The sequence below is a fragment of the Scyliorhinus torazame genome, chromosome 27 (assembly GCF_047496885.1).
Source record: "Scyliorhinus torazame isolate Kashiwa2021f chromosome 27, sScyTor2.1, whole genome shotgun sequence".
NCBI lineage: Eukaryota > Metazoa > Chordata > Chondrichthyes > Carcharhiniformes > Scyliorhinidae > Scyliorhinus > Scyliorhinus torazame.
This window is the reverse complement of record NC_092733.1, coordinates 38,151,084-38,282,589: the sequence shown is the minus strand read 5'-3', so window position 1 is coordinate 38,282,589 and position 131,506 is coordinate 38,151,084. Positions and strand designations below refer to the sequence as shown.

The following is a 131,506-nucleotide window of genomic DNA, read 5'->3' as shown; positions in this document are numbered from 1 at the left end:
TTGATAGGGGCCAGAGAAAGGGATTGGAAGTGAGCCAATCAGAATAGATCAAACAGGTCAGGAGGGATATAGGCTGACCTATGGGCGTCGAGTATGTGAAACTTGATACCATTTGAATTGATTTGCAGAGATCCCTTTGTTTCTTTGTTCATTCGCTTTCTGGGATATAGGAAACTGGATGTCTCTTATATTTCTATGAAATGAATCAAGCTTGCAAGCTAAATAAATAACTTCTTTTTACGTGCGAATCCATCTCAACTTTTATTGAGGCCAGACTGACAGAGAAAGAAATTTGGGAATCAACACAATCAGCCGGACTGGTGGAACGATACAATGGAGTTTTTAAAGAAATAATGAAATGAAATGAAATGAAAATCGCTTATTGTCACAAGTAGGCTTCAAATGAAGTTACTGTGAAAAGCCCCTAGTCGCCACATTCCGGCGCCTGTTCGGGGAGGCTGGTACGGGAATTGAACCGTGCTGCTGGCCTGCCTTGGTCTGCTTTCAAAGCCAGCGATTTAGCCCTGTGCTAAAGCGAGCAAAGCTGTGCGATGAAACTGGACTAAAATGGGTTGAACCTTTGGCACTAATGGTGATAAGATCAGCAACCAACAGGACAACAGGACTATCGGCCCGCGAGATTGTTATGGGGAGACCTCAGAGACTACCTTTCTCAGCATCATGCACGGCAAAGCAAATAGACATTCACAAGATGGATGAAAGTTTGCGGAACTACTGTATTGCCCTCACAAAAAGAATTTCCAGATCGGAATTGTACCTTTGTCTCTGTGTAAGCCAACAGAAAGGCTCAGCAATTATCAATGTATTACCTGTGGGGGGGGGTCCTTTGTGTATAAATGTCTTTACTTCCCTCACGTTTGGCAGAGTGGGCCTGGCTGCGACCTTTGTTCGTACAGTTCTCGCTCCCCTTGATCAAGTCTAAATCGTTAAAAGCATTAACTGTGTTGTCATCTGTTCCACTCTTTTAGTCTAAAAGTCTTACTCAGATGTTGATGTTTTCGACAGGTGGCACGGGGAGGGGGAGGTGTCTGGAGAGATGGGCAAAGGGGCCAGAGGTCAGCCTGCATTGTGGAAGAAAGTGACAGAGGCATCATAATGTTTGTGCAAAATGGAGTTTAATATGTTTTACAATAACCCACTCCCTCACCCCAATCCCCCCTCCCCACTCGCTACCTACCCCCACATCCCCTCCCCACCTGGTGCCCTCAGTGACCCCCAATGTGCTTTGCCCTCCTAGCTTTACCCCTACGTCTTGCTGTTTCCCCAGGATGCACATCTGAAGTGAAGGCAGCCACTGCTTACCTCATCCTGTGCCCATCGATGCCCCTGGCGGGCGTCCCCTGGGGGCTATGAGGCCGGAGGGCCCCGGCTCACTTGTCGACGGCACATGCACAGCCGTGGCGCCCTGTCCCGTGTGCTGACCCCGAGACGCGGCCTCATCAGAAGGGTGGAGCACGGAGGAGCTGGTGGCTGTCGTGTTCGGTACACTGGTACAACACTGGTTGCAACTGGATGCAGCTTATATCAAAAAGATACTCCAGTCTTTGAAGTTAGTTGAATCAGGTTTATTGAACAATAGCACAGTTAGCTCAGTTCTCTGTGAGTTCGACTCTCTGCTAATTTGAGTGTGGTTACTCTGTCTGACTGAGCCAGACTAGCTCTTAGCCACGAGGTGGAGGTGTGAGATTGTAACAACACCCTTGACTGACTCTCTAGATGTTCATCAGTGGAAAGAGGCGGAGTGTGAGAGCCTCGTGTCTTTTACAGTCGGATCCCACCCCTGAGTGTCCTGCCTGCTAATTGGTCATGTCCTGTTCTCTGTGTCCATTAGCTGCTTGTCTGTGCCTGCCTGTATATCATAGAACATAGAACATAGAACAATACAGCGCAGTACAGGCCCTTCGGCACACGATGTTGCACCGAAACAAAAGCCATCTAACCTACACTATGCCATTATCATCCACATGTTTATCCAATAAACTTTTAAATGCCCTCAATGTTGGCGAGTTCACTACTGTTGCAGGTAGGGCATTCCACGGCCTCACTACTCTTTGCGTAAAGAACCTACCCCTGACCTCTGTCCTATATCTATTACCCCTCCGTTTAAAGTTATGTCCCCTCGTGCCAGCCATATCCATCCGCGGGAGAAGGCTCTCACTGTCCACCCTATCCAACCCCCTGATCATTTTGTATGCCTCTATTAAGTCTCCTCTTAACCTTCTTCTCTCCAACGAAAACAACCTCAAGTCCATCAGCCTTTCCTCATAAGATTTTCCCTCCATACCAGGCAACATCCTGGTAAATCTCCTCTGCACCCGCTCCAAAGCCTCCACGTCCTTCCTATAATGCGGTGACCAGAACTGTACGCAATACTCCAAATGCGGCCGTACCAGAGTTCTGTACAACTGCAACATGACCTCCCGACTCCGGAACTCAATCCCTCTACCAATAAAGGCCAACACTCCATAGGCCTTCTTCACAACCCTATCAACCTGGGTGGCAACTTTCAGGGATCTATGTACATGGACACCTAGATCCCTCTGCTCATCCACACTTTCAAGAACTTTACCATTAGCCAAATATTCCGCATTCCTGTTATTCCTTCCAAAGTGAATCACCTCACACTTCTCTACATTAAACTCCATTTGCCACCTCTCAGCCCAGCTCTGCAGCTTATCTATATCCCTCTGTAACCTGCTACATCCTTCCACACTATCGACAACACCACCGACTTCAGTATCGTCTGCAAATTTACTCACCCACCCTTCTGCGCCTTCCTCTAGGTCATTGATAAAAATGACAAACAGCAATGGCCCCAGAACAGATCCTTGTGGTACTCCACTTGTGACTGTACTCCATTCTGAACATTTCCCATCAACCACCACCCTCTGTCTTCTTTCAGCTAGCCAATTTCTGATCCACATCTCTAAATCACCCTCAATCCCCAGCCTCCGTATTTTTTGCATAGCCTACCGTGGGGAACCTTATCAAACGCTTTGCTGAAATCCATATACACCACATCAACTGCTCTGCCCTCGTCTACCTGTTCAGTCACCTTCTCAAAGAACTCAAAAAGGTTTGTGAGGCATGACCTACCCTTCACAAAGCCATGCTGACTATCCCTGATCATATTATTCCTATCTAGATGATTATAAATCTTGTCTCTTATAATCCCCTCCAAGACTTTACCCAATACAGACGTGAGGCTCACCGGTCTATAGTTGCCGGGGTTGTCTCTGCTCCCCTTTTTGAACAAAGGGACCACATTTGCTGTCCTCCAGTCCTCTGGCACTATTCCTGTAGCCAATGATGACATAAAAATCAAAGCCAAAGGTCCAGCAATCTCTTCCCTGGCCTCCCAGAGAATCCTAGGATAAATCCCATCAGGTCCCGGGGACTTATCTATTTTCAGCCTGTCCAGAATTGCCAACACCTCTTCCCTACGTACCTCAATGCCATCTATTCTATTAGCCTGGGGCTCAGCATTCTCCTCCACAACATTATCTTTTTCCTGAGTGAATACTGAAGAAAAATATTCATTTAATATCTCGCCTATCTCTTCAGACTCCACACACAATTTCCCATCCCTGTCCTTGACTGGTCCTACTCTTTCCCTAGTCATTCGCTTATTCCTGACATACCTATAGAAAGCTTTTGGGTTTTCCTTGATCCTTCCTGCCAAATACTTCTCATGTCCCCTCCTTGTTCGTCTTAGCTCTCTCTTTAGATCCTTCCTCGCTACCTTGTAACTATCCATCGCCCCAACCGAAACTTCACACTTCATCTTCACATAGGCCTCCTTCTTCCTCGTAACAAGAGATTCCACTTCCTTGGTAAACCACGGTTCCCTCGCTCGACGCCTTCCTCCCTGTCTGACCGGTACATAATTATCAAGAACACGCAGTAGCTGATCCTTGAACAAGCCCCACTTATCCAGTGTGCCCAGCACTTGCAGCCTACTTCTCCACCTTATCCCCCCCAAGTCACGTCTAATGGCATCATAATTGCCCTTCCCCCAGCTATAACTCTTGCCCTGCGGTATATACTTATCCCTTTCCATCATTAACTTAAACGTCACCGAATTGTGGTCACTGTCCCCAAAGTGCTCTCCTACCTCCAACTCCAACACCTGGCCTGGTTCATTACCCAAAACCAAATCCAACGTGGCCTCGCCTCTTGTTGGCCTGTCAACATATTGTTTCAGGAAACCCTCCTGCACACACTGTACAAAAAACGACCCATCTATTGTACTCGAACTATATCTTTTCCAGTCAATATTTGGAAAGTTAAAGTCTCCCATAATAACTACCCTGTTACTTTCGCTCATATCCAGAATCATCTTCGCCATCCTTTCCTCTACATCCCGAGAACTATTAGGAGGCCTATAAAAAACTCCCAACAGGGTGACCTCTCCTTTGCTGTTTCTAACTTCAGCCCATACTACCTCGGAAGAAGAGTCCCCATCTAGCATCCTCTCCGCCACCGTAATACTGCTCTTGACTAGCAGCGCCACACCTCCCCCTCTTTTGCCTCCTTCTCTGAGCTTACTAAAACACCTAAACCCCGGAACCTGCAACATCCATTCCTGTCCCTGCTCTATCCATGTCTCCGAAATGGCCACAACATCGAAGTCCCAGGTACCAACCCATGCTGCCAGTTCCCCTACCTTGTTTCGTATACTCCTGGCATTGAAGTAGACACACTTCAAACCACCTACCTGAACACTGGCCCCCTCCTGCGACGTCAAATCTGTGCTCCTGACCTCTATACTCTCATTCTCCCTTACCCTAAAACTACAATCCAGGTTCCCATGCCCCTGCTGCATTAGTTTAAACCCCCCCCAAAGAGCACTAACAAATCTCCCCCCCAGGAGATTTGTGCCCCTCAGGTTCAGATGTAGACCATCCTGTCTGTAGAGGTCCCACCTTCCCCAGAAAGAGCCCCAGTTATCCAGAAATCTGAATCCCTCCCGCCTGCACCATCCCTGTAGCCACATGTTTAAATGCTCTCTCTCCCTATTCCTCATCTCACTATCACGTGGCACGGGCAACAACCCAGAGATAACAACTCTGTTTGTTCTAGTTCTGAGCTTCCATCCTAGCTCCCTGAAAGCCTGCCTGACATCCTTGTCCCCTTTCCTACCTATGTCGTTAGTGCCAATGTGGACCACGACTTGGGGCTGCTCCCCCTCCCCCCTAAGGACCCGGAAAACACGATCCGAGACATCACGTACCCTTGCACCTGGGAGGCAACATACCAAACGTGAGTCTCTCACGCTCCCACAAAATCTCCTATCTGTGCCCCTGACTATAGAGTCCCCAATTACTAATGCTCTGCTCCTCTCCCCCCTTCCCTTCTGAGCAACAGGGACAGACTCCGTGCCAGAGGCCCGTACCCCATGGCTTACCCCTGGTAAGTCCCCCCCCCCACAAGTATCCAAAGCGGTATACTTGTTTCTCAGGGGAACGACCGCAGGGGATCCCTGCACTGACTGCTTTTTCCCAGTCCCTCTTACAGTTACCCACCTATCTCCAATCTTTGGTGTAACTAATTCCCTGAAGCTGCTACCTACGACCCCTTCTGCCTCCCGAATGATCCGAAGTTCTTCCAACTCCAGCTCCAGTTCCCTAACTCGGTCTTGGAGGAGCTGGAGATGGCAGCACTTCCTGCAGGTAAAATCAGCAGGGACACTATCTGCATCCCTCACCTCAAACATCCTGCAGGAGGAACATTGCACTCCCTTCCCTGCCATTCCTCTAACTTTCTACCAAGATCTGGCTAACAACTAAATTAAATTTTTATAAAAAATAATAATAATATAATAAAATATGGTACTTACCTCAGACCAATGGGTTTTATTATTAGGTTAGAGGAGGAGGGCGGGTGGGAGACACTACACGTGTAGTGTCTCGGGTTTCCTCTCCACCAGAATTTATTGGTGAGGATCTTCCCAGACGTCCGCGGGTCGACTTCCTGTTCCCGCCTAAAACACTAATATAAAAAAAAAGAAAAATTCTCAGCTCCTGCTGAAATTGACTAACCAGCCAGCTCCACTCCCGCCGAAATCGACTGGCCTGCCCCTGCAAAGACAAGTGCTTTTAAAGGTTGACTTACCTCCCAGCAGCCACTTCCGCACTGCTCCCGCTGAAACTGACTCACCAGCTGTTCTCCCGCCGAAATCGACACATATCATTATGTGTGTGTCTGCACATCATGACAGTGGCCACCATCGCCGCCCCACGGGACGAGTGCGGGTTGGCACCCAGTGCCCGCTTCCCGGGTCGGTGCCCATAGGGCCCTGGGGTTCACCTTGGTGGAGGAGCAGCTGGTTCGAAACGCGGCTGCCCTTGCATCGTCTGGCTGTGCCAGCCCGGGCAGCTCCCTGATGGCTACACGCGCTCGGCGATGCTCCTCAGTGACTGGGACACACCTCGCAGTGACCGGGCCACGCTCTGCAGTGCCTCAGCCACATGAGACTGGGACATGTCCCGCAGAACCCCATCTAGGTCAGCCTGGTACTGGATCACATCCCCCAGCAAAGCGGACATTCTGCTGAGACAACAAACAAAGAACAAAGAAATGTACAGCACAGGAAAAGGCCCTTCGGCCCTCCAAGCCCGTGCCGACCATGCTGCCCGACTAAACTACAATCTTCTACACTTCCTGGGTCCGTATCCTTCTATTCCCATTTATTCATATATTTGTCAAGATGCCCCTTAAATGTCCCTATCGTCCCTGCTTCCACTACCTCCTCCGGTAGCGAGTTCCAGGCACCCACTACCCTCTGCGTAAAAAACTTGCCTCGTACATCTACTCTAAACCTTGCCCCTCTCACCTTAAACCTATGCCCCCTAGTAATTGACCCCTCTACCCTGGGGAAAAGCCTCTGCCTATCCACTCTGTCTATGCCCCTCATAATTTTGTATACCTCTGTCAGGTCTCCCCTCAACCTCCTTCGTTCCAGTGAGAACAAACCGAGTTTATTCAATCGCTCCTCATAGCTTATGCCCTCCATACCAGGCAACATTCTGGTAAATCTCTCCTGCACCCTCTCTGAAGCCTCCACATCCTTCTGGTAGTGTGGCGACCAGAATTGAACACTATACTCCAAGTGTGGCCTAACTAAGGTTCTATACAGCTGCAACATGACTTGCCAATTCTTATACTCAATGCCCCGGCCAATGAAGGCAAGCGTGCCGTATGCCTTCTTGACTACCTTCTCCACCTGTGTTGCCCCTTTCAATGACCTGTGGACCTGTACTCCTAGATCTCTTTGACTTTCAATACTCTTGAGGGTTCTACCATTCACTGTATATTCCCTACCTGCATTAGACCTTCCAAAATGCATTACCTCACATTTGTCCGGATTAAACTCCATCTGCCATCTCTCCGCCCAAGTCTCCAAACAATTTAAAACCTGCTGTATCCTCTGACAGTCCTCATCGCTATCCGCAATTCCACCAACCTTTGTGTCGTCTGCAAACTTACTAATCAGACCAGTTACATTTTCCTCCAAATCATTTATATATACTACAAAGAGCAAAGGTCCCAGCACTGATCCCTGTGGAACACCACTGGTCACAGCCCTCCAATTAGAAAAGCATCCCTCCATTGCTACCCTCTGCCTTCTATGGCCTAGCCAGTTCTGTATCCACCTTGCCAGTTCACCCCTGATCCCGTGTGACTTCACCTTCTGTACTAGTCTACCATGAGGGACCTTGTCAAAGGCCTTACTGAAGTCCATATAGACAACATCTACTGCCCTACCTCCATCAATCATCTTAGTGACCTCCTCAAAAAACTCTATCAAGTTAGTGAGACACGACCTCCCCTTCACAAAACCATGCTGCCTCTCACTAATACGTCCATTTGCTTCCAAATGGGAGTAGATCCTGTCTCGAAGAATTCTCTCCAGTAATTTCCCTACCACTGAAGTAAGGCTCACCGGCCTGTAGTTCCCGGGATTATCCTTGCTACCCTTCTTAAACAGAGGAACAACATTGGCTATTCTCCAGTCCTCCGGGACATCCCCTGAAGACAGCGAGGATCCAAAGATTTCTGTCAAGGCCTCAGCAATTTCCTCTCCAGCCTCCTTCAGTATTCTGGGGTAGATCCCATCAGGCCCTGGGGACTTATCTACCTTAATATTTTTTAAGACACCCAACACCTCGTCTTTTTGGATCACAATATGACCCAGGCTATCTACACCCCCTTCTCCAGACTCAACATCTACCAATTCCTTCTCTTTGGTGAATACTGATGCAAAGTATTCATTTAGTACCTCGCCCATTTCCTCTGGCTCCACACATAGATTCCCTTGCCTATCCTTCAGTGGGCCAACCCTTTCCCTGGCTACCCTCTTGCTTTTTATGTACGTGTAAAAAGCCTTGGGATTTTCCTTAACCCTATTTGCCAGTGACTTTTCGTGACCCCTTCTAGCCCTCCTGACTCCTTGCTTAAGTTCCTTCCTACTTTCCTTATATGCCACACAGGCTTCGTCTGTTCCCAGCCTTTTAGCCCTGACAAATGCCTCCTTTTTCTTTTTGACGAGGCCTACAATATCACTCGTCATCCAAGGTTCCCGAAAATTGCCGTATGTATCTTCCTTCCTCACAGGAACATGCCGGTCCTGTATTCCTTTCAACTGACACTTGAAAGCCTCCCACATGTCAGATGTTGATTTGCCCTCAAACATCCGCCCCCAATCTATGTTCTTCAGTTCCCGCCTAATATTGTTATAATTAGCCTTCCCCCAATTTAGCACATTCATCCTCGGACCACTCTTATCCTTGTCCACCAGTACTTTAAAACTTACTGAATTGTGGTCACTGTTACCGAAATGCTCCCCTACTGAAACATCTACCACCTGGCTGGGCTCATTCCCCAATACCAGGTCCAGTACCGCCCCTTCCCTAGTTGGACTGTTTACATATTATTTTAAGAAGCCCTCCTGGATGCTCCTTACAAACTCCGCCCCGTCTAAGCCCCTGGCACTAAGTGAGTCCCAGTCAATCTTGGGGAAGTTGAAGTCTCCCATCACCACAACCCTGTTGTTTTTACTCTTTTCCAAAATCTGTCTACCTATCTGCTCCTCTATCTCCCGCTGGCTGTTGGGAGGCCTGTAGTATACCCCCAACATTGTGACTGCACCTTCTTATTCCTGATCTCTACCCATATAGCCTCACTGCCCTCTGAGGTGTCCTCCCGCAGTACAGCTGTGATATTCAGACCCTCAGCCACGTCCATCACTGACCGGGAGACGCCTTGGACACCTTCACTCATGGTGCCAACGTCATGCACCAGGCCCCCCACTGCGGTCGCCACCCTGTCAGTGTTGGCCTCGATGCCACGTATTGCCGGCGACATCTCCTGTGCCCGTAGCCCCTGAGACTCCTCCAAGCGGCTATAGATCAGCTGGAGTGACGCTGAATCTGCCTCCACCAGATGTGCACCATCAGCAGTGTGGTGCTCACCAGATGGTGCTCCAGGGGCCTGACCACTAAGTCCCACTGAGATGTGTGTATCTGCGCTGGTGGAGGGTGGGGATGACAGCTATAATGGTTGCACCCTCAGAGCTCCCCTCCAAGGTGTTCTCCTCGGAGTCAGGAGAGGCTCGGCTGGAGGACCTGCAGGAGAATGGACATGTGGTCAGTGGGAGGGATGCGTCAGTCAGTAAGGGTCGGCACGGTAGCACAGTGGTTAACACTGGTGTTTCATAGTTCCCTGGTCCCAGGTTCGATTCCCCGCTGGGTCACTGTCTGCGCGGAGTCTGCACGCTCTCCTCGAGTCTGCGTGGGTTTCCTCCGGGTGCTCCGGTTTCCTCCCACAGTCCAAAGATGCGCAGGTTAGGTGGATTGGCCATGATAAATTATCTTAAGTGTCCAAAAAGGTTAGGTGGGGTTACTGGGTTACGGGGATAGGAGGTGTGGGCCAGTGCAGACTTGATGGGCCGAATGGCCTCCATCTGCACTGTAAATTCTATGCAAGGCAATCACTACTCCTGTTTGACAGGTCCCCCGGGTGAAGCCCGCTGGTTTCTCACCTCTCCGGCGTCTGCCAGCCTCCGCGTGGGTGACCGTCCTGTCCTCGGCCACACCGATCACCTCCAGGGCCCGCTCCTCAAAGGAGGTGAGGATTCATATGTACGGCATCCCACTGCCAGTCTGGGCCCTCTCCTGCCGATTGCGGGAGACCTTTTCCTGCACGGTCACAGAGAAGGCACACGCGTGGGACACAGTGGTGGCAGAGGGGGTGTGAAGGCAGGGTTTGAAGGGATTGAGGGGGTAGGCGGTAGGGCTGAGGGTGGCATGGAGAGATGGGGGTTGGATACTCACTTGGCGGAGTGAGGGGGAGCGTTGGTGTCTACTCGTTTGTGCTACTTGGTGCAGGTCGTTGTTGGGGACAGTGTAGAGGGAGCTTCATCCTGTATCTAACCCCGTGCTGTACCTGTCCTGGGAGTGTTTGATGGGGACAGTGTAGAGAGATCTTTATTCAGTGTCTAACCCTTGTTCAAGAAGGGGAGAAGAGACAACCCCGGAAACTATAGAGTGATTTAGCAGTTTGGATCAGAAATTGGCGAGCTGGAAGAAGACAAAGGGTGGTGGTTGATGGGAAATGTTCAGACTGGAGTCCAGTTACTAGTGGAGTACCACAAGGATCTGTTTTGGAGCCATTGCTGTTTGTCATTTTCATAAATGACCTGGAGGAGGGCATAGAAGGGTGGGTGAGTAAATTTCCAGATGACGCTAAAGTCGGTGGAGTTGTGGACAGTGCGGAAGGATGTTACAAGTTACAGAGGGACAAAGATAAGCTGCAGCGCTGGGCTGAGAGGCGGCAAATGGAGTTTAATGCAGAAAAGTGTGAGGTGATTCATTTTGGAAGGAATAACAGGAAGACAGAGTACTGGGCTAATGGTAAGATTCTTGGTTGTGTGGATGATCAGAGAGATCTTGGTGTCCATGTACATAGATCCATGAAAGTTGCCACCCAGATTGAGAGGGTCGTTAAGAAGGCGTACGGTGTGTTAGCTTTTATTGGTAGAGGGATTGAGTTTAGGAGCCATGAGGTCATGGTGCAGCTGTACAAAACTCTGGTGCGGTCGCATTTGGAGTATTGCGTGCAGTTCTGGTCGCTGCATTATAGGAAGGCAGTGGAAGCATTGGAAAGGGTGCAGAGGAGGTTTACCAGAATGTTGCCTGTTATGGAGGGAAGATCTTCTGAGGGAAGGCTGAGGGACTTGAGGCTGTTTTCGTTCGAGAGAAGAAGGTTGAGAGGTGACTTCATTGAGGCATACAAGATGATCAGAGGATTGGATAAGGTGGACAGTGAGAGTCTTCTTCCTCGGATGGTGATGTCTCGCACGAGGGGGCATAGCTTTAAATTGAGGGGAGATAGATATAGGACAGATGTCAGAGGTATGTTCTTTACTCAGAGAGTAGTAAGGGCATGGAATGCCCTGCCTGCATCAGGAGTGGACTCACCAACACTAAGGGCCTTCAAATGGTCATTGGATAGACATATGGACGATAAGGGAATAGTGTAGATGGGCTTTAGAGTGGTTTCACAGGTCGGCGTAACATCGAGCGCCGAAGGGCCTGTACTGCGCTGTAATGTTCTATGTTCTATATTCTAACCCTGTGCTGTACCTGTCCTAGGAGCGTTTGATGGGGACAGTGTGGAAGGAGTTTACTCTGTATCTAACCCTGCACTGTACCTCGTCTGGGAGTGTTTGATGGGGACAGTGTGGAAGGAGCTTTACTCTGTATCTAACCCCGTGCTATCCCTCTCCTGGGAGTGTTTGATGGGGACAGTGTGGAAGGAGCTTTACTCTGCATCTAACCCCGTGCTGTACCTGTCCTTGGGGTGTTTGATGGGGACAGTGTAGAGGGAGCTTTACTCTGCATTTAACCCCGTGCTGTACCTGTCCTGGGTGTGTTTGATGGGGACAGTGTAGAGGGAGCTTTACTCTGTATCTAACCCCGTGCTGCACCTGTCCTGGGAGTGTTTGATGGGGACAGTCTTTATTCTGTCTCTAACCCTGTGCTGTACCTTTCCTCGGAGCGTTTGATGGACAAAGGAGAGAATTTTTTAAAAAGGGAGCATATAGGAGGTGAACAAGCAGGGAAGATGTTGCTTCTGGTTAAAAGGCAAAGTGAGGTTAATAATCCAGGAATGTTGTTGATTAAATAACTTCCAACGTGTGCAGTTCCTGTTCATTAATTGATGGTAATTGTGCAGAATGTTGTCTAACCATCGCAGAGGAATGTAAAGAAGCAAGTTAGAACACGGATAACACACGGACCCTGTGACACAGAATCAGCCCTCCCCCACCCGTTGAGCGGGCACGCCTGCACAGTGCGGCCCCATTGTCAAAAATCTGCTTGGAGCCTTTTTGAGGCTGCAGCAGCCGCCATTGTTAAAAGCATAAGTTGGGGGAGAATGATGTGATTGGTTGTGTTCTGAACTTTGATGCTGATGAAGTGGAAGTCTCTTACAGCTTTAACTTCAACCAAGAGGTGGCAACTTTCCTCACCTTGGTTTTTAAACATTCCAAAACAAAGTGCCTGCAGGTCGTATTTGGAAGCTTTGTCAATTAATTGATTTTTATGTGTCTTTTATTTTTTAACATTTTTAATTGTAATGTTTGGGTGAAATGAGGTGAGCCTCCAATTTCTAGAGGATGAAAACATATTCATTTTCTGCATTTATTCCTGTTAAACTTTATCAAATAACCCCCCCGCCCCCACCCCCCCCCCGCCCCCACCCCACCCCAGAACTTGTAAAAAACAAGCTGGCTCCTGCGGCCGTTGCCGCCAATTTGCGCAATCGGAGACGTAGAAGATTTTTTCAAAAAAAAATTCTGTGTAATCTTCCTGCCTGAAGGGAAGCAGAGAGCAGGTCACGCCCCCTGAACATTGACACCACGTGCTTTGGGCGCGATTGCGATTCCTCCATTTTGTCAGCAGTAAGGTAAGAGAAAATGGTGCATCGCGAATGTTAGCCGGCGTGGGCCGCGAATGTCGGCCGGCGTGGGTCGCAAAGGTCAGCCGGGTTGGGTCCCGAATGTTGGACGTTTGGTAAAAATGGGACCCCGGAAAAAGAGTTTGGAAAACACTGATTTAGATAAACGGCAAAACCACTTTGCTTTACATTGTCTCACATTCAACAGTTAAACAATTCCCAAAAATCAGTCGGCCGCCCCAGCTGGACTTACTCCAGTCCTTGCAGCTGTAGATTTTACATTGACCAATGAATTTCACTTCAGGCAGCATGGTAACTGCATGATCAGCTTGTCGTTTAACCCCTTCCTGCTCCCTGGCCAACTTTACCAGGGGACGACTTACCAGGGGTAAGCCATGGGGTACAGGTCCCTGCACAGAGTCTGTCCTTGTTGCTCAGAAGGGAAGGGGGGAGAGGAGTAGAGCATTAGTCACTGGAGACTCCATAGTTAGGCGGATAGATAGGAGATTCTGTGGGAACGAGAGAGACTCGCGGTTGGTGTGTTGCCTCCCAGGTGCCAGGGTGCGTGATGTCTCGGATCGTGTTTTGGGGATCCTTAAGGGGGAGCTGCCCCAAGTCGTGGTCCACATAGGTACCAACGACATAGGTAGGAAAAGGGATCGGGATGTAAGGCAGGAATTCAGGGAGCTAGGGTGGAAACTTAGATCCAGGACAAACAGAGTTATTATCTCTGGGTTGTTACCCGTGCCACGTGATAGCAAGACGAGGAATAGGAGGGAGAGGAGTTGAACATGTGGCTACAGGGATGGTGCAGGAGGGAGGGTTTCAGATTTCTGGATAATTGGGCTCATTCTGGGGTCGGTGGGACCTCTACAAACGGGATGGTCTACACCTGGACCAGAGGGGTACCAATATCCTGGGGGGCAAATTTGCTAATGCTCTTCAGGAGGGTTTAAACTAGTTCAGCAGGGGCTTGGGAACCTGAATTGTAGCTCCAGTATACAGGGGGTTGAGAGTAGTGATGTCATGAGTAAGGTTTTAAAGTTGCAGGAGTGTACCGGCAGGCTTAAAGTGGTTTAAAGTGTGTCTTCTTCACTGCCAGGAGCATCCGGAATAAGGTGGGTGAACTTGCGGCATGGGTTGGTACCTGGGACTTCGATGTTGTGGCCATTTCGGAGACATGGATAGAGCAGGGACAGGAATGGTTGTTGCAGGTGCCTGGGTTTAGATATTTCAGTCAGCTCAGGAAGGTGGGAAAAGAGGGGGAGGGGTGGCATTGTTAGTCAAGGACAGTATTACGGTGGCAGAAAAGACGTTTGATGAGGACCCGTCTACTGAGGTAGTATGGGCTGAGGTTAGAAACAGGAAAGGAGAGGTCACCCTGTTAGGGGTTTTCTATAGGCCTCTGAAAAGTTCCAGAGATGTAGAGGAAAGGATTGCAAAGATGATTCTGGATAGGAGCGAAAGAAACAGGGTAGTTGTTATGGGGGACTTTAACTTTCCAAATATTGACTGGAAACGCTATAATTCGAGTACTTTACATGGGTCTGTTTTTGTCCAATGTGTGCAGGAGGGTTTCCTGACACAGTTTGTATATAGGCCAACGAGAGTCGAGGCCATATTGGATTTGGTACTGGGTAATGAACCAGGGCAATTGTTAGATTTGGTGGTAGGTGAGCACTTTGGTGATAGTGACCACAATTCGATTACGTTTACTTTAGTGATGGAAAGGGATAGGTATATACCGCAGGGCAAGAGTTATATCTGGGGGGAAAGTTGCCACCCAGGTTGATAGGGTTGTGAAGAAGGCCTATGGAGTGTTGGCCTTTATTGGTAGAGGGATTGAGTTCCGGAGTCGGGAGGTCATGTTGCAGCTGTACAGAACTCTGGTACGGCCACATTTGGAGTATTGCGTACAGTTCTGGTCACCGCATTATAGGAAGGACGTGGAGGCTTTGGAGCGGGTGCAGAGGAGATTTACCAGGATGTTGCCCGGTATGGAGGGAAAATCTTATGAGGAAAGGCTGATGGACGTGAGGTTGTTTTCGTTGGAGAGAAGAAGGTTAAGAGGAGACTTAATAGAGGCAGACAAAATGATCAGGGGGTTAGATAGGGTGGACAGTGAGAGCCTTCACCCGTGGATGGAAATGGCTGGCACGAGAGGACATAGCTTTAAACTGAGGGGTAATAGATATAGGACAGAGGTCAGAGGTAGGTTCTTTACGCAAAGAGTAGTGAGGCCGTGGAATGCCCTACCTGCTACAGTAGTGAACTCGCCAACATTGAGGGCATTTAAAAGTTTATTGGATAAACATATGGATGATAATGGCATAGTGTAGGTTAGATGGATTTTGTTTCGGTGCAACATCGTGGGCCGAAGGGCCTGTACTGCGCTGTATCATTCTATGTTCTATGTTCTATTAAAAGGCAATTATGATGCGATGAGGTGAGACTTAGGATGCATCGGATGGAGAGGAAACCTGCAGGAGATGGGCTCAATGGAAATGTGGAGCTTGTTCAAGGAACAGCTACTGCGTGTCCTTGATAAATATGTACCTGTCAGGCAGGGAGGAAGTGGTCGAGCAAGGGAACCGCCGTTTACTAAAGCAGTCGAAACACTTGTCAAGAGGAAGAAGGAGGCTTATGTAAAGATGAGACATGAAGGTTCAGTTAGGGCGCTCGAGAGTTACAAGTTAGCTAGGAAGGACCTAAAGAGAGAGCTAAGAAGAGCCAGGAGGGGACATGAGAAGTCTTTGGCAGGTAGGATCAAGGATAACCCTAAAGCTTTCTATAGATATGTCAGGAATAAATGAATGACGAGGGTAAGAGTAGGGCCAGTCAAGGACAGTAGTGAGAAGTTGTGCTTGGAGTCCGAGGAGATAGGAGAGGTGCTAAATGAATATTTTTTGTCAGTATTCACACAGGAAAAAGACAATGTTCTCGAGGAGAATACTGAGATTCAGGCTACTAGACTAGAAGGGCTTGTGGTTCATGAGGAGGTGTTAGCAATTCTGGAAAGTGTGAAAATTGATAAGTCCCCTGTGCCGGATGGGATCTATCCTTGGATTCTTTGGGAAGCTAGGGAGGAGATTGCTGAGCCTTTGGCTTTGATCTTTAAGTCATCTATGTCTACAGGAATAGTGCCAGAAGACTGGAGAATCACAAATGTTGTCCCCTTGTTCAAGAAGGGGAGTAGGGACAACCCCAGTAACTATAGACCAGTGAGCCTTACTTCTGTGGTGGGCAAAATCTTGGAAAGGTTTATAAGAGATAGGGTGTATAATCATCTGGAAAGGAATAATTTGATTAGAGATAGTCAACGCTGTTTTGTGAAGAGTAGGTCGTGCCTCACAAACCTTATTGAGTTCTTTGAGAAGGTGACTAAACAGGTAGATGAGGGTAAAGCAGTTGATGTGGTGTACATGGATTTCAGTAAGGCGTTTGATAAGGTCCCCCACGGTAGGCTACTGCAGAAAATACGGAGGCATGGGATTTAGGGTGATTTAGCAGTTTGGATCAGAAATTGGCTAGCTGGAAGAAGACAAAGGGTGGTGGTTGATGGGAAATGTTCAGACTGGAGTCCAGTTACTAGTGGTATACCACAAGGATCTGTTTTGGGAAAACTGCTGTTTTTCATTTTTATAAATGACCTGGAGGAGGGCGTAGAAGGATGGGTGAGTAAATTTGCAGATTACACTAAAGTCGGTGGGAGTTGTGGACAGTGCGGAAGGAGGTTACAAGTTACAGAGGGACATAGATAAGCTGCAGCGCTGGGCTGAGAGGTGGCAAATGGAGTTTAATGCAGAAAAGTGTGAGGTGATTCTTTTTGGAAGAATAACAGGAAGACTGAGTACTATGCTAATGGTAAGATTCTTGGCAGTGTGGATGAGCAGAGAGATCTCGGTGTCCATGTACATAGATCCCTGAAAGTTGCCACCAAGGTTGAAAGGGTTATTTTGAAGGCATACGGTGTGTTAGCTTTTATTGGTAGAGGGATTGAGTTTCGGAGCCATGAGGTCATGTTGCAGCTGTACAAAACTCTGGTGCGGCCGCATTTGGTGTATTGCGTGCAATTCTGGTCGCCGCATTATAGGAAGGAATGTGGAAGCATTGGAAAGGGTGCAGAGGAGATTTACCAGAATGTTGCCTGGTATGGAGGAAAGATCTTATAAGGAAAGACTGAGGGACTTGAGGCTGTTTTCGTTAGAGAGGAGAAGGGTAAGAGGTGACTTAATTGAGGCATACAAGTTGCTCAGAGGATTAGATAGGGTGGACAGTGAGAGCCTTTTTCCTCGGATGGTGATGTCGAGCACGAGGGGACATAGCTTTAAATTGAGGGGAGATAGATATAGGACAGATGTCAGAGGTAGGTTCTTTACTCAGAGAGTAGTAAGGGTGTAGAATGCCCTGCCTGCAAAAGTAGTGGATTCACCAACACTAAGGGCATTAAAATGGTCATTGGATAGACATATGGACAATAAGGGAATAGTGTAGATTCGCTTTAGAGTGCTTTCACAGGTCGGCGCAACATCGAGGGCCGAAGGGCCTGTACTGCGCTGTAATGTTCTATGCTCTATATTCTAATCCTCTGCTGTTCCTGTGCTGGGGGTGTTTGATGGGGACAGTGTCGAGGGAGCTTTACTCTGTATCTAACCCCGTGCTTTACCTGTCCTGGGAGTGTTTGATTGGGACAGTGTAGAGAGATCTTTATTCTGTGTCTAACCCTGTGCTGTACCTGTTCTGGGAGTGTTTGATTGGGACAGTGTAGAGGGAGCTTTATTCTGTATCTAACCCCGTGCTGTACCTGTCCTGGGAGTGTTTGATTGGGACAGTGTAGAGGGAGCTTTATTCTGTATCTAACCCCGTGCTGTACCTGTCCTGGGAGTGTTTGATGGGGACAGTGTAGAGGGAGCTTTACTCTGTATCTAACCCCGTGCTGTCCCTGTCCTGGGAGTGTTTGATTGGGACAGTGTAGAGGGAGCTTTATTCTGTATCTAACCCCGTGCTGTACCTGTCCTGGGAGTGTTTGATGGGGACAGTGTAGAGAGATCTTTATTCTGTGTCTAACCCTGTGCTGTACCTGTTCTGGGAGTGTTTGATGGGGACAGTGTAGAGGGAGCTTTACTCTATATCTAACCCCGTGCTGTCCATGTCCTGGGAGTGTTTGATGGGGGCAGTGTAGAGGGAGCTTTACTCTGTATCTAACCCCGTGCAGTCCCTGTCCTGGGAGTGTTTGATGCGACAGTGTAGAGGGAGCTTTATTCTGTATCTATCCCCCTGCTGTACCTGTCCTGGGAGTGTTTGATGGGGACAGTGTAGAGGGAGCTTTACTCTGGATCTAACCCCGTGCTGTCCCTGTCCTGGGAGTGTTTGATGGGGACAGTGTAGAGGGAGCTTTATTCTGTGTCTAACCCCGTGCTGTACCTGTCCTGGGAGTGTTTGATGGGGACAGTGTAGAGAGATCTTTATTCTGTGTCTAACCCTGTGCTGTACCTGTTCTGGGAGTGTTTGATGGGGACAGTGTAGAGGGAGCTTTACTCTATATCTAACCCTGCGCTGTACCTGTCCTGGGAGTGTTTGATGGGGACAGTGTAGAGGGAGCTTTACTCTGTATCTAACCCCGTGCTGTCCCTGCCCTGGGAGTGTTTGATTGGGACAGTGTAGAGGGAGCTTTATTCTGTATCTAACCCCGTGCTGTACCTGTCCTGGGAGTGTTTGATGGGGACAGTGTAGAGAGATCTTTATTCTGTGTCTAACCCTGTGCTGTACCTGTTCTGGGAGTGTTTGATGGGGACAGTGTTGAGGGAGATTTACTCTATATCTAACCCCGTGCTGTACCTGTCCTGGGAGTTTTTGATGGGGGCAGTGTAGAGGGAGCTTTACTCTGTATCTAACCCCGTGCAGTCCCTGTCCTGGGAGTGTTTGATGCGACAGTGTAGAGGGAGCTTTATTCTGTATCTATCCCCCTGCTGTACCTGTCCTGGGAGTGTTTGATGGGGACAGTGTAGAGGGAGCTTTACTCTGGATCTAACCCTGTGCTGTCCCTGTACTGGGAGTGTTTGATGGGGACAGTGTAGAGGGAGCTTTATTCTGTGTCTAACCCCGTGCTGTACCTGTCCTGGGAGTGTTTGATGGGGACAGTGTAGAGAGATCTTTATTCTGTGTCCAACCATGTGCTGTACCTGTTCTGGGAGTGTTTGATGGGGACAGTGTAGAGGGAGCTTTACTCTATATCTAACCCCGTGCTGTACCTGTCCTGGGAGTGTTTGATGGGGGCAGTGTAGAGGGAGCTTTACTCTGTATCTAACCCCGTGCAGTCCCTGTCCTGGGAGTGTTTGATGCAACAGTGTAGAGGGAGCTTTATTCTGTATCTATCCCCCTGCTGTACCTGTCCTGGGAGTGTTTGATGGGGACAGTGTAGAGGGAGCTTTACTCTGGATCTAACCCCGTTCTGTCCCTGTCCTGGGAGTGTTTGATGGGGACAGTGTAGAGGGAGCTTTACTCTGTATCTAACCCCATGCTGTACCTGTCCTGGGAGTGTTTGATGGGGACAGTGTAGAGGGAGCTTTACTCTGTATCTAACCCTGTGCTGTACCTTTCCTCGGAGCGTTTGATGGACAAAGGAGAGAATTTTTTAAAAAGGGAGCATATAGGAGGTGAACAAGCAGGGAAGATGTTGCTTCTGGTTAAAAGACAAAGTGAGGTTAATAATCCAGGAATGTTGTTGATTGAATAAATTCCAACGTGTCCAGTTCCTGTTCATAAATTTGGATTGGATTTGTTTGTTGTCACGTGTACCGAGGTACAGTGAAAAGTATTTTTCTGCGAGCAGCTCAACAGATCTAATTGATGGTAATTGTGCGGAATGTTGTATAACCATCGCAGAGGAATGTAAAGAAGCAAGTTAGAACACGGATAACACACGGACCCTGTGACACAGAATCAGCCCTCCCCCACCCGTTGAGCGGGCACGCCTGCACAATGCGGCCCCATTGTCAAAAATCTGCTTGGAGCCTTTTTGAGGCTGCAGCAGCCGCCATTGTTAAAAGCATAAGTTGGGGGAGAATGATGTGATTGGTTGTGTTCTGAACTTTGATGCTGATGAAGTGGAAGTCTCTTACAGCTTTAACTTCAACCAAGAGGTGGCAACTTTCCTCACCTTGGTTTTTAAACATTCCAAAACAAAGTGCCTGCAGGTCGTATTTGGAAGCTTTTTCAATTAATTGATTTTTAAGTGTCTTATATTTTTTAACATTTTTAATTTTAATGTTTGGGTGAAATGTGGTGAGCCTCCAATTTCTAGAGGATGAAAACATATTCATTTTCTGCATTTTTTTCCTGTTAAACTTTATCAAATAACCCTCCCCCCCCACCCCCCCACCGCCGATCAACCATCACCCTTCTTAGGCCAGCCTCCAGCCCGCCCTCGGGTGTCCACCATCATCGACCTCCTCTTTGTCCCCACGCGCCAGTCCCTCCCCTGTCAGCAGAACAGTTCTCAGAACAAAACAACAATCCCGACCCCCCGTAACAAACAAATTACTTGCTCGCCCCCACTGCGATTCCGTGAGCCAGCCAGCCCAGCTAGCCTGGTAGCCCCTGGCCATGGCGCCAAGCATTCTACCCCCCACTGATCTCCACCCCCCCCCCCCCCGCCCCCCGCCGTTCGAACATACATAAGCAAATTACAATCCCCAACAAACCCAAAGAAGAAAATTCCACTCACCATCCCCCAATTAAAACAAAGTTAACCCACAGACAACTCTGAGCAATGGCCCAAAACTTGGTACAAAACCAATCCATACAAAACCCAAAAGAAAAGGCAGCACGGTAGCATTGTGGATAGCACAATTGCTTCACAGCTCCAGGGTCCCAGGTTCGATTCCAGCTTGGGTCACTGTCTGTGCGGAGTCTGCACATCCTCCCCGTGTGTGCGTGGGTTTCCTCTGGGTGCTCCGGTTTCCTCCCACAGTCCAAAGATGTGCAGGTTAGGTGGATTGGCCATGATAAATTGCCCTTACTGTCCAAAATTGCCCTTAGTGTTGGGTGGGGTTACTGGGTTATGGGGATAGGGTGGAGGTGTTAACCTTGGGTAGGGTGCTCTTTCCAAGAGCTGGTGCAGACTCGATGGGCCGAATGGCCTCCTGCTGCACTGTAAATTCTATGATTCTATGATTCTATGTAACGGAATTAAGCAGAACAAGCACAGATTTACCCGTCCCCAAGTTCAATGTCCTCCATCACCAGCTAGTCCCCTGTCTTTCACAAAGTTCATCGCCTCCTCCGACGATGCAAAATATAGTTCTTGACCTTCATAGTTGACCCACAAACGAGCTGGGTACAGCATGCCGAACTTCACCCCCTTCTTGAAGAGGGACGATTTTACTTTGTTAAAGCTCGCCCTTCTCTTAGCCAGTTCAGTCCCCAAGTCCTGGTAAATGCACAGCTCGTTATTCTCCCATTTGCAGCTCCTCGTCTCCCTGGCCCACCTCAAGATCTGCTCCTTGTCCAGGAACCGGTGCAATTGCACCATCGCCCTCGGTGGCCCTTTCGTCTGCGGCTTCCTCGCAAGTGCTCTGTGCGCCCTGTCCACCTCCTGCAGCCTTTTCTGGTGGTCCTTCATCAAATCCATCTCCACCGCCATCGCGGTGAGCTGGTCCTCGTGCTCAGTCACCCTCTCTTCCATCTTCTGGTCGCCTGTCCCTGGGCTTCCAATCTTTGCTCCATCCGGTCAATCCCCGTCTTAATCGGGTCCAGATACTCTTGCCTTTGCTTGGCGAAGCTCTCCTGGAGGAAGTTCACCAGCTGCTCTGTTGACCACTGGGCCGGCAATCCCAGCTCCTGAGCCTCCGCCATGTTTCCCTGTGCTGCAGAAACCACTCTCTTCTATGCCCAACAATCACTTCTTTGCAGACCCCTTCTGGTCCGCGACTCCATAAACCGGTGGGAGATTCCTCCTCTCTACCTCACCAGTCTCCTGTTTTGCCGATCAAATCCCCCATAATCTGCATTCTTGCAACTCTGGCCTCTTGTGGACCCCGGTAGCATCGTCGTTGGCACAATTGCTTCACAGCTCCAGGGTCCCAGGTTCGATTCCTGGCTTGGGTCACTGTCTGTGCGGAGTCTGCATGTTCTCCCCGTGTGTGCGTGGGTTTCCTCCGGGTGCTCCGGTTTCCTCCCACAGTCCAAAGATGTGCAGGGTTAGGTGGATTAGCCACGCTAAATTGCCCTTAGGTTAGGTGGGGTTACTTGGGTTACGGGGAGAGGGTGGAGGTGTGGGGTTAAGTGGGGTGCTCTTTCTAAGAGCCGGTGCAGACTCGATGTGCTGAATGCCCTCCTTCTACACTGTCAATTCTATGACCTATGTACGTGGACTCCAAGATCTCTCTGTTCCTCCACACTTCCAAGATTCCTGCCTTTAACCCTGTATTCAGCATCCAAATTCGACCTTTCAAAATGAATCACTTCACATTTATCAAAGTTGAACTCCACCTGCCACTTCTTAGCCCAGCTCTGCATCCTGTCAATGTCCTGTTGTAACCTGCAACAACTCTCAACACTATCTACAACTCCCCCAACCTTCATGTCATCGGCAAACTTACTCAGCCCCCTTCCACTTCCTCATCCAAGTCATTTATAAAAACCACAAAGAGCAGAGGTCCCAGAACAGATCCTTGCGGGACACCACTGGTCACCGACCTCCAGGCGGAATACTTTCCATCCACTACCACTCGCTGTCTTCTTTCGGCCAGCCAATTCTGTATCCAGACAACCAAATTTCCCTGTATCCCATGCCCCTTAACTTTTTGAATGAGCCTACCATGGGGAACCTTAGCAAATGCCTTACTGAAATCCATATACACCACATCCACTGCCCAACCTTCATCAATGTGTCTCGTCACATCCTCAAAGAATTCAATGAGGCTTGTGAGGCATGACCTGCCCCTCACAAAGCCATGCTGACTATCTTTAATCAAACTATGTTTTTCTAAATAATCATAAATCCTATCTCTCAGAATCCTTTCCAAAATTTTGCTCACCACAGACGCAAGACTGACTGGTCTGTAATTCCCAGGGATTTCCGTTCCCTTTCTTGAATAGGGGAACAACAGTCGCCACCCTCCAATCATCCGGTACTACTCCAGTGAATGTGAGGATGCAAAGGTCATCGCTAACGGCGCAGCAATCTCCTCCCTCGCTTCCCGTAGTAACCTTGGGGATATCCCGTCAGGCCCAGGGGACCTATCTATCCTGATGCTTTTCAAATTTCCAGCACATCCTCCTTCTTAATATTAACCTGTTTGAGTCTATCAACCTGGTTCACACTGTTCTCATGGGCAACAAGGTCCCTCTCTCTATTGAATACTGATGCAAAGTATTCATTTATGGCCTCCCCCATCTCTTCAGACTCTCGGCACAAGTTCCCTCCACTATCCCTGATCGGCCCTACTCTCACTCTGATCATCCTCTTATTTCTCACATAAGTGTAGAATGCCTTGGGGTTTTCCCTAATCCTTCCCGCCAGGGCTTTTCATGCCCCCTTCTAGCTCTCCTAAGTCTATTTTTGAGTTCCTTCCTGGCTACCTTGTAACCCTCTAGAGCCGGGTCAGATCCTTGCTTCCTCAACCTTACGTAAGCTTCCCCCTTCCTCTTGACTAGAAGCTCCACTTCTCTTGTCATCCAAGGCTCCTTCACCTACCACTCCTTCCTCGTCTCAGTGGGACAAAACTATCCAGCACTCGCAGCAAGTGCTCCTGAAACAAACCCCACGTTACTGTTGTGCATTTGTGCAACTGTTCCCACTTTATGCTCCTCAGCTCCTGTCCAATAGCAGGAGAATTTCCCCTCCCCCAATGAAATACCTTCCCATACTGTCTGTTCTTATCCCTCTCCATGAGGGATAGGAGTCGTGGCCTCTGTCACCAAAATGACACAGAATCACTCCCCCCCCAGTATCAGTGACACAGAATCAATATTCCTATCGTGGACGGCACGTTAAACAGTGGTTAGCACTGTTGCTTCACAGCATCAGGGTCCCAGGTTCGATTCCGGTCTGGGACACTGTCTGTGCGCAGTCTGCACGTTCTCCCCGTGTCTGCGTGGGTTTCCTCCGGGTGCTCCGGTTTCCTCCCACAAGTCCCAAAAGAAGTGCTGTTAGATAATTTGGGCATTCTGAATTCTCCCTCTGTGTACTCGAACCGGCGCCGGAATGTGGCGACTGGGGGATTTTCACAGTAACTTCATTGTAGTCTTAATGTAAGCCTACTTGTGACACTAATAAATATTATTATTATTATTATTACCTCCTCTTCCATTTCTGTCGGTGTCGAACGAGTGATCACAAACAGACCGTCACCTCGGGTGTGCGAGAGTTCTTTCCGGGTGTGCAAGAGTACATCCCGGGTGTGCGAGAGTTCTTCCCGCATGTGCGAGTTCTTCCCGGGTTTGCGAGAGGTCTTCCCGGGTGTGCGAGAGTTCTTCCTGGGTGTGCGAGAGTTCTTCCCGGGTGTGCCAGAGGTGTTCCCGGGTGTGCGAGAGTTCTTCCCAGGAGTGCGAGAGTTCTTCCCGGGTGTGCGAGAGTTCTTCCCGGGAATGCGCGAGTTCTTTCCGGAAGAGCGAGAGTTCTTCCCAGGAGTGCGAGTGTTCTTCCCAGGAGTGCGAGAGTTCTTCCTGGGAGGGCGAGGGATCTTCCCGGGTGAGTGAGAGTTCTTCCCGGGAGTGCGAGAGTTCTTCCCGTGTGTGCGAGGGTTCTTCCCGGGAGTGCGAGAGTTCTTCCCGGGTGTGCGAGAGTTCTTCCCGGGAGTGAGAGAGTTCTTCCCGGGAGTGCGAGGGTTCTTCCCAGGAGTGCGAGAGTTCTTCCCGGGTGTGCGAGGGTTCTTCCCGGGAGTGCCAAAGTTCTTCCCGGGTGTGCGAGGGTTCTTCCCGGGTGTGCGAGGGTTCTTCCCGGGTATGCGAGAGTTCTTCCCGGGAGTGCGAGGGTTCTTCCCGGGTGTGCGAGGGTTCTTCCCGGGTGTGTGAGAGTTCTTCCCGGGAGTGCGAGGGTGCTTCCCGGGTGTGCGAGGGTTCTTCCCGGGTGTGCGAGGGTTCTTCCCGCGTGTGCAAGGGTTCTTCCCGGGTGTGCGAGGGTTCTTCCCGGGTGTGCGAGGGTTCTTCCCGGGTGTGCGTGGGTTCTTCCCGGGTGTGCGAGAGTTCTTCCCGGGTGTGCGAGAGTTCTTCCCGGGTGTGCAAGAGTTCTTCCCGGGTGTGCGAGAGTTCTTCCCGGGTGTGCAAGAGTTCTTCCCGGGTGTGCGAGAGTTCTTCCAAGGTGTGCAAGAGTTCTTCCCGGGTGTGCGAGAGTTCTTCCCGGGTGTGTGCGAGTTCTTCCCAGGTGTGCAAGAGGTCTTCCCGGGTGTGCAAGAGTTCTTCCTGGGTGTGCGAGAGTTCTTTCCGGGTTTGTGAGTGTTCTTCCCGGGTGTGCGAGAGTTCTTCCCAGGTGTGCAAGAGGTCTTCCCGGGTGTGCAAGAGTTCTTCCTGGGTGTGCGAGAGTTCTTTCCGGGTTTGTGAGTGTTCTTCCCGGGTGTGCGAGAGTTCTTCTCAGGTGTGCAAGAGGTCTTCCCGGGTGTGCGAGAGTTCTTCCCTGGTGTGCGAGAGGTCTTCCCGGGAGTGCGAGGGTTCTTCCCGGGTGTGTGAGAGTTCTTCCCAGGAGTGCGAGAGTTCGTCCCGGGTGTGCCAGAGTTCTTCCCAGGAGTGCGAGGGTTCTACCCGGGAGTGCGAGGGTTCTTCCCGGGAGTGCGAGGGTTCTTCCCGGAAATGCGAGGGTTCTTCCCGGGTGTGCGAGGTTCTTCCCGGGTGGGCGAGAGTTCTTCCCGGGTGTGCCAGAGTTCTTCCCAGGAGTGCGAGATATCTTCCCAGGTGTGCGAGAGTTCTTCCCGGGAGTGCGAGGGTTCTACCTGGGTGTGCGAGAGTTCTTCCCGGGTGTGCGAGGTTCTTCCTGGGTGGGCGAGAGTTCTTGCCGGGTGTGCGAGAGTTCTACCCTGGTGTGCGAGAGTTCTTCCCGGGTGTGTGAGAGTTCTTCCCCGGAGTGCGAGATTTCTTCCCGGGTGTGCGAGATTTCTTCCCGGGTGTGCGAGAGTTCTTCCCGGGTGTGCGAGAGTTCTTCCCTGGTTTGCGAGAGTTCTTCCCGGGTGTGCAAGAGTTCTTCCCCGCGTGTGCAAGGGTTCTTCCCGGGAGTGCGAGAGTTCTTCCTGGGAGTGCGAGAGTTCTTCCCGGGTGTGCGAGAGTTCTTCCCGGGAGTGCGAGAGTTCTTCCCGGGAGTGCGAGGGTTCTTCCCCGGAGTGCGAGAGTTCTTCCCCGGAGTGCGAGAGTTCTTCCCAGGAGTGCGAGGTTCTACCCGGATGTGCAAGAGTTCTTCCCGGTAGTGCGAGAGTTCTTCCCGGGAGTGCGAGAGTTCTTCCCGGGAGTGCGAGAGTTCTTCCAAGGTGTGCAAGAGTTCTTCCCGGGTGTGCGAGAGTTCTTCCCGGGTGTGTGCGAGTTCTTCCCAGGTGTGCAAGAGGTCTTCCCGGGTGTGCAAGAGTTCTTCCTGGGTGTGCGAGAGTTCTTTCCGGGTTTGTGAGTGTTCTTCCCGGGTGTGCGAGAGTTCTTCTCAGGTGTGCAAGAGGTCTTCCCGGGTGTGCGAGAGTTCTTCCCTGGTGTGCGAGAGGTCTTCCCGGGAGTGCGAGGGTTCTTCCCGGGTGTGTGAGAGTTCTTCCCAGGAGTGCGAGAGTTCGTCCCGGGTGTGCCAGAGTTCTTCCCAGGAGTGCGAGGGTTCTACCCGGGAGTGCGAGGGTTCTTCCCGGGAGTGCGAGGGTTCTTCCCGGAAATGCGAGGGTTCTTCCCGGGTGTGCGAGGTTCTTCCCGGGTGGGCGAGAGTTCTTCCCGGGTGTGCCAGAGTTCTTCCCAGGAGTGCGAGATATCTTCCCAGGTGTGCGAGAGTTCTTCCCGGGAGTGCGAGGGTTCTACCTGGGTGTGCGAGAGTTCTTCCCGGGTGTGCGAGGTTCTTCCTGGGTGGGCGAGAGTTCTTGCCGGGTGTGCGAGAGTTCTACCCTGGTGTGCGAGAGTTCTTCCCGGGTGTGTGAGAGTTCTTCCCCGGAGTGCGAGATTTCTTCCCGGGTGTGCGAGATTTCTTCCCGGGTGTGCGAGAGTTCTTCCCGGGTGTGCGAGAGTTCTTCCCTGGTTTGCGAGAGTTCTTCCCGGGTGTGCAAGAGTTCTTCCCCGCGTGTGCAAGGGTTCTTCCCGGGAGTGCGAGAGTTCTTCCTGGGAGTGCGAGAGTTCTTCCCGGGTGTGCGAGAGTTCTTCCCGGGAGTGCGAGAGTTCTTCCCGGGAGTGCGAGGGTTCTTCCCCGGAGTGCGAGAGTTCTTCCCCGGAGTGCGAGAGTTCTTCCCAGGAGTGCGAGGTTCTACCCGGATGTGCAAGAGTTCTTCCCGGTAGTGCGAGAGTTCTTCCCGGGAGTGCGAGAGTTCTTCCCGGGAGTGCGAGAGTTCTTCCCGGGAGTGTGAGAGTTCTTCCCCGGTGTGCGAGAGTTCTTCCCGGGTGTGCGAGAGTTCTTACCCGGAGTGCGAGATTTCTTCCCGGGTGTGCGAGAGTTCTTCCCGAGTGTGCGAGAGTTCTTCCCTGGTGTGCAAGAGGTCTTCCCGGGTGTGCAAGAGTTCTTCCCAGGTGTGGGAGAGTTCTTCCCGAGTGTGCGAGTGTTCTTCCCGGGTGTGCGAGAGTTCTTCCCTGGTGTGCGAGAGTTCTTCCCTGGTGTGCGAGAGTTCTTCCCGTGTTTGCGAGAGATCTTCCCGGGTGTGCGAGGGTTCTAACCGGGTGTGCGAGAGTTCTTCCCGGGTGTGCGAGGGTTCTACCCGGGTGTGCGAGGGTTCGACCTGGGTGTGCGAAGGTTTTACCCGGGTGTGCGAGAGCTCTTCTCGTGTGTGCGAGAGTTCTTCCCGGGTGTGCGAGAGTTCTTCCCGGGAGAGCGATAGTTCTTCCCGGGTGTGCGAGGGTTCTTCCCAGGAGTGCGAGAGTTCTTCCCGTGTGTGCGAGAGTTCTTCCCGTGTGTGCGAGAGTTCTTCCCGGGTGTGCGAGAGTTCTTCCCGGGAGTGCGAGAGTTCTTCCCGGGTGTGCGAGGGTTCTTCCCAGGAGTGCGAGAGTTCTTCCCGGGAGTGCGAGAGTTCTTCCCGGGAGTGCGAGAATTCTTCCCGGGTGTGCGAGAGTTCTTCCCGGGAGTGCGAGAGTTCTTCCCGGGTATGCGAGGGTTCTACCTGGGCGTGCGAGAGTTCTACCTGGGTGTGCGAGGGTTTTACCCGGGTGTGCGAGAGTTCTTCCCGGGAGTGCGAGGGTTCTTCCCGGGAGTGCGAGAGTTCTTCCCGGGAGTGCGAGAATTCTTCCCGGGTGTGCGAGAGTTCTTCCCGGGAGTGCGAGAGTTCTTCCCGGGTATGCGAGGGTTCTACCTGGGCGTGCGAGAGTTCTACCTGGGTGTGCGAGGGTTTTACCCGGGTGTGCGAGAGTTCTTCCCGGGAGTGCGAGGGTTCTTCCCGGGAGTGCGAGAGTTCTTCCCGGGAGTGCGAGGGTTCTTCCCGGGAGTGCAAGGGTTCTTCCTGTGAGTGCGAGGGTTCTACCTGGGAGTGCGAGAGTTCTACCTGGGTGTGCGAGGGTTTTACCCGGGTGTGCGAGAGTTCTTCCTGGGAGTGCGAGGGTTCTTCCCGGGAGTGCAAGGGTTCTTCCCGGGTGTGCGAGGGTTCTTCCCGGGTGTGCGAGGGTTCTTCCCGGGTGTGCGAGAGTTCTTCCCGGGTGTGCGAGAATTCTTCCCGGGTGTGCGAGGGTTCTTCCCCGGTGTGCGAGAGTTCTTCCCGGGAGTGCGAGAGTTCTTCCCGGGTGTGCGAGAGTTCTTCCCGGGTGTGCGAGGGTTCTTCCCGGGAGTGCGAGGGTTCTTCCCGGGAGTGCGAGAGTTCTTCCCAGGTGTGCGAGAGTTCTTCCCAGGTGTGCGGGGGTTCTTCCCGGGTGTGCGAGAGTTCTTCCCGGGTGTGCAAGAGTTCTTCCCAGGAGTGCGAGAGCTCTTCCCGGGTGTGCGAGAGTTCTTCCCAGGTGTGCGAGGGTTCTAACCGGGTGTGCGAGAGTTCTTCCCAGGTGTGTGTGAGTTCTTCCCGGGTGTGCAAGAGTTCTTCCCGGAAGAGCGAGGGTTCTACCTGGGTTGCGAGGGTTCTAACCGGGTGTGCGAGAGTTCTTCCCGGGTGTGTGTGACTTCTTCCCGGGTGTGCGAGAGTTCTTCCCGGGTGTGCGAGAGTTCTTCCCGGGTGTGCGAGAGTTCTTCCCAGGAGTGCGAGAGTTCTTCCCAGGAGTGCGAGAGTTCTTCCCGGGTGTGCCAGAGGTCTTCCCGGGAGTGCGAGAGTTCTTCCCAGGAGTGCGAGAGTTCTTCCCGGGAGTGCGAGAGTTCTTCCCGGGTGTGCGAGAGTTCTTCCCGGGTGTGCGAGAGTTCTTCCTGGGAGTGCGAGAGTTCTTCCCGGGTGTGCGAGGTTCTACCCTGGTGTGCGACAGTTCTTCCCGGGATTGCGAGGGTTCTTCCCGGGTGTGCGAGGTTTCTTCCTGGGTGTGCGAGAGTTCTTCCCGGGAGTGTGAGGGTGCTTCCCGGGTGTGTGAGAGGTCTTCCCGGGAGTGCGAGAGTTCTTCCCGGGAGTGCGAGGTTGCTTCCCGGGAGTGCGAGAGTTCTTCCCGGGAATGCGAGAGTTCTTCCCGGGTGTGAGAGAGGTCTTCCCGGGTGTGCGAGGGTTCTTCCCGGGAGTGCGAGAGTTCTTCCCGGGTGTGCGGGGGTTTTTCCCGGGAGTGCGAGGGTTCTTCCCGGGAGTGCGAGGGTTCTTCCCGGGTGTGCGAGGGTTCTTCACTGGTGTGCAAGAGTTCTTCCCGGGTGTGCGAGAGTTCTTCCCCGGAGTGTGAGAGTCCTTCCCGCGTGTGCGAGGGTTCTACCTGGGTGTGCGAGGGTTCTAACCGGGTGTGCGAGGGTTCTTCCCGGGACTGCGAGAGTTCTTCCCGGGTGTGCGAGGGTTCTTCCCGGGTGTGCGAGAGTTCTTCCCGGGTGTGCGAGGGTTCTACCCGGGTGTGCGAGAGTTCTTTCCCGGAGTGCGAAAGTTTTTCCCGGGTGTGCGAGAGTTCTTCCCCGGAGTGCGAGAGTTCTCCCGGGTGTGCGAGGGTTCTACCCGGGTGTGCGAGAGTTCTTCCCGGGAGTGCGAGAGTTCTTCCCGGGAGTGCGAGAGTTCTTCCCGGGTGTGCGAGGGTTCTTCCCGGGTGTGCGAGAGTTCTTCCCGTGTGTGCGAGGGTTCTACCCGTGTGTGCGAGAGTTCTTTCCCGGAGTGCGAAAGTTCTTCCCGGGTGTGCGAGAGTTCTTCCCGGGTGTGCGAGAGTTCTTCCCGGGTGTGCGAGGGTTCTTCCCGGGTGTGCGAGGGTTCTTCCCGGGTGTGCGAGGGTTCTTCCCGGGTGTGCGAGAGTTCTTCACGGGTGTGCGAGGGTTCTTCCCGGGTGTGCCAGAATTCTTCCCGGGAGTGCGAGAGTTCTTCCCAGGTGTGCGAGAGTTCTTCCCCGGAGTGCGATAGTTCTTCCCGGGTGTGCGAGAGTTCTTCCCGGGTGTGCGAGGGTTCTTCCCAGGTGTGCGAGAGTTCTTCCCTGGAGTGCGAGGGTCCTTCCCGGGTGTGCGAGAGTTCTTTCCCGGAGTGCGAAAGTTCTTCCCGGGTGTGCGAGAGTTCTTCCCGGGTGTGCGAGAGTTCTTCCCGGGTGTGCGAGGGTTCTTCCCGGGTGTGCGAGGGTTCTTCCCGGGTGTGCGAGAGTTCTTCCCGGGTGTGCGAGGGTTCTTCCCGGGTGTGCCAGAATTCTTCCCGGGAGTGCGAGAGTTCTTCCCAGGTGTGCGAGAGTTCTTCCCCGGAGTGCGATAGTTCTTCCCGGGTGTGCGAGAGTTCTTCCCGGGTGTGCGAGGGTTCTTCCCAGGTGTGCGAGAGTTCTTCCCTGGAGTGCGAGGGTCCTTCCCGGGTGTGCGAGATTTCTTCCCGAGAGTGCGAGAGTTCTTCCCGGAAGAGCGAGAGTTCTTCCCGGGAGTGCAAGAGTTCTTCCCGGGAGTGCGAGAGTTCTTTCCCGGAGTGCGAGAGTTCTTCCCGGTAGTGCGAGAGTTCTTCCCGGGAGTGCGAGAGTTCTTCCCTGGTGTGCGAGGGTTCTACCTGGGTGTGCGAGAGTTCTTTCCCGGAGTGCGAGAGTTCTTCCCGGGAGTGCAAGAGTTCTTCCCGGGAGTGCGAGAGTTCTTCCCGGGAGTGCGAGAGTTCTTCCCGGGTGTGCGAGGGTTCTACCCGGGTGTGCGAGGGTTCTTCCCGGGTGTGCGAGAGTTCTTTCCCGGGTGTGCGAGAGTTCTTTCCCGGAGTGCGAGAGTTCTTCCCCGGAGTGCGAGAGTTCTTCCCGGGTGTGCGAGGGTTCTACCCGGGTGTACGAGGGTTCTTCCCGGGTGCGCGAGAGTTCTTTCCTGGAGTGCGAAAGTTCTTCCCGGGAGTGCGAGAGTTCTTCCCGGGAGTGCGAAAGTTCTTCCCGGGAGTGCGAGAGTTCTTCCCGGAGTGCGAAAGTTCTTCCCGGGTGTGCGAAAGTTCTTCCCGGGTGTGCGAAAGTTCTTTCCCGGAGTGCGAAAGTTCTTCCCAGGTGTGCGAGAGTTCTTCCCGGAGTGCGAAAGTTCTTCCCGGGTGTGCAAAAGTTCTTCCCGGGTGTGCGAGGGTTCTTCCCGGGTGTGCGAGAGTTCTTTCCCGGAGTGCGAAACTTCTTCCCAGGTGTGGGAGAGTTCTTCCCGGAGTGCGAAAGTTCTTCCCGGTTGTGCGAAAGTTATTCCCCGGTGTGCGAGGGTTCTTCCCAGGAGTGTGAGAGTTCTTCCAAGGTGTGCCATAGTTCTTCCCGGGAGTGTGAGAGTTCTTCCCAGGAGTGCGAGAGTTCTTCCCGGGCGTGCGAGGGTTCTTCCCGGGAGTGCGAGAGTTCTTCCCGAGTGTGCGAGAGTTCTTCCCGGGTGTGCGAGAGTTCTTCCCCGGAGTGCGATAGTTCTTCCCGGGTGTGCGAGAGTTCTTCCCGGGTGTGCGAGGGTTCTTCCCGGGTGTGCGAGAGTTCTTCCCGGGAGTGCGAGGGTTCTTCCCGGGTGTGCAAGAGTTCTTCCCGGGTGTACGAGGGTTCTTCCCGGGAGTGCGAGGGTTCTTCCCCGGAGTGCGATAGTTCTTCCCGGGAGTGCGAGAGTTCTTCCCGGGTGTGCGAGGGTTCTCACCGGGTGTGCGAGAGTTCTTCCCGGGTGTGCGAGGGTTCTACCTGGGTGTGCGAGGGTTCTACCCGGGTGTGCGAGAGTTCTTTCCCGGAGTGCGAAAGTTCTTCCCGGGAGTGCGTGAGTTCTTCCCGGGTGTGCGAGAGTTCTTCCCAGGTGTGCGAGAGTTCTTCCCGGGTGTGCGGGAGTTCTTCCCCGGAGTGCGAGAGTTCTTCCCGGGATTGCGAGAGTTCTTCCCAGGAGTTTGAGAGTTCTTCCCGGGTGTGCCAGTGTTCTTCCCGGAAGTGTGAGAGTTCTTCCCGGGTGTGCGTGAGTTCTTCCCGGGTGTGCGAGAGTTCTTCCCGGGTGTGCGAGAGTTCTTCCCGGGTGAGCCAAATTTCTTCCCCGGAGTGCGATAGTTCTTCCCGGCTGTGCGTGAGTTCTTCCCGGGTGTGCGAGGGTTCTTCCCTGGTGTGTGAGAGTTCTTCCCGGGAGTGCGAGGGTCCTTCCCAGGTGTGCGAGAGTTCTTCCCAGGAGTGCGAGAGTTCTTCCCGGGAGTGCAAGAGTTCTTCCCAGCTGTGCAAGAGATTTTCCCGGGTGTGCGAGAGTTCTTCCCGGGTGTGCGAGAGGTCTTCCAGGGTGTGCGAGAGTTCCTCCCGGGAATGCGAGAGTTCTTCCCCAGTGTGCGAGGGTTCTTCCCGGGTGTGCGAGAGTTCTTACCCGGAGTGCGAGAGTTCTTTCCCGGAGTGCGAGAGTTCTTCCCCGGTGTGCGAGAGTTCTTCCCGGGTGTGCGAGGGTTCTACCCGGGTGTGCGAGGGTTCTCCCCGGGTGTGCGAGAGTTCTTTCCCGGAGTGCGAGAGTTCTTCCCCGGAGTGCGAGAGTTCTTCCCGGGTGTGCGAGGGTTCTATCCGGGTGTGCGAGGGTTCTTCCCGGGTGCGCGAGTGTTCTTTCCCGGAGTGCGAAATTTATTCCCAGGTGTGCGAGAGTTCTTCCAGGAGTGCGAAAGTTCTTCCCGGGTGTGCGAAAGTTCTTCCCGGGTGTGCGAGGGTTCTACCTGGTTGTGCGAGGGTTCTACTCGGGTGTGCGAGAGTTCTTTCCCGGAGTGCGAAAGTTCTTCCCGGGAGTGCGAGAGTTCTTCCCGGGTGTGCGAGAGTTCTTCCCAGGTGTGCGAGAGTTCTTCCCGGGTGTGCGAGAGTTCTTTCCCGCAGTGCGAGAATTCTTCCCGGGTGTGCGAGGGTTCTACCCGGGTGTGCGAGGGTTCTTCCCGGGTGTGCGAGAGTTCTTTCCCGGAGTGCGAGAGTTCTTTCCCGGAGTGCGAGAGTTCTTCCCCGGAGTGCGAGAGTTCTTCCCGGGTGTGCGAGGGTTCTACCCGGGTGTGCGAGGGTTCTTCCCGGGTGTGCGAGAGTTCTTTCCCGGAGTGCGAGAGTTCTTCCCCGGAGTGCGAGAGTTCTTCCCGGGTGTGCGAGGGTTCTATCCGGGTGTGCGAGGGTTCTTCCCGGGTGCGCGAGAGTTCTTTCCCGGAGTGCGAAATTTATTCCCAGGTGTGCGAGAGTTCTTCCAGGAGTGCGAAAGTTCTTCCCGGGTGTGCGAAAGTTCTTCCCGGGTGTGCGAGGGTTCTACCTGGTTGTGCGAGGGTTCTACTCGGGTGTGCGAGAGTTCTTTCCCGGAGTGCGAAAGTTCTTCCCGGGAGTGCGAGAGTTCTTCCCGGGTGTGCGAGAGTTCTTCCCAGGTGTGCGAGAGTTCTTCCCGGGTGTGCGAGGGTTCTTCCCAGGAGTGCGAGAGTTCTTCCCGGGTATGCGGGAGTTCTTCCCCGGAGTGCGAGAGCTCTTCCCGGGAGTGCGAGAGTTCTTCCCAGGAGTTCGAGAGTTCTTACCGGGTGTGCCAGAGTTCTTCCCGGAAGTGTGAGAGTTCTTCCCGGGTGTGCGACAGTTCTTCCCGGGTGTGCGTGAGTTCTTCCCGGGTGTGCCAGAGTTCTTCCCCGGAGTGCGATAGTTCTTCCCGGGTGTGCGTGAGTTCTTCCCGGGTGTGCGAGAGTTCTTCCCTGGTGTGCGAGAGTTCTTCTCGGGAGTGCGAGGGTCCTTCCCAGGTGTGCGAGAGATTTTCCCGGGTGTGCGAGAGTTCTTCCCGGGTGTGCGAGAGGTCTTCCAGGGTGTGCGAGAGTTCTTCCCGGGAGTGCAAGAGTTCTTCCCAGGTGTGCGAGAGATTTTCCCGGGTGTGCGAGAGTTCTTCCCGGGTGTGCGAGAGGTCTTCCAGGGTGTGCGAGAGTTCTTCCCGGGAGTGCGACAGTTCTTCCCCAGAGTGCAAGATTTCTTCCCCGGTGTGCAAGAGTTCTTCCCCAGAGTGCGAGAGTTCTTCCCCGGAGTGCGAGAGTTCTTCCCAGGTGTGCGAGAGTTCTTCCCAGAGTGCGAAAGTTCTTCCCGGGTGTGCGAAAGTTCTTCCCGGGTGTGCGAGGGTTCTTCCCGGGTGTGCGAGAGTTCTTTCCCGGAGTGCGAAAGTTCTTCCCAGGTGTGCGAGAGTTCTTCCCGGAGTGCGAAAGTTCTTCCCGGGTGTGCGAAGGTTCTTCCCGGGTGTGCGAGGGTTCTTCCCAGGAGTGTGAGAGTTCTTCCCGGGTGTGCCAGAGTTCTTCCCGGGAGTGTGAGAGTTGTTCCCAGGAGTGCGAGAGTTCTTCCCGGGAGTGCGAGGGTTCTTCCCGGGAGTGCGAGAGTTCTTCCCGAGTGTGCGAGAGTTCTTCCCGGGTGTGCGAGAGTTCTTCCTTGGAGTGCGATAGTTCTTCCCGGGTGTGCGAGAGTTCTTCCCGGGTGTGCGAGGGTTCTTCCCGGGTGTGCGAGAGTTCTTCCCGGGAGTGCGAGGGTTCTTCCCGGGAGTGCGAGAGTTCTTCCCGGGTGTGCAAGAGTTCTTCCCGGGTGTACGAGGGTTCTTCCCGGGAGTGCGAGGGTTCTTCCCCGGAGTGCGATAGTTCTTCCTGGGTGTGCAAGAGTTCTTCCCGGGTGTGCGAGGGTTCTACCTGGGTGTTCGAGGGTTCTAACCGGGTGTGCGAAAGTTCTTCCCGGGTGTGCGAGGGTTCTACCTGGTTGTGCGAGGGTTCTACTCGGGTGTGCGAGAGTTCTTTCCCGGAGTGCGAAAGTTCTTCCCGGGAGTGCGAGAGTTCTTCCCGGGTGTGCGAGAGTTCTTCCCAGGTGTGCGAGAGTTCTTCCCGGGTGTGCGAGGGTTCTTCCCAGGAGTGCGAGAGTTCTTCCCGGGTGTGCGGGAGTTCTTCCCCGGAGTGCGAGAGCTCTTCCCGGGAGTGCGAGAGTTCTTCCCAGGAGTTCGAGAGTTCTTACCGGGTGTGCCAGAGTTCTTCCCGGAAGTGTGAGAGTTCTTCCCGGGTGTGCGACAGTTCTTCCCGGGTGTGCGAGAGTTCTTCCCGGATGTGCCAGAGTTCTTCCCCGGAGTGCGATAGTTCTTCCCGGGTGTGCGTGAGTTCTTCCCGGGTGTGCGAGGGTTCTTCCCTGGTGTGCGAGAGTTCTTCCCGGGAGTGCGAGGGTCCTTCCCAGGTGTGCGAGAGTTCTTCCCAGGAGTGCGAGAGTTCTTCCCGGGAGTGCAAGAGTTCTTCCCAGGTGTGCGAGAGATTTTCCCGGGTGTGCGAGAGTTCTTCCCGGGTGTGCGAGAGTTCTTCCCAGGAGTGCGAGAGTTCTTCCCAGGAGTGCGAGAGTTCTTCCCGGGTGTGCCAGAGGTCTTCCCGGGAGTGCGAGAGTTCTTCCCAGGAGTGCGAGAGTTCTTCCCGGGAGTGCGAGAGTTCTTCCCCAGAGTGCGAGAGTTCTTCCCCGGTGTGTGACAGTTCTTCCCCAGAGTGCGAGAGTTCTTCCCCGGTGTGCGACAGTTCTTCCCCAGAGTGCGAGAGTTCTTCCCGGGAGTGCGAGAGTTCTTCCCGGGAGCGCGAGAGTTCTTCCCGGGTGTGCGAGGGTTCTACCCGGGTGTGCGAGAGTTCTTTCCCGCAGTGCGAGAATTCTTCCCGGGTGTGCGAGGGTTCTACCCGGGTGTGCGAGGGTTCTTCCCGAGTGTGCGAGAGTTCTTTCCCGGAGTGCGAGAGTTCTTTCCCTGAGTGCGAGAGTTCTTCCCCGGAGTGCGAGAGTTCTTCCCGGGTGTGCGAGGGTTCTATCCGGGTGTGCGAGGGTTCTTCCCGGGTGCGCGAGAGTTCTTTCCCGGAGTGCGAAATTTATTCCCAGGTGTGCGAGAGTTCTTCCAGGAGTGCGAAAGTTCTTCCCGGGTGTGCGAAAGTTCTTCCCGGGTGTGCGAGGGTTCTACCTGGTTGTGCGAGGGTTCTACTCGGGTGTGCGAGAGTTCTTTCCCGGAGTGCGAAAGTTCTTCCCGGGAGTGCGAGAGTTCTTCCCGGGTGTGCGAGAGTTCTTCCCAGGTGTGCGAGAGTTTTCCCGGGTGTGCGAGGGTTCTTCCCAGGAGTGCGAGAGTTCTTCCAGGGTATGCGGGAGTTCTTCCCCGGAGTGCAAGAGCTCTTCCCGGGAGTGCGAGAGTTCTTCCCAGGAGTTCGAGAGTTCTTACCGGGTGTGCCAGAGTTCTTCCCGGAAGTGTGAGAGTTCTTCCCGGGTGTGCGACAGTTCTTCCCGGGTGTGCGTGTGAGAGAGAGAGAGATACAGCAAGGTAGAGAGAATGTGTGTGAGAGAGAGATACAGCAAGGTGGAGAGAATGTGTGTGAGAGAGAGATACAGCAAGATGGAGAGAATGTGTGCGAGAGAGAGAGAGATGCAGCAAGATAGAGAGAATGTGAGTGTGAGAGAGAGAGAGATACAGCAAGATAGAGAGAATGTGTGAGAGAGATACAGCAAGATAGAGAGAATGTGTGAGAGAGAGGAGATACAGCAGGATAGAGAGAATGTGTGCGAGAGAGAGAGAGATGCAGCAAGATAGAGAGAATGTGTGTGAGAGAGAGATACAGCAGGACAGAGAGAATGTGTGTGTAAGAGAGAGAGAGATACAGCAAGATGGAGAGAACAAAGAACAAAGAACAAAGAAATGTACAGCACAGGAACAGGCCCTTCGGCCCTCCAAGCCCGCGCCGACCATACTGCCCGACTAAACTACAATCTTCTACACTTCCTGGGTCCGTATCCTTCTATTCCCATCCTATTCATATATTTGTCAAGATGCCCCTTAAATGTCCCTATCGTCCCTGCTTCCACTACCTCCTCCGGTAGCGAGTTCCAGGCACCCACTACCCTCTGCGTAAAAAACTTGCCTCGTACATCTACTCTAAACCTTGCCCCTCTCACCTTAAACCTATGCCCCCTAGTAATTGACCCCTCTACCCTGGGGAAAAGCCTCTGACTATCCACTCTGTCTATGCCCCTCATAATTTTGTAGACCTCTATCAGGTCGCCCCTCAACCTCCTTCGTTCCAGAGAGAACAAACCGAGTTTATTCAATCGCTCCTCATAGCTTATGCCCTCCATACCAGGCAACATTCTGGTAAATCTCTTCTGCACCCTCTCTAAAGCCTCCACATCCTTCTGGTAGTGTGGCGACCAGAATTGAACACTATACACCAAGTGTGGCCTAACTAAGGTTCTATACAGCTGCAACATGACTTGCCAATTCTTATACTCAATGCCCCGTCCAATGAAGGCAAGCATGCCGTATGCCTTCTTGACTACCTTCTCCACCTGTGTTGCCCCTTTCAATGACCTGTGGACCTGTACTCCTAGATCTCTTTGACTTTCAATACTCTTGAGGGTTCTACCATTCACTGTATATTCCCTACCTGCATTAGCCCTTCCAAAATGCATTACCTCACATTTGTCCGGATTAAACTCCATCTGCCATCTCTCCGCCCAAGTCTCCAGACAATCTAAATCCTGCTGTATCCTCAGACAGTCCTCATCGCTATCCGCAATTCCACCAACCTTTGTGTCGTCTGCAAACTTACTAATCAGACCAGTTACATTTTCCTCCAAATCATTTATATATACTACAAACAGCAAAGGTCCCAGCACTGATCCCTGTGGAACACCACTGGTCACAGCCCTCCAATTAGAAAAGCATCCCTCCATTGCTACCCTTTGCCTTCTATGGCCTAGCCAGTTCTGAATCCACCTTGCCAGCTCACCCCTGATCCCGTGTGACTTCACCTTTTGTACTAGTCTACCATGAGGGACCTTGTCAAAGGCCTTACTGAAGTCCATGTAGACAACATCCACTGCCCTACCTGCATCAATCATCTTAGTGACCTCCTCGAAAAACTCTATCAAGTTAGTGAGACACGACCTCCCCTTCACAAAACCGTGCTGCCTCTCACTAATACGTCCATTTGCTTCCAAATGGGAGTAGATCCTGTCTCGAAGAATTCTCTCCAGTAATTTCCCTACCACTGAAGTAAGGCTCACCGGCCTGTCGTTCCCGGGATTATCCTTGCTACCCTTCTTAAATGTGTGTGAGAGAGAGATACAGCAAGATAGAGAGAATGTGTGAGAGAGAGAGAGACACAGCAAGATAGAGAGAATGTGTGTGAGAGAGAGAGAGATACAGCAAGATGGAGAGAATGAGTGTGAGAGAGAGAGAGAGATACAGCAAGATGGAGAGAATGTGTATGAGAGAGAGAAATGCAGCAAGATAGAGAGAATGTGAGAGAGAGAGAGATAAAGCAAGATAGAGAGAATGTGTGAGAGAGAGAGAGATACAGCAAGATAGAGAGAATGTGTGTGAGGGAGAGAGAGATACAGCAAGATGGAGAGAATGAGTGTGAGAGAGATACAGCAAGATGGAGAGAATGTGTGTGAGAGAGATACAGCAAGATAGAGAGAATGTGTGAGAGAGAGAGATATACAGCAAGATAGAGAGAATGTGTGAGAGAGAGAGATATACAGCAAGATAGAGAGAATGTGTGAGAGAGAGAGATACAGCAAGATAGAGAGAATGTGTGTGAGAGAGAGATACAACAAGATAGAGAGAATGTGTGTGAGAGAGAGATACAGCAAGATAGAGAGAATGTGTGTGAGAGAGATACAGCAAGATAGAGAGAATGTGTGAGAGAGAGAGATACAGCAAGATAGAGAGAATGTGTGTGAGAGAGATACAGCAAGATAGAGAATGTGTGAGAGAGAAATACAGCAAGATAGAGAGAATGTGTGAGAGAGAGAAAGACAGCAAGATAGAGAGAATGTGTGAGAGAGAGAGATAAAGCAAGATGGAGAGAATGTGTGTGAAAGAGAGAAATACAGCAAGATAGAGAGAATGTGTGTGAGAGAGAGAAATACAGCAAGATAGAGAGAATGTGTGAGAGAGAGAGTTAAAGCAAGATGGAGAGAATGTGTGTGAAAGAGAGAAATACAGCAAGATAGAGAGAATGTGTGAGAGAGAGAAATACAGAAAGATAGAGAGAATGTGTGAGAGAGAGATACAGCAAGATAGAGAGAATGTGTGAGAGAGAGATACAGCAAGATAGAGAGAATGTGTGAGAGAGAGATACAGCAAGATAGAGAGAATGTGTGAGAGAGAGTGAGATACAGCAAGATAGAGAGAATGTGTGTGAGAGAGAGAGAGAGATACAGCAAGATGGAGAGAATGTCTGCGAGAGAGAGAGAGGTGCAGCAAGATAGAGAGAATGTGTGTGATAGAGATACAGCAGGATAGAGAGAATGTGTGTGAGAGAGATACAGCATGATAGAGAGAATGTGTGAGAGAGAGAGATTCAGCAAGATAGAGAGAATGTGCGTGAGAGAGAGAAATACAGCAAGATTGAGAGAATGTGTGAGAGAGAGAGAGATACAGCAAGATAGCGATAATGTGTGAGAGAGAGAGAGATTCAGCAAGATAGAGAGAATGTGTGTGCGAGAGATACAACAGGATAGAGAGAATGTGTGTGAGAGAGAGACATACAGCAAGATAGAGAATGTGTGAGAGAGAAATACAGCAGGATAGAGAGAATGTGTGCGAGAGAGCGAGAGATGCAGCAAGATAGAGAGAATGTGTGTGAGAGAGAGAGTTACTGCAGGATAGAGAGAATGTGTGTGTAAGAGAGAGAGAGATACAGCAAGATGGAGAGAATGTGTGTGAGAGAGAGATACAGCAAAATGGAGAGAATGTGTGTGAGAGAGAGAGAGAGATACAGTAAGATGGAGAGAATGAGTGTGAGAGAGAGAGATGCAGCAAGATAGAGTGAATGTGTGTGTGAGAGAGAGAGAGATACAGCAAGATAGAGAGAATGTGTGAGAGAGAGAGATACAGCAAGATGGAGAGAATGTGTGCGAGAGAGAGATACAGCAAGATAGAGAGAATGTGTGTGTGAGAGAGAGAGATACAGTAAGATGGAGAGAATGAGTGTGAGAGAGAGAGATACAGCCAGATAGAGAGAATGTGTGTGAGAGAGAGATACAGCAAGATGGAGAGAATGTGTGCGAGAGAGAGAGAGATGCAGCAAGATAGAGAGAATGTGAGTGTGAGAGAGAGAGAGATACAGCAAGATAGAGAGAATGTGTGAGAGAGATACAGCAAGATAGAGAGAATGTGTGAGAGAGAGAGAGATACAGCAGGATAGAGAGAATGTGTGCGAGAGAGAGATGCAGCAAGATAGAGAGAATGTGTGTGAGAGAGAGAGATACAGCAGGATAGAGAGAATGTGTGTGTAAGAGAGAGAGAGATACAGCAAGATGGAGAGAATGTGTGTGAGAGAGAGATACAGCAAGATGGAGAGAATGTGTGAGAGAGAGAGAGATACAGCAAGATAGAGAGAATGTGTGTGAGAGAGAGAGAGATACAGCAAGATGGAGAGAATGAGTGTGAGAGAGAGAGAGATACAGCAAGATGGAGACAATGTGTGTGAGAGAGATACAGCAAGATAGAGCGAATGTGTGAGAGAGAGAGATATACAGCAAGATAGAGAGAATGTGTGAGAGAGAGAGATATACAGCAAGATAGAGAGAATGTGTGAGAGAGAGAGATACAGCAAGATAGAGAGAATGTGTGAGAGAGAGAGATACAGCAAGATAGAGAGAATGTGTGTGAGAGAGAGATACAGCAAGATAGAGAGAATGTGTGTGAGAGAGATACAGCAAGATAGAGAGAATGTGTGAGAGAGAGAGATACAGCAAGATAGAGAGAATGTGTGTGAGAGAGATCCAGCAAGATAGAGAATGTGTGAGAGTGAGATTTACAGCAAGATAGAGAGAATGTGTGAGAGAGAGAAAGACAGCAAGATAGAGAGAATGTGTGAGAGAGAGAGATAAAGCAAGATGGAGAGAATGTGTGTGAGAGAGAGATACAGCAAGATGGAGAGAATGTGTGCGAGAGAGAGAGAGATGCAGCAAGATAGAGAGAATGTGTGTGTGAGAGAGAGAGATACAGCAAGATAGAGAGAATGTGTGAGAGAGATACAGCAAGATAGAGAGAATGTGTGAGAGAGAGAGATACAGCAGGATAGAGAGAATGTGTGTGTGAGAGAGAGAGATACAGTAAGATGGAGAGAATGAGTGTGAGAGAGAGAGATACAGCCAGATAGAGAGAATGTGTGTGAGAGAGAGATACAGCAAGATGGAGAGAATGTGTGCGAGAGAGAGAGAGATGCAGCAAGATAGAGAGAATGTGAGTGTGAGAGAGAGAGAGATACAGCAAGATAGAGAGAATGTGTGAGAGAGATACAGCAAGATAGAGAGAATGTGTGAGAGAGAGAGAGATACAGCAGGATAGAGAGAATGTGTGCGAGAGAGAGAGAGATGCAGCAAGATAGAGAGAATGTGTGTGAGAGAGAGAGATACAGCAGGACAGAGAGAATGTGTGTGTAAGAGAGAGAGAGATACAGCAAGATGGAGAGAATGTGTGTGAGAGAGAGATACAGCAAGATGGAGAGAATGTGTGAGAGAGAGAGAGACACAGCAAGATAGAGAGAATGTGTGTGAGAGAGAGAGAGATACAGCAAGATGGAGAGAATGAGTGTGAGACAGGGAGAGAGATACAGCAAGATTGAGAGAATGTTTATGAGATAGAGAAATACAGCAAGATAGAAAGAATGTGTGAGAGAGAGAGATAAAGCAAGATAGAGAGAATGTGTGAGAGAGAGAGAGATACAGCAAGATAGAGAGAATGTGTGTGAGAGAGAGAGATACAGCAAGATGGAGAGAATGAGTGTGAGAGAGAGAGAGATACAGCAAGATGGAGACAATGTGTGTGAGAGAGATACAGCAAGATAGAGAGAATGTGTGAGAGAGAGAGATATACAGCAAGATAGAGAGAATGTGTGAGAGAGAGAGATATACAGCAAGATAGAGAGAATGTGTGAGAGAGAGAGATTCAGCAAGATAGAGAGAATGTGTGAGAGAGAGAGATACAGCAAGATAGAGAGAATGTGTGTGAGAGAGATACAGCAAGATAGAGAGAATGTGTGAGAGAGAGAGATACAGCAAGATAGAGAGAATGTGTGTGAGAGAGATACAGCAAGATAGAGAATGTGTGAGAGTGAGATATACAGCAAGATAGAGAGAATGTGTGAGAGAGAGAAAGACAGCAAGATAGAGAGAATGTGTGAGAGAGATACAGCAAGATAGAGAGAATGTGTGTGAGAGAGAGATACAGCAAGATGGAGAGAATGTGTGCGAGAGAGAGAGAGATGCAGCAAGATAGAGAGAATGTGTGTGTGAGAGAGAGAGAGATACAGCAAGATAGAGAGAATGTGTGAGAGAGAGAGATACAGCAAGATGGAGAGAATGTGTGCGAGAGAGAGATACAGCAAGATAGAGAGAATGTGTGTGTGAGAGAGAGAGATACAGTAAGATGGAGAGAATGAGTGTGAGAGAGAGAGATACAGCCAGATAGAGAGAATGTGTGTGAGAGAGAGATACAGCAAGATGGAGAGAATGTGTGCGAGAGGAGAGAGATGCAGCAAGATAGAGAGAATGTGAGTGTGAGAGAGAGAGAGATACAGCAAGATAGAGAGAATGTGTGAGAGAGATACAGCAAGATAGAGAGAATGTGTGAGAGAGAGAGAGATACAGCAGGATAGAGAGAATGTGTGCGAGACAGAGAGAGATGCAGCAAGATAGAGAGAATGTGTGTGAGAGAGAGAGATACAGCAGGATAGAGAGAATGTGTGTGTAAGAGAGAGAGAGATACAGCAAGATGGAGAGAATGTGTGTGAGAGAGAGAGAGATACAGCAAGATGGAGAGAATGAGTGTGAGAGAGAGAGAGATACAGCAAGATGGAGACAATGTGTGTGAGAGAGATACAGCAAGATAGAGAGAATGTGTGAGAGAGCGAGATATACAGCAAGATAGAGAGAATGTGTGAGAGAGAGAGATATACAGCAAGATAGAGAGAATGTGTGAGAGAGAGAGATACAGCAAGATAGAGAGAATGTGTGAGAGAGAGATACAGCAAGATAGAGAGAATGTGTGTGAGAGAGAGATACAGCAAGATAGAGAGAATGTGTGTGAGAGAGATACAGCAAGATAGAGAGAATGTGTGAGAGAGAGAGATACAGCAAGATAGAGAGAATGTGTGTGAGAGAGATACAGCAAGATAGAGAGAATGTGTGAGAGAGAGAGATATACAGCAAGATAGAGAGAATGTGTGAGAGAGAGAGATACAGCAAGATAGAGAGAATGTGTGAGAGTGAGATTTACAGCAAGATAGAGAGAATGTGTGAGAGAGAGAAAGACAGCAAGATAGAGAGAATGTGTGAGAGAGAGAGATAAAGCAAGATGGAGAGAATGTGTGTGAGAGAGAGATACAGCAAGATGGAGAGAATGTGTGCGAGAGAGAGAGAGATGCAGCAAGATAGAGAGAATGTGTGTGTGAGAGAGAGAGATACAGCAAGATAGAGAGAATGTGTGAGAGAGATACAGCAAGATAGAGAGAATGTGTGAGAGAGAGAGATACAGCAGGATAGAGAGAATGTGTGTGTGAGAGAGAGAGATACAGTAAGATGGAGAGAATGAGTGTGAGAGAGAGAGATACAGCCAGATAGAGAGAATGTGTGTGAGAGAGAGATACAGCAAGATGGAGAGAATGTGTGCGAGAGAGAGAGAGATGCAGCAAGATAGAGAGAATGTGAGTGTGAGAGAGAGAGAGATACAGCAAGATAGAGAGAATGTGTGAGAGAGATACAGCAAGATAGAGAGAATGTGTGAGAGAGAGAGAGAGATACAGCAGGATAGAGAGAATGTGTGCGAGAGAGAGAGAGATGCAGCAAGATAGAGAGAATGTGTGTGAGAGAGAGAGATACAGCAGGACAGAGAGAATGTGTGTGTAAGAGAGAGAGAGATACAGCAAGATGGAGAGAATGTGTGTGAGAGAGAGATACAGCAAGATGGAGAGAATGTGTGAGAGAGAGAGAGACACAGCAAGATAGAGAGAATGTGTGTGAGAGAGAGAGATACAGCAAGATGGAGAGAATGAGTGTGAGAGAGGGAGAGAGATACAGCAAGATTGAGAGAATGTTTATGAGATAGAGAAATACAGCAAGATAGAAAGAATGTGTGAGAGAGAGAGATAAAGCAAGATAGAGAGAATGTGTGAGAGAGAGAGAGATACAGCAAGATAGAGAGAATGTGTGTGAGAGAGAGAGAGATACAGCAAGATGGAGAGAATGAGTGTGAGAGAGAGAAAGATACAGCAAGATGGAGACAATGTGTGTGAGAGAGATACAGCAAGATAGAGAGAATGTGTGAGAGAGAGAGATATACAGCAAGATAGAGAGAATGTGTGAGAGAGAGAGATATACAGCAAGATAGAGAGAATGTGTGAGAGAGAGAGATTCAGCAAGATAGAGAGAATGTGTGAGAGAGAGAGATACAGCAAGATAGAGAGAATGTGTGTGAGAGAGAGATACAGCAAGATAGAGAGAATGTGTGTGAGAGAGATACAGCAAGATAGAGAGAATGTGTGAGAGAGAGAGATACAGCAAGATAGAGAGAATGTGTGTGAGAGAGATACAGCAAGATAGAGAATGTGTGAGAGTGAGATATACAGCAAGATAGAGAGAATGTGTGAGAGAGAGAAAGACAGCAAGATAGAGAGAATGTGTGAGAGAGAGAGATAAAGCAAGATGGAGAGAATGTGTGTGAGAGAGAGATACAGCAAGATGGAGAGAATGTGTGCTAGAGAGAGAGAGATGCAGCAAGATAGAGAGAATGTGTGTGTGAGAGAGAGAGATACAGCAAGATAGAGAGAATGTGTGAGAGAGATACAGCAAGATAGAGAGAATGTGTGTGAGAGAGAGATACAGCAAGATGGAGAGAACGTGTGCGAGAGAGAGAGAGATGCAGCAAGATAGAGAGAATGTGTGTGTGAGAGAGAGAGATGCAGCAAGATAGAGAGAATGTGTGTGTGAGAGAGAGAGATACAGCAAGATAGAGAGAATGTGTGAGAGAGATACAGCAGGATAGAGAGAATGTGTGCGAGAGAGAGAGAGATGCAGCAAGATAGAGAGAATGTGTGTGAGAGAGAGAGATACAGCAGGATAGAGAGAATGTGTGTGTAAGAGAGAGAGAGATACAGCAAGATGGAGAGAATGTGTGTGAGAGAGAGATACAGCAAGATGGAGAGAATGTGTGAGAGAGAGAGAGACACAGCAAGATAGAGAGAATGTGTGTGAGAGAGAGAGAGATACAGCAAGATGGAGAGAATGAGTGTGAGACAGGGAGAGAGATACAGCAAGATTGAGAGAATGTTTATGAGATAGAGAAATACAGCAAGATAGAAAGAATGTGTGAGAGAGAGAGATAAAGCAAGATAGAGAGAATGTGTGAGAGAGAGAGAGATACAGCAAGATAGAGAGAATGTGTGTGAGAGAGAGAGATACAGCAAGATGGAGAGAATGAGTGTGAGAGAGAGAGAGATACAGCAAGATGGAGACAATGTGTGTGAGAGAGATACAGCAAGATAGAGAGAATGTGTGAGAGAGAGAGATATACAGCAAGATAGAGAGAATGTGTGAGAGAGAGAGATATACAGCAAGATAGAGAGAATGTGTGAGAGAGAGAGATTCAGCAAGATAGAGAGAATGTGTGAGAGAGAGAGATACAGCAAGATAGAGAGAATGTGTGTGAGAGAGATACAGCAAGATAGAGAGAATGTGTGAGAGAGAGAGATACAGCAAGATAGAGAGAATGTGTGTGAGAGAGATACAGCAAGATAGAGAATGTGTGAGAGTGAGATATACAGCAAGATAGAGAGAATGTGTGAGAGAGAGAAAGACAGCAAGATAGAGAGAATGTGTGAGAGAGATACAGCAAGATAGAGAGAATGTGTGTGAGAGAGAGATACAGCAAGATGGAGAGAATGTGTGCGAGAGAGAGAGAGATGCAGCAAGATAGAGAGAATGTGTGTGTGAGAGAGAGAGAGATACAGCAAGATAGAGAGAATGTGTGAGAGAGAGAGATACAGCAAGATGGAGAGAATGTGTGCGAGAGAGAGATACAGCAAGATAGAGAGAATGTGTGTGTGAGAGAGAGAGATACAGTAAGATGGAGAGAATGAGTGTGAGAGAGAGAGATACAGCCAGATAGAGAGAATGTGTGTGAGAGAGAGATACAGCAAGATGGAGAGAATGTGTGCGAGAGGAGAGAGATGCAGCAAGATAGAGAGAATGTGAGTGTGAGAGAGAGAGAGATACAGCAAGATAGAGAGAATGTGTGAGAGAGATACAGCAAGATAGAGAGAATGTGTGAGAGAGAGAGAGATACAGCAGGATAGAGAGAATGTGTGCGAGACAGAGAGAGATGCAGCAAGATAGAGAGAATGTGTGTGAGAGAGAGAGATACAGCAGGATAGAGAGAATGTGTGTGTAAGAGAGAGAGAGATACAGCAAGATGGAGAGAATGTGTGTGAGAGAGAGAGAGATACAGCAAGATGGAGAGAATGAGTGTGAGAGAGAGAGAGATACAGCAAGATGGAGACAATGTGTGTGAGAGAGATACAGCAAGATAGAGAGAATGTGTGAGAGAGCGAGATATACAGCAAGATAGAGAGAATGTGTGAGAGAGAGAGATATACAGCAAGATAGAGAGAATGTGTGAGAGAGAGAGATACAGCAAGATAGAGAGAATGTGTGAGAGAGAGATACAGCAAGATAGAGAGAATGTGTGTGAGAGAGAGATACAGCAAGATAGAGAGAATGTGTGTGAGAGAGATACAGCAAGATAGAGAGAATGTGTGAGAGAGAGAGATACAGCAAGATAGAGAGAATGTGTGTGAGAGAGATACAGCAAGATAGAGAGAATGTGTGAGAGAGAGAGATATACAGCAAGATAGAGAGAATGTGTGAGAGAGAGAGATACAGCAAGATAGAGAGAATGTGTGAGAGTGAGATTTACAGCAAGATAGAGAGAATGTGTGAGAGAGAGAAAGACAGCAAGATAGAGAGAATGTGTGAGAGAGAGAGATAAAGCAAGATGGAGAGAATGTGTGTGAGAGAGAGATACAGCAAGATGGAGAGAATGTGTGCGAGAGAGAGAGAGATGCAGCAAGATAGAGAGAATGTGTGTGTGAGAGAGAGAGATACAGCAAGATAGAGAGAATGTGTGAGAGAGATACAGCAAGATAGAGAGAATGTGTGAGAGAGAGAGATACAGCAGGATAGAGAGAATGTGTGTGTGAGAGAGAGAGATACAGTAAGATGGAGAGAATGAGTGTGAGAGAGAGAGATACAGCCAGATAGAGAGAATGTGTGTGAGAGAGAGATACAGCAAGATGGAGAGAATGTGTGCGAGAGAGAGAGAGATGCAGCAAGATAGAGAGAATGTGAGTGTGAGAGAGAGAGAGATACAGCAAGATAGAGAGAATGTGTGAGAGAGATACAGCAAGATAGAGAGAATGTGTGAGAGAGAGAGAGAGATACAGCAGGATAGAGAGAATGTGTGCGAGAGAGAGAGAGATGCAGCAAGATAGAGAGAATGTGTGTGAGAGAGAGAGATACAGCAGGACAGAGAGAATGTGTGTGTAAGAGAGAGAGAGATACAGCAAGATGGAGAGAATGTGTGTGAGAGAGAGATACAGCAAGATGGAGAGAATGTGTGAGAGAGAGAGAGACACAGCAAGATAGAGAGAATGTGTGTGAGAGAGAGAGATACAGCAAGATGGAGAGAATGAGTGTGAGAGAGGGAGAGAGATACAGCAAGATTGAGAGAATGTTTATGAGATAGAGAAATACAGCAAGATAGAAAGAATGTGTGAGAGAGAGAGATAAAGCAAGATAGAGAGAATGTGTGAGAGAGAGAGAGATACAGCAAGATAGAGAGAATGTGTGTGAGAGAGAGAGAGATACAGCAAGATGGAGAGAATGAGTGTGAGAGAGAGAAAGATACAGCAAGATGGAGACAATGTGTGTGAGAGAGATACAGCAAGATAGAGAGAATGTGTGAGAGAGAGAGATATACAGCAAGATAGAGAGAATGTGTGAGAGAGAGAGATATACAGCAAGATAGAGAGAATGTGTGAGAGAGAGAGATTCAGCAAGATAGAGAGAATGTGTGAGAGAGAGAGATACAGCAAGATAGAGAGAATGTGTGTGAGAGAGAGATACAGCAAGATAGAGAGAATGTGTGTGAGAGAGATACAGCAAGATAGAGAGAATGTGTGAGAGAGAGAGATACAGCAAGATAGAGAGAATGTGTGTGAGAGAGATACAGCAAGATAGAGAATGTGTGAGAGTGAGATATACAGCAAGATAGAGAGAATGTGTGAGAGAGAGAAAGACAGCAAGATAGAGAGAATGTGTGAGAGAGAGAGATAAAGCAAGATGGAGAGAATGTGTGTGAGAGAGAGATACAGCAAGATGGAGAGAATGTGTGCTAGAGAGAGAGAGATGCAGCAAGATAGAGAGAATGTGTGTGTGAGAGAGAGAGATACAGCAAGATAGAGAGAATGTGTGAGAGAGATACAGCAAGATAGAGAGAATGTGTGTGAGAGAGAGATACAGCAAGATGGAGAGAACGTGTGCGAGAGAGAGAGAGATGCAGCAAGATAGAGAGAATGTGTGTGTGAGAGAGAGAGATGCAGCAAGATAGAGAGAATGTGTGTGTGAGAGAGAGAGATACAGCAAGATAGAGAGAATGTGTGAGAGAGATACAGCAGGATAGAGAGAATGTGTGCGAGAGAGAGAGAGATGCAGCAAGATAGAGAGAATGTGTGTGAGAGAGAGAGATACAGCAGGATAGAGAGAATGTGTGTGTAAGAGAAAGAGAGATACAGCAAGATGGAGAGAATGTGTGTGAGAGAGAGATACAGCAAGATAGAGAGAATGTGTGTGAGAGAGAAACAGCAGGATAGAGAGAATGTGTGTGAGAGAGAGAGATACAGTAAGATGGAGAGAATGAGTGTGAGAGAGAGAGATGCAGCAAGATAGAGAGAATGTGTGTGTGTGAGAGAGAGATACAGCAAGATAGAGGGAATGTGTGAGAGAGAGAGGTACAGCAAGATTGAGAGAACGTGTGTGTGAGAGAGAGAGAGATACAGCAAGATAGAGAGAATGTGTGTGAGAGAGAGCGAGATATACAGCAAGATAGAGAGAATGTGTGAGAGAGAGAGATATACAGCAAGATAGAGAGAATGTGTGAGAGAGAGAGATACAGCAAGATAGAGAGAATGTGTGAGAGAGAGATACAGCAAGATAGAGAGAATGTGTGTGAGAGAGAGATACAGCAAGATAGAGAGAATGTGTGTGAGAGAGATACAGCAAGATAGAGAGAATGTGTGAGAGAGAGAGATACAGCAAGATAGAGAGAATGTGTGTGAGAGAGATACAGCAAGATAGAGAATGTGTGAGAGTGAGATTTACAGCAAGATAGAGAGAATGTGTGAGAGAGAGAGATAAAGCAAGATGGAGAGAATGTGTGTGAGAGAGAGATACAGCAAGATGGAGAGAATGTGTGCGAGAGAGAGAGAGATACAGTAAGATGGAGAGAATGAGTGTGAGAGAGAGAGATACAGCCAGATAGAGAGAATGTGTGTGAGAGAGAGATACAGCAAGATGGAGAGAATGTGTGCGAGAGAGAGAGAGATGCAGCAAGATAGAGAGAATGTGAGTGTGAGAGAGAGAGAGATACAGCAAGATAGAGAGAATGTGTGAGAGAGATACAGCAAGATAGAGAGAATGTGTGAGAGAGAGAGAGATACAGCAGGATAGAGAGAATGTGTGCGAGAGAGAGAGAGATGCAGCAAGATAGAGAGAATGTGTGTGAGAGAGAGAGATACAGCAGGACAGAGAGAATGTGTGTGTAAGAGAGAGAGAGATACAGCAAGATGGAGAGAATGTGTGTGAGAAAGAGATACAGCAAGATGGAGAGAATGTGTGAGAGAGAGAGAGACACAGCAAGATAGAGAGAATGTGTGTGAGAGAGAGAGAGATACAGCAAGATGGAGAGAATGAGTGTGAGAGAGGGAGAGAGATACAGCAAGATTGAGAGAATGTTTATGAGATAGAGAAATACAGCAAGATAGAAAGAATGTGTGAGAGAGAGAGATAAAGCAAGATAGAGAGAATGTGTGAGAGAGAGAGAGATACAGCAAGATAGAGAGAATGTGTGTGAGAGAGAGAGAGATACAGCAAGATGGAGAGAATGAGTGTGAGAGAGAGAGAGATACAGCAAGATGGAGACAATGTGTGTGAGAGAGATACAGCAAGATAGAGAGAATGTGTGAGAGAGAGAGATATACAGCAAGATAGAGAGAATGTGTGAGAGAGAGAGATATACAGCAAGATAGAGAGAATGTGTGAGAGAGAGAGATTCAGCAAGATAGAGAGAATGTGTGAGAGAGAGAGATACAGCAAGATAGAGAGAATGTGTGTGAGAGAGAGATACAGCAATATAGAGAGAATGTGTGTGAGAGAGATACAGCAAGATAGAGAGAATGTGTGAGAGAGAGAGATACAGCAAGATAGAGAGAATGTGTGTGAGAGAGATACAGCAAGATAGAGAATGTGTGAGAGTGAGATATACAGCAAGATAGAGAGAATGTGTGAGAGAGAGAAAGACAGCAAGATAGAGAGAATGTGTGAGAGAGAGAGATAAAGCAAGATGGAGAGAATGTGTGTGAGAGAGAGATACAGCAAGATGGAGAGAATGTGTGCGAGAGAGAGAGAGATGCAGCAAGATAGAGAGAATGTGTGTGTGAGAGAGAGAGATACAGCAAGATAGAGAGAATGTGTGAGAGAGATACAGCAAGATAGAGAGAATGTGTGTGAGAGAGAGATACAGCAAGATGGAGAGAATGTGTGCGAGAGAGAGAGAGATGCAGCAAGATAGAGAGAATGTGTGTGTGAGAGAGAGAGATGCAGCAAGATAGAGAGAATGTGTGTGTGAGAGAGAGAGATACAGCAAGATAGAGAGAATGTGTGAGAGAGATACAGCAGGATAGAGAGAATGTGTGCGAGAGAGAGAGAGATGCAGCAAGATAGAGAGAATGTGTGTGAGAGAGAGAGATACAGCAGGATAGAGAGAATGTGTGTGTAAGAGAAAGAGAGATACAGCAAGATGGAGAGAATGTGTGTGAGAGAGAGATACAGCAAGATAGAGAGAATGTGTGTGAGAGAGAAACAGCAGGATAGAGAGAATGTGTGTGAGAGAGAGAGATACAGTAAGATGGAGAGAATGAGTGTGAGAGAGAGAGATGCAGCAAGATAGAGAGAATGTGTGTGTGTGAGAGAGAGATACAGCAAGATAGAGGGAATGTGTGAGAGAGAGAGGTACAGCAAGATTGAGAGAACGTGTGTGTGAGAGAGAGAGAGATACAGCAAGATAGAGAGAATGTGTGTGAGAGAGAGAGAGACATACAGTAAGATGGAGAGAATGAGTGTGAGAGAGAGAGATACAGCAAGATAGAGAGAATGACTGTGAGAGAGAGAGAGAGATACAGCAAGATGGAGAGAATGAGTGTGAGAGAGAGAGATGCAGCAAGATAGAGAGAATGTGTGTGTGAGAGAGAGAGAGATTCAGCAAGATAGAGAGAATGTGTGAGAGACAGAGATACAGCAAGATGGAGAGAATGTGTGCGAGAGAGAGAGAGATGCAGCAAGATAGATAGAATGTGTGTGTGAGAGAGAGAGAGATACAGCAAGATAGAGAGAATGTGTGAGAGAGATACAGCAAGATAGAGAGAATGTGTGAGAGAGAGAGAGACATACAGCAGGATAGAGAGAATGTGTGCGAGAGAGAGAGATGCAGCAAGATAGAGAGAATGTGTGTGAGAGAGAGAGATACAGCAGGATAGAGAGAATGTGTGTGTATGAGAGAGAGAGATACAGCAAGATAGAGAGAATGTGTGTGACAGAGATACAGCAGGATAGAGAGAATGTGTGTGAGAGAGATACAGCATGATAGAGGGAATGTGTGAGAGAGAGAGATTCAGCAAGATAGAGAGAATGTGTGTGAGAGATAGAAATACAGCAAGATAGAGAGAATGTGTGAGAGAGAGATACAGCAAGATAGAGAGAATGTGTGAGAGAGAGATACAGCAAGATAGAGAGAATGTGTGAGAGAGAGAGAGATGCAGCAAGATAGAGAGAATGTGTGTGAGAGAGAGAGAGATACAGCAAGATGGAGAGAATGAGTGTGAGAGAGAGAGAAAGATACAGCAAGATGGAGAGAATGTGTGCGAGAGAGAGAGAGATGCAGCAAGATAGAGAGAATGTGTGTGCGAGAGATACAGCAGGATAGAGAGAATGTGTGTGAGAGAGATTCAGCATGATAGAGAGAACGTGTGAGAGGGAGAGATTCAGCAAGTTAGAGAGAATGTGTGAGAGAGAGAGAGATACAGCAAGATAGAGAGAATGTGTGTGAGAGAGATACAGCAAGATAGAGAGAATGTGTGAGAGTGAGATATACAGCAAGATAGAGAGAATGTGTGAGAGAGAGAAATACAGCAAGATAGAGAGAATGTGTGTGAGAGAGAGAAATGCAGCAAGATAGAGAGAATGTGTGAGAGAGAGAGTTACAGCAAGATAGAGAGTATGTGTGTGAGAGAGATACAGCAGGATAGAGAGAATGTGTGTGAGAGAGAGAAATACAGCAAGATAGAGAGAATGTGTGAGAGAGAGAGAGATACAGCAAGATAGAGAGAATGTGTGTGAGAGAGATACAGCAAGATAGATGTCAGACAATGGCCTCTGCTTCGCGAGTCAGGAATGGTCTTCCTTCGTTTGCAGCTACAACTTTGCACACATGACGTCCAGTCCCCTGCACCCTCAGTCGAATGGCAAGGCAGTAAAGGGCGTCCACATTGTAAAGAGGCTCCTCTGCAAGGCTGCTGATGCAGGATCTGACTTCTGCCTCGCCTTGCTGGCCTATCGCTCGGCCCCACTGTCCGCGGGCCTATCGCTGGCCCAGCTGCTTATGGGTCGCACCCTCAGGCCCACTGTGCCGCCATTCTCGTCCCAGACCTCCACCATGCTCCGGTACTTCGGTGGATGCAACGAGAGCGTGCGCAACACAACGCGGCTCATGATGCTCGGGCGACTGATCTTCCTGCTCTGGCGCCTGGTGATCATGTCCACATACACCTTCCGGAGGGTGGCTGGTCGGCAACCGCTGAGGTTCTGAGACAGGTGGCTCCTCGCTCATTTCTGGTTCGTCTGCCCGATGGCTCCATTCGCCGCCGCAATCGGCGTGCCCTTCGTCTGGTTCCACGCTCGCTACGAGATCCTACGCCGGTGCCACGCCCTCCTGTTGTCCCGGACATGGACTTTGTTAAGCTTCCAGATACCCTGCGTCCTCCTCACTCGACCGTGGCCCGGCCCATTCCTCAGCCGGTGGATCCTGAACCACCCTTGAGGCGGTCAACCCGAATTCGTCGCCCAGCTCCGAGACTTGATTTATGAGCCTTGCAATATTGGACTCACTGACTTGTTCTGCCGCACTGTTTCAGAGTTTTTCATCGTTTGTTAATAGCATTTGTTTCGTTCTTGGTGTAACATGGTTTCTTTCTGCACCTGGCACCTTCCCGTGTATATAGAATATGTACACATTGATGTAAATAATGCACACACATGACCAGGTACACTCATTACACGTTATTTATTCTCACATAGGCACACATTCTTTGCGAAAAGAGGGGATGTCATGATATACATCAGCATATCATGGTGCAATCACACACACACTGATGGACATGCAGTCGGACCAAGCAGCATACACAACATCGCAGCCAATCACCAGTGAGAGCACACGCACTATATAGACGGGGGACAGCAGAGTTCCCGCTCATTCCAGCAGCAGCCAGCTCAGAGCACAGAGCTCACAGCCTGCATCACAGACATTCACCCTGTGCTGAGTGCCTCACCCAGCTAGTGATAGGACAGGGTCCACAGGTAAGCTGGTAATGCAGATCCCCACGTTTACAGTATGTTATTACAGTTGAGTAGTTAATAAAACAGAGTTCCACCATCTCCAGCGTGTTGGCCTGTTTGTAGACCAGGACACCCAACACAACAACCATCAACCGCCGTCAGGTCGTCCTTTACATTGAAAAATTGAGGGCACTGCCCTCTTTGCCAGCAATTGGCGAGGTGTTGCATAACACGCTGCAAGAGGGGGTCTTTGGCTGTCTCCTCACGGATACGAATCACCTTCTCACCAGATGCCGGGAGGGTGCGAGCACACAGCTGTGACTCAACCTGGGACTCGCTTTGCCGGATGACGTTCGGTGTTTCACTGGGCACGGTGTTGAAGCGGGACAGTGTATTGTTGCTAATTTGCTGTTGTCTCTTAATTTGGCTCTGTTTAATTGCGTTTGCTCAAGAGTCGCCAGGTATCTTTCGACACCGCCACAAGGTTCAGAACCGAATACTGATCAAATACTCGATACACCAGTTCAGGAAGTTCAAAAGCAACGCTCATTTATTTTCACACCGTCAAATCTACTCAGCATAAAACTCTACAACTTAAACTATCACTGTTACTAAAAGCCTATACTTAGCTTCGGGTGCCCACTCAGTCAGAGGAACAATGGCCGTTGCTCGGTTCTGAGGCCGCTGGGTTGAGCTGTTTACAGGATAGCAACTAGGAGCATCTCTCGTCGCGTGCGTTGACTTGGAACTTACTTGGTCTGATGCAGCAACTCGGCAGGTCTCTCGTCGCTGAGAGCCAAGGCCAAGGAAGAAAGATTCTCCCTTGGGGAACACCTTTTATACGAAAAAGGGCTTTGTGCGCTTTTGGGCGGGCCTTGAACTTGGCCTCAATTAATTGGGCCTTTCCCAATCATTCGTATCGATCTTCCTCCAATAGATTGCTGGGCGTGTCCTAGGTGACCGTTGGTCTGCTTTGTTTTAGTCTCCTCTGGCGTCGGGGTGTCTGCCTTAACATTGTTATCTAAATGTTTCCCTTTTGTCCCCGGAGATGGCTCATTAGTGTGTAGATTGCTTAGCAGTTTCTGTCCTGTCTGAGGGCTGAGGTTCGAATCAACAGACAGACCTTGCACCTGCTTGTTTCTCAGTATTGCCCAATTTTCCCTGCATTCTTTGCAAGTGTCCATTTTGTGACCGGTACGTGGCCATCCCAGATGGCTACACGGCCTCCTTGTGATCCTTAACTCGAAGCATGAAGGATCACACTACTACGTCGTCTTCATCCTCTGATCAAACGGGGCACCCCTGCTTAGGCTCTACACTGTCCTATCCTATGCAACACAATTTTACCTAAACCATTTTAAATACATTCATTTTCATAAAACTCTACGGGGCGCGATGACATTAATACAAGCATTACAGAAAAATAAAAAACTGGAACCTCTACCTATTCTCAATAAACTATCCTTATTCAGACAATCCAAAAATCTATACATCTTAACCTGTACAAAATAGCAGCACACAGATTTCTCTGGCCTGGCAGTCAGACACAGAGGTTTACATCTCTTTATTCCACAGAATACATAAAGAAAAATGGATGCACTTTAATCCGTCCCAATGGGTTCGGGGGTCTGGTGAAATCCGAAAATGGGGGACCCAACCTGTATACCGGGGTGCGAGAGCGATATGCTCTCTTTCGCCATTTTCTAACTCTAAACGTTTGCACGACACTGCAAAGTATCGCCAGCACTAAGAGTGCTTCGACTACATATGAGAGTGAGTACCAGGTGATAAACGTATCACACCAGTGCGGGGTATTGCTAGCTGTCGCTGGGCTAGTTATCTCGGGGTTCCATGTATTGCAGGGGTGAGAATCATTTACGGTTTGTGTGGTAGGGGTCAGGGGGTAGCGTCCGCGCGCAACTGAAGGGATCCCGCTAAGATCCATGTGAACACGAAGGCTGTCTTCATCTTAGTCGGTCTTCCTCTTTGTCTTCCTCTGGGGTTCCTGAGGTTCCGGAGTTCCGTGAACACAAACATAATTTCTGTTATTATCTTGCTCAAGATCTCGTGTGCCTGTCTGTCTGTCCTTTGTTGCCAATTTCCCTTTATAATTGGTCACCATCTGTGACTCCCTCATTTTTAAATGTTATAAAAACAACCAAATGTTGGGACAAGACATCTAAGAAAAATACTGCGGTACTGCGAGCCGTCTCGCAGCCTGTGTGATTTACCATCCCAGTGTTTGAGGATGTAAATAGCAGAGGGAAGCAACCTAAGGGTTTCCAAAATCAAACAAAAGAATTTTGAACGTAACGAGCCAAAATGGGGTGTGTATGGGCGGGTAAGAAATGGGTGGAATCCCCGGGTAGGACGGTGATCAATGCCGTATGTGCTCGACCCGAGCGTAGTTGACCAGAGGGGGGCTCCTCAAGCAGGGCGGGGACCAATGCTGTTTCTCCACTGCCTGAGCAACCGGCAAGAACGGGTAAGAATGTGGTCGTCGTGGGGGCTTCCTCTCGAATCAGGAGAGTAGCTATGAGTCATGTTCTGTCGACAAACTGGTTCCTCTGAACGGTTGTCTGACGACAAACTAGTACCTTTAAACTGGTTTCTGTTGGCAAACTGTTTCCTCTGAACTATTGCCTGGGGACAAACTTGTTCCATTCAACTGGTTTCTGTTGACAAACTAGTTCCTCTGACCTATTACCTGGGGACAAACTTGTTCCATTAACAGGCATTGGGCGTCAAAGGAGCGGTGACGTGGGGCCGTGAACATTTGTGAGTTTACGAACAACACTTAACGTCGACACGAACAAACAAACATACAATGAAAAATGGTGCAGGTTCCATCAGAAAGGACACCGTATCTCTCCAGCTGTTCCTTTTTTTGTACATCATCTGGACACCTCACTGCTCAATAGCGAACAGGGTCGCAAAGGGATTTGTTTGGTGGGAGTCAGACTCTAAGTCATCATCTTCTCCCGGCTGCCAAACTCGTGACTGTAGTGTTATGGGCGAGGCGTTTTCAGAACCCCAAAATGTATCATGGAGTTCAACCAACCCTTTAATGTATTTGTTGCTATTCCTAACACACGGCTTGTTCCCTAGGGGTGGGATCACAATTATGGACACGTGGGTTTTTAAACACAAAACACTGTTCATTCCATGAACTCAACTTAACATCTTAAATAAATATTGGATCTCTTAACACCCCTTACTTCAAAGATAACTCAGAAAATATTGCAACAGTGAATAATTCCTCAAAATGTGCCTTCAAATTTCCAAGAGACTTAACACCTTTAAACAGAATCACATCAGGTTAAAGGCTTTACAATTATGAGTTTAAATCACCCAAATGATCCAGAGATAGTCTTTCATGGCAGAGATCCAACTCACTGCAAACACAGACACTCCCAAGCTCTTTTCAAACTGCAAAACGAAACTGCAAAATGGCTGACCTGACCTCCGCTCCACCCACTCTCTGACGTTACTGTTTTCTTAAAGGTACATTGCTTAAATATCCATGTCTTAAAGGTACTCTCACATGACAGTAGTAACCTTGCTAAAGGTGCTTGGGCCGAATTGGGGTCCATCTCATCATTCCGGATGAGCCTGAACGAATTGTCTCGGTGCCAGAATTGTGTGTCGAGGTTGAAGCTACTATGCTTCAATCCGTATTCGTTGGGTGGTGGGTCTGGGTCAGGGGCTTTGATATAAGTAATCTCAAATGGGTCAGTAGAATCATGCTCAGATTCGCTGGGAGCGGTGCTGGTGCAGGGGTATAGTCGTAACATGGTGTGCTGTGGCTATCGTCATCGTGATCGCTATCACTATCGCTGTCGCTGCTGGTTGAAGGAAGGGAGAGACGGAGTCGTGCCTCTGGGGGTGGAGTTGAAGTTGTGTCTGAGGGCGGGCTGAAATGGGTAGGGTAGGGTAGGAATACGTCATCTGTGGGCGGGGCGTGCTCGTTTGCTGCTTCGAGCAGGATGTGGTGTGTGTGGTTATTCTGCGGGCCATAAGCTTTGAGCTGGTTTATATGAAACCACGCAGACTTACCATTGGGATAGGTTATTTTGTACACTGAGGGGCTTACTTTGTCCGAAATGGAGTACGGTCCGGAAAACCTTGGGGCGAGGAATGAACTGGGGTTGTAAAGGAAAAGCATAACTTGTTGCCCTACTGTAAACTCAGTGGCGTGTACTGTTTTGTCGAAACAAGCCTTGCTCTGTTTCTTCCTGGTTCCAAGTCTCACTGCTGCTGCGAGTTGGGCTGCCTTTATGGTCTGTATCAGTTTAACCGCATTTTCATGCGTGAGGGCTGTAACTGCGGGGCTTGCCAAATCCAGTCCTAATAAATATTCAGAGCCTTCCATGGGGCGTCCGGTCATGAGGGTGTGGAGGGTGTATCCTGTGGACGTAGATACCGTGTTTCTTAAAAACATTAAAGCAAATGGGAGTACTGAATCCCAGGTGCTGTTATTTTGCTGTACCATTTTCCACAGGGTGGCCTTTAATGTCCTATTCATTCGTTCTGCAATCCCACTTGACTGGGGGTGGGATGCGATATGGAACTTCTGTCTAATGCCGAAAATCGTGAGGACGTTTTTCATTACACGTCCTGTGAAATGGGAGCCTTGGTCGGATTCTATACTGCCTGGGAGGCCCCATCTTGCAAAAGATGTGGTGTGTTAATATTTTAGCAGTTGTCTTGGCCGTATTAGTTCGCGATGGAAATGCTTCCACCCATTTTGTGCAGGTGTCTATGATCACCGACACATACTTGTAACCATTTCTGCACGGGGATAGGGGTCCTATATAATCTATCTGGAGATCTGTCCAGGGTCCATTAACGGGGCGGGTATGACTAAGTTGAGCCTTTTTCGCATATCTGTCCGAATTGTTTTGGGCACAGATTAAGCAATTCTTTATGTAGTGCGTTACATCGGTTTTTAAATCAGGCCACCAGCAGAGCGGTCTGAGATGGGCTAGGGTGGGTTCAATTCCTTGGTGTCCATGATTGTCATGGAACTGACAAATGATCTGGTTCCTGTCCTGGCTGGGAACTATATAAATGCCATCCTTTAAAATCACACCGTCATGTGTGGTTATTGAGTTTTTAAACTTGTCGTACGGGGCTGGGAAGGTTCCCTTTAAAACTTCCCTGAGTTTCTCGTCCCCTTTCTGTGCCTTCGCTAGATCCTGAATATTGGTCTGTGAGACCTGATCTGCATGTACTGGGGTGCTTTCGGGGGGGTTCCAAAAATAGTGTGGGCGCTGGGTCCAGTGGTTAGGGTTAGTGTGGGCGCTGGGTCCAGTGGTTAGGGTTAGTCTGGGCGCTGGGTCCAGTGGTTAGGGTTAGTGTGGGCGCTGGGTCCAGTGGTTAGGGTTAGTGTGGGCGCTGGGTCCAGTGGTTAGGGTTAGTGTGGGTGCTGGGTCCAGTGGTTTGGGTTAGTGTGGGCGCTGGGTCCAGTGGTTAGGGTTAGTGTGGGTGCTGGGTCCAGTGGTTAGGGTTAGTGTGGGCGCTGTGTCCAGTGGTTAGGGTTAGTGTGGGCGCTGGTCCAGTGGTTAGGGTTGGTGCGGGCGCTAGGTCCAGTGGTCAGGGTTAGTGTGGGCGCTGGGTCCAGTGTTTAGGGTTAGTGTGGGCGCTGGGTCCAGTGGTTTGGGTTAGTGTGTGCGCTGGGTCCAGTGGTTAGGGTTAGTGTGGGCGCTGGGTCCAGTGGTTAGGGTAAGGTTGGGTGCTGGGTCCAGTGGTTTGGGTTAGTAAGGGCGCTGGATTTAGTGGTTAGGGTTAGTGTGGGCGCTGGGTCCAGTGGTTAGGGTTGGTGTGGACGCTGGATCCAGTGGTTAGGATAAGGTTGGGCGCTGGTTCCAGTGGTTTGGGTTAGTGTGGGCGCTGGATCCAGTGGTTTGGGTTAGTGTGGACGCTGGATCCAGTGGTTAGGATAAGGTTGGGCGCTGGTTCCAGTGGTTTGGGTTAGTGTGGGCGCTGGATCCAGTGGTCAGGGTTAGTGTGGTCACTGGGTCCAGTGATTAGGGTTAGTGTGGGCGCTGGATCCAGTGGTTAGGGTTAATGTGGACGCTGGGTCCAGTGATTTGGGTTAGTGTGGGCGCTGGATCCAGTGATTTGGGTTAGTGTGGGCGCTGGATCCAGTGGTCAGGGTTAGTGTGGTCACTGGGTCCAGTGGTCAGGGTTGGTGTGGGCGCTGGGTCCAGTGGTCAGGGTTAATGTGGGTGCTGGGTCCAGTGTTTTGCATTCGTGTGGGCGCTGGATCCAGTGGTTAGGATAAGGTTGGGTGCTGGTTCCAGTGGTTTGGGTTAGTGTGGGCGCTGGATCCAGTGGTTAGGGTTAGTGTGGACGCTGGGTCCAGTGGTTAGGGTAAGGTTGGGTGCTGGCTCCAGTGGTTTGGGTTAGTGTGGGTGCTGGATCCAGTGGTCAGGGTTATTGTGGTTGCTGGGTCCAGTGGTTTGGGTTAGTGTGGGCACTGTGTCCAGTGGTTAGGGTTAGTGTGGGCGCTGGGTCCAGTGGTTTGGGTTAGTGTGGACGCTGGATCCAGTGGTTAGGGTTAGTGTGGGCGCTGGATCCAGTGGTTTGGGTTAGTGCGGGCGCTGGATCCAGTGATTTGGGTCAGTGTGGGCGCTGGATCCAGTGGTTAGGGTTCGTGCGGGCGCTGGGTCCAGTGGTTTGGGTTAGTGTGGACGCTGGATCCAGTGGTTAGGATAAGGTTGGGCGCTGGTTCCAGTGGTTTGGGTTAGTGTGGGCGCTGGATCCAGTGGTCAGGGTTAGTGTGGTCACTGGGTCCAGTGATTAGGGTTAGTGTGGGCGCTGGATCCAGTGGTTAGGGTTAATGTGGACGCTGGGTCCAGTGATTTGGGTTAGTGTGGGCGCTGGATCCAGTGATTTGGGTTAGTGTGGGCACTTGATCCAGTGGTTTGGGTTGGTGTGGGCGCTGGGTCCAGTGGTCAGGGTTAATGTGGGTGCTGGGTCCAGTGTTTTGCATTCGTGTGGGCGCTGGATCCAGTGGTTAGGATAAGGTTGGGTGCTGGTTCCAGTGGTTTGGGTTAGTGTGGGCGCTGGATCCAGTGGTTAGGGTTAGTGTGGGCGCTGGGTCCAGTGGTTAGGGTAAGGTTGGGTGCTGGCTCCAGTGGTTTGGTTTAGTGTGGGCGCTGGATCCAGTGGTTAGTATAAGGTTGGGCGCTGGGTCCAGTGGTTTGGGTTAGTGTGGACGCTGGGTCCAGTGGTTAGGGTTAGTGTGGGCGCTTGATCCAGTGATTTGGGTCAGTGTGGGCGCTGGATCCAGTGGTTAAGGTTAGTGTGGGCGCTGGGTCCAGTGGTTAGGGTTACTGTGGGCGCTGGGTCCAGTGGTTAGGGTTAGTGTGGGCGCTGGATCCAGTGATTTGGGTCAGTGTGGGCGCTGGATCCAGTGGTTAGGGTTAGTGTGGGCGCTGGGTCCAGTGGTTAGGGTTAGTGTGGGCCCTGGGTCCAGTGGTTAGGGTTACTGTGGGCGCTGGGTCCAGTGGTTAGGGTTAATGTGGGCGCTGGATCCAGTGATTTGGGTCAGTGTGGGCGCTGGATCCAGTGGTTAGGGTTAGTGTGGGCGCTGGATCCAGTGGTTAGGGTTAGTGTGGGCGCTGGATCCAGTGGTTAGGGTTAGTGTGGGCGCTGGGTCCAGTGGTTAGGGTTAGTGTGGGCGCTGGATCCAGTGGTTAGGGTTAGTGTGGGCGCTGGGTCCAGTGGTCAGGGTTAGTGTGGGCGCTGGATCCAGTGGTTAGGGTTAGTGTGGGCGCTGGATCCAGTGGTTAGGGTTAGTGTGGGCGCTGGGTCCAGTGGTTAGGGTTAGTGTGGGCGCTGGATCCAGTGGTTAGGGTTAGTGTGGGCGCTGGATCCAGTGGTTAGGGTTAGTGTGGGCGCTGTGACCAGTGGTTAGGGTTACTGTGGGCGCTGGGTCTAGTGGTTAGGGTTAGTGTGGGCGCTGGGTCCAGTGGTTAGGGTTAGTGTGGGCGCTGGGTCCAGTGGTTAGGGTTAGGGTTGGGGAGGTTGAAAACGGGTCCAGGCAGTTCTCCGAAGGAGGCCTCGAGTTGCAGAGGACAAATTCCACAATCTTTCAGCAGTGACGGCCTCAGCACTCGGTGGGCAGAGCTGCTGGACAATCTGCTCCACATTATCTTTTGACTGTCTACATGCTCTGGCAGGGGCAATGAGTGCCTGGCATGAAATACCAACCTAGAGGAGGCCGTCCCATCAGAGAAAGGCCTGGGCAGAGGCGGCTGATGTGGTTTCCCGCACGCGAACCGAGGGCTGGAAATGGTTCAATGAGAACCAATCAGGCAATGAACTGAGTGGAGACGTCTTGGAGGGTGGGTGTAAGTGGCGGGTGGTCTGGGGTGAGTAATGCATCCTTCCAAAGGGCAGATCCCTGTGCATGGCAAGGGTGGGAGATTTGGCCATGCACCATGTGTGAATGGCAGGGTGAGGAGTCCCAGTTTGTTGACCCCTTAAAGCAGTCTGGTGGGAGGCTTGCGAGGCTGGAATGGTGTCGCTGGTAAAGGCTGGACTAATGAATGCACTTCTTCACGTTCAGGAGAAGATACGCCATAACACGCTTGAGCGCGCACGATCGGGTGGTGGATGGCCTACGTCCCGGCCCTGTCTAAATTTCAGATGGATGCGCTGGACCTGGAAGGTGAGCGAGGAGCCGGTTCTCAGGTGTGGGAAAGGCAGGGTGTCGGATGCCGGTCAGAGTTCAGCGGGCAGGGGGGAGACTGGGGGAAGGTGCAGGAAGGGCGGGGTTGTGCCATCTCCAGTGAGAAAAGCAAATCTCCCAGAGTTCCCAAGATTGGCCACTCACAGAGCCTCAGTGAGACACGTTTCCATTGAGGCAATCTCCCATCGTCTGTTTCTCCCTCAGTAGCACCATCTTCAGGACTCGCCTCGGACCCGAGGAGCCCCATTGACAACTGAAGAAGAACCGCTGAGCGATGAACCTGCCTCCCATCTGCTCTGCACCGAGCACCAGTGAATTCCAATCTGAGCTGTAGCGCTGTCGCCCTCCGAGGTTGGCTCAGTTTGGAGGGCACTGTGGTAGGGGATTATTAAACTCACTGGAGGAGCTGATAGAGACTAAGAGTGCCCAGTGAAAGTGGAGAGCATCTGGAGACCAGGACCAAGAGTCCGAGGCAGGTGACCAGCCTTTGGAGATGTCCATCAGGTGGCAGATGCTTTATGTCCAGTGGGATGCACGGGGAGATCTGGCAGAGATCCCGGAGGGACTGTATGTGGGGTCTCTGTCAGGGAGGCGTCCAAACATAGAACATACCGTGCAGAAGGAGGCCATTCGACCCATCGAGTCTGCACCGACCCACTTAAGCCCTCACTTACACCCTATCCCCGTAACCCAATAACCTCTCCTTACCTTTTTGGTCCCTAAGGGCAATTTATCACGGCCAATCCACCTAATCTGCTCGTCTTTGGACTGTGGGAGGAAACCGGAGCACCCGAAGGAAACCCACGCACACACGGGGAGAACATGCAGACTCCGCACAGACAGTGACCCAGTGGGGAATCGAACCTGGGACCCTGGCGCTGTGAAGCCACAGTGCTAGCCACTGTGCTACCGTGTTGCCACAGTCCATGTGCAGCTGGAGCAATGCGGTTACTCTGAACACCCAAAGCACAGCCTCCTCCATTGGGAGAGTGATGAATGCTCCTCTCACGGTGCCCGGACAAGGATGGCAGCTTCTCGACCCCTCTGCCAGTGTGTGTGTGGCACCCTCTCCGACAGCTCTGACATTGGCCGTACCCTCCCAGTCAGAGCCTGCTCACCCTCTGCCTTCCAGAAGACCCGCTAAGGTCATCAGGACCAAGACCCCAGCAGAGAGAGCAATCTGCCCCAATGTTGCTGCCAGCGAGGGGGGCCGGGGCACAAGGCACAGCTCTCACAAGCAGAGGCTTCAGGGTCTCTGACCACAGGATGGTTCTTCATCAGTGTTTTCCAGAGGTGCGGCCTGACCAGTGCCTCATGATCGATGGCAGGAGCGGCAGGCATGATTCCAGAGGTTGTGAGGTGGCAGTGGGGCTGTGGCTCTGTATTCTCAGGAATGTGTGTGAAGGATGCGGTGCCCTTGCCCTGAGATGGAGGTTAGCCGAGTCAGGCGGGCTGAAGGAGCGTTGGATCGCAGCTCCCCTGCTGTCCCTGCCTCACTGAAGCTTCATTCTGGCAGCCTCCTCATTCTCACCCTCTGCCTGCCCGGTCTCCTCATCACATCCAACTGCGGAGTCTCCCTCTGAGGCGCATGGCGCTACCTCGGTGTCCTCACCCTTGAGTGGGCGGGTGTCAGATGGTGCAGAGTGCAGGATACCAGCGCAATAAGACACTGGCTCTGCAGGATATTGCAGCGACCCCCTGGATCAGTCCAGGCAGCAGAACCTCAAATCAAAGCAAATGACTGCGGATGCTGGAATCTGAAACCAAAACAGAAAATGCTGGAACCTCTCCGCAGGTTTGACAGTTATCTGTGGAGAAGAAGCTAACGGCCGCCATTCTCCTGAAAACGGACAGAGTGTGACTTTGGGTCAATTTGGTGGGTGTTTTGTGTGGGTTTTCTGGTTGATCTCCAGGCCTGGATTCACCCACTCAGTTTATTTGGGCCTTGGGGAGTTTCTCCCCGGTCTACCCCACACTTGGAAATGTTTCCATCAGTGGGGAGCTGAACCCGCCGGTAAGACCGGCTCCTCAGGTCGGGCGGCCATTTTAAAGAGGACCCCAATCTCTAACTGCACTCGAGGGTTCCTTACAGCCCCCACCCACGGACAATGGCACCGCCCTCCCTCCCTCCCCACAGACATGGGCATTACGCTTCCATCCCTCTCCCAATGAACACACCCCACTGGTGGTCGTTGAGGCTCCTCCTCCCAGAATCCCCCCTTTCAGGACCTCCTTCACCCCCCAAACTTTATGAGGCCCCGTCATACCTCCCCTTCACCCCTCACCGTTCATACCCCTCCCATTAACCCCCCTTTTAGGGGCATGGTCCCCTTCATGCCCTGACTCATTGGCAGAGCCAACCTGGCAAACTGGCATGACATGCCTTGCGCCGAGGTAATGGTCAGTTGGAACAGCCAGGGTGCCCAGTTGTTAGGGATGTGCCACAGTACTGCCCTGCCCTGCCCTGTCCACTCAGGGGGGCTCCAATGGCCTCCGAGACCCGAGTCTCCACTTGTGGATACCGCCTGCTCCCTCTCCAGGGACACCCGGCCATGAATGAAGCCACAGAAGAGGGACAGACAGTCGTGCTGGACAACCCCCTCGGTCACCCGCTGCCTGGACCTGGTGATGGCAGGTTTGGCCAGTCCAGGGAACAGGTTCACGAGCAGGTCCTTCACCTTCCCCACCTCTCCCCATACCGGGTGCCCTGAGATGGGACTGAAGAGCAAACAAATGTTCGAAGAAGGTTTGATAGACGAATAAAAAGGGGGCGCAGCCTAAAATATTTAACATAGACATGGTCCACGACTCCACAGGGCCATAAAGAGGCAGGTATCAAGGGAGTCCGTGATTCAGTGCAATCGGTCAGTGCACATTGCTGCTGCATGAAACGCCCTCCAGCCCAGGTCGCCAAGATTGACGGGGAGGTCGGATTTCCGGCGAGAACGACTATCCTCCACCCCCGCGCCGGGCGCAATTCCGTCTCGGATGGTCGGAGAATCCCGCCCATTGCCTTGGCAGAGATTTTGTAGTGCGTGCTGAGGAGGGAGACCGGTCGCCAGTTTTAAAGTAGGCCGAGATCCCCCTTCTTGGGCAGCAGGGCAATGACGGCCCTGCGCCACGACAGGGGCATCTCCCCGGTGGCGATACATTCCCCCAGGACCCCCGCATAGTCGCGCCCCAGGACGTCCCAGTACGCCCCGAAGTATCCACGGTCAGCCCGTCCAGCCCTGGGGTTTTGCCCCGTGACAAGCTGTCCAGTGTGCCGGTCAGCTCTTGGAGATTGATTGTTTGATTGAGCCTCCGGCAGCCTCCAGGCCGACCTGCGGCTGGTCCTCCCACAGAACTCTGCAAGCATCAACGCTGGACGGATCCGGAGAGGAAAGGTCGGAATAAAAGTCCCTAATCAGGGTCCTGACCCCCTCCGGATCCAAGACGAGGGACCTGTCGTCGGCCAACAGCGTAGAAATCTGCCGACGGGCCCCGCGTCCTCTTTCCAGCGAGTAGAAGAAGGGGGAGCCACCATGCCGTCCATGTCCGTCAGGAGACGGGTCCGCGACCTCACGTACGCGCCGCGCGACCCTGCAAGTTGCAGGTCCTGCAGCGCGCCCGTCTTCTCTCTGTACACCTGCGCCAGGGCCGGGTCCTCATCGGGCTGAGTGCGACGTGACTCCAGATCAAAGACTTCCTCAGCCAATTTGGCGATCTTGGATTTCCGCCCCTTTGTGTAACCCTGACAGAGGTCTTGCCCACTCCCACCATAGCCTCAAGGAGGATAAGCCTCCCCGCTTCCTTCTCCAGCCGGCCCAGAAACAGCGAAACGAGTCCAGGAACCGCTCGTCCGCCAGCAGCGGGTTGTTAAAGAGCCAGTACGCGGACCGTGTCTGAGTGTGGGATGGGGCGAGCCCCGCCCACACCAGCAGGCCCACACCTGCTCCACGGAGGCCGTCGGAACACTGGGCAAGTACGTCTCAGAAATGTAAAGACGGTCGATTCTGGACGCTCCGAACAGAGAACGTGTACACCCGCAATTCAGGATCGTGAGTCTGCCAGACATCCACCAAAGTCAAAGGACCTGACCAGGTCCCTCAACTTCCCCACCGCCTGCGAGCTGCGCCAGACTCTACCTTGTCCTGGAGGGTGCAATTGAAATCCCCTCCAAGGACGATGCACTCGCCCACAGGGATGGTGCCAAGAAGAGTGGACACTTTGTCGAAGAAAACCGCCTGCTGCGGCCCAGACTGTGGAGCATAGATATTCACAAAATGGAGCACCACGTCCCCATCGCGGACTGTCAAGTGCAACAGACGGGCTGGCACTGTCTCCTTGACCCCCAAGATCTACGGCTGAAAATGTGGGGCCAAGAAGATAGCCAACCCGCCGGAACATGAGGTCAGGTGACTTTGTCTCCTGGAGCGTATGGAGTTCCTTGCAGAAAGCCCACCGCACACTTCCTGTCCCGGAGGACAGAGAGGTTCTGGAACCTGTGGGTAATGTTAGAGGAAGGAGGAGGGGCGGCGGTGCCAGCCGTGAACGCCTTGGTGGCCGTGGCGGCTTTAGAGGCGGAGCAGGTTTTCCAGACATGCACTGCTCACCATACACGGGGCAAAAAGTGCAAAATGCCTCCCCTTGGTGAGAGACTTCGATTCCCCTCAAATACCTCCTCCAGGGCCAGGAGGACGGAAAACCTGGTGCCGGAGGATGTGCCTGAGGGGGGGCTGTGTTCCTACTAGGAGCGGCCCCCTTTCATTTGTCTTTCTGTTCAGTTGATTAACCCGAAAATACTGATCATTGGTGTCAGGTGAGTGCAGGTTGGGAGTATAAAAGGTGCTGCTCCCTGCTGGATGGGATGGTGCAGTTGTTTGGTATGATGGGGGCTTTGCTCCTGGTGTTAGTTGGAGCTGTTTGTTCCTCTGATACTAGGTAACGGTTTCCAGGCCGGAGGTTTCCATGGAGCAGAGTCAAAGCCACCCCTGTGCCTCAGAGAGTCCCTCCTCCTGGGCCTCCCTTTGCTTCCCATTTCCGTGTGTCTGCGGGTCAAAGTGTGTGTGCGCTGCAGACTGTGACGGTGCAGTGTGGGGAGGACAAGCTGCTGGTCAGGGCCCAGCTGGATTTATTTGGAACCAGGCACCTGATTCAAGCTGCTGTCCTGCCCCTGGGGGCAGCAAGTTGTCGGCCAACCAGGATCTACTCTCTCAACCACACTGTCCTCTTTGACGATGGACTCCATGAGTGTGGCAGCAGATTGCAGGTAATGTCAATCCTCCACTCTGGCTGGAAGCTGGGGCTGGAGATTGTTCCCCACTCACATTCCAACACTTGGTGAGATGTCATTGATATTGAGGAGATCGCTGCTTCAGAAACCCCCAAACGAGCTTTCTGTTCTGGATTGGACTTTGCTTCCACTGGTCTCGGAGTCTCTCTAACCTTTGTGACATTAACCCCATTGGTCTGGAAGCTTCTCGTTGTTCTCCAAGCTGTTCCCCTTGTTGATTATCTGCTCTATTCACCCCTCATTCAGATCAATTGAACTGAGGGTTGAGTTTCAGTCCAGTTTAATCCGGTTGGGTTGGTTGTTAATGAACCGAATGAAATGGGGAATTCTGATGGATTAGACTAAAGAGGGACTCCGAACTTCCCACTTTCCCAGACATCAATGGGGCCCTGGATTAAAACTGTTCTATTTCCAGCCTCCGTGTTACTGCCACCTTGTGGCTCCTTTTCCTGTAACTGAAGCTGTCCTTGTATTGAATCCATTCCCTGTGAGTTGATCCTGGTCTTGTGCTAATGATCTCTCTCCTTGTATAAATGGCTGGAGGTTGCTGAGCAACACAATTAACAAGATGAGTCTGTACGGCCCCTCCAGCCTGGTCCCCATTCATTAAGATCAGGGCTGAACTTCCCACAGCCTCTGTGTCCCTGTCCTCACCACATGATTCCCTCAATGTCCACAAATAAATCCACCTGTCCTGAATATCCTCAGTGACTGAGCATTCCCAGCTCTCTGGGATAGGGAATTCCAAAGATTCAGGAGCTGCTGAATGAAGACATTCCTTGTCATGTTTATCCTAAATGACTGACCCCTGACCTGAGATGACCTTTCCCCCTAATAGACTCTCCAGCTGGGGTCAGCAGCCTCTTTGCACCGACCCTGTCAATCCCCCTGAGAATAGTTTTAATTGGATGGGATGAGTTCATTGTTACCCCCTGTGTAGAACTTTCTCATTTCAGATCAGTTCTTCATTCCTTAACCTGGTGTCTTTCAGATGTCTGGAGATTTCCTGATCTACACCACCCACCTGGGCCACAGCCCAGAGTATCCTGGATCTGTCATTGTGAAAATGGATGGCGCGCTCGTTCCCATTGAGTGTCCTTACTTTAGGTGAGAATCTTTACTCGATGCTCAATAAGATCCACAGCGGCTGGGGTTCTCTGAAGTTGTCCTAAATTGACTCTGCTGTCTTTCCAGGAAGGGCAATGTGAGCAGTAACTCCATCAGGCCCACCTGGGTCCCATTCAGCTCCACCAGGCCTGGAGAAGGACATCTGTCATTCTCCCTGCGCCTAGTGAATGGGATGTGATGGATGGATGGGGAGGGATTTCCTGTCTTCACTCACTGGGACTGACACCCACTGTCTCCAACCCTTGTCCTCTTGTTCTTCAGGTGACTGGCTTACAGAGCGTCCTTCCACTTTCTACTACCTGGGTGACCTCATTCACATTGAGGCCTCTGTGTCAATGAGCAACCACATGCCCCTGAAGCTCTACATTGACCGCTGTGTAGCTACATTGAGCCCAGACCAGGACTCCACCCTGAGATGCAGCATCATTGACTACAATGGGCAAGGAGCTCTCTGCTTTCTCCAGCTGCTCCCATCTCACTGGCTTCACTTGTTTCACTTCATGTCCCTTTTTAATCTCCAGTTGCCTCCTGGACAGCGAAGCTGAGGACTCGTTTACAACCTTTGTGTTGCCAAGAGGCGAGCGGGAGACGGACAAACTCCGGTTTGACCTAGATGATTTCCGTTTCTTTGGAGATGACCGTTCCTTGGTAAGAGGAAGCTGATCATTGGGTTCTGTGTTGGGAGGGAGTCACTAAATCACGATTTGTGTTGGTGTCCCTCAGATTCTCATCACCTGTCACCTGAAAGTAGCTCCAGTGGATTGGAGAGATTCCAGGAACAAAGCTTGTACTTTCCAGAAGATGCTGAATGTGAGTTCCCTCTCTCTCCCTCCGGGATGGGTTTGTGTGGAGAAGTGATGCACAACCTGGTTGGTTGAATTTTTTTGTTTAGCTGGACCCCATTGGAGGAATGGAGCGTTGACATTTGTGCCTGTTGCCGTGTGGGTAACTGTGCCACGCGGGAGCTGCGGTTTGGACCCAGAGGAAGGAGAGATCTTGTAGCTGAAGCTGGTAGGACCTTGATCCTCTAGATGTTGGAGGTTCCCCCTTTCCCCTCTCGAACTGGAATGTTTGATATTGCAGAGAGTGAAGCTGGATTGAAGTGGGAGGCGGAGGCCTCACTTGGACCCCTGATCATTCTGGATACTGATGTGACCAACCTGGCGAAGGCCTCCCTGAATGAGGGAAGGATGCAGGAGAGGTCTCCAGGTGGGGAGTGGGCTGGTTTCCATTTCCCCCTCCGTGTTTCCGTCACTAACCATTGGTTTCTCATTGGTTTGTAGGTGTGGAGTCTGAGGTGGTCCTGATCGTGACCCTGACTGTGACAGCTGTCTCTCTGATCTCTGCTTCATTGATCACCTTGTTCCTGTACAGGAAACTCAAACAAACTCTCTTCACCCAGTGATCAAATCATCAAGAACATAGAACATAGAACATAGAACATAGAACATAGAACATAGAACATAGAACATAGAACATAGAACATAGAACATAGAACATAGAACATAGAACATAGAACAATACAGCGCAGTACAGGCCCTTCGGCCCACGATGTTGCACCGAAACAAAAGCCATCTAACCTACACTATGCCATTATCATCCATATGTTTATCCAATAAACTTTTAAATGCCCTCAATGTTGGCGAGTTCACTACTGTAGCAGGTAGGGCATTCCACGGCCTCACTACTCTTTGCGTAAAGAACCTACCTCTGACCTCTGTCCTATATCTATCACCCCTCAGTTTAAGGCTATGTCCTCTCGTGCCAGCCATATCCATCCGCGGGAGAAGGCTCTCACTGTCCACCCTATCCAACCCCCTGATCATTTTGTCTGCCTCTATTAAGTCTCCTCTTAACCTTCTTCTCTCCAACGAAAACAACCTCATGTCCATCAGCCTTTCCTCATAAGATTTTCCCTCCATACCAGGCAACATCCTGGTAAATCTCCTCTGCACCCGCTCCAAAGCCTCCACGTCCTTCCTATAATGCGGTGACCAGAACTGTACGCAATACTCCAAATGCGGCCGTACCAGAGTTCTGTACAGCTACAACATGACCTCCCGACTCCGGAACTCAATCCCTCTACCAATAAAGGCCAACACTCCATAGGCCTTCTTCACAACCCTATCAACCTGGGTGGCAACTTTCAGGGATCTATGTACATGGACACCTAGATCCCTCTGCTCATCCACACTTTCAAGAACTTTACCATTAGCCAAATATTCCGCATTCCTGTTATTCCTTCCAAAGTGAATCACCTCACACTTCTCTACATTAAACTCCATTTGCCACCTCTCAGCCCAGCTCTGCAGCTTATCTATATCCCTCTGTAACCTGCTACATCCTTCCACACGATCGACAACACCACCGACTTTAGTATCGTCTGCAAATTTACTCACCCACCCTTCTGCGCCTTCCTCTAGGTCATTGATAAAAATGACAAACAGCAACGGCCCCAGAACAGATCCTTGTGGTACTCCACTTGTGACTGTACTCCATTCTGAACATTTCCCATCAACCACCACCCTCTGTCTTCTTTCAGCTAGCCAATTTCTGATCCACATCTCTAAATCACCCTCAATCCCCAGCCTCCGTATTTTTTGCAATAGCCTACCGTGGGGAACCTTATCAAACGCTTTGCTGAAATCCATATACACCACATCAACTGCTCTACCCTCGTCTACCTGTTCAGTCACCTTCTCAAAGAACTCAATAAGGTTTGTGAGGCATGACCTACCCTTCACAAAGCCATGCTGACTATCCCTGATCATATTATTCCTATCTAAATGATTATAAATCTTGTCTCTTAGAATCCCCTCCAAGACTTTACCCACTACAGACGTGAGGCTCACCGGTCTATAGTTGCCGGGGTTGTCTCTGCTCCCCTTTTTGAACAAAGGGACCACATTTGCTGTCCTCCAGTCCTCTGGCACTATTCCTGTAGCCAATGATGACATAAAAATCAAAGCCAAAGGTCCAGCAATCTCTTCCCTGGCCTCCCATAGACTCCTAGGATAAATCCCATCAGGTCCCGGGGACTTATCTATTTTCAGCCTGTCCAGAATTGCCAACGCACTGATTCCTTGTGTCTGGGAGCTGATTGGTCTCTGCAGATATTCGTCAGTCCATGGAACTAATGGCTGGGGTTCTGGTCTCCCAAGACCACATCTCCTGAATCGTTCTCCTACCAAACTTTTTTTTATGGGGCTGTTATTTTTGTTTCAGTACCCCACCCCAGTCTCCTGTTTGGCCACCCAGTGTGGGGGAGGGGGTGTGAGCGGGTCTGAGATCAGCTACCTCCTCTCTCCCAGGGTGGTGTTCACCCCCTGGCGAGGGGGCACACTCTGTATTGCCAGGGTGATGTTCACCCCCTGTAGAGGGGGCACACTCTGTATTGCCAGGGTGGTGTTCACCCCCTGTAGAGGGGGCACACTCTGTATTGCCAGGGTGGTGTTCACCCCCTGGCGAGGGGGCACTCTGTATTGGACTGTTCACTGTATTGGGATGTTGGAGCTTTGCTGTACCCAGAGGGTGTGGTCCACACTGGAAACAGGATGGGTTAATTGGGACCACATTTTTTTCAGTAATTATCCAGAGCTTTCTAACATCACTGAGGCAGAAATTAACTCTGACCATTTGTAAACCTGTTGTTGGAACAGGTGACAAGCCCATGTGACGTTGCACAATGATCTCTAAAACCGCTAGTGTAATATTCCACTGAAGAAATTGTACTCGAGCCTTCACATTTTAACCATCTTTCACTTTGCCAGAGTTAAACCAAGCGGTATTTGTTGTATAAACACTATTCTTTGGTATTTCTTGCACCTTCATCTTAACAGCCCCTCTTCTCGTTCTGAAATTAATTCCGTCCAGGATTCTCATTTCTTCTGGATTCTTCCATATCTGCAGGAACCAAACCTTAAGGTGTCACCGGTCTTGGGAATCACTTTCTTTTATTTTTCTTGGGACCCTTCCAATATATTTCAGCCAGGCTGTCCAACTCTTCAGCACCTGAACATTGTGGACCCCCAGCTTTCACTCACCACTCACTTTGGTGGACAACAGATTTGAGAATCTTTAGAGCTGGGGATTCAACCGAGCATCTGAGAGCAGGTACAACACTGGATAAGCATCAAACTCCTCTCTACATTTCCCATCTGGTGGCATGGTAGCACAGTGGCTGGCACTGTCGCTTCACATTTCCAGCGTCCAAGGTTTAATTCTGGCTTGGGTTGTTACATGTGTGGAGTCTGCACGTTCTCCCGGTGGCTGCGTGAGTTTCCTCCCACAAGTCCCGAAAGATGTGGTGTTAAGTAATTTGGGCATTCTGAATTCTCCCTCTGTGTACCCGAACAGGCACCAGAATGTGGTGACTAGAGGCTTTTCACAGTATCTTCATTGCTGTGTTAATGTAAGCCTAACTTGTGACAGATTATTTTTATCAATTACTCCCAGCACCTGTACAGCCCGGGTTGGGTAGAATAGTTTTGCCGATGTCTGCTTGCCCTGTTGCCAGGGTAGATGTGGGCTTGCATTGTGTCAAGTCAATTTGTGGCTGTGTAACTTGTACATGGTACACATGGCTGCTACTGGGCTACAATGGTGGAGGGGGTAAATGTTTGCCATTGCAGAGCTTGATCAGAGCACTTGGCCCACCCGTCACAGCAGATCACTTCACCAGTGTCTCTATACTGGGGACTGGGATGTTGGCCTGGGAGAGTGCACACATTGGTGTGCTGATCCTTCCAGTGGATTTGCAGGATTTTGTGGAGGGATCATTGGGATATCTCCCTGTCCATGTTTCTGATGCACAGGAGGCTGGGCACGGCTGCTGCTCTGTAGACCGTGAGCTTGGTGCTGGGTTTGAGGTCTCGGTCTTTGAATTCTCAGTTCCTCCGGCAGCCGAGAACTGCGCTGATGTTCACCATCCATGTCTGTTCACGCAGAAGACTCCTGAGGTATGGGCGAATGATGCACAGTGTCCAAGGGATCACTGGATCTTCATCAAGGGGCAGTTTTGTGGCAGGAGCAGACAAGTCGAGAAACTTTGAATTCTGGATGTTAGTGTCTTGTGAACAATGATGTTTTGTCGCTCGACCTCTGAATATGCACACACGGGTGTCATCTGTATACTGCAGCTCAATTGAGAGGGTCGTTTTGATTCTGGCCTGGAGGCATCGGAGGTTAAACAAATTCCTGCTTGTCCTGTGCTTAGCTACACTCCCCTGGGAAGCTCCACTCCCGTGGGAAGCTTCAGCGTAACTGGGTGGAGTGTTGCTGTGACCAAGATGGGGAAGGGCGTTGGGGTGATGGTGCAGCCGGTTTGTCTCAGTTTCCACACTTATTGGGTCTGTGATTCTATTTGTGAGGATCACTGTTTGCATGTCATCGTGGTGAATGGTGACTAATTTTTGCAAGCAGCTGAATTTGAAGAGGATTCTCCACAGTCCCTCACGGTTGACAGTGAAAGGCCATGTATGGAGGTTCATGCTGCTCCCTGCACTTTCCTGGATTTGGCCTGTGCTGAAAACTGTGTCCATTGCGGAGCTTGGAGTCGAGCAATCACCTAGGAGGGCAGAGGAAACCTCCCTAAATACATACAACATTTGTCTTCCCTCTCCCCCCCCCCCCCCCCCCCCCCCACCACCAATAACTGGGAATCTCTTGCCTTTGAACGCACACGCTGGAGAAAGTGACAGACTGCAGGCCTGCAGAACATTCTCAACACTGATGCCCAAGAAGAAACGTTTGTCAAGGTTTGGAGCAGGCCTACTAATCTTGAGGTTTACTAAATGGATCACTTGTAACCCTGTGGAGAAAAATTAATAATTCGATTTCTTCTTTGATCCATGATGAATTATGTATTTGGTGGGGCAGTCCATCCCTAGTTTTCCCAGAACGTGGTGGTGATCTGGCCTTGAACCGCTGCCATCCCTGTGGTGTAGGTACACCCACTGAAGGAACAGTGACCTTCTATCTTAATGGTAGAGGCTGCATAAGGACCCTTGGTGAGTTCATGCAGAACATCTTTTCTACATGGTACACACAGCTGCTACTGTCCGTTCGTGCAAGGGTTTGTGGAACGGGTAGCAATCGAGTAATTAGTTTGGGATGATGAGCTGGTGTTGGAGCTGCACCCACCTGGCATACCAATGTCAAGGTGGCTTGAAATCCTGCTGTGGTAAAAATGCTACTTGCCAGTTGTCATCTCCTTCACTCCTTTTCACAGACATTTCACTTGCCCAAGGCTGAAATTGAGCCCAGGTTCCTTGGACTGAGGTGGGTGTTGAGGCAGCAGTGCTGTCTTCCTTGGATATTGTCCTTCTCGGGCCCATTCCTTAATTCCTACAAGCAGTCCTGGGAATAACCTGATCATCCAAATCCGTTTGTCCTCTGTTTGTTTGGTAAATACTTCAACAGCTGACCTGTCAGAGCTCCACATATCTAATCACTAAACTGAATCAAATTCCATTTCACTAACTTGGAATATGGATGGAGAATACCGCGGTCTGGGTGGAAATACAAATTAGCCTCTAGGTTCTGTGCAATTCTTCCCCAGATGGAGCTCCACCTCCCTGTGCAACTCCTGCCGTTTCCGTCCTGGGTAAACAGTCTTTATCCCCTTTCACTGAAATCTGCACACAATCCCTGGCCTTGCTTTAAGGAATGTTCTCTGGACCCTTTTAAGAACTTGACTAGTAGGCCATCTGGCTCCTCGAGCCTGCTCCGCCATTCATTAAGATCATGGCTGATCGTTTTGTAGACTCTGCTCCACTTCCCAGCCACTCGCCAAACCCTTAATTCCTTTATTGTTCAAAAATCTATCTACCTTTGCCTCCCAGTTAAAGTCCAACAGGTTTGTTTCGAATCACTAGCTTGAGACAATTCACACCTCCTTTAACCTGGGATTATCCCTCTCTCTGGATCTGTGAAGACTTACTTTGAATGTGAGCCTTTGCAGGTAAATTATCATCTTGCATCTTTGACTTTGTCAATGTCTGTGTGTTTCTGGAACCCACCTCTTCATTCACCTGAGGAAGGAGCAGTGCACCGAAAGCTAGTGATTTGAAACCAACCTGTTGGACGGTAAGACTTCCTTACTGTGCTCACCCCAGTCCAACGCTGCCATCTCCACATCTTAAAAGCATTCAAGAAGGTAGCCTCGACTGCTTTACTGGGCAGGGAATTCCATAGGTTCACAACACTTTGGGTGAAGAGGTTCCTCTTCAACTCAGTCCTAAATCTGGTCTCGTGTTGAGGGTATGCCCCCCAGTTCGAGCTTCACTCAACAGTGGAAATGACCTCATTGCTTCTATCCTATCTATTCCCTTCATACTTTTATGTTTATATAAGATTTCCCCTTATTCTTATAAATTAGTCCCAGACTATTCAGTCTTCCCTCATAAGGCAATCCCCTCTACTCTGGGATCAACCCAGTGAATCTCCTCTGCACCCCCTCCTTCTCAGTAAGGAGACCAAACCAGAATGAAGCGGAAGAGTTGCAGAATTGGCAGTTGTCGGTGTTGAGTACTGACACCGTACTCAACACCGACAACTGCCAATCTCCAGACGCAATTCTGCAACTCATCCGCTTCATTCTGGATCACAACGTCTTCACCTTCGACAACAAGTTCTTCATCCAGACGCACGGAACAGCCATTGGGACCAAATTCGCACCCCAATATCTTCATGCACAAGTTTGAACAGGACCTACTCACCGCACAGAACCTTCAACCGACGTTATACACCAGATACATCAATGACGTTTTTTTCCTTTGGACCCACGGCGAAGAATCACTGAACGACTACACGATGACATTAATAAGTTCCATCCAACCTTCAGACTCACCATGGACTACTCTCCAAAATCAGTTGCATTCTTGGACACACTCGTCTCCATGGACGGTCACCTCAACACTTCGCTTTACCGCAAACCCACGGATAACCTCACGATGCTCCACTTCTCCAGCTTCCACCCTAAACACATTAAAGAAGCCATCCCCTATGGACAAGCTCTCCATATACACAGGATCTGCTCAGACGAGGAGGAGCGTAACAGACATCTACAGACGTTGACAGGTGCCCTCGTACGAACAGGATATGGCGCTCGACTCATCGATCGACAGTTCCAACGCGCCACAGCGAAAAACCGGACCGACCTCCTCCGAAGACAAACATGGGACACAACCAACAGAATACCCTTCGTCGTCCAGTACTTTCCCGGAGTGGAGAAACTACGACATCTTCTTCACAGCCTTCAACACGTCATTGATGACGATGAACATCTTGCCAAGATCATCCCCACACCCCCACTACGTGCCTTCAAACAACCGCGCAACCTCAAACAAACCATTGTTTGCAGCAAACTACCCGCCTTCAAAACAGTGACCACGGCACCACACAACCCTGACATGGCAATCTCTGCAAGACGTGCCAGATCATCGACATGGATACCACCATTACATGTGAGAACACCACCCACCAGGTACGCGGTACATACTCGTGCGACTCGGCCAACGTTGTCTACCTCATACGCTGCAGGAAAGGATGTCCCGAAGCGTGGTACATTGGCGAGACCATGCAGACGCTGCAACAACGAATGAACGGACATCGTGCGACAATCACCAGGCAGGAATGTTCCCTTCCAGTCGGGGAACACTTCAGCAGTCAAGTGCATTCAGCCTCTGATCTCCGGGTAAACGTTCTCCAAGGCGGCCTTCAGGACGCGCGACAACGCAGAAACTTATAGCCAAGTTCTGCACACATGAGTGTGGCCTCAACCGGGACCTGGGATTCATGTCGCATTACATTCATCCCCCACCATCTGCCCTGCAAAATCCTACCAACTGTCCTGGCTTGACAGGGTCAAAGTGCAGAAGAACAAGAGTCATAGGGGACTCTATAGTCAGGGGCACAGATAGAAGCTTCTGTGGACTTGAAAGAGACTCCAGGATGGTATGTTGCGCCTCTGGTGCTAGGGTCCAGGATGTGTCCGAACGGGTAGCGGGCATCCTGAAAAGGGGAGGGCAAACAGGGAGAGGTTGTGGTACATATACTAATGACATAGGCAGGAAGTGGGAGGAGGTCCTGCAGCAGGAGTTCAGGGAGCTAGGCAGAAAGTTAAAAGACAGGACCTCGAGGGTTGTAATCTCGGGATTACTCCCTGTGCCATGTGTCAGTGAGGCTAGAAATAGGAAGATAGAGCAGCTAAACAACTGGTGTAGGAGGGAGGGTTTCCGTTATCTGGACCACTGGGAGTATTCAGGGGCAGGTGTGACCTGTATAAGATGGACAGGTCGCCTCTAAACTGGAGAGGCACAAGTATCTTGTTGGAGCTTGAGCTGGAGCGGAGTGCAGAGGCTGCTGGTGAGTACTGAAATCCTAAAGTAACTTACCTTTACAGGAGCAGATCTTGGAGTTTCAGCAGGAACGCAGAGGCAGCTGGAGGGTGAGTATTTGGGTAAAACACTTACCTGCTCCCGTTTTTTTTTCGGTCCCTCTCTGCTGTTTTTTTTTTTAAATTTTAGTGTTTAAGGCGGGAACAGAAAGTTCAACCCGCGGACTTCTGGGAAGTCCCTCACCAATAAATTCTGGTGGAGAGGAAACCCGAGACACTACACGTGTAGTGTCTCCCACCCGCCCTCCTCCTCTAACCTAATAATAAAACCCATTGGTCTGAGGTAAGTACCATATTTTATTATTATTATTTATTCATTTTTAAAAATTTAATTTAGTTGTTAGCCAGATCTTGGTAGAAAGTTAGAGGGATGGCAGGGAAGGGAGTGCAATGTTCCTCCTGCAGGATGTTTGAGGTGAGGGATGCAGTTAGTGTCCCTGCTGATTTTTACCTGCAGGAAGTGCTGCCATCTCCAGCTCCTCCAAGACCGAGTTAGGGAACTGGAGCTGGAGTTGGAAGAACTTGGGATCATTCGGGAGACAGAGGGGGTCATAGATAGCAGCTTTAGGGAATTAGTTACACCAAAGATTGGAGATAGGTGGGTAACTGTAAGAGGGACTGGGAAAAAGCAGTCAGTGCAGGGATCCCCTGTGGTCGTTCCCCTGAGAAACAAGTATACCGCTTTGGATACTTGTGGGGGGGACGACTTACCAGGGGTAAGCCATGGGGTACGGGCCTCTGGCACGGAGTCTGTCCCTGTTGCTCAGAAAGGAAGGGGGGAGAGGAGCAGAGCATTAGTAATTGGGGACTCGATAGTCAGGGGCACAGAGAGAAGAGTTTGTGGGAGCGAGAGAGACTCACGTTTGGTCTGTTGCCTCCCAGAAGCAAGGGTACGTGATGTCTCGGATCGTGTTTTCCGGGTCCTTAAGGGGGAGGGGGAGCAGCCCCAAGTCGTAGTCCACATTGGCACTAACGACATAGGTAGGAAAGGGGATAAGGATGTCAGGCAGGCTTTCAGGGAGCTAGGATGGAAGCTCAGAACTAGAACAAACAGAGTTGTTCTCTCTGGGTTGTTGCCCGTGCCACGTGATAGTGAGATGAGGAATAGGGAGAGAGAGCAATTAAACACGTGGCTACAGGGATGGTGCAGGCGGGAGGGATTCAGATTTCTGGATAACTGGGGCTCTTTCTGGGGAAGGTGGGACCTCTACAGACAGGATGGTCTACATCTGAACCTGAGGGGCACAAATATCCTGGGGGGGAGATTTGTTAGTGCTCTTTGGGGGGGTTTAAACTAATGCAGCAGGGGCATGGGAACCTGGATTGTAGTTTTAGGGTCAGGGAGAATGAGAGTATAGAGGCCAGGAGCACAGATTTGACATCGCAGGAGGGGGCCAGTGTTCAGGTAGGTGGTTTGAAGTGTGTCTACTTCAATGCCAGGAGTATACGAAATAAGGTAGGGGAACTGGCAGCATGGGTTGGTACCTGGGACTTCGATGTTGTGGCCATTTCGGAGACATGGATAGAGCAGGGACAGGAATGGATGTTGCAGGTTCCGGAGTTTAAGTGTTTTAGTAAGCTCAGAGAAGGAGGCAAAAGAGGGGGAGGTGTGGCGCTGCTAGTCAAGAGCAGTATTACGGTGGCGGAGAGGATGCTAGATGGGGACTCTTCTTCCGAGGTAGTATGGGCTGAGGTTAGAAACAGGAAAGGAGAGGTCACCCTGTTGGGAGTTTTCTATAGGCCTCCAAATAGTTCTAGGGATGTAGAGGAAAGGATGGCGAGGATGATCCTGGATAAGAGCGAAAGTAACAGGGTAGTTATTATGGGAGACTTTAACTTTCCAAATATTGACTGGGAAAGATATAGTTCGAGTACATTAGATGGGTCATTTTTTGTACAGTGTGTGCAGGAGGGTTTCCTGACACTATGTTGACAGGCCAACAAGAGGCGAGGCCACATTGGATTTAGTTTTGGGTAATGAACCAGGCCAGGTGTTGGATTTGGAGGTAGGTGAGCACTTTGGGGACAGTGACCACAATTCGGTGACGTTTACGTTAATGATGGAAAGGGATAAGTATACACCGCAGGGCAAGAGTTATAGCTGGGGGAACGGCAATTATGATGCCATTAGACGTGACTTGGGGAGGATAAGGTGGAGAAGTAGGCTGCAAGTGTTGGGCACACTGGATAAGTGGAGCTTGTTCAAGGATCAGCTACTGCGTGTTCTTGATAAGTACGTACCGGTCAGGCAGGGAGGAAGGCGTAGAGCGAGGGAACCGTGGTTTACCAAAGAAGTGGAATCTCTTGTTAAGAGGAAGAAGGAGGCCTATGTGAAGATGAGGAGTGAAGTTTCAGTTGGGGCGATGGATAGTTATAAGGTAACGAGGAAGGATCTAAAGAGAGAGCTAAGACGAGCAAGGAAGGGACATGAGAAGTATTTGGCAGGAAGGATCAAGGAAAACCCAAAAGCTTTCTATAGGTATGTCAGGAATAAGCGAATGACTAGGGATAGAGTAGGACCAGTCAAGGACAGGGATGGGAAGTTGTGCGTGGAGTCTGAAGAGATAGGAGAGATACTAAATGAATATTTTGTGTCAGTATTCACTCTGGAAAAAGATAATGTTGTGGAGGAGAATGCTGAGACCCAGGCTATTAGAACAGATGGCATTGAGGTACGTAGGGAAGAGGTGTTGGCAATTCTGGACAGGCTGAAAATAGATCAGTCCCCGGGGCCTGATGGGATTTATCCTAGGATTCTCTGGGAAGCCAGGGAAGAGATTGCTGGATCTTTGGCTTTGATTTTTATGTCATCATTGGCTACAGGAATAGTGCCAGAGGACTGGAAGATAGCAAATGTGTTCCCTTTGTTCAAAAAGGGGAGCAGAGACTAACCCTGGCAACTATAGACCGGTGAGCCTCACGTCTGTAGTGGGTAAAGTCTTGGAGGGGATTATAAGAGACAAGATTTACAATCATCTAGATAGGAATAATATGATCAGGGATAGTCAGTATGGCTTTGTGAAGGGTAGGTCATGCCTCACAAACCTTATCGAGTTCTTTGAGAAGGTGACTGAACAGGTAGACGAGGGTAGAGCAGTTGATGTGGTGTATATGAATTTCAGTAAAGCATTTGATAAGGTTCCCCACGGTAGGCTATTGCAGAAAATACGGAGGCTGGGGATTGAGGGATATTTAGAGATGTGGATCAGAAATTGGCTAGCTGAAAGAAGACAGAGGGTGGTGGTTGATGGGAAATGTTCAGAATGGAGTTCAGTTACAAGTGGCGTACCACAAGGATCTGTTCTGGGGCTCTTGCTGTTTGTAATTTTTATCAATGACCTAGAGGAGGGCGCAGAAGGGTGGGTGAGTAAATTTGCAGACGATACTAAAGTCGGTGGTGTTGTTGACAGTGAGGAAGGATGTAGCAGGTTACAGAGGGATATAGATAAGCTGCAGAGCTGGGCTGAGAGGTGGCAAATGCAGTTTAATGTAGAGAAGTGTGAGGTGATTCACTTTGGAAGGAATAACAGGAATGCGGAATATTTGGCTAATGGTATAGTTCTTGGAAGTGTGGATGAGCAGAGGGATCTAGGTGTCCATGTACATAGATCCCTGAAAGTTGCCACCCAGGTTGATAGGGTGGTGAAAAAGGCCTATGGAGTATTGGCCTTTATTGGTAGAGGGATTGAGTTCCGGAGTCAGGAGGTCATGTTGCAGCTGTACAAAACTCTGGTACGGCCGCATTTGGAGTATTGCGTACAGTTCTGGTCAACGCATTGTAGGAAGGACGTGGAGGCTTTGGAGCGGGTGCAGAGGAGATTTACCAGGATGTTGCCTGGTATGGAGGGAACATCTTATGAGGAAAGGCTGATGGACTTGAGGTTGTTTTCGTTGGAGAGAAGAAGGTTAAGAGGAGACTTAATAGAGGCATACAAAATGATCAGGGGGTTAGATAGGGTGGACAGTGAGAGCCTGCTCCCGCGGATGGAAATGGCTGGCAGGAGGGGACATAGCTTTAAACTGAGGGGTAATAGATATAGGACAGAGGTCAGAGGTAGGTTCTTTACGCAAAGAGTAATGAGGCCGTGGAATGCCCTACCTGCAACAGTAGTGAACCCGCCAACATTGAGGGCATTTAAAAGTTTATTGGATAAACATATGGATGATAATGGCATAGTGTAGGTTAGATGGCTTTTGTTTCGGTGCAACATCGTGGGCCGAAGGGCCTGTACTGCGCTGTAATGTTCTATGTTCTATCTTGGCCGCGAGGTTTGCTCGTGTCACACGGCTAGTACGGCAGGGGGGTGGGTACCGGAGCAATAGGTGAGAAGGTGAAAAGATTGAGGGAGAACCAGGAAATAGGGCCAGTATGGCTCTGAGGAAGAGCAGACAGGGTGATGTTGCTGAAAACAGTGGGACTGGTGGCCTGAAGTGCATATGTTTTAATGCAAGAAGTATAGTGGGTAAGGCAGATGAACTTAGAGCTTGGACAGTACTTGGAACTATGACATTATTGCCATTACAGAGACCTGGTTGAGAGACGGACGGGATTGGCAGCTAAACATTCCAGGATTTAGATGTTTCAAGCGGGATAGAGGGGGATGTAAAAGGGGAGGCGGAGTTGCGCTACTGGTTAGGGTGAATAACACAGATGTACTGTGGAAGGACACCTCAGAGGGCAGTGAGGCTATATGGGTAGAGATCAGGAATAAGGAAGGTGCAGTCACCATGTTGGGGGTTTACTTCAGGCCTCACAGCCAGCAGGAGATAGAGGAGCAGATAGGTAGACAGATTTTGGAAAGGAGTAAAAGCAACAGGGTTGTTGTGATGGGAGACTTTAATTTTCCCAATATTGACTGGGACTCACTTAGTGCTCGGGGCTTTGACGGAGCAGAGTTTGTAAGGAGCATCCAGGAGGGCTTCTTAAAACAATATGTAGACAGTCCAACTAGGGAAGGGGCGGTACTGGACCTGGTATTGGGGAATGAGCCCGGCCAGGTGGTAGAAGTTTCAGTCTGGGAGCATTTCGGGAACCGTGACCACAATTCAGTAAAGTGCTGGTATACAAGGATAAGTGGTCCTAGGGTGAATGTGCTAAATTGGGGGAAGGCTAATTATAACAATATTAGGCGGGAACTGAAGAACCTAGATTGGGGGCACATGTTTGAGGGTAAATCAACATTTGGCATGTGGGAGGCTTTCAAATGTCAGTTGAAAGGAATTCAGGACTGGCATGTTCCTGTGAGGAAGAAGGATAAATATGGCAAATTTCAGGAACCTTGGATAATGAGAGATATTGTAGGCCTCGTCAAACAGAAAAAGGAGGCATTTATCAGGGCTAGAAGGCTGGGAACAGATCAAGCCTGTGTGGAATATAAGGAAAGTAGGAAGGAACTTAAGCAAGTTGGGCAGCACGGTAGCACAAGTGGTTAGCACTGTGGCTTCACAGCTCCAGGGTCCCAGGTTCGATTCCGGCTTGGGTCACTGTCTGTGCGGAGTCTGCACGTTCTCCCCGTGTCTGCGTGGGTTTCCTCCGGGTGCTCCGGTTTCCTCCCACAGTCCAAAGATGTGCAGGTTAGGGTGGATTGGCCATGGATAAAATTGCCCTTAGTGTCCAAAAAGGTTAGGAGGGGTTATTGGGTTACGGGGATAGGGTGGAAGTGAGGGCTTAAGTGGGTCTGTGCAGACTCGATGGGCCGAATGGCCTCCTTCTGCACTGTATCGTCTGTGTCTGTCTGTGTCAAGGAGTCAGGAGGGCGAAAAGGGGTCACAGAGTCATTGGCAAATGGGGTGAAGGAAAATCCCAAGGCTTTTTACACTGACATAAAAAGCAAGAGGTAGGCTAAAGGAAACTTTAATTTATGGGATGTTAACCTGTCGAACTACGCCAAGTTTGGGGGAAGCTTAGTTGATGAATCAAGTCCTGGCGCAATACGACAAGTTGTAAGATTTGTAATATTTGTAGACTGTGTTAAGTTGTTCGATTCCTTGTATTATTCGACTGTGTATAGTTGAAGGAATTTATATTATCTCTGCTATTCGGTTATCAGTAGCACTTTGCGAATACTGGAACTCAGCAGAAACTTCAGTTAAAACTTCTCAGGTGCCAAAAGGAATTGTTTTATTTGTAGTCGCTTGATTACAATTTGAAAGTCATTTAAAAGGCAATTCGTAGACAATTCGAAGCTTTCAGAGAATTACAGACATTATCTTTCTTTGCTTAGGCAGACAGCTCGAAAGTAACTTTTTAAAGGTCAAAGTCTGGCAATGAAACATGAAGAGAGAGAGAGCTAATCTTCAACTAAACTCAAAGTCAAAAGTGGACTAACATCACTGACACAGACTGTTAGACTGAGAGAACCCCCAAAAGACAACTCTAAAATGGAGACTATAAAGGACAAAACTAACTAAACTAACAGAAAGACAACACAAAGACATCTCCTCAACACACACCCCCAAAGACCATACAGCACAAACAACACAAAGACAATACTCACAAAGACAATACAACACACAAGACAACACAGCACAACACACAACACAATACTCACAAAGACAATACACTAAAAATGGCGGGGCGAAACTTTTCAGTTATACACTTTCATATCTGTCTTAAGTCGTCTAATCACACCCCAATATAATCCTAATTGGTTTGGGTTAGACTCAAACACATTTGATTTGATGGCAAGCCGTCCATCTTCAATGTGCAACATTAGCTTTTTAATTGTTTCATGTCGACATGTTATGGAATGTGATATTTTGCGAATCTTTTAGCTGGCTTGGCTAATGTAACAATTGAGACTTCATATCGAGAATATATATATGATTCAATGCTCTTACAAACTGCATTGGATTCTTGCCACCTAGTTGCCATGGAACTCGGTCCTTGGCCTTGACAATTAGCACAAGCAGTGTCAAATTGTCTTGCAACTGTGCTGTTATAATCTATGATGGAATTTTATGCTGTTTCATGTATCATGTTGAAGTCCTGAATTTATGTGAGCTGAAATTCTCATTTTTAAAAATGAGTATTTAAACAGCTATCCTCTACCCATTCCAGCTGCACTTGAAATACCTGACCTCTACAGTCGGCCCTTTGACAAATCGAAAAATTGAGATATATCAGAAAAGATTAAAATACATCATTAATGCGATAGGATAGGTAAAAGCGCAAAGAATCATTGCAGTTTTAAACAATAAAATGGAATTAACATTGCAACAGGCATTTCAAAATAATTATTATAATTAATCAAATTTTATCACTGGTAATTAATAATAACTTCATGTAAAATTATTATACAATAAAAGTTGAACATATGATCTAGTAATAAATGGTAAAATGATTATCAAAATGGACATCCTCTGGATTATACACAAAAGCTTGTTGAAAGGGTTAATTTTCTTACAGAGACAAAGAGGCGTATAGCTTGGAATGATGCCATTCACATCTTTAAACTTTTTTTATTTGTCACTCAAATGGACTGGGAGTAAAAGTTGGATTGCTGCCAAATTCACGTTATCAAATTTCTTTGAACAACCTGTTCTTTTGGCTTTTAATCAAAGATTGTTTTTTTTTTTTTAAAAACCAGCTTCCACATTGTTTGAAAGGCTAATTTTAAACATTTATTTTAAAATATCAAATACAATAACTTATTAAATATATAACTGAACCAATCTTGTGCTGTATCTTGATTTTCTGTCGATGAATTTGTCGATTCTGTTAAAGGAAACACCGCTAACAAGATATGTTAATTTCTTTAAATTAATAAAGCAACGTTCAGAATAATGACAGTTTTCTTAAGTTGACAGTTCTTGGCAACTTTTTAGCGATACATTGAGGGTTCTTTAGCTGCTTTGATGACAGCCGTTCTGTTCTGAGTAAGTTCCCTTTTTCGTTTGGAAATTTTCTGTCCCAAGTAAACATCTTTCTGGGCAGTTTGTGCTTTGTGAAAGCTAGCTTTGTGACTGTTAGTGCTGAGGTGGTTCAAGACCACCCGTAAGTCTTTGTCATGATCATCTTTATTGATGGAGGTTTTCAGAACATCATCTTCATATTGGATAATGGTGGAAGGCCGAACAGGCAGTTGCCTGAGATGATTCTGTAAAGCCATGTGGTAAACAGTTGGGCTATTATGATACTGTTGTTGATTAACTGTAAAAGCAAACCATGGTTGTAGTTGCTTAGCCAGTGTTGCTGACCAGAAGCCATACTGGGTGTGTCTTGTTGGTACGTGTTACATGGTTGACCACGAGGTGGAGATGTATTGTAGTGAACATTGTCTACTTCATTATCATCTCTCGAATCCATCCGTTGTTTTTGATAGCATTTTGCCATCCAGTGTCCTACTCTACCACAGAAAAGACATTGTGGTATTTTCTTACATGATTTTAATGGAGCAAGGGTACATGTTTGCCCTGGCGCTGGTGGTGAAATTGTAGTTACTGCTGATATTCCTGCAGGTGCTGCAACAGCCGCCGCTGGAGCAGCAGGTAACATGGGCTGGATTTGAACACTATCTTCGTCTGATTCATCTGACCAAGGAACTGATTTATTCGTGACATTTGTTCTTGGCTGTGCAATTGCTGATTGTGCCACTAGGTGGGGCGCTTGGGCTGCTTTCTGAATTTGTGCTGTTTGTTCAAATTTCTGCACAGAAATTTTGCAGTGTTCAGCTAAAACACATCTTTCTTCGATTAACTTGCAATTTTCAAGTTCAATTTGCTCAGTTTTTAATTGCAATTGTCGGTATTTTGACTCCACTTCAAAGACTTGATTTTGGAATTCTGTTATTTGAAAAGATAACTGCTGGAGTTCAGAGGTTTTGTTTTACAAATTTGTTTTAATTTCATCATAATGCTCAAGTTTGGATTTTGCAAATCTGTTTTAATTTCATAATGCTCAGTTTTTACCTGGCCTCTACAGAGGCCAGGGAAAGGGGTTGGCCCACTGAAGGATAGGCAAGGGAATCTATGTGTGGAGCCAGAGGAAATGGGCGAGGGACTAAATGAATACTTTGCATCAGTATTCACCAAAGAGAAGAAATTGGTAGATGTTGAGTCTGGAGAAGGGTGTGTAGATAGCCTGGGTCACATTGAGATCCAAAAAGACGAGGTGTTGGGTGTCTTAAAAAATATTAAGGTGGATAAGTCCCCAGGGCCTGATGGGATCTACCCCAGAATACTGAAGGAGGCTGGAGAGGAAATTGCTGAGGCCTTGACAGAAATCTTTGGATCCTCACTGTCTTCAGGGGATGTCCCAGAGGACTGGAGAATAGCCAATGTTGTTCCTTTATTTATTTAAGAAGGGTAACAAAGATAATCCAGGGAACTACAGGCCGGTGAGCAGGTCAGAGGTAGGGGCATTACTGGAGAGAATTCTTCGAGACAGGATCTACTCCCATTTGGAAGCAAGTGAACGCATTAGCGAGAGGCAGCATGGTTTTGTGAAGGGGAGGTTGTGTCTCACTAACTTGATAGAGTTTTTCGAGGAGGTCACTAAGATGATTGATGCAGGTAGGGCAGTAGATGTTGTCTATATGGACTTCAGCAAGGCCTTTGACAAGGTCCCTCATGGCAGACTGGTACAAAAGGTGAAGTCACACGGGATCAGAGGTGAGCTGGCAAGGTGGATACAGAACTGGCTAGGTCATAGAAGGCAGAGAGTAGCAATGGAAGGGTGCTTTTCTGATTGGAGGGCTGTGACTAGTGGTGTTCCGCAGGGTTCAGTACTGAGACCTTTGCTGTTCGTGGTACAGAAATGATTTGGAGGAAAATGTTATTGGTCTGATTAGTAAGTTTGCGGACAACACAAAGGTTGGTGGAATTGCGGTAAGTGATGAGGACTGTCAGAGGATACAGCAGGATTTAGATCGTTTGGAGACTTGGGCGGAGAGATGGCAGATGGAGTTTAATCCGGACAAATGAGGTAATGTGTTTTGGAAGGTCCAATCAGGTAGGGAATATGCAGTGAATGGTAGAACCCTCGAGTATTGAAAGTCAGATCTAGGTGTACAGGTCACTGAAAGGGGCAACACAGGTGGAGAAGATAGTCAAGAAGGCATATGGCATGCTTGCCTTCATTGGCCGGGGCATTGAATATAAGAATTGGCAAGTCCTGTTGCAGCTGTATAGAACCTTAGTTAGGCCACACTTGGAGTATAGTGTTCAATTCTGGTCGCCACACTGCCAGAAGGATGTGGAGGCTTTAGAGAGGGTGCAGAAGAGATTTACCAGGATGTTGCCTGGTATGGAGGGCATTAGTTATAAGGAGAGGTTGAATAAACTTGGTTTGTTCTCACTGGGGCAAGGGAGGTTGAGGGGCGACCTGATAGAAGTCTACAAAATTGAGGGGTATAGACAGAATGGATAGTCAGAGGCTTTTCCCCAGGGTAGAAGGGTCAATTACTAGGGGGCATAGGTTTAAGGTGAGAGGGGCAAGGTTTAGAGTAGATGTACGAGGCAAGTTTTTTTACACCAGGGTCGTGGATGCCTGGAACTCGCTACCGGAGGGGGTGGTGGAAGCAAGGACGATAGTGACATTTAAGGGGCATCTTGACAAATACATGAATAGGATGGGAATAGAAGGATACGGACCCAGGAAGTGTAGAAGATTGTAGTTTAGTCGGGCAGCATGGTCGGCATGGGCTTGGAGGGCCGAAGGGCCTGTTCCTGTGCTGTACATTTCTTTTTGTTCCACCACATTTTGGTTGCCTGGCGCCCTGTGCCACAAACATTGTGTCACAGCGGGGATAGAATGGAGCGGTTCGGAGGCCTGCTTACTGGAAACTGTTCCAGCCGTCGACAGGTGACCCAAGGTTGGAGGTCAGTGCTGTTCCCTATGGACCACTGCCAGGAAGGCAGGAGAGGCAGGGATCCTACATCCCAAAATAGAAGACTTGCATTTATATAGCATCAGAGATCCCATGTGAGTTTATTAAGACCGGGGTTTTATCACCTTTATGGGGACAGCTATCTCCCAGGGTTCTGTCGGAGTTGGCTGAGGTGATTGTGGAAGCAATGATACTGGTCTTTCAGGAATCACTGGAGTCGGGGAGGGTCCCAGAGGACTGGAAAATGGCTAATGTAACACTGCTGTTTTAGAAGGGAGGGAGGCAAAAAGCAGGAAATTATAGGCCACCGAGCCTCACTTCAGTTGTTTGCTGTATTTTACAGTCCGTTATTAAGGATGAGATTGTGCAGCACTTGGAAATGCATGGTAAAATAGGGCTGAGTCAGCACGGCTTCGTCAATAGGAGGTCTTGCCTGACAAATCTGCTCGAATTCTTTGAGGAATTAATGTTGAAGTTAGACAAAGGAGAACAAGTGGATGTGATCTATTTGGTTTTACAGAAGGTCTTTGACAAGGTGTCATACAGGAGGCTGCTAAATAAGATAAGAGCACCTGGTGTTAAGGGTGAAGTACTGGCATGGATAGAGGATTGGCTGACTGGCAGAAGGCAGAGAGTGGGGATAAAGGTTCCTTTTCAGGATGGCAGCCGGTGACTAGTGGTGTTCCTCAGGGAACTATTCATGTTGTATATTAACAACCTGGAAGATGGAACTGAGGGCATTGTTCCTACGTTTGCAGATGATTCAAAGATATATAAAAACATCCGTGGAAAATAGAAGCAGGAGGAGGACATTCGGCCCTTTGGACCCAAAAGCTATATCTAATTCCTTCTTGAAATTACACTGTTTTGGCCTCAAATACGTTGTGGTAGCAAATTTCACAGGCTCTATTGTCTCAGTTGGGTCACCACTCTGGGTAAATAAATTTCTCTGCATCTCTGTCCTAAAAGGATGACTACTTATCCTCTTATCCTCAAACTATCACCCCTAGTTCAGGACTCTCCCACATTCGGGAACATTCTTTCTGAATCTACCCTGTCTAATCCTGTTAGAATTGATAAGTTTCGATGAGATCCCCTCTCACTCTTCTAAAGTCCAATGCATATATTCCTACTCGACTTAGTCTCTCCTCAGATGACAGTCCTGCCAGGAATCAGCTTGGTAAAACTTTGCTGCACTTCTGCCATTGCACGATCATCCTTCCTCAGACAAAGACACCAAAACTTCCCACTATATTCCAGGTGTGGGCCTCACCAATGCCCTGTACAATTGTAAAATCCTCTCCTTATGAAGGCCAACATACCATTGGCCAGCTTTACTGCCTGCTGCCTTTAGGGCCTGCCCCATCACACAGTCAGAGAACTGCACCCCTCTAATTGACATGACTAATTGGTAACTTAAATCATTGGGGGCTGGAGAGAGAAAAGAGCCTGGGCCCAGTAAATATCCCTCAATCTGTGATTTGAATGATGAATTGGGTGAGTCTGTGTGTTTTGTAGGATGGAATCTCCCTCTCTCTCAGCCTTTGTGTGATGGAGAGTTTCCTAACTCCTCTCCGGAATGGTCTGGTCTCTGATTTTCAGCTGATGTCTCTTTGTCCCGGGCCTGGATTCCCTCCTCTATCCTGCCCCAAATCGAGTGGGATCGCTCGAACACAAACCGCCCGTGAGGAAAACTAGTGTCGGGATAGATTGAGGAAAAGCCAGCCGGTGAAATCCGACATTTCCAAGTTTACATCAATAATTCCAACATTTCCAGATGGGAGATGAAACTTTGGGAGCTTGATGCTGTGGTGGCTAAGTGTGTCCGTGTGATGTCATCACCCGCTGCCCAATTCGAGTTGCATGGCAACAGCTAACAGATCAAAACATATCACCGATAAACAATTCCCAATAAAATCTTCTCAAAAGTGGTTTCCTCCTTCACACAGTCGCGGAATCTTCACTCTTGTGGTGTGAATATAGTTTGAATCTCAGCTTCTCTTTCAACCTGGTTTTTCCAAATCTATGTGAATTTTCTTTCCCCTGCAGCATTATTTATATTTTCCGATCCGTTGACTGTCTTGGCCCTTCAATTTTTCTGCGTTGATCATTATTCTCTCAGTTGGTACTGAGTGACTTTCTCTCACCTTCTTGACGGCCACCATTTTGACCCATCAGCCATGTTGTACGGATGGCACTCCTCACCGGTCATCCAGGGACAACTCCTCCAGTATCCCAGCCTGCACTGCACCAGCCATTCCTATCCTCACCGGTCATCCAGGGACAACTCCTCCAGTATCCCAGCCTGCACTGCACCAGCCATTCCTATCCTCACCGGTCATCCAGGGACAACTCCTCCAGTATCCCAGCCTGCACTGCACCAGCCATTCCTATCCTCACCGGTCATCCAGGGACAACTCCTCCAGTATCCCAGCTTGCATTGCAGCTGGTCATTCCCATCCTCACCAGTCATCCAGGGACAATTCCTCCAGTATCCCAGCTTGCATTGCAGCTGGTCATTCCCATCCTCACCAGTCATCCAGGGGGAACTCCTCCAATATCCCAGCCTGCACTGCACTCAGCCATTCCCACACTCGCCAGTCAGCTGGGGGCAACTCCTCCAGTATCCCAACCTGCATTGCACCAACTACAAGTGGGAGGGGTTGTGTTTGTGACATCATCACAGCTTTACAAAGTCTCCATGGCAACAAATGAAACTTGGGTGATAAATATCAGATAATTACTGATAAACCCAACAGTGAATTGAGGAGAAATGTCTTGACGCAGAGAGTGGGGAGAATGAGAACCACAAAGAGGAGTTGGGGTGAGAGTCACCGAAACCTTTCAGGAGGCTCGATAAACACATGAGGGAGAAATGAACAGAAGGATAGACTGAGCAGAGAGCTGGGGATTGGAGAGGGGCTGGGGGAGGTGGAGAGAGAAAGCGGCTTGACAGTCTCTCACTGGGCCTCAGCCTCAGATACCAGCGAGAGATCACCTTCTCCCGAGCCTGCGATCCTGCCTCCTCACTTCCCCCTCTCACTCACGCTCTCCTTGCCGGCTGTCGGCTGGGTCTGTCTGACTGTCTCCATGGTGTCCACTCCAAGGTTCTTTGATGCTTTAACAGGTGGAGTTTTACTCATATTACTCGCACTAATATTGTTCAAACTAATGTTACTGATGTTACTCACACTAATAATTCTAATCGCACTCATTCTAACATATTTCTAATATTACTCACATTAATATTGCTCATATTATTTTTTTTTAAATGTTGAATACCCAATTATTTTTCCAATTAAGGGGCAATTTAGCGTGGCCATCCACCTACGCTGCACATCTTTGTGTTGTGGGGTTTAGACCCACACAGACACTGGGAGGATATGCAAACACCAGACTGACAGTGACTCGGGTCCAGGATCGAACCCGGGTCCTTGGTGCCATGAGGCAGCAGTGCTAACCACAGCGCCACCATGCCACCCCATATTACTCATACTAATAATACTCATATTAGTTTACACAATAATATTATTTTACACAATAATATTACTAATACTCATACTGACATATTTCTACTGTTACTCGCACTAATATTAATATTACTCATATTAATGTTATTCATACTAGCATATTTCAAATATTACTCACACTAATATTACTAGTGTTACTCATACTACTATTACTAATATTACTCATATGAACATATTTTTAATATCACTCACACTAACATTACCCGTACTAATATTGCTCACACTAATATTACTCCAGCACTCCAGCATTACATTCAGCAGAGAGACGTCAAAGATTCCAGCAGAGAGCGGCAGAGAGACATCACTGAGGTGCATTCTGGGAACAGTCGGTGCAGTCACCACAACTGAACAGCGGATCACAGAAGAACTCGGTGTCAAGGAACGGTAAGCCCCAAATATAACATTACTGCCGTGTTTCCATCCTTCCCTCCTCCTCTAATCAAAGAAAAGGGGAGGGAGGGAGAGATTGCGAGAGGCTCAATCCTGGAGGCTGGAAAATTTGTTGTAGCCTCAAAGGTACTGGGAACTTGACGACAGCAGCAAGGAAGGACTTAAACGGTGACATCACCGCCAGCAGGTAAGTGATGGGCTGGTGTAGCCACTTAAAATGGCCAACTCCCTATTCAAAATGGCGAACGGCAAAGGCTGATGGGAAAGTCAGCCAACAAGACAAAAACCAGCAGCTGCAGGTTTGCTGTGTATTTACCTCTGCAAAAATCAGACAACATCGATACCAGCGACCATCAGCATAACAATGTAGCAGCCATCTGCATACTGCTGAGCAATCCCCGGGAACAATAAGTAACAATTTGGACACACCAAGCAAAGCCAGACTCCTCGGCGCCAGCAGGAGCCAAAACAAAGGAGGTGAACGAGCACCTCAAGACCGCCCATCGATCAGGGAACCGCTCCAGTATTGGAGAAAATCGAACCAAGCGATTGGGACAAAGTCCAATCACTTGGGACCAGGTACAGGGAACGCCCCGAAAGGCGGGAAGCCCCTGCGGACTATAAGAGTTGAGCCCCAAGTTCAAATCGTTCTCTCTTCACCGCTCTCTTCTTCTTGCCCGGCTCACCCAGCAAAAGGAACCAACATTGACCGTGACCGGTGCAGTGACTCCAGTGATCATCAAAACCCGTAAGTCATAACTAAACGTTCGCTACGAGATAGGCGCTCCTAGCTACCAATCCGTACCAACTTCGAATCCCGCAGACTCAGAACCCGAACGAAAGGCCATTTGCTCCCCTGACCTGGTGGGCCAGTCCGAAGCTAAGTATAGGCCTGTTAGTTGTAGAAGCAGCTTAGACGTAGAATTTGTGCATGAGTAGCGATTATTGTGTATAATAAATGTGCTTTGATTTAAATCTTACTAATCGGTGTATTGGATTATTGATCATTACTCGGACTTGAACCTCATGGCGGTATCATAAAGATACCTGGCGACTCGAGAGCAAAGGTAATAAAACAGAGCAATTGGCCCAAGGAGAAAATTAGCAACATTATTTGGCGGGACCCGATCTAGAAGTGGAAAACCACTCCGGGAGAACCCAGAATTTGAATTAGAGATCTAATTGGCAACAGAAAACCACAAGTGTTCAAGCAGTTCTGATCAATACTCCTAATTCGGAAGTGTGTGTATGCATGCGTAACTAACGGCGATAAGGTAAAACTGATAGATTTTTTTTGTTGCGACAAAACTGTTGGAAGTTTGTATTTTGGAAAGTAGCGAAAGCCGTACCCGTATTTACAGCACCACCTTAATACCCCTGTCCCAAATTTGAAGAGCAGCATTCGGATAGGAAAGATGGCAATGCAGCGCCTAATGAACCCAGAGGAATTTGCGGTCGCAGCGACCAGCAGCAGTAGAGTGGGACAATGTCCCATTTGGGAGGAAGAGATCAATTAAACCAAGGAGAAAATTAGCGACCGCTGTGGGGTGCTCGGACTTCTTTTGCCTACATTTGTTGAGGCCATCTACGGGGTCACCCTGGTTATACCCGATCGCATCCAGGATCGCGGTATGCATTTCTGCAAGGGTGCCTCCTCCTACGTTCTGTGGGTCGGGAAGGGCTGCTGCTACTGAAGAATCTAAACTTAAAACGGTGAGCTTGACATGCTCTCTCTCATCCAGGCCGTACATGGTCGCCTGATGTTTGACGGTGGCAAAGAAATGGTGTGGGTCTGAGGTGGGGAGGAACGGTGTGATTTTCTCGCACTCATCCGGTAGTTGGGTCACTGTTCAGGGGGTGGAGTATAGAAATTCCGCATTGTCCGATGTGGCTGTGCGGTGGGTGGTTACAGGGTTCATTGGAGCGTGAACTATCTGCTGTGTGGGGGGTTGGGGCGCTTACCTTTTTTGTGGCTTTCCCTGCGCACATGTTCCCTGAACATATCTCTGCGCTGTTTCATTCAATTCTTCCCAATCAGGGCCGTCTTCCTGATCTAACTTTTCTCCAAAGGTTTCCTGAAAACCTTTCTGAACTGAAAGCAGCGATTGCAGCTCTGCAATCTGCTTCCGGCACTTTGCGTGATCTAGCGTGCTTTGTCTTTGTTATGTGGTGGCAGCATGGAGTGCTCTTAATGCTGCCTTGAGGTCACTACACTGTCTCTGTAATGCCTCGACCTGCTTTTCTGTTTCTTCACGTACCAGGACTGCACGTTGCGTGTCCTGATAGGCCTTTTTGTATTGAGATTGGCCATGATAAATTGCCCATAGTGTCCAAAATTGCCCTTGGTGTTGGGTGGAGGTGTTGAGTTTGGGTAGGGTGCTCTTTCCAAGAGCCGGTGCAGACTCAAAAGGCCGAATGGCCTCCTGCACTGTAAATTCAATGGTAATCTATGATTAATCTAGGACAAAGGTTCGGCACAACATCGTGGGCTGAAGGGCCTGTTCTGTGCTGTATATTCTATGTTCTATGAGACTGGAAGCTGCTTAAGTGCGCCAGAGATGACTGGTGTGCCCTTTTGGCATCCTCCACCTCTCCATCTCTTGCTGCCAACTTCCTTCTAAATTCTCCTTTTCTACCTCGCTTACATCGACCGTACTCATTCGATGTATGCCCTCAACTTCTTTCCGGAGCATCCTAACGACCTCCTCTGTGCCTCACAATTGTGCCAAGCAGGACACTATTGTCATCGGCTTGCAAGCTTTCCCTAAGCTCTTTTTTTGGATCTCGTTCAGGTTCTCCCACCAAGTATGTCCTATACTCCGGGGACCTGATTCCTAGTTGTCACAGAATTCATTCCAAAGGGGCCATCCTTTCCCTTTGAGATATTTCCTGATCTCTTCCTCCCAAATGGGACATTGTCCCACTCTACTGCTGCTGGTCGCTGCGACCGCAAATTCCTCTGGGTTCATTAGGCGCTGCATTGCCATCTTTCCTATCCGAATGCTGCTCTTTTGGGACAGTGGTATTAATCCGAATGCTGCTCTTCAAATTTGGGACAGGGGTATTAAGGCGGTGCTGTAAATACGGGTACTGCTTTCACTACTTTCCGAAATACAAACTTCCGACAGTTTGTCGCAACAAAAAATCTATCAGTTTTACCTTATCGCCCTGTTAGTTACGCATGCATACATACACTTCCGAATTAGGAGTATTAGAACATAGAACATAGAACAATACAGCGCAGTACAGGCCCTTCGGCCCACGATGTTGCACCAAAACAAAAGCCATCTAACCTACACTATGCCATTATCATCCATATGTTTATCTAATAAACTTTTAAATGCCCTCAATGTTGGCGAGTTCACTACTGTAGCAGGTAGGGCATTCCACGGCCTCACTACTCTTTGCGTAAAGAACCTACCTCTGACCTCTGTCCTATATCTATTACCCCTCAGTTTAAAGTTATGTCCCCTCGTGCCAGCCATATCCATCCGCGGGAGAAGGCTCTCACTGTCCACCCTATCCAACCCCCTGATCATTTTGTATGCCTCTATTAAGTCTCCTCTTAACCTTCTTCTCTCCAACGAAAACAACCTCAAGTCCATCAGCCTTTCCTCATAAGATTTTCCCTCCATACCAGGCAACATCCTGGTAAATCTCCTCTGCACCCGCTCCAAAGCCTCCACATCCTTCCTATAATGCGGTGACCAGAACTGTACGCAATACTCCAAATGCGGCCGCACCAGAGTTCTGTACAGCTGCAACATGACCTCCCGACTCCGGAACTCAATCCCTCTACCAATAAAGGCCAACACTCCATAGGCCTTCTTCACAACCCTATCAACCTGGGTGGCAACTTTCAGGGATCTATGTACATGGACACCTAGATCCCTCTGCTCATCCACACTTTCAAGAACTTTACCATTAGCCAAATATTCCGCATTCCTGTTATTCCTTCCAAAGTGAATCACCTCACACTTCTCTACATTAAACTCCATTTGCCACCTCTCAGCCCAGCTCTGCAGCTTATCTATATCCCTCTGTAACCTGCTACATCCTTCCACACTATCGACAACACCACCGACTTTAGTATCGTCTGCAAATTTACTCACCCACCCTTCTGCGCCTTCCTCTAGGTCATTGATAAAAATGACAAACCGCAACAGCCCCAGAACAGATCCTTGTGGTACTCCACTTGTGACTGTACTCCATTCTGAACATTTCCCATCAACCACCACCCTCTGTCTTCTTTCAGCTAGCCAATTTCTGATCCACATCTCTAAATCACCCTCAATCCCCAGCCTCCGTATTTTTTGCAATAGCCTACCGTGGGGAACCTTATCAAATGCTTTGCTGAAATCCATATACACCACATCAACTGCTCTACCCTCGTCTACCTGTTCAGTCACCTTCTCAAAGAACTCAATAAGGTTTGTGAGGCATGACCTACCCTTCACAAAGCCATGCTGACTATCCCTGATCATATTATTCCTATCTAGATGATTATAAATCTTGTCTCTTATAATCCCCTCCAAGACTTTACCCACTACAGACGTGAGGCTCACCGGTCTATAGTTGCCGGGGTTGTCTCTGCTCCCCTTTTTGAACAAAGGGACCACATTTGCTGTCCTCCAGTCCTCTGGCACTATTCCTGTAGCCAATGATGACATAAAAATCAAAGTCAAAGGTCCAGCAATCTCTTCCCTGGCCTCCCAGAGAATCCTAGGATAAATCCCATCAGATCCCGGGGACTTATCTATTTTCAGCCTGTCCAGAATTGTCAACACCTCTTCCCTACGTACCTCAATGCCATCTATTCTATTAGCCTGGGGCTCAGCATTCTCCTCCACAACATTATCTTTTTCCTGAGTGAATACTGACGAAAAATATTCATTTAGTATCTCGCCTATCTCTTCAGACTCCACACACAATTTCCCATCCCTGTCCTTGACTGGTCCTACTCTTTCCCTAGTCATTCGCTTATTCCTGACATACCTATAGAAAGCTTTTGGGTTTTCCTTGATACTTCCTGCCAAATACTTCTCATGTCCCCTCCTTGCTCGTCTTAGCTCTCTCTTTAGATCCTTCCTCGCTACCTTGTAACTATCCATCGCCCCAACCGAAACTTCACACCTCATCTTCACATAGGCCTCCTTCTTCCTCTTAACAAGAGATTCCACTTCCTTGGTAAACCACGGTTCCCTCGCTCGACGCCTTCCTCCCTGTCTGACCGGTACATACTTATCAAGAACACGCAGTAGCTGATACTTGAACAAGCCCCACTTATCCAGTGTGCCCAACACTTGCAGCCTACTTCTCCACCTTATCCCCCCCAAGTCACGTCTAATGGCATCATAATTGCCCTTCCCCCAGCTATAACTCTTGCCCTGCGGTGTATACTTATCCCTTTCCATCATTAACGTAAACGTCACCGAATTGTGGTCACTGTCCCCAAAGTGCTCTCCTACCTCCAAATCCAACACCTGGCCTGGTTCATTACCCAAAACCAAATCCAACGTGGCCTCGCCTCTTGTTGGCCTGTCAACATATTGTTTCAGGAAACCCTCCTGCACACACTGTACAAAAAACGACCCATCTATTGTACTCTAACTATATCTTTTCCAGTCAATATTTGGAAAGTTGAAGTCTCCCATAATAACTACCCTGTTACTTTCGCTCATATCCAGAATCATCTTCGCCATCCTTTCCTCTACATCCCTAGAACTATTAGGAGGCCTATAAAAAACTCCCAACAGGGTGACCTCTCCTATTGATCAGAACTGCTTGAACACTTGTGGTTTTCTGTTGCCAATTGGATCTCTAATTCAAATTCTGGGTTCTCCCGGAGTGGTTTTCCACTTCTAGATCGGGTCCTGCCAAATAATGTTGCTAATTTTCTCCTTGGTTCAATTGCTCTGTTTTATTACCTTTACTGTCGAGTCGCCAGGTATCTTTATGATACCGCCACGTGGTTCAAGTCCGAGTAATGATCAATAATCCAACACACCGATTAGTAAGATTTAAATCAAAGCGCATTTATTATACACAGTAATCGCTGCTCATGCACAAATTCTACGTCTAAGCTGCTTCTACAACTAACAGGCCTATACTTAACTTTGGACTGGCCCACCAGGTCAGGGGAGCAAATGGCCTTTCGTTCGGGTTCTGAGTCTGCGGGATTCGAAGTTGGTACGGATTGGTAGCTAGGAGCGCCTATCTCGTAGCGAGCGTTGAGTTATGACTTACGGGTTTTGATGATCACTGGAGTCACTGCGCCGGTCACGGTCAATGTTGGTTCCTTTTGCTGGGTGACCCGGGCAGGAAGAAGAGAGCGGTGAAGAGAGAACAATTTGAACTTGGGGCTCAACTCTTATAGTCCCCAGGGGCTTCCCGCCTTTCGGTGCGGACCCTGTACCTGGTCCCAAGCGATTGGACTTTGTCCCAATCGCTTGGTTCGATTTTCTCCAATACTGGAGCGGTTCCCTGATCGATGGGCGGTCTTGAGGTGCTTGTTCACCTCCTTTGTGTTGGTTCCTGCTGGCGCCGAGGAGTCTGGCTTTGCTTGGTGTGTCAAAAATGTTACTTATTGTTCCCGGGGATTGCTCATCAGTATGCAGTTGGCTGTTCACTGTTATGCTGATGGTCGCTGGGATCGATGTTGTCTGGTTTTTTGCGGAGGTAAATATACAAAAACCTGCAGCTGCTGGTTTTTGTCTTGTTGGCTGACTTTCCCATCAGCCTTTGCCGTTTGCCATTTTGAATCGGGAGTTAGCCAAATTTAAGTGGCTACACTGGTGACTGGTAAGTAGTTTTTTATTTTTATTTTCTATTTTCTGCTCTCTTATTTACTCTTGGCGTTGTTATAAAATTAACTTGAGTTATGTAATGGAAGGAGATCCCGGTCCCGTGTCATGCTCCTCTTGTGTGATGTGGGAATTCAGGGACCCTTCCGGTGTCCCTGACTCCATGTGCAGGAGGTGTCCAACTGCAGCTGCTCTCAGACCTGTTGACGGCTCTGGAGCTGTAGGTCGATTCACTTCAGTGCATCCGCGATGCTGAGGGAATCGTGGATAGAACGTTCAGTAAGTTGGTCATACTACTGATAAAAATTACTGACGAGGATAGGGAATGCGTGACCACCAGACAGGAGAAGAGTAGGAAGGCAATACAAGGGTCCCTGCCGGTCATCTCCCTCCAAAACAGATATACCGTTTTGGATACTGTTGGGGGAGATGGCTCACCAGGGGAAGGCAGCAGCAGCCAGGTTCATGGCACCATGGCTGGCTCTGCTGCACAGGAGGGCAGGAAAAAGAGTGGCAGAGCTACAATGTAGGAGATTCAATTGTAAGGGGAATAGATAGGCATTTCTGCGGCAAGAAATGAGACTCCAGAATAGTGTGTTACCTTCTCTGGTGCAAGGGTCAAAGATGTGTCGGAGCAGCTGCAGGGCATTCTGGGAGGGGAGGGTAAACAGCCAGCTGTCATGTAGGCACCAACAATATTGGTAAAAAACGGGATGATTTCCTACAAGCTGAATTTAGAGAGTTAGGAGTTAAACTGGAAAGCAGGACCTCAAAGGTAGTAATCTCAGGATTGCTACCAGTGCCTTGTGCTAGTCAGAGTAGGAATGGCAGGAGAGCAAGTTAATACGTGGCTTGAAGGATGGTGCAAGAGGGAGGGATTCAAATTCCGCGGATATTGGAACCGGTTCTGGCGGAGGTGGGACCAGTACAAATCAGATGGTCTGCACCCGGGCAGGACTGGGGGAGGGTTTGCTAGAGCTGTTGGGGAGGGTTTAAACTAATATAACGGGGGATGGGAACTGATGCAGGAAGTCGGATGGAAGTAAGGTGGGGACAGAAACAAAAGGCAGGAAAGAGAAAAGTGGAAGGCAGAAAAACCAAAGACAAAAATCAGAAAGGGTCACATTACATCATAACGCTAAAAGGGCAATAAATGTAAAAACAACAAGCCCAAAGGCTGTGTCTCCATGCGAGGAGCATTCGTTATAAGGTTGAAGGATATTTTTTTTAAAAAAAATTTAGAGTACCCGATTCATTTTTTTCCAATTAATGGCCAATCCACCTGCCCTGCACATCTTTTGGGTTGTGGGTGCGCAACCCACACAAACACCGGGAGAATGTGAAAACTCCACATGGACAATGACCCAGAATATCACAGCTGTACTGCGAGAGGACACCTCAGAGGGCAGTGAGGCTATATGGGTAGAGATCAGGAATAAGAAGGGTGCAGTCACAATGTTGGGGGTATACTACAGGCCTCCCAACAGCCAGCAGGAGATAGAGGAGCAGATAGGTAGACAGATTTTGGAAAAGAGTAAAAACAACAGGGTTGTGGTGATGGGAGACTTCAACTTCCCCAATATTGACTGGGACTCACTTAGTGCCAGGGGCTTAGACGGGGCGGAGTTTGTAAGGAGCATCCAGGAGGGCTTCTTAAAACAATATGTAAACAGTCCAACTAGGGAAGGGGCAGTACTGGACCTGGTATTGGGGAATGAGCCCGGCCAGGTGGTAGATGTTTCAGTAGGGGAGCATTTCGGTAACAGTCACCACAATTCAGTAAGTTTTAAAGTACTGGTGGACAAGGATAAGAGTGGTCCGAGGATGAATGTGCTAAATTGGGGGAAGGCTAATTATGACAATATTAGGCGGGAACTGAAGAACATAGATTGGGGGCGGATGTTTGAGGGCAAATCAACATCTGACATGTGGGAGGCTTTCAAGTGTCAGTTGAAAGGAATACAGGACAGGCATGTTCCTGTGAGGAAGAAAGATAAATACGGCAATTTTCGGGAACCTTGGATGACGAGTGATATTGTAGGCCTCGTCAAAAAGAAAAAGGAGGCATTTGTCAGGGCTAAAAGGCTGGGAACAGACGAAGCCTGTGTGGCATATAAGGAAAGTAGGAAGGAACTTAAGCAAGGAGTCAGGAGGGCTAGAAGGGGTCATGAAAAGTCATTGGCAAATAGGGTTAAGGAAAATCCCAAGGCTTTTTACACGTACATAAAAAGCAAGAGGGTAGCCAGGGAAAGGGTTGGCCCACTGAAGGATAGGCAAGGGAATCTATGTGTGGAGCCAGAGGAAATGGGCAAGGTACTAAATGAATACTTTGCATCAGTATTCACCAAAGAGAAGGAATTGGTAGATGTTGAGTCTGGAGAAGGGGGTGTAGATAGCCTGGGTCACATTGTCATCCAAAAAGACGAGGTGTTGGGTGTCTTAAAAAATATTAAGGTAGAAAGTCCCCAGGGCCTGATGGGATCTAACCCAGAATACTGAAGGAGGCTGGAGAGGAAATTGCTGAGGCCTTGACAGAAATCTTTGGATCCTCGCTGTCTTCAGGGGATATCCCGGAGGACTGGAGAATAGCCAATGTTGTTCCTCTGTTTAAGAAGGGTAGCAAGGATAATCCCGGGAACTACAGGCCGGTGAGCCTTACTTCAGTGGTAGGGAAATTACTGGAGAGAATTCTTCGAGACAGGATCTACTCCCATTTGAAAGCAAATGGACGTATTAGTGAGAGGCAGCACGGTTTTGTGAAGGGGAGGTCGTGTCTCACTAACTTGATAGAGTTTATCGAGGAGGTCACTAAGATGATTGATGCAGGTAGGGCAGTAGATGTTGTCTATATGGACTTCAGTAAGGCCTTTGACAAGGTCCCTCATGGTAGACTAGTACAAAAGGTGAAGTCACACGGGATCAGGGGTGAACTGGCAAGGTGGATACAGAACTGGCTAGGCCATAGAAGGCAGAGGGTAGCAATGGAGGGATGCTTTTCTAATTGGAGGGCTGTGACCAGTGGTGTTCCACAGGGATCAGTGCTGGGACCTTTGCTCTTTGTAGTATATATAAATGATTTGGAGGAAAATGTAACTGGTCTGATTAGTAAGTTTGCAGACGACACAAAGGTTGGTGGAATTGCGGATAGCGATGAGGACTGTCTGAGGATACAGCAGGATTTAGATTGTCTGGAGACTTGGGCGGAGAGATGGCAGATGGAGTTTAATCCGGACAAATGTGAGGTAATGCATTTTGGAAGGGCTAATGCAGGTAGGGAATATACAGTGAATGGTAGAACCCTCAAGAGTATTGAAAGTCAAAGAGATCTAGGAGTACAGGTCCACAGGTCATTGAAAGGGGCAACACAGGTGGAGAAGGTAGTCAAGAAGGCATACGGCATGCTTGCCTTCATTGGCCGAGGCATTGAGTATAAGAATTGGCAAGTCATGTTGCAGCTGTATAGAACCTTAGTTAGGCCACACTTGGAGTATAGTGTTCAATTCTGGTCGCCACACTACCAGAAGGATGTGGAGGCTTTAGAGAGGGTGCAGAAGAGATTTACCAGAATGTTGCCTGGTATGGAGGGCATAAGCTATGAGGAGCGATTGAATAAACTCGGTTTGTTCTCACTGGAACGAAGGAGGTTGAGGGGAGACCTGATAGAGGTATACAAAATTATGAGGGGCATAGACAGAGTGGATAGTCAGAGGCTTTTCCCCAGGGTAGAGGGGTCAATTACTAGGGGGCATAGGTTTAAGGTGAGAGGGGCAAGGTTTAGAGTAGATGTACGAGGCAAGTTTTTTACGCAGAGGGTAGTGGGTGCCTGGAACTCACTACCGGAGGAGGTAGTGGAAGCAGGGACGATAGGGACATTTAAGGGGCATCTTGACAAATATATGAATAGGATGGGAATAGAAGGATACGGACCCAGGAAGTGTAGAAGATTGTAGTTTAGTCGGGCAGCATGGTTGGCACGGGCTTGGAGGGCCGAAGGGCCTGTTCCTGTGCTGTACATTTCTTTGTTCTTTGTTTGTTTGTTCTTTGTTGTTCAGAGCCAGGATCGAACCTGGGACCTCGGTGCCGTGAGGCAGCAGGGCTAACCCACTGTGCCACTACGCTTTCCTTAAGGTTGATGAATTAACTGCGTTGGCAATCATTAATGGATATGATGTAATTGGGATCACAGAGACCTGACTCCAGGGTGACAAAGGATGTAAACTCAACATCCAGGGTTATTCAATAGTTAGGAAAGGGAGGTGAGGTAACATTGCTGGTTAAACAGGAGATTAACGCAATAGTAAGGAAGGACATTAGCCTGGACAATGTGGAATCTGTATGGCTGGAGCTGCGGAACACCCAAAGAGCAAAACACGTTAGTGGGAGTTGTGTACAAACCATTAAACAGTAGTTGTGAGGTTGAGGATGGCATCAAACAGGAAATTAGAGATGTGTGCAGTAAGGATTCAGCAGTTATGGGTGATTTCAATCTGCATATAGATTGGGCTAATCAAACTGGTAGCAATGCAATCGAGGAGGATTTCCTGGAATATTTAAGGGATGGTTTTCTCAACCAATATGCCAAGGAACCAACTAGAGAGCAGGTCTCCTAGAACTGGGTATTGTGCAATGAGAGAGGATTAATTAGCAACATTGTGGAGTGAGATCCTTTAAGGAAGAGTGACCATAATATTGTTGAATTCTGCATTAAGATGGAGAGTCACACAGTTAAGTCTGAGACTGAGTTCCTGACCTTAAAGGAAGCCAACTTTGATGGTATGAGACGTGCATTGGCTAGGATAAGATGGCATAGAATACTTAAGGGGCTGACGTTGGATATGCAATGGAAGACATTTAAAGAACACATGGATGAAATTCAACAATTGTATATATGGCTGGCGCAAGAGTAAGATGGGGAAGGTGGAGCAGCCATGGCAAACAAGGGAAATCAGGGAGAGTGTTCAAGCCAAAGAGGAGGAATGTAAATTGGCCAGGAAAAGCAGCAAGCTTGAGAACTGGGAGAACTTTAAAATTCAGCAGAAGAGGACAAAGGGTTTAATTCAGAAGGGGAAATAGAATACGAGAGTAAGCTTGCGGAAGCATAAAAACTGACTGCAAAAGCTTCTAAAGATATGTGAAGAGAAAAAGACTGGTGAAGACCAATGTAGGTCCCTTACAGTTAGAATCAGGTAAATTCATAATGGGCGACAAAGAGATGGCAGACCAGTTGAACAAATACTTTGGATCGGTCTTTACTAAGGAGGACACAAATAACCTTCCAGAAATAGGACAGGGCCATACGGCAGGGCAAGGTTTATAATTGGGGGAGGGGTAATTATGATGCGATTAGGCAAGAAATAGGGACCATAAGATGGGAACAGAAACTGTCAGGGAAAGGCACAAATGAAAAGTGGAGCTTGTTCAAGGAACAAATACTGTGTCCTTGATAGGCATGTCCCTGTCAGGCAGGGAGGAAATGGCCGTGTGAGGGAACCATGGTTCACAAAAGAGGTTGAATGTCTTGTCAAGAGGAAAAAGGAAGAGTATGTAAGGATGAGAAAACAAGATTCAGGAGGGTCGCTTGAGGGTAGCAAGGAATGAGCTGAAAAAAGGGCCTAGGAGAGCTAGGAGGGGGCATGAGAAGTCCTTGGTGGGTCGGATCCAGGAAAACCCCAAAGCATTTTACTCTTGTGTGAGAAATAAAAGAATGACCAGGGTGAGGGTAGGGCCGGTCAAGGACAGTAGTGGGAACTTGTGCATGGAGTGAGAAGAAATAGGAGAGGCGTTGAATGAATACTTTTCTTCAGTATTCACAAAGGAGAGGGGCCATGTTTTTGAGGATGAGAGTGTGATACAGGCGGGTAAGCTGGAGGAGGTAGATGTTCTGAGGAAGGATGTATTAGCAATTTTGAAAAACCTTCGGGTCGACCAGTCCCCTGGGCCAGATGGGATATCCTAAGATTCTTTGGGAGGGAAGGGATAAGACTGCAGAGCCTTTGGCTTTGATCTTTGGCTCCTCATTGTCCACGGGGATAGTACCAGAGGACAAGAGTGATGAATGTTGTTCCTCTGTTCAAGAAAGGGAATAGAAATGACCCTGGTAATTATAGGCCGGTTAGTCTTACTTTGATGGTCGGTAAGTTAATGGAAAAGGTCCTGAAGGATAGGATTTATGACCATTTGGAAAGATGCAGCTTAATCCAGGATTCGTGATGGGTAAGTCTTGCCTCACAAATTTGATTGAATTCTTTGAGGAGGTAACTAAGTGTGTAGATGAAGGTAGCGCAGTTGATGTCGTATGCATGGATTTTAGTAAGGCGTTTGATAAGGTTCCCCATGGTCGGCTCATAAAGAAACTGAGGAGGTGTGGGATAGAGGGAACTTTGGCCAATTGGATAAGTAACTGGCTATCACATAGAAGACAGAGGGTGGTGGTGGATGGAAAATTTTCAGACTGGAGCCCAGTTACCAGCGATGTACCACAGGGATCAGTGCTGGGTCCTCTGCTATTTGTGATTTTTATCAATGACTTGCAGGAGGGGGCTGAAGGGGTCAGTAAATTTGCTGACGACACCAAGATTGGTGGAGTAGTGGATGAGGTGGAGGGCTGTTGTAGGCTGCAAAGAGACCTTGATGGGAAGCAGAGCTGGGCCGAAAAATGGTAGATGGAGTTTAACCCTGATAAGTGTGAGGTGATTCATTTTGGTTGGAAAAATTTGAATGCGGATTACAGGGTCAATGGCAGGGTTCTGAGGAATGTGGAGGGACAGAGAGATCTTGGGGTTCATATCCACAGATCTCTGAAGGTTGCCACTCAAGTGGACAGAGCTGTGAAGAAGGCCTACAGTGTCTTGGCGTTTATTAACAGGGGGCTTGAGTTTAAGAGCCATGGGGTTATGCTGCAACTGTACATGACCCTGGTGAGACCACGTTTGGAGTATTGTGCACAGTTCTGGTCACCTCACTATAGGAAGGACGTGGAAGCATTGTAAAGGGTGCAAAGGTGATTTACCAGGATGCTGCCTGGTTTTCAGGCTAGGTCTTATGAGGAAAGATTGAGGGAGCTAGGGCTTTTCTCTTTGGAGCGAAGGAGGATGAGAGGCAACTTAATAGAGATTTATAAAATTATGAGGGGGATAGATAGAGTGGACGTTCAGAGACTATTTCCTCGGGTGGATGTAGCTGTTACAAGGGGGCATAACTATAAGATTCAGGGTGGGAGATTAGGAGAGATGTCCAAGGTAGGTTCTTTACTCAGAGAGTGGTTAGGGTGTGGAATGGACTGCCTGCTGTGATAGTGGAGTCGGACACTTTAGGAACTTTCAAGCGGTTATTGGATAGGCACATGGAGCACACCAGAATGACAGGGAGTGGGATAGCTTGATATTGGTTTCGAACAAGGTTCGGCACAACATCGAGGGCCGAAGGGTCTGTGCTGTACTGTTCTTTTACATAGAATTTACAGTGCAGAAGGAGGCCATTCGGCCCATCGAGTCTGCACCGGCCCTTGGAAAGAGCACCCTACCCAATGTCAACACCTCCACCCTATCCCCATAACCCAGTAACCCCACCCAACACTAAGGGCAATTTTGGACACTAAGGGCAATTTATCATGGCCAATCCACCTAACCTGCACATCTTTGGACTGAGAGGAAACCGGAGCACCCGGAGGAAACCCACGCACACGGGGAGGATGTGCAGACTCCGCACAGACAGTGACCCAAGCCGGAATCGAACCTGGGACCCTGGAGCTGTGAAGCAATTGTGCTATCCACAATGCTACCGTGCTGCCCACTATAACTATATGTTCTAAATACTGGGGACAGGGGGTCTAGTATGAAGGACGAACTGAAGGAAACCCTTATTAGTCAGGAAATTGTATTTAGGAAATTTGTGGGATTAAAAGCCGATGAGTCCCCTGGACCTGATGTTCTGCATCCCAGAATACTTTAGAAAGTGGCCCTGGAAATAGTGGACGCATTTCCCAGCATTCTATTCTGGAAGAGTTTGTACGGATTGGAGGATCGATAATATAACCCCACTTTTTCAAAGAGTAAACTGGGAATTATAGACGTTTAGCCTAACGTCAGTGGGGAAAATGCTGGAATCCATTATTGAGGATAAAATAACTGAGCACTTGGAAAGTGGGGACAGGATCAGTCCAAGTCAGCATGGATTCACTAAAGGGAAATCATTTTTGACAAAACTTCTGGAACTTTTTGAGGATGTGACCAGTAAAGTGGACAAAGGAGCCAGTGGATGTTGTGTATCTGGACTTTCAAAAGGCTTTTGACAAGGTCCCACACAAGAAATTAATGAGCAAAATTAGAACTCATGGTATTGGGAGTAATGTATTGACATGGACAGAGAACTGGTTGGCAGACACGAAGCAGAGATTGGGAATAAATGGGTCTTTTTCAGAGTGGCAGGCAGTGACTAGTGGGGTACCGCAGGATTCAATGCTGGGACCCCAGCTATTCACAATACACAATGATTTGAACGAAGGAATTGCATGCAATATCTCCAAATTTGCAGATGATACTAAGCTGGTGATAGTGTGTGCCATGAGGAGGATGCAGCGAGGCTGCAGGGTGACTTGGATAGGCTGGCTGAGTGGGCAAATATTTGGCAAATGCAATATAATGTGGGGAAATGTGAGGTTATCCACTCTGGTGGCAAAAACAGGAAGGCAGGTTATCTGAATAGTGGCAGTTTAGGAAAAGGGGATGTGCAATGAGATCTGGGTGTCACGGTGGAACAGTCACTGAAGGTTGGCGTGCAGGTACAGCAGGGGTTTCATAGAATTTACAGTGCAGAAGGAGGCCATTCAGCCCATCGGGTCTGCACCGGCTCTTGGAAAGAGCACCCTACCCAAGGTCAACACCGCCACCCTATCCCCATAACCCAGTAACCCCATCCAACACTAAGGGCAATTTTGGACACTAAGGGCAATTTATCATGGCCAATCCACCTAACCCGCACATCTTTGGACTGTGGGAGGAAACTGGAGCACCCGGAGGAAACCCACGCACACACTGGGAGGATGTGCAGACTCCGCACAGACAGTGACCCAAGCCAGAATCGAACCTGGGACCCTGGAACTGTGAAGCAATTGTGCTATCCACAATGCTACCGTGCTGCCCGTTGAGAAAAGCTAATGGCACGCTGGCCTTCATAGTTAAAGGATTTGAGTATAGGAGTAGGGATGTGTTGCTGCAGTTATCCAGGGCCTTGGTGAGGCCACACCTTGAGTTTTGTGCGCAGTTTTCTTCTCCTAGTTTGAGGAAGGACATTCTTGCTGTTGAGGGTGTCCAGCGAAGGTTCACCAGACTAATTCCCGGGATGGCAGGACTGACCGATGAAGAAAGACTGGGTCGACTGGGCTTGTACTCACTGGAGTTTAGAAGAATAAGAGGGAATCTCATAGAAAGATATAAAATCCTGATGGGACTGGACAGGCTAGATACGGGAAGAATGTTCCCAATGTTGGGGACATCCAGAACTAGGGGTAAGCCACTCAGGACTGAGATGAGGAAGAACCTCTTCTCTCAGAGTTGTGAACTTGTGGAATTCTTGACTACAGAAAGCTGTTGGGGTCAGTTTGTTGGATATATTCAAGAGGGAGCTGGACGTGGCCCTTGCGGCTAAAGGGATTAAGGGGAATGGAGAGAAAGCGGGAGTGGGATACTGAATTTGCATGATTGGTCATGATAATATTAAATGGTGGTGCAGCCTCGAAGGGCAGAATGGCCTACTCCTGCACCAATTTTCTATGTTTCTACTCCAATATTACTGACTAATATTACTCATACTAATATTAGTATTACTAATAATGCTCATACTAATATTTTTCTAATATTCACACTGACATTATTCACACTCTTTTATTAATATTACTCACACTAATATTGCTCACACTAATATCATTAATATTACTCACTATTATTACTCACACTAATATCACCAATATAACTAATAATGTGCACACTAACATATTTCCAATATGAGTCACACTGACATTATTCACACTCTTATTAATATTACTCGCACTAACATTACTCATACTAATATTGCTCATACTGATATTACTAACATGCATACTAATCTATTTCTAATATTACTCAAACTGACATTATTCACTAGTATTATTAATATTACAAACACTTTTCTTACACAAATATTACTAATACTCGCACTAATATTACTCACAGTAGTATTACTCAAACTTACATTTTTATTATTGCTCACACTAATATCATTAATATTACTCACACTAATATCATTAATATTACTCACACTAATACTACTGATATTACCCATACTAATATTACACTCACCACTTGTACAACAACAATATATTCATGCAGGATAAGTTAGTGCAATGAGGCGTCCGAAAATTCATCAGACAAACTGACTGAACAAACATATTGAAGTGACTAATGATCTGTTATTAATAACAGTCTTCGTGACATCACGGCGCTCAGACAGAGTGACATCAGAAACATTGACAAACATTGATGTGGAGATGCCGGCGTTGGACTGGGGTGAGCACAGTAAGAAGTCTTACAACACCAGGGTAAAGTCTAACAGGTTTGTTTCGAATCACTAGCTTTCGGAGCGCTGCTCCTTCCTCAGGTGAATGAAGAGGTATGTTCCAGAAGCATATATATATAGACAAATTCAAAGATGCAAGACAATGCTTAGAACGCGAGCATTTGCAGGTAATTAAGTCTTTACAGATCCAGAGATGGGGCAATCCCAGGTTAAAGAGGTGTGAATTGTGTCAAGCCAGGACAGTTGGTAGGATTTCGCAAGCCAGATGGTGGGGGATGAATGTAATGCAACATGAATCCCAGGTCCTGTGCTCTGACTGTGAGATGTGGCAGGTCCGGGAGGCTTCCAGCGTCCCGGATGGCTTCATCTGCAGAAAGTGCACCCAACTGGAGCTCCTCACAGACCGCATGGTTCGGTTGGAGCAGCAATTGGATGCACTTAGGAGCATGCAGGTGGCGGAAAGCGTCATAGATCGCAGTTATGTAAATGTGGTCACACCCAAGGTGCAGGCAGAGAAATGGGTGACCACCAGAAAGGGCAGGCAGTCAGTGCAGGAATCCCCTGTGGTTGTCCCCCTCTCGAACAGATATACCCCTTTGGATACTGTCGGGGGGGATAGCCTATCAGGGGAAAACAGCAGCAGCCAGAGCAGTGGCACCACGGCTGGCTCTGATGTTCAGAAGGGAGGGTCAAAGCGCAGAAGAGTAATAGTAATAGGGGACTCTATAGTCAGGGGCACAGATAGGCGCTTCTGTGGACGTGAAAGAGACTCCAGGATGGTATGTTGCCTCCCTGGTGCCAGTGTCCAGGATGTCTCCGAACGGGTAGAGGGAATCCTGAAGGGGGAGGGCAAACAGGCAGAGGTCGTTGTACATATTGGTACTAACGACATAGGCAGGAAGGGGCATGAGGTCCTGCAGCAGGAGTTCAGGGAGCTAGGCAGAAAGTTAAAAGACAGGACCTCGAGGGTTGTAATCTCGGGATTACTCCCTGTGCCACGTGCCAGTGAGGCTAGAAATGGGAAGATAGAGCAGATAAACACGTGGCTAAACAGCTGGTGTAGGAGGGAGGGTTTCCATTATCTGGACCACTGGGAGCTCTTCCGGGGCAGGTGTGACCTGTATAAGAAGGACGGGTTGCATCTAAACCGGAGAGGCATAAATATCCTGGCCGCGAGGTTTGCTAGTGTCACACGGGAGGGTTTAAACTAGTATGGCAGGGGGGTGGGCACGGGAGCAATAGGTCAGAAGGTGAGAGCATTGAGGGAGAACTAGGGAATAGGGACAGTGTGGCTCTGAGGCAGAGCAGACGGGGAGAAGTTGCTGAACACAGCGGGTCTGGTGGCCTGAAGTGCATATGTTTTAATGCAAGGAGCATTACGGGTAAGGCAGATGAACTTAGAGCTTGGATTACTACTTGGAACTATGATGTTGTTGCCATTACAGAGACCTGGTTGAGGGAAGGGCAGGATTGGCAGCTAATCGTTCCAGGATTTAGATGTTTCAGGCGGGATAGAGGGGGATGTAAAAGGGGAGGTGGAGTTGCGCTACTTGTTCGGGAGAATATCACAGCTATACTGCGAGAGGACACCTCAGAGGGCAGTGAGGCTATATGGGTCGAGATCAGGAATAAGAAGGGTGCAGTCACAATGTTGGGGGTATACTACAGGCCTCCCAACAGCCAGCGGGAGATAGAGGAGCAGATAGGTAGACAGATTTTGGAAAAGAGTAAAAACAACAGGGTTGTGGTGATGGGAGACTTCAACTTCCCCAATATTGACTGGGACTCACTTAGTGCCAGGGGCTTAGACGGGGCGGAGTTTGTAAGGAGCATCCAGGAGGGCTTCTTAAAACAATATGTAAACAGTCCAACTAGGGAAGGGGCGGTACTGGACCTGGTATTGGGGAATGAGCCCGGCCAGGTGGTAGATGTTTCAGTAGGGGAGCATTTCAGTAACAGTGACCACAATTCAGTAAGTTTTAAAGTACTGGTGGACAAGGATAAGAGTGGTCCGAGGATGAATGTGCTAAATTGGGGGAAGGCTAATTATAACAATATTAGGCGGGAACTGAAGAACATAGAGTGGGGGCGGATGTTTGAGGGCAAATCAACATCTGACATGTGGGAGGCTTTCAAGTGTCAGTTGAAAGGAATACAGGACAGGCATGTTCCTGTGAGGAAGAAAGATAAATACGGCAATTTTCGGGAACCTTGGATGACGAGTGATATTGTAGGCCTCGTCAAAAAGAAAAAGGAGGCATTTGTCAGGGCTAAGAGGCTGGGAACAGACGAAGCCTGTGTGGCATATAAGGAAAGTAGGAAGGAACTTAAGCAAGGAGTCAGGAGGGCTAGAAGGGGTCACGAAAAGTCATTAGCAAATAGGGTTAAGGAAAATCCCAAGGCTTTTTACACGTACATAAAAAGCAAGAGGGTAGCCAGGGAAAGGTTGGCCCACTGAAGGATAGGCAAGGGAAACTATGTGTGGAGCCAGAGGAAATGGGCGAGGTACTAAATGAATACTTTGCATCAGTATTCACCAAAGAGAAGGAATTGGTAGATGTTGAGTCTGGAGAAGGGGGTGTAGATAGCCTGGGTCACATTGTGATCCAAAAAGACGAGGTGTTGGGTGTCTTAAAAAAATATTAAGGTAGATAAGTCCCCAGGGCCTGATGGGATCTACCCCAGAATACTGAAGGAGGCTGGAGAGGAAATTGCTGAGGCCTTGACAGAAATCTTTGGATCCTCGCTGTCTTCAGGGGATATCCCGGAGGACTGGAGAATAGCCAATGTTGTTCCTCTGTTTAAGAAGGGTAGCAAGGATAATCCCGGGAACTACAGGCCGGTGAGCCTTACTTCAGTGGTAGGGAAATTACTGGAGAGAATTCTTCGAGACAGGATCTACTCCCATTTGGAAGCAAATGGACGTATTAGTGAGAGGCAGCACGGTTTTGTGAAGGGGAGGTCGTGTCTCACTAACTTGATAGAGTTTTTCGAGGAGGTCACTAAGATGATTGATGCAGGTAGGGCAGTAGATGTTGTCTATATGGACTTCAGTAAGGCCTTTGACAAGGTCCCTCATGGTAGACTAGTACAAAAGGTGAAGTCACACGGGATCAGGGGTGAACTGGCAAGGTGGATACAGAACTGGCTAGGCCATAGAAGGCAGAGGGTAGCAATGGAGGGATGCTTTTCTAATTGGAGGGCTGTGACCAGTGGTGTTCCACAGGGATCAGTGCTGGGACCTTTGCTCTTTGTAGTATATATAAATGATTTGGAGGAAAATGTAACTGGTCTGATTAGTAAGTTTGCAGATGACACAAAGGTTGGTGGAATTGCGGATAGCGATGAGGACTGTCTGAGGATACAGCAGGATTTAGATTGTCTGGAGACTTGGGCGGAGAGATGGCAGATGGAGTTTAATCCGGACAAATGTGAGGTAATGCATTTTGGAAGGTCTAATGCAGGTAGGGAATATACAGTGAATGGTAGAACCCTCAAGAGTATTGAAAGTCAAAGAGATCTAGGAGTACAGGTCCACAGGTCATTGAAAGGGGCAACACAGGTGGAGAAGGTAGTCAAGAAGGCATACGGCATGCTTGCCTTCATTGGCCGGGGCATTGAGTATAAGAATTGGCAAGTCATGTTGCAGCTGTATAGAACCTTAGTTAGGCCACACTTGGAGTATAGTGTTCAATTCTGGTCGCCACACTACCAGAAGGATGTGGAGGCTTTAGAGAGGGTGCAGAAGAGATTTACCAGAATGTTGCCTGGTATGGAGGGCATAAGCTATGAGGAGCGATTGAATAAACTCGGTTTGTTTTCACTGGAACGAAGGAGGTTGAGGGGCGACCTGATAGAGGTATACAAAATTATGAGGGGCATAGACAGAGTGGATAGTCAGAGGCTTTTCCCCAGGGTAGAGGGGTCAATTACTAGGGGGCATAGGTTTAAGGTGAGAGGGGCAAGGTTTAGAGTAGATGTACGAGGCAAGTTTTTTACGCAGAGGGTAGTGGGTACCTGGAACTCGCTACCGGAGGAGGTAGTGGAAGCAGGGACGATAGGGACATTTAAGGGGCATCTTGACAAATACATGAATAGGATGGGAATAGAAGGATACGGACCCAGGAAGTGTAGAAGATTGTAGTTTAGTCGGGCAGTATGGTCGGCACGGGCTTGGAGGGCCGAAGGGCCTTTTCCTGTGCTGTACATTTCTTTGTTCTTTGTTGTTCTTTGTCCCGGTTGAGGCCGCACTCATGTGTGCGGAACTTGGCTAGAAGTTTCTGCTCGGCGATTCTGCGTTGTCGCACGTCCTGAAGGCCGCCTTGGAGAACGCTTACCCGGAGATCAGAAGCTGAATGCCCTTGATTGCTGAAGTGTTCTCCGACTGGAAGGGAACATTCCTGCCTGGTGATTGTCGCGCGATGTCCGTTCATTCGTTGTCGCAGCGTCTGCATGGTCTCGCCAATGTACCACGCTTCGGGACATCCTTTCCTGCAGCGTATGAGGTAGACCATGTTGGCCGAGTCACACGAGTATGTACCGCATGAAGCAGCAATTCTGCAACTCATCCGCTTCATTGTGGATCACAACGTCTTCACCTTCGACAAGTTCTTCAGAAGAACCAGGCAAAGGGCCTAAATGACTACCGTCCCGTGGCCCTGACCTCAGTCGTAATGAAGTGCTTCGCGAGGTTGTTCAGGAAGTGCATCAACTCCATACTCCCAGAACGCTTTGATCCACTAAATTCACATGCCGTCGCAACCGGTCCACAGCAGACGCCATCTCCCTGGCCCTACACTCATCCCTGGAGCATCTTGACAACAAGGACTCCTACAACAGACTGCTATTTATTGACTACAGCTCCGCCTTCAACACCATAATCCCAGCCAAGCTCATATCAAAGCTCTAAAACCTAGGACTTGGCTCCCCACTCTGCAACTGGATCCTCGACTTTCTGACTCACAGATCACAATCAGTAAGAATGAACAACAACACCTCCTCCACAATAGTCCTCAACACCGGCGCCCCGCAAGGCTGCGTACTTAGCCCCCTACTCTACTCCCTGTACACACACGACTGCGTGGCAAAACTTGGTTCCAACTTCATCAACAGATTTGCTGACGATACGACCATGGTGGGCCGGATCTCAAATAACGATGACTCAGAATACAGGAGGGAAATAGAGAACCTAGTGGTGTGCTGCAGCGACAATAATCTATCCCTCAATGCCAGCAAAAAAGAGCTGGTCATTGACTTCAGCAAGAAAATACTGTACTCACCCCTGTCAGCATCAACGGGGCCAAGGTGGAGATGGTTAGCAGTTTCAAATTCCAGGGCACCCATCACCAAAAATCTGTCCTGGTCCACCCACGTCGATGCTACCACCAAGAAAGCACAGCAGCACCTATACTTTCTCAGGAGACTAAGGAAATTTGGCATGTCCACATTAACTCTTACCAACTTTTACAGATGTACCATAGAAAACATTATATCCGGCTGCATATTGGCCTGGTACAGCAACTGCTTGGCCCAGGACCTCAAGAAACTTCAGAGAGCCGTGAACACAGCCCAGTCCATCACACAAACCTGCCTCCCATCCATTGACTCCATCTACACCTCCCGCTGCCTGGGGAAAGCGGGCAGCATAATCAAAGATCCCTCCCACCCGGCTTACTCACTCTTCCAAATATGGCAAATATTCAGCCTGGATCCCAGTTACCAGTGGCGTACCGCAGGGATCAGATCTGGGTCCTCTGCTGTTTGTGATTTTCATTAATGACTTGGATGAGGGAGTTGAAGGGTGGGTCAGTAAATTTGCAGACAATACGAAGATTGTTGGAGTTGTGGATAGTAAGGAGGGCTGTTGTCGGCTGCAAAGAGACATAGATAGGATGCAGAGCTGGGCTGAGAAGTGGCAGATGGAGTTTAACCCTGAAAAGTGTGAGGTTGTCCATTTTGGAAGGACAAATATGAATGCGGAATACAGGGTTAACGGTAGAGTTCTTGGCAATGTGGAGGAGCAGAGAGATCTTGGGGTCTATGTTCGTACATCTTTGAAAGTTGCCACTCGAGTGGATAGATCTGTGAAGAAGGCCTATGGTGTGCTCGCGTTCATTAACAGAGGGATTGAATTTAAGAGCCGTGAGGTGATGATGCAGCTGTACAAAACTTTGGTAAGGCCACATTTGGAGTACGGTGTACAGTTCTGGTCACCTCATTTTAGGAAGGATGTGGAAGCTTTGGAAAAGGTGCAAAGAAGATTTACCAGGATGTTGCCTGGAATGGAGAGTAGGTCTTACGAGGAAAGGTTGAGGGTGCTAGGCCTTTTCTCATTAGAACGGAGAAGGATGAGGGGCGACTTGATAGAGGTTTATAAGATGATCAGGGGAATAGATAGAGTAGACAGTCAGAGACTTTTTCCCCGGGTGGAACAAACCATTACAAGGGGACATAAATTTAAGGTGGAAGATATAGGAGGGATATCAGAGGTAGGTTCTTTACCCAGAGAGTAGTGGGGGCATGGAATGCACTGCCTGTGGAAGTAGTTGAGTCGGAAACATTAGGGACCTTCAACCAGCTATTGGATAGGTACATGGATTACGGTAAAATGATATAGTGTAGATTTATTTGTTCTCAAGGGCAGCACGGTAGCATTGTGGATAGCACAATTGCTTCACAGCTCCAGGGTCCCAGGTTTGATTCCGGCTTGGGTCACTGTCTGTGCGGAGTCTGCACGTCCTCCCCGTGTCTGCGTGGGTTTCCTCCGGGTGCTCCGGTTTCCTCCCACAATCCAAAGATGTGCGGGTTAGGTGAATTGGCCAATGATAAATTGCCCTTTAATGTCCAAATTGCCCTTGGTGTTGGGTGGGGGTGTTGAGTTTGGGTGGGGTGCTCTTTCCAAGAGCCGGTGCAGACTCGATGGGCCGAATGGCCTCCTTCTGCACTGTAAATTCAATGATAATCTATGATTAATCTAGGACAAAGGTTCGGCACAACATCGTGGGCCGAAGGGCCTGTTCTGTGCTGTATTTTCTATATTGGCCCATCGAGTCCACATCAGCCCCTGGAAAGAGCACCCCATCCAAGCTGACTGTATGTCGGTGTCTATGCAGTTACAATGTACACGTTGTGTTGCCCTATTATGTATTTAATTTTATCTCCATGTACTTAATGATCTGTTGAGCTACTTGCAGAAAAATACTTTTCACTGTACCTCCGTACACGTGAAAATAAACCAATCCAATCCAAGGCAGACTCCACCTTGGTTAACGTTTCGATTGCAAGGTCTGATCGGGTGGTGGGTTTCAATCCAGTTGGAACTGGAAAAATGGCTTTGGAAAAATAGTTGGCAGGACAAAAATAATATCAGATATGGGGAAAGAGCATAGAGTGAGATGGACAGGAATCTGTAATAAGTCCACGGAGGCACAAGTCCCTTCACCAGAATCCCTTTTATTTTATACAGCAGTATGACCATGTGCATTCAGCTTGCTGTGCATTCAGCTTGCTGTCTACACTGGGAGTGCAGAGGATCTGACACACCCTGTTATATACAGAGAAAGTGGTTCCCTGATTGGGCCACTAATCAAATCCGGGAACTCTTATTCTAATTGGCCAATCTCAAATGCCTGGCTGAAGTCATTACAGAATCCTCTTCATTTAAGCTGCAATAAGTATAATGATGACTCTTTACAACTCTCTGATTCTATGATAGTGACAGCACATACCTCCCCTACCCGCCCAAATTACCCGACCTTCCAATGCACTTCTGATAAAGTACAGTCCGATCCCGTCGTTCACGACGCCATCTATCAAAAATGCGAAATTAGTCGCGACCCTGAAACTCCTCATCCGTGATGTGGAAGGTTAAACCCTCACCATGTTGTTCCCATGTAGACAGTGTGCGATGCTCAGTTACAGCCATTCATGGACTCATTAAGCGGAGATTTGAAAAGCGCCAGAGCTCAGAGTCAGAGAGGAGATTTAAAAAGCGCGGGAGCTGCGAGTCGGAGCGGAGACTTTAAAACATCGCGGCCTAGTTTCGGGAGCCGTTCGGGGGAGGAGGAGCAGTCTCTGTCAGGGAGAGAACCTGAGAACATCTAAGACCCTCAGAAGGTAAGTAAGTGATTTTTACTCATTTTTACTTTTATTACCTTTTCAAATTGTGTGTGTGGGGGGGAGGGGGGGGGGGACTGAAGTGACATCACAGAAAAGCTGTGACCTCAGTGGCTGGTTGGGAATCTACCCTAAATTTAAAAAAATTAAACATTGGTAACTAATTAAACATAATTACTTAATTATAATTTGGAGGGGTATCTAAGCCAGAGATCGGAGAGTGCTATATTTAGCTTTCGCATTTATAGTAGAAATCTAGTGCTAGGAAACAGATAGTTAACAGTAACTTAAAATTAAAAAAAAAAAAACTTTTAACATTAATTTACTAATTAATTGACGCAACGTCAGTTAAAGGGGTGCAGTGCTCTGACTGTGAGATGTGGCAGGTCCGGGAGGCTTCCAGCGTCCCGGATGACTTCATCTGCAGAAAGTGCACCCAACTCGATCTCCTCACAGACCGCATGGTTCGGTTGGAGCGGCAATTAGATGCACTTAGGAGCATGCAGGTGGCGGAAAGCGTCATAGATAGCAGTTATATAAATGTGGTCACACCCAAGGTGCAGGCAGAGTAATGGGTGACCACCAGAAAGGGCAGGCAGTCAGTGCAGGAATCCCCTGTGGTTGTCCCCCTCTCGAACAGGTATACCCCTTTGGATACTGTCGGGGGGGATAGCCTATCGGGAAAACAGCAGCAGCCAGAGCAGTGGCACCACGGCTGGCTCTGATGTTCAGAAGGGAGGGTCAAAGCGCAGAAGAGCAATAGTAATAGGGGACTCTATAGTCAGGGGCACAGATAGGCGCTTCTGTGGACGTGAAAGAGACTCCAGGATGGTATGTTGCCTCCCTGGTGCCAGGGTCCAGGATGTCTCCGAACAGGTAGAGGGCATCCTGAAGGGGGAGGGCAAACAGGCAGAGGTCGTTGTACATATTGGTACTAACGACATCAGCAGGAAGGGGCATGAGGTCCTGCAGCAGGAGTTCAGGGAGCTAGGCAGAAAGCTAAAAGACAGGGGTAGTAAAAGTGCACCTCTAGGGAGATTTAATAATGGGAGATGAGGAAATGGCTGAGGAACTGAACAGGTTTTTTGGGTCGGTCTTCACAGTGGAAGACACAAATAACATGCCGGTGACTGATGGAAATTAGGCTATGACAGGTGAGGACCTTGAGAGGATTGTTATCACCAAGGAGGTAGTGATGGGCAAGCTAATGGGGCTAAAGGTAGACAAGTCTCCTGGACCTGATGGAATGCATCCCAGAGTGCCAAAAGAGATGGCTAGGGAAATTGCAAATGCGCTAATAATTTACCAAAATTCACTAGACTCTGGGGTGGTCCCGGCGGATTGGAAATTAGCAAACGTGACACCACTGTTTAAAAAAAGGAGGTAGGCAGAAAGCGGGTAATTATAGGCCAGTGAGCTTAACTTCGGTAGTAGGGAAGATGCTGGAATCCATCATCAAGGAAGAAATAGCGAGGCATCTGGATGGAAATTGTCCCTTTGGGCAGACGCAGCATGGGTTCATAAAGGGCAGGTCGTGCCTAACTAATTTAGTGGAATTGTTTGAGGACATTACCAGTGCGGTCGATAACGGGGAGTCAATGGATGTGGTATATCTGGATTTCCAGAAAGCCTTTGACAAGGTGCCACACAAAAGGTTGTTGCATAAGATAAAGATGCATGGCATTAAGGGTAAAGTAGTAGCATGGATAGAGGATTGTTTAATTAATAGAAAGCAAAGAGTGGGGATTAATGGGTGTTTCTCTGGTTGGCAATCAGTAGCTAGTGGTGTCCCTCAGGTTGTTGGTGTTGGGCTCAATTGTTCACAATTTACATAGATAATTTGGAGTTGGGGACCAAGGGCAATGTGTCCAAGTTTGCAGACGACACTAAGATAAGTGGTAAAGCAAAAAGTGCAGAGGATACTGGAAGTCTGCAGAGGGATTTGGATAGGTTAAGTGAATGGGCTATGGTCTGGCAGATGGAATACAATGTTGACAAATGTGAGGTTATCCATTTTGGTAGGAATAACAGCAAAATGGATTATTATTTAAATGATAAAATATTAAAACATGCTGCTGTGCAGAGAGACCTGGGTGTGCTAGTGCATGAGTCGCAAAAAGTTGGTTTTCAGGTGCAACAGGTGATTAAGAAGGCAAATGGAATTTTGTCCTTCATTGCTAGAGGGATGGAGTTTAAGACTAAGGAGGTTCTGCTGCAATTGTATAAGGTGTTAGTGAGGCTACACCTGGAGTATTGTGCTCAGTTTTGGTCTCCTTACCTGAGAAAGGACGTACTGGCACTGGAGGGTGTGCAGAGGAGATTCACTAGGTTAATCCCAGAGCTGAAGGGGTTGGATTACGAGGAGAGGTTGAGTAGACTGGGACTGTATTCGTTGGAATTTAGAAGGATGAGTGGGGACCTTATAGAAACATATAAGATTATGAAGAGAATAGATAGGATAGATGCGGGCAGGTTGTTTCCACTGGTGGGTGAAAGCAGAACGAGGGGGCAGAGCCTCAAAATAAGGGGAAGTAGATTTAGGACTGAGTTTAGGAGGAACTTCTTCACCCAAAGGGTTGTGAATCTATGGAATTCCTTGCCCAGTGAAGCAGTTGATGCTCCTTCATTAAATGTTTTTAAGATAAAGATAGATAGTTTTTTGAAGAATAAAGGGATTAAGGGTTATGGTGTTCGGGCCGGAAAGTGGAGCTGAGTCCACAAAAGATCAGCCATGATCTCATTGAATGGTAGAGCAGGCTCGAGGGGCCAGATGGCCTACTCCTGCTCCTAGTTCTTATGTAATCTTGGGATTACTCTCTGTGCCACGTGCCAGTGAGGCTAGAAATAGGAAGATAGAGCAGCTAAACACGTGGCTAAACAGCTGGTGTAGGAGGGAGGGTTTCCGTTATCTGGACCACTGGGAGCTCTTCCGGGGCAGGTGTGACCTATATAAGAAGGGCGGGTTGCATCTAAACTGGAGAGGCATAAATATCCTGGCTGCGAGGTTTGCTAGTGTCACACGGGAGGCTTTAAACTAGTATGGCAGGGGGGTGGGCACGGGAGCAATAGGTCAGAAGGTGAGAGCATTGAGGGAGAACTAGGGAATAGGGACAGTGTGGCTCTGAGGCAGAGCAGACCGAGAGAAGTTGCTGAACACAGCGGGTCTGGTGGCCTGAAGTGCATATGTTTTAATGCAAGAAGTATTTTGGGTAAGGCAGATGAACTTAGAGCTTGGATTAGTACTTGGAACTATGATGTTGTTGCCATTAGAGACCTGGTTGAGGGAAGGGCAGGATTGGCAGCTAAACGTTCCAGGATTTAGATGTTTCAGGCGGGATAGAGGGGGATGTAAAAGGGGTGGCGGAGTTGCGCTAATGGTTAGGGAGGATATCACAGCTGTACTACGGGAAAACACCTCAGAGGGCAGTGAGGCTATATGGGTAGAGGTCAGGAATAACAAGGGTGCAGTCACAATGTTGGGGGTTTACTACAGGCCTCACACCAGCCAGCGGGAGCTTGAGGAGCAGATAGGTAGACAGATTTTGGAAAAGAGTAAAAACAGCAGGGTTGTGGTGATGGGAGACTTCAAATGCCCCAATATTGACTGGGACTCACTTAGTGCCAGGGGCTTAGACGGTGCAGAGGTTCTAAGGAGCATTCAGGAGGGCTTTTTAAAACAATATTTAGACAGTCCAACTAGGGAAGGGGCGGTACTGGACCTGGTATTGGGGAATGAGCCCGGCCAGGTGGTAGCAGTTTCAGTAGGGGAGCATTTCGGGAATCGTGACCACAATTCAGTAAGTTTTAAAGTACTGGTGGACAAGGATAAGAGTGGTCCTCGGGTGAATGTGCTAAATTGGGGGAAGACAAATTATAACAATATTAGGCGGGAACTGAAGAACCTAGATTGGGGGCAGATGTCTGAGGGCAAATCAACATCTGACATGTGGGAGGCTTTCAAGTGCCAGTTGAAAGGAATTCAGGACCGGCATGTTCCTGTGAGGAAGAAGGATAAATACGGCAAATTTCGGGAACCTTGTATAACGAGAGCTATTGTAGGCCTCGTCAAAAAGAAAAAGGAGGCATTTGTCAGGGCTAAAAGGCTGGGAACAGACAAAGCCTGTGTGGAACATAAGGAAAGTAGGAAAGAACTTAAGCAAGGAGTCAGGAGGGCTAGAAGGCGTCACGAAAAGCCATTGGCAAATAGGTTTAAGGAAAATCCTAAGGCTTTTTACACGTACATAAAAAGCAAGAAGGTAGCCAGGGAAAGGGTTGGCCCACTGAAGGATAGGCAAGGGAATCTATGTGTGGAGCCAGAGGAAATGGGTGAGGTACTAAATGAATACTTTGCATCGGTATTCACCAAAGAGGAGGAATTGGTAGATGTTGAGTCTGGAGAAGGGGGTGTAGATAGCCTGGGTCACATTGAGATCCAAAAAGATGAGTTGTTGGGTGTCTTAAAAAATATTAAGGTAGATAAGTCCCCAGGGCCTGATGGGATCTACCCCAGAATACTGAAGGAGGCTGGAGAGGAAATTGCTGAGGCCCTGACAGATCTTTGGACCCTCACTGTCTTCAGGTGATGTCCCGGAGGACTGGAGAATTGCCAATGTTGTTCCTCTGCCCAGGGAACTACAGGCCGGTGAGCCTTACTTCAGTGGTAGGGAAATTACTGGAGAGAATTCTTCGAGACAGGATCTACTCCCATTTGGAAGCAAATGGACGTATTAGTGAAAGGCAGCATGGTTTTGTGAAGGTGAGGTCGTGTCTCACTAATTTGATAGAGTTTTTCGAGGAGGTCACTAAGATGATTGATGCAGGTAGGGCAGTGGATGTTGTCTATATGGACTTCAGTAAGGCCTTTGACAAGGTCCCTCATGGTAGACTAGTACAAAAGGTGAAGTCACACGGGATCAGGGGTGAGCTGGCAAGGTGGATACAGAACTGGCTAGGTCATAGAAGGCAGAGAGTAGCAATGGAAGGATGCTTTTCTAATTGGAGGGCTGTGACCAGTGGTGTTCCGCAGGGATCTGTGCTGGGACCTTTGCTGTTTGCAGTATATATAAATGATTTTGAGGAAAATGTAACTGGTCTGATTAGTAAGTTTGCAGACGACACAAAGGTTGGTGGAATTGCGGATAGCGATGAGGACTGTCCGAGGATACAGCAGGATTTAGATTGTTTGGAGCATTGGGCAGAGAGATGGCAGATGGAGTTTAATCCGGACAAATGTGAGGTAATGCATTTTGGAAGGTCTAATGCAGGTAGGGAATATACAGTGAATGGTAGAACCCTCAAGAGTATTGAAAGTCAAAGAGATCTAGGAGTACAGGTCCACAGGTCACTGAAAGGGGCAACACAGGTGGAGAAGGTAGTCAAGAAGGCATACGGCATGCTTGCCTTCATTGGCCTGGGCATTGAGTATAAGAATTGGCAAGTCATGTTGCAGCTGTATAGAATCTTAGTTAGGCCACACTTGGAGTATAGTGTTCAATTCTGGTCGCCACACTACCAGAAGGATGTGGAGGCTTTAGAGAGGGTGAAGAAGAGATTTACCAGAATGTTGCCTGGTATGGAGGGCATTAGCTTGAGGAGCGGTTGAATAAACTCGGTTTGTTCTCACTGGAACGACGGAGGTTGAGGGGCGACCTGATAGAGGTCCACAAAATTATGAGGGGCATAGACAGAGTGGATAGTCAGAGGCTTTTCCCCAGGGTGGATGGGTTAATTACTAGGGGGCATAGGTTTAAGGTGAGAGGGGCAAGGTTTAGAGTAGATGTACGAGGCAAGTTTTTTACGCAGAGGGTAGTGGGTGCCTGGAACTCGCTGCCAGAGGAGGTGGTGGAAGCAGGGACGATAGTGACATTTAAGGGGCATCTTGACAAATACATGAATAGGATGGGAATAGAGGGATACGGACCCAGGAAGTGTAGAAGATTGTAGTTTAGTCGGGCAGCATGGTCGGCACGGGCTTGGAGGGCCGAAGGGCCTGTTCCTGTGCTGTACTTTTCTTTGGTCTTTGAGACAGACGAGCTCCGGTTTGACCTAGATGCTTTCCGTTTCTTTGGAGATGACCGTTCCTTTGTAAGAGGCAGCTGATCATTGGGGTCTGCGTTTGGGGGGAGTCCCTAAATAATTACTTGTTGCCCTCAGATTTTCGTCACCTGAAATTAGATCCAGTGGATCGGAGCGATTCCAGGAACAAAGCTTGTACTTTCCAGAAGATTCAGAATGTGTGAGTTCCTTCTCCCTCCTGGATGACTTTGTGTGGAGAAGTGATGCACATACCCAGTTGATTAGCTGGACCCCATTGGAGGAATGGAGCGTTGACATTTGTGCCTGTTGCCGTGTGGGTAACTGTGCCACGCGGGAGCTGCGGTTTGGACCCAGAGGAAGGAGAGATCTTGTAGCTGAAGCTGGTAGGACCTTGATCCTCTAGATGTTGGAGGTTCCCCCTTTCCCCTCTCGAACTGGAATGTTTGATATTGCAGAGAGTGAAGCTGGATTGAAGTGGGAGGCGGAGGCCTCACTTGGACCCCTGATCATTCTGGATACTGATGTGACCAACCTGGCGAAGGCCTCCCTGAATGAGGGAAGGATGCAGGAGAGGTCTCCAGGTGGGGAGTTGGCTGGTTTCCATTTCCCCCTCCGTGTTTCCGTCACTAACCATTGGTTTCTCATTGGTTTGTAGGTGTGGAGTCTGAGGTGGTCCTGATCGTGACCCTGACTGTGACAGCTGTCTCTCTGACCTCTGCTTCATTGATCACCTTGTTCCTGTACAGGAAACTCAAACAAACTCAGTTCACCCCAGTGATCAAATCATCAATAAAGCACTGATTCCTTGTGTCTGGGAGCTGATTGGTCTCTGCATTTTGGCATACATTTGGAGTCCATTGAACTAATGCTGGGGTTCTGCTCAAGGCCCAAGAACCACATCTCCAGAATGGTTCATCTACTTTGAGAAGATAGAAAATTCTGCAAGATGTTGTTATTCTTCTGCCTTTATCATTGCCCACCCACCCACCCAGTGTGGGGGGGATAGGGTGTGAGCAGGTCTGGGACGTCCTTGTGGAGCTGCACCAGGCTGTTTACTGGGGCTGTCATTTCTCACCCATGGTGATATTCACCCCCCTGGAGAGGGGGCACGTTCTGTATTCCCAGGGTGATGTTCATCCCCTGGAGAGGGGGCACACTCTGTATTCCCAGGGTGATATTCACCCCCCTGGAGAGGGGGCACGTTCTGTATTCCCAGGGTGATGTTCATCCCCTGGAGAGGGGGCACACTCTGTATTCCCAGGGTGATGTTCACCCCCTGGAGAGGGGGCACACTCTGTATTCCCAGGGTGATGTTCATCCCCTGGAGAGGGGGCACACTCTGTATTCCCAGGGTGATGTTCACCCCCTGGAGACGAGGCACATTGTGTATTGGAATATTTGAGCTTTGCTATAACCAGTGGGTGTGGCCACACTGGAAATAGGATGTCAATTTGGACCACACTTTAGCAGTTAACTCTGACCTGTCCACTTGTAAACCTGTTAGAACAGGTGTTGAACATAGGACATAGAACATTACAGCGCAGTGCAGGCCCTTCGGCCCTCGATGTTGCGCCGACCTGTGAAACCACTCTAAAGCCCATCTACACTATTCCCTTATCGTCCATATGTCTATCCAATGACCATTTGAATCTAACAAATGCTGGCCAGTGTTGGCGAGTCCACTACTGTTACAGGCAGGACATTCCACGCCCTTACTACTCTCTGAGAAAAAAACCTACCTCTGACATCTGTCCTATATCTATCTCCCCTCAATTTAAAGCTATGTCCCCTCGTGCGAGACATCAGCATCCGAGGAAAAAGGCTCTCACTGTCCACCCTTTCTAATCCTCTGATCATCTTGTATGCCTCAATTAAGTCACCTCTTAACTTTCTTCTCTCTAACGAAAACAGCCTCGAGTCCCTGATAAGATCTTCCCTCCATACCAGGCAACATTCTGGTAAATCTCCCCTGCACCCTTTCCAATGCTTCCACGTCCTTCCTATAATGCGGTGACCAGAATTGCACGCAATATTCCAAATGCGGCCGCACCAGAGTTTTGTACAGCTGCAACATGACCTCATGGCTCCGAAACTCAATCCCTCTACCAATAAAAGCTAACACACTATACACCTTCTTAACAACCCTCTCAACCTGGGTGGTAACTTTCAGGGATCTATGTACATGGACACCGAGATCTCTCTGCTCATCCACACTGCCAAGAATCTTACCATTAGCCCAGTACCCTGTCTTCCTGTTATTCCTTCCAAAATGAATCACCTCACACTTTTCTGCATTAAACTCCATTTTCCACCTCTCAGCCCAGCGCTGCAGCTTATCTATGTCCCTCTGTAACTTGTAACATCCTTCCGCACTGTCCACAACTCCACCGACTTTAGTGTCATCTGCAAATTTACTCACCCATCCTTCTACGCCCTCCTCCAGGTCATTTATAAAAATGACAAACAGCAGTGGCCCCAAAACAGATCCTTGTGGTACACCACTAGTAACTGGACTCCAGGCTGAACATTTCCCATCAACCACCACCCTTTATCTTCCAGCTAGCCAATTTCTGATCCAAATTGTTAAATCACCCTGAATCCCATGCCTCTGTATTTTCTGCAGTAGCCTACCATGGGGAACGTTATCAGACGCTTTACTGAAATCCCTCTACACCACATCAACTGCTTTACCCTCAACTATCTGTTTGGTCACCTTCTCAAAGAACTCAATAAGGTTTGTGAGGCACGACCTACCCTTCACAAAACCGTGTTGACTATCTATAATCAAATTATTCCTTTCCAGATGATTATACATGATTATACATCCTATTTCTTATAAACCTTTCCAAGATTTTGCCCACAACACAAGTAAGGCTCACTGGTCTACGGTTACTGGGGTTGTCTCTACTCCCCTTCTTGAACAAGGGGACAACATTTGCTATCCTCCAGTCTTCTGGCACTATTCCTGTAGACATAGATGACTTAAAGATCAAAGCCAAAGGCTCAGCAATCTCCTCCCTAGCTTCCCATAGAATCCTAGGATAAATCCCATCCGGCCCAGAGGACTTATCTATTTTCATACTTTCCAGAATTGCTAACACCTCCTCCTTATGAACCTCAAGCCCTTCTAGTCTAGTAGCCTGAATCTCAGTATTCTCCTCGACAACATTGTCTTTTTCCTGTGTGAATACTGACGAAAACATTCATTTAGCACCACTCCTATCTCCTCGGACTCCACGCACAACTTCCCACTACTGTCCTTGACTGGCCCTACTCATACCCTAGTCCTTCTTTTATTCCTGACATATCTATAGAAAGCTTTAGGGTTATCCTTGATCCTACCTGCCAAAGACTTCTCATGTCCCCTCCTGGCTCTGCTTGGCTCTCTCTTTAGGTCCTTCCTAGCTAACTTGTAACTCCTGAGCACCCCAACTGAACCTTCATGTCTCATCTTTACATAGTAAGAAGTCTTACAACACCAGGTTAAACTCCAACAGGTTTGTTTCGATGTCACTAGTTTTCGGAGCGCTGCTCCTTCCTCCGGTGAATGAAGCAGTATGTTCCCGAAACATATATATAGACAGATTCAAAGATGCCAGACAATGCTTGGAATACGAGCATAAGCAGGTGATTAAATCTTTACAGATCCAGAGATGGGGTCTTCAGGACGCGCGACAATGCAGAATCGCCGAGCAGAAATTTGTAGCCAAGTTCCGCACACATGAGTGCGGCCTCAACCGGGACCTGGGATTCATGTCGCATTACATTCGTCCCCCACCATCTGGCCTGCGAAATCCTACCAACTGTCCTGGCTTGACACAATTCACACCTCTTTAACCTGGGGTTACCCCATCTCTGGATCTGTAAAGATTTAATTCTTGCTTCATCGCATCATAATTGCCTTTCCCCCCAGATATAACTCTTGCCCTGCGGTATATACCTATCCCTTTCCATCACTACAGTAAACGTAATCGAATTGTGGTCAATATCACCAAAGTGCTCACCTACTTCCAAATCTAACACCTGCCCTGGTTCATTACCCAGGACCAAATCCAATATGGCCTCGCCCCTCGTTGGCCTATCTGCATACTGTGTCAGGAAACCCTCCTGCACACATTGGACAAAAACGGACCCATCTAAAGTACTCAAACCCATGTGACTTTTGTTCTCCAAAACTATTGTTAAATTTCACGAGGGCCGTCACATTTTAACCATCTTTTACTCTGCTTATAGCCAAGTGGTATTTATTTCAAGCACTTTTTTTGTTCTCTCGCCTTCATTTTAACAGCCCCTCTTATCGTTCTGAAATTAATTACAGTCCAGGATTCACATGTATTCAGGATTATTCCGCATCTGCAGGAACCAAACCATCGGTCTGCCACTCGACTTGGGTATCAGATTTCTCCTTTTTAAAAAAAAATGTTGCTGCTGTTGAGATTTCTTGTGTTCCTTACAATATCTTTCCGCCACTCTATCCTCCAACTCTGTAAGTACCTCAACATTGTGGACCCCCAGCTGAAACATGGGTTTCACTCACTTCTTGCTTGTGACTGAGTTTACTGGAGAATGAAATACGTTCTAATTAGAGCTGATTCAACATCGCACCCCAGATCACGTACAGAAGGGCAGCACGGTAGCATTGTGGATAGCACAAATGCTTCACAGCTCCAGGGTCCCAGGTTCGATTCCGGCTTGGGTCACTGTCTGTGCGGAGTCTGCACATCCTCCCCGTGTGTGCGTGGGTTTCCTCCGGGTGCTCCGGTTTCCTCCCACAGTCCAAAGATGTGCGGGTTAGGTGGATTGGCCATGCTAAATTGCCCATAGTGTCCAAAATTGCCCTTAGTGGTGGGTGGGGTTACTGGGTTATGGGGATAGGGTGGACGTGTGGACCTTGGGTAGGGTGCTCTTTCCAAGAGCCGGTGCAGACTCGATGGGCCGAATGGCCTCCTTCTGCACTGTAAATTCTATGATGATTCTATGATGAGAACAAGATACTTTACAGAATAAAGCTCCGTGTCCATCAAATACCCCAGTGCTAGTACAGAATGGAGCTCAACTAAATTTGTCTAACTCGCCAGGGCAGGGACAGCACAGGTAAGATGAACTCCCTCTGCACTCTCCCATCAATCACTCCCAGGGCATCTCAGGCCGGGGTTAGACAGAATGGTTATTCCCATTTTGTCTCCTGATACAAGGCTGGAAAACCAGCTGAGGTTTTTCACAAGGCCCCGCGTTCTCGTCCTTTCCCCTTGCTTGAGGTGTGGGGACCCTCTGGTTATATCACCACTGACGGCTCCCTTTCATCCCCCCCCCCCCCCCAAGGAGAAAGCACCCTATGGTCATCGGGGAGTGTTATAATCCCAATGGCATTCCCGGAGTCAGAACCATACTATTTCCAAGACCTCCACAACTCTTATTTACCTGGCTACTCATCAAGGAAGGAGACAGAGGGTGTGGAGTTAAGTTTTGGATTTCTATCGCAATAGACCTTGATTGTTCATTTCTGCTTACCAACCGGGGCTATGACAACTTAAACTTCTAATTTTTCCTCCTGTCTGCTGGCATTCTTCTGGGGGTCGATGTGGGCTTGGTTTATGCTGTCAGACCAATTGTGGCTGTGCATCCTGTACGCGGTACACATTGCTGCTACTGGGCTACAATGGTAGAGGGTAGTAAATGTTTGAAGCAATCCTATTAATCAGCCTTACTCAAGACTAATATAACCCTGTGGGGAAAATGAATTCGTTTTCATTATTGATGTATTCGGGGCTATTCTTTATTTTACAGGATGTGGGGTTCCCTGCTCAGGCCAGCATTTTGTCCAGCCCTTGTTACCCCACAAGGTGCTGGTGATCTGCCTTGAACCACTGCAGTCCCTGTGGTATAGGTACACCCACTGTGCTGTTAGTAAGGGAGTTCCAGGATTCTGACCCAGCGACCGTAAAGAGCCGGTGATAGAATTCCAACTCTGGATGGTGAATGACTTGGAGGGGAACCTCCAGGTAGGATGTTCCTTTGTGTCTGCAGCCCTTGACCTTGGGTGGGAGTAGTTATGGGTTTGGAAGGCACTGTTTAAGGAACCTTAGTGAATTCCTGCAGTGCACGGCTTGGGAGATGGTTCACATGGCTGCTACTGTTCATCGAAGGTTGTTTGTGGCAGGGGTAGCAGCAAGTGAGTTAGTTTGTCCTGGATGGTGTTGAGCCAGTGTTGGAGCACAGGCAAGTGGGAGTATGCAGTCACACTTCTGCCTTGTAGAGGGTGAATATGAGG

At 48.8% G+C, this 131,506-nt stretch overlaps 1 long non-coding RNA gene across 1 annotated transcript; it reads left to right on the top strand.

Moving 5' to 3' along the window:
* The first annotated feature begins 92,568 nt into the window (after positions 1–92,568).
* On the top strand, positions 92,569–126,045 carry LOC140403361 (uncharacterized). Its single transcript, XR_011938285.1, has 4 exons — positions 92,569–92,937; positions 93,579–93,724; positions 118,981–119,199; positions 125,891–126,045. It is a non-coding gene; the product is annotated as an uncharacterized lncRNA (long non-coding RNA).
* Positions 126,046–131,506: the final 5,461 nt, after the last annotated feature.